The sequence below is a fragment of the Chelmon rostratus genome, chromosome 17, assembly GCF_017976325.1.
Source record: "Chelmon rostratus isolate fCheRos1 chromosome 17, fCheRos1.pri, whole genome shotgun sequence".
In the NCBI taxonomy this organism is placed as follows: Eukaryota; Metazoa; Chordata; class Actinopteri; order Chaetodontiformes; family Chaetodontidae; genus Chelmon; species Chelmon rostratus.
In genome coordinates this window covers 3149466-3257103 of record NC_055674.1, presented here as the reverse complement: position 1 = coordinate 3257103, position 107638 = coordinate 3149466, and the positions used below count along the sequence as shown (strand labels likewise).

Sequence of the window (107638 nt, the reverse complement as noted above, 5' to 3'; positions counted from 1 at the left end):
AAGGATAAGTTATCAGTTAAACTAACAAGGACATAGGATGAGGAATAAAGAGCAAGACAAACTCCTCTTACCAGGACTGCCGTCCCATGAGAAGGGAAAAAGGTGAGTGAGTGACCAGGTGAGTTCAATCAGGTAAACGAAGAGTGACAACAGGAGCCAATCAGTGACGAGGACAGCCAGTGAGGTAAAGGAAGTGAAGCAGGTGAGGAATGGGAGTGTTAAAAAGTAAAGAAAACAGGGATCTTTACTCTACAGAACTAAATAGAATTTCAAAATAAAAGGCATTTTTAAATATATGTCAGCTGTCAAATTTAAAGCAAGACACTTTAAGACAGCAACTTACACATAAGCAGGGACCAGCACAAACACAAGCTGTTGACTCCAATCGCTGCAATATAATTGGGTGATGAGGACCAGAAAAACTTCAGTATAAAAGTGCCATCCAGGACACGTGTATTAGGTGTAGACTGGAGAAACGTTTCAGAGAGTAAACAGAGCTCTGGAGGATATACTGGCCATAAACTGAGCATTTTGTTTGAAAATGTGAAAAAAAAGCTTGAAGCACACAAAAAATTGCTTAATCAAGTTCAAAAAGTATTTCTAAATGAATCCAGCAAACAACATATCAGCTGAACTTGTGTGAAACATCAGGAGCAGTTAGTTAAGTTTGTGCTAATCTATTTAAACACTGCGCTGTTGCATTGAAATGTTTTACTTACATTGTGACTTCAAGAAGTTCAAGTTTGCTGCCATTTTCATTCTATTAATGTAAAATAAACCTTTATTACCAGCTATGAAGCAGGCTGACGAAATGTCACCATGAAATTGTGCTGAACATCTGATTGAGAGTTTGTTTCCTGAGGAAAATGAGTGGATGAATGTTTGTTTTAAGGTGGAAATCTACTTCCTTTACATGTCATCACTTTCATGTCAGATTGTGTTTAGGTTTGAAATCAACTCACAGCCTCATTACTTTGGTTTGACACGTTATATCATGCAACAAAGATTTGTAAAGTTGTGTAGTTACGTCGACACCTCCTGAAAGCATTTATCCATTTCTAATGGATTTTCCCAAGTATTGACTGTAATCATGTAGAAATCTGATCAATAATCCATCAGAATATACAGATTACCACAACCTCAATTCTACCAGATTTGGCAGAGACGGGAAAAATATTTCTCAAAAAACATTGATGGTTGCAACGACAATACATTTGGTTTTAAATACTTTGTGCAATTTTCCCCCAACACAACTCAAAAGATAGAAAATGTCAATAAAGAGTCGAAAATCAAAATGCATTTTTAAAACTTTTATTTGTGAAATCAGGTGAAGTTAGAATCTGAGCTTCTGGAAGAACCACTTGTTCTTGCCCGTCTTGTACCTGGAAACAGAAAAAAAACAAATGTAGCACACGTAACCAAGTTAACTACATCTAAACTTATCTAAACTAGCTTCTCACAACCGACATCACACTGCAGCAGCTGGAAGGCTTTTTGATCTAATTACTAATGTTTGCCAACAGGAGGAATATTCCACTAAAACAAACAAGCCTGAAAGACATGACTCTACACGTGACAGGTGTGTCTGTCACACAAAGATGTTCGGTTTGTCACAACAACAGCGTGTTGTGAAGGCCATATTTCTGTTTGATTTGTTCTGAAACTGAACTTTAAGTGACACTGCTCTGCCATTATATATCTGAGTGAACGGCCTCTGAAGGTAAAATGAGAATACATGGATCTGATGTACATTTGAGAACTTATTTCAGTTGTCCTCTGAAGCATCCCTCATATTAACAAACATAATATGAAGCCGAGGTGGTGTTCAGGAAAACAGGAATTCAACAGAACTACATGAACTCTAACAGGGGAATCACCTCTCCTCAAACTTGACCTTGGCCTCCCGCCTGGCTTTGCGCTTGAGGGCAGGATCCCTGAAGACGTCCTTGTTCACAACAGTTTTGTCCAGAGGAATATCCACAGAGTATCTGAAGGAAAACAGCAGATCGATAAAGTTATTACACCCTCCACTTATCCCAGTATGGCTTGTTGAGCAGAAAGTCACTTTAGCTTGTGTTAAAGTCCACATTTACAACTTTCTGATGTAAAACAGCTGAGCAGTTTTACATTAGAAGTGTCTCACACATGAGCTAAAGAAGACGAGCATTTCTTTATCACCAGTCAGATCATCACTGGGTGTGCCATGCCATAAACTGTCCACATCTGGCACATAAAGTGGAATTCAATGGTTACCTGAAGTTATGCAGCCCTCTATACAGCTGATTAAATTAACAATTTAGGCACACACTAACATATTTAAGTCTCTCTCATGTTATTGTGTTTAAAACCTTTGTTTTAAAATCATTTGTCATGTTAAACATTGCTCCAGAACAACATTCAGTGTCTAAGTTCAGATTTACAAACAAAACCATCATCCAACCTACTTCAAACCAAATCTCGTTTCTCAATTTAATTTACACAACCTGCTGACAGCTTAACATCCACGAACTATGACAATACAGCTGAACTGATTCCTGTACATGGGGCAACAACAGAACCACTTCCAAAGGTGAGCAGGTTTACTTTCAGGGAATCAACAGTTTCTGAGAGAGTGCACAATGCTCATTTTAGAGGAAAAACATTGGATCTGAATCCATAACTTGTTCCATCAGCTCCAAACAAAACATTTATAAAATAAAAGTAGAGCTACGGTCTCTGCTTTCTATGTCAGGAAGGATATAGAATATACAACGTTTGGACTGTCTCAGACATTTACAATGACTAATGTAAATTTTTAAAACTGTAAGGTGAAGAGGTTTGGCCCATAGAAGCTACAGAAATACCAGGACCAGAATTAATTTAGGTTAGCACAATGGCTTGTGTGAAGTTTCCAAACTTTTCTACACTGTAAATTCCCATTTTAAGCTTTCTGTTAATGATATTGTGAATTATCCTGACCACAGAAACAAAGACTTCATCTGGGCAATTCAATGATAAATAGATTTATTATGGTCATCAGCTATAGTATCTGAGAACCTGTTTTTTCTTCAGTTTGTTATGGTGGCTGGCTCTAAATGCAACAGTAGCTGCTATACCAAATTCAGAATGCATTGGCGCTGCACTTGGGAATAAAACATTGCTTCATAGTCACAGAATTCAAACAAAAAAAAATCTAAAAGTGATGAAGGGTTTAACTGATTTCTACAGCGAGTAGCCTTTAGCTGACCACAGGCCTCCACCTGACCTTTTAACTGAAGTAGTAGATATATTCACACAAGGAGAATTTCACGTCAGCCCCTAAAAGACATTTTGCTGTCTCAACCCGTCGCTACGTTTGCATCATTGAAGAATAAGTGCTGTACATTTGCTACACCAGCATCAGTAAAACGGCCATCACCCAAAATTTCAGTAAAACAATGGAAATGTCCTATCACAGGAAATCATTAGTATCGACAGAAAACACCAACCTGGTGGGCATGAGGTGGTTGTAGTTGAACACCTTGACGAAGGCCTTGATCTTGGACCTCTTGGCAATCTTCTTCTTGCCCATGGTCGTGGTCACCTTACGGGGATAGCGGTCGATGCCTGCGACCAGAGCGTGGCTGTAAGGACGGTCAGCTGTGCCATCATCAATGTTCTGCAAAGAGGCATTAATAAAAAAGACATATCAGACGCTGACCTCCCACAATGGAAAAACTTGTGATGTTTAATCATTCCTGTAGTTTCCTTTACTATGATTAGATTTCGGTGAAGCGACTGATTACTGCTGGTGTCAGATCATGCGAGTTGCATGTTGAAAAGCAGTTAACCCCACTGCAGATAGATGTCAATACTCAGCATGTACGTTTAGAATGAAATCTTTGTGAGAAGTAGATATCGTCCAGCCACAGCCATGTTTTACCTTCACGATGACAGCTTTGCGTCCGGCGTAGCGTCCAGCTAGGACCATCACCACCTTCCCAGGCTTCATAAACTTGCCCATGTCTGCCGCAAAGAAAACATGGTCAAGTCATGCATCACCACAGCAAATTCAACACATCACAAGTAACAACCAACACTACCAATGTGAACATCAGCCAGTCAAACACGGAAACTTTCAGAAATTAAGCTTTCGAATGGTTGCTACTGCCTGACTGGCCGGCTAAGTTAGCATTAGCCTGCAGCTAGGAAACGGCTTTCTGACCATTTCCAGAGCCTGAAACATTTATTCAGCTTTAACACGGGCCAATCATATGGTTATAGCTGGTTAAATTAGAATCAAACTAGACAACTCGTTAGGCCGGCCGAAAATATACAACTGGCCTCTTTAAATGAGTGTTCAGACGGGGACTGTGTGCCTACATCAAGGAAGCTGCCATGTTGAAATGAACCCTACGGAGACGAAACGCTGCATTAACTGCTAATTTTCTTACGTTGTCAAATACAAATACACGAAAATAGCATACATATATCAATTAAAGGAGTGATTGTCGTAGTGTGATATGATAAGAACAACAAAAATGGCCAGATTTGCAGCGATGGTTTAAGATTGTTTCAAGGGAAATTTCACTCACTGATGCTGTTCTACGGCCACCGCTAACAGGAAAGGAAGTTAAGAGCGTTTTTGTCAACTTTGACCCTGCCGAACAAACTACGTCACTTCCGGGTGCAATTTTCTGTTTGTAAGGAGAGTTCTGCTCTTTTTGGTTACGAAAATGTTCGATTAAGGATTTTATTTGAAAAATACATTCATTTAGAAATAAAAAATATGAAGACTGCACTTAAGTGAAATAGTTAAAGCGACACTACCTCAAGATACAGTTAGCCGACAAGCAAACGCCCTGCATTCAAACGCTTAAGTAAAAGTACACATATATTAGCAACAAAATCTGCTTAAAATATCAGAATTAAAAGTATTCATTATGCCGAATGACTCTGTCAGTATGGTATTATATAAATATTATTGTATTATCAATACAAATGCACTTCTTTTTATTCAGCATTCTGTGTTGTAGCTAGTTACAGTAACACAAATGTAACTAATTTACATATGGTTTTGTAGCTTAATCTATAACAATGGATACTCAAGTGCAAATACTTGAAATTGTACCTAAATACAGTTCATTAAAACAAATCAGAAAAATCAACACAATTCTTATCTGCGAATACCTCCTAACAAAAACCATGAAATAAAAATATAAGGAATTATTTTTATAGCAAAAGGAAAATTACTTCATAAGAAAAATTTGCATGGAATTTATATTCAGTGGCAACAGTTAAGTAACTTCTATTAAATTTAACACTTTACTGAAACTTATATTGTAAATATCCCACAAACGTATATATTATTATATCGTATAAGATTTGTAGATGTTACCAACAATTGTGATGTTTATAAAGATGGAAAAGACATGATAGAACTTTTTAATGACCATTCTTGAGGATGCTGGATGATTATTTTGCTCATTAAACAAACCATAAAGTTATTGTAGAAGCTACAAAGCTGAAAAAACAAAACAAAACAAAAAACATCTCACTTACCAGGTTTATTTTGGTGAACTTCAGATCAAGAAGTCCAGGTTTTCACAATCTATTCCACTATAGATATGGTTAGCTATGTACTTTGCACTTTAATTATTTTACTTTTTATTGATTAATATCAACTAATACTTATCTTTTATCTAACAAATGCAATGGATGTCTTACATATTCACTGTTCTACATGAGAAGCTGGAAAATAAACAGTTTTCAATTAAAAAAAATCACACCATTATCTATAATGTGCAAAGTTTTGTTTCTGGATTTCTTTAAAACTGAAAGGATAAAGACTCATAAGCAACACAGTGGTTCATTTAGTTTGTTTAATTCATTTACAGCTGCAGGGATGCATTAAACAAGATAAAAACGAAAAAAACTTAACACAATTCACATATCCCAATATATTTTTTGTGATTAAAGCAATGAAATAAATATAACAAATAGCACAATTTAAATGATTCAGTGTGTCTATATTTCAGTGTGTGACTGAACAACTACAGTTCAGGAGCTACAAGTCTTCTGATATGTTCTATCTACTTCAGCGCTGAGCCAAAACATGCTGTCGAATAAATAAATGTCTCTTTACATAAATCACAACATAAAAGCTGAACAAAACACAACAAAATGGGAAAAAGGGAAACAAAATAAAGCATTATATTTACTACACATCAGCTGAACAGAACACAAAGTTTCCATTGACACAGTAACATAAAATAAACAATAAAATGCATCTGTAGGTGTCAGTCTCAAAGTGCACTGTTATGGAATTAGATTTTCATCTAAGGAAATAAAAACGCAGCAATCTTTTATCAGCACGCCTTGTCAATCACGAGTTTCAATCCCATAAACTGCAGGGAAACATACAGCAGATATAAACTAACATCAGTTTAATAGCATCTATGGTTTGTACATTCAGTATTTAAGGATATCATACGTGCAACTCAGCTGTCTCAGGAAGATAAAAACAAATTTCTCGGAAAAACAAGAAAAAAACTGAACCTTTTATATCCTACAATCGTGTCACATATGAGATGCAAGCTTACATCATTAAATAAATCCCTCCCATACAACATCATTGAATCTGAACTACACCTGGAATAGGAGAAAAGCAGCAGTTCATACAGGGTCTAACTGTTCACACACCTGAAAAAACGTGCAAGAAGAGAGAACAAAAAAATGGAGCTGAGAGCGCATAACAGCTGCATAATGTGACACGACACTTTGCATCATGACGGCAACTGTAAGACATCTCTCATTTCTAGTTGACCTGAGTGCTGCTGTTTAGCGTTACGATCAACCAATCTGCTACACATGATTTATCGCCTAATGACAGAAGTCACTGTGAACGACGGAGCAGTACAAGCACCAACAAGGACCAATACATCACAAGCTCTTGGTTACTGCGTAGACGCACAGTATCGAGAAGTGTTCTGCACATTATTTTTCTTCCTGGATTGTCAAAGTGACGACATTACAGTACTGATTACTGTACCGACCCAACCTCTCTCTGCTGCATAGCTTAGGCCATCGCATGAAAAGGGGACCACTGGGGGTTTGGTTATCCGGTAATCACCAGTTTGTTGAGGAGCAACATATTTTAATCTGTCCGGTCAGGATGTGTAAATATTCTGGCTCGACACTCTCTCTCTCTCGCTCCTGTCCCGATATTTCCACATCTAACTCTGTGAATTGAGCACAGATAAATTTGACCAGAATGCGGGGACACTGAAATCGTGGACCCGCATCAAGTTTTTATAATAGAAACGCTGGGAATGATACGATGAGCAAAGGTTGGAAAGGTCAGGAAGGCTTCACTACAGATGAGGTAATCTCAATCTCCATTCTAAGGCATGTTTACAGTAAAAGTAGCATTGTCATCTTGACCTTTTGGCATCTTAAACATAGTGGGATATGCAGATTATGGCTGCTTATGGCTGAAGCTCACAGAACATTGTCATCCATGCATGTACTGTAGACATCACACACTTGCACTTTACTTAAATGGGTGGCTACTTAAATAACCTTGAATAAGGTTACAGACTTCAAGCACAAAGTCACTGTTTTGGTCCTGAATGCCAGGTAAGAGCAGACTCGTTTAGCTGAGAAAATACGTGATTTCTGAGACTGATGTTTCTTTACTTTTCATTGGTTTCTTCTGTTTTTGGTCCCTCCTCAGAAAGCATCCTTTATATTCTTCAGCTGCCGAACAGCCAGGTCCACCGGGAGGTTGAATTTGAGGTGGCTGATGCGGCCCAGGATTCGCAGGGCTCCTTCGAAGCCGGTCTGGGCCATGTAGCTCCAGGACTGGTAGTGCGGGTGTATCAGAGTCCCGGACTTACAGAGCAGGTTGAGCCACGACACCAAGCGCTGCTCGTTCAGAGCCATGCACACCAGCGCTTTGAACTCTGTGTCTGGTCCTCGTTTGTAGCGTCCGTGCTCCTTCAGCACAGTGTGAATGGCCCACAGCAGAGACTGTTTAGGGGTGACCGTCACCGGGCCGCCCCCTATTGGCAGGCTGAAGGACTGTGAGAGCTGGCGGGCTGGTGACTCCACGAAGGCCCTCCCGTTTTTGGAGTGGTAGTATTTAACGAAGAGTTCCCATGGGTGCATTGTCTGTGGGGCTGGTCTGTAAGGCAGCAGGCAGGAGATGGGTGCCAGCACCAGGCTCATGGTCTGGGAGGGTGAGAAGAGGCCGTGAGCCAACAAGTCTTTCAGAGCAAACGCCAGCTCCTTCCTCACAGAGGTCGTCAGCTCGTCTCGAGGTCCCAGAGCTGCGTTGCTGGTGTAGTTGACGACATGTTCGAGGGAGGGCTGTCTGCAAGAGCCCAGCACTCGCACCTTATCGACGGCCGCCTCCAGACGCTGCAGCAGGGGCCCGTAGTCCTGCCCTGTCGACTCCTGGGGCCACACGCTCTGAGGAATGTGGCCCGGGGCGCAGCCAAACTGGCTCGCAGCGAAGATTTGCAGCACGGCGAGGGCTTTCTGGATCAGCTGCAGGCCGGTCTCTCGCATCTTCTGGGCCTGTTCTGGGTCCACTGCAGTGACAGGTGGAGAACCAGAAGAATATATTTATATTTGACAGCAGCACTGCTGGTTTTGAACACCACCTCCAGCAAAGCTGCCTTTTATAATGATCTCTTTTATAATGATCGGCAGGATTTCTGGCTGGAATTTTGATTGTTGAAAGACGGATTGTGTGAGCTACCACAAGATGAATAACAATGCACAGTGTCTGTCCTGCTTAAGACACTCAAAGAGGCTAAATTTAGCTCACAAGTGGAAAATGTGACTTCTTTTATTGGCAGAACTCAACTCCTCAGTGTCTTTACCCCGACGTGGCTCACAGATAGAAACACAGTAATGTTTGAGCACAGAGCTGTAAGCTCATCAGGCGTCTCCTGGTTTTATCACTACAAACTTCACCTGTAGATTTTGAAACTGACCTTTCTTCTTCACTCCTGGAGTTCTGGCATTGGTCCCTGCTGCTTGCGGCTGCTGGCTGAGTCCTCCGTCTGATAAGAGAGGGTTCCCAACCTCATCTTTAGGAGGAAAAAGCAAAGTCATCAATTAAAGCAACAAAGGAAATAGCGACTGTGACATGGAAACAAACAGGAACCTCTGATCCACTTGAACGATGTTTGTACCCTGGATGAAGCTGATGAACATCTCCAGGTCCCTGATCTGGGTCTTGAGCTGTTCCACCAGCTGCTCTTTGACCCGGGCCGGGTTCACGATCTGAGCGATGGCAGCGTCCACTCTCTGTCTCAGCTCCTCGGGCGATAAGTTCCCGATGTCCTCGTTAAGGTTCACATCCAACTTTTTGATCAACTCGTCAATGATGACCTGAAATATGTGACATAGACTGGAGGTTACCACTGATTCCCCACAGGTGGAGAATTTGTTTGCAGGTGTAGATTTCTGGAGGTGTTGTTAATGTGTTGGTGGGGAGCTCCATCATCAGCATTGCATTCACAAGCTAACTTCTTATTAGGGGGTTAATTTTGAGCCATGCACACAGTTTGACCCTAGAGATGGAAATGTTGCTCTGTTCACCACTTGGATCCTGACTAAAACAATGTTTTGCCTCAGCTGTACTATGTGTTTGGTGCTATTTAGCGTGTTAGCATGCTAACACAATAAACACATAAATATTGTACCTGCAGACCATCAGCATGTTAGTTAAACTGATGCTAGCATGAAGCTCAAAGCACAGCCTCACAAACTAAGCCTGAGGCATTTAAAGAGCTGACGCTTGACTTGTTACACCTGATCTGAAGCAGGCAAACACCACATTGTGTGTTTGAATAACAGACACGTCGTGATAATTTGGGTTCAACACAAACTTCTCATTCTCATGTTTTAATGATCACTTTCTCTAATACGTTAGCATGAGGATTCACAGCTGATCAGACAACCTGCAGCCGATACGACACATCAACACGTGACAGGATTGAATCCAGCTCCAGTGGCGAGCATCGCATCAGTGCATTTCCCACCTTCTGCCTCTCCATGACGACAGACTGCGGCAGCGAGTCGTAGCTGCCCTCCTGATAGGCGAAGCGCTCCAGATCATCCAGCTGTGTCTTCAGTTGGAAAATGAGATCCTTCTGTTTTTCCCTCTGAGCCTCCAGGCGCTCCCTCTTCTCCCTCTCGCTCTGACAGGAGAAACACAATGACTTTAATTTCTGCAGACAGAAAGCGCCGAGCGACCACAACACCACAGTGGACAACATGTACTCGAGCTTCACCAATGCGGGATTCACCATACCCATACCAACATCAATATTTAAGAGCATAAGGAGTCACGGTCACAACATGTACACAAAAATACACAAACCAAACTCTCAAAGAGACACCAGGTATCATACTCACCAGATCCCCCTGCAAGTAAAGCATGCAACAAGGGAGAAATGACATAAAAAGACCTTTAGGGTGGAACATATGCTGGGCAAGAATTACAAAAAAAAGATTAGGTGAGGCCGAGGCTTCAGTGAGACTAAATGTAAAGAGGCAGGGAGGAAACAGTGGCGGGAACAAAGCGGGCTGCTTCACCACCGTTGTGCACACAGAGACCTTTATTGAACAGATAGTGATCTGCTGGAGGTATTTGTTGAACCTGCAGCCCCGTGAGTCACACACTTGTAGCAGAAAGCAGCTTTTTCCAATGGAGATAAGAGATCTCTGGGAACAAAACAGAGGTGGGCGCAGCAGCCCCGAGTGTGACGCAACACGAGCGCTGTAATCAGCTTTAATGAAAAAACCTCACGGACACCACATACACTCACTGTGTGCGTCTGTCTGCATCCGTGTGTCCAGCCGCAGATCAGTGTGTGTATGAGTGTTAAATGTCTCTGTGAAATATCTACATGACTGACCACAGCTGACCACAACTCCCATTACTGATTAATCTGACAACTATCTACTTAAAACATCAATCTTTACTGGTTTCAAAAAAATCTGAGAACAGTGAAACATATTAATCACAACTGTCTAAATCCCAGGGTGAGATCTGTGAGATTTTATTGTCCAACTAACAGCCTCAAACCCAAAAATATGCAAGTAACCAACAAATGTAGCAAAGAAAAACACCAAATCCTCTCAATCCAGCGGCTGATGTTCTGCACTTCTCCCTCAAAAATAACTTTTATAACAATGATCAGAATAGTTTTCTGTCGACTGACAAATCTATATGTTAATCTCACACCTGTAGCCAGGTATGGAAACAGAAAAGCAGAGCAATTATAGTCCAAATCCACGTGGGGACGTAATATGGATCAATAAAATAAGAAGAACTAATAAAGGACCCTCCATCACTTGGTGACAGGTGTCATAAACACAAGGAAACGCCTTTTTTTTTACTAATTTTTCCTGGTATGTGCTCAGAGTGTGTGCAGGACAGTGTGTGTCAGTGTAAGATCATGGGCAGAAACCTCACCGAGTTCTCCAGCTGTTTGGCATCCTGAGCTCTGCAGCCCACCACATGCGGGCAGCCCCTGAAGGCGAACTCCTCCAGCTCGGCCAGCATCCGCTCCTTCTCCTCGCTCTGAGCGTGAACGATCTGCTTCAGCCGGAACTGAACCTGAGCAAAGTGCGAGGTGAGGGCGAGGAGAGAGGAGTTCAGCAAGTCCTGCTCCTCTTCCAGCTTCTCCAGCCTGACGGCCATTTCCTCCTCCGTGGCCGAGGACGAGCACCTTTGCGTCGGCCGGCCAGCGGTCCCGCTCCCGCTCTCATCCTCGGGACTGGCCACAGCGCCCACCGGTGCCCACCGCTCCCCAGCGCCGGCGAAGGCAGCCTCGCTGTCCGAGGCTGACAGCTCCTCTGTGGACATTTTGAAAGACGGAGTTCACTCCAGCTGTTTGTCTACGTCGCCACTTTATTAACACTCTGTTCCTGATGCTTTGTTTTCTTCTGTTGCGCAGACAACAACAAGGATCAGCACCGAAGAAACAGGTGCATCGCCATCTTGGGAAGGATGATTCATACGTCAAAGCGGAGGTTCGTCAAACTAACTGGACGCAGCGAGGGAATACAGGAAGTATGGCACGTTTGTCTTCAGAATAAAAGCATCGCTATTGCAGAAAAGGTCCAACCTAAATTAAATTGAAACTCTCGCTGCTTATTGTACTGATAGATATTTACTTGCTTACGTACGTAAAATAATTAAGAACTCAATTACAAAAACTTAATTAGAAGTACAATTCCTGCAGTGTTACTTAAGTGAAAGTACAGAATAAAAGCAGCAAAATGATAACACGTAGATCCCACCACTGTGTAATGTGCTGTAAATTCATTTAGACAATTTACATTTCTGAAAACAAGTTTGGATTTGCATTCAAATTATGGAGGATAAAACGTTAGAATGTGTGTATAATGATATAAAAGTTGGGAATATTATTTTAGGGAAATATTTTAGTCTAAATAAACTCGGGTGTTCAACATTTTAATAAGTGAGCTAATATGTTTCAAAGAATGTAAAAATGTCATTCAATTTTTAGTTAATTAAGCGACATGAAAATACACCCAGTGATTTGTACAGTGTGTGTAATTATAAATTGCCTATACATAAAAAATGATGCAAAAATATTTCACATATATTGCATTTCATTCTATGCCGTACTCCCTATATTTCTATCATGTATAGTACACATGTAGAAGCAGCTGGAGTTGCACCACGGGATTCCGTGTGCACTCATTTTTATTCTTTTCATTCAAGTTGTGCTTTTAATCCTGTGTCTTGTGCTGTTTCCGCTGTAAAAATAAACAAATTCTCAGCGGGTGGATTTTTAACAATTCATATATAATAAAAAGGTTTTCGCTGCATGCGCTTTTATTTTGAATTGTATGATCGGAAGTTTAGATATCTACATCTACCGAGCTTCACTGCTCACAAAGGGCAGGATAAACCCAAAAAACAATTCTAAGTCAGTAAACAAAGCCTGACGTCAAACAGGCTCAAGCAGTGCGACGTCAGCCTAAAAAGTGGAATTCCATCCCGGAAGTAAAGACAATGAAAAACAGACAGGCATCATTTTGTGATTATTTGTATAAAGTTTTAGTGCACTTGCTTTATGTAAGAGCTGTTTACTGCACAGTATTTTTGTTGCTTGACAAGAAACATACAGTTTTTAATTGGCCTTGAATGAAGTCTTCTTCTATGCCTTTCACTCACAGATACCTCACTATAACACTCATATAAAAAATGATTAGACAAGTTGTAATGTTGTAACATCAGATCTTGTTTATTAGTTTTATGGAATATGTAGAGATTCATCTGACTCCTCAAGAGATGAAGCAGCACCAAGCGTGTATTTCTCCATGTTTGCATCATGGTGTTTGTTAAATGATCATAAGTGACAATAAAACGCAAAAAATGAAAACAGTTTTGATTTTAAACCATCATTTTAGGAAGAAGAACTTGTTACAGGTGATGCTACAGATATATCTAAATAAACCAAAGTACTGACCAGAAAACTGGTTCGTTCATCAGGATTCGAAATCACACAGCAGTTCATGTTTGTCATAATCAAAATTATAAAAGACTTTGCAACAGGAGGCAGCTAAAGCAGGACATACAGAAACAGCTGAGTGACAGTGAATAAAAGCTTACTACCTGTGGAGTGTTTCAGTTCATTGTTTAATGGCTGGAGCAGAGTTTCAAGTAGCAAACTATGTGCTTGGAATAACAAGAATCTATCTGACTCATTTGACCTATGAACATTATAACAACAGCATGTCAGAACTGAACTTGTTGCACGTAACTCAAAGATCACAGAACATCACAAACCCAAGTGTAAATCTATTCCACAGTGTCCCAAAAAGCATTTAACAATCATCATAAAATCCCTTCTCATTACTTCCCATTAGTGCATTGCTTGCAGAAACACGTGACAGTGCAGGAGAGATGTTTTCACACTATCAGAGCTCTCTTTTTGTTGGCGAGGAACACATGCCAGTTGAACCACTGAAGCCTGGTGTTCTGGGTGCAGTCTCCACCTGCAGTACAGGTGTAGCCGGCAGGACAGCAGTGTAGCATGTCGCTGCAGCACACCGCCTGTGGAGAGGACAGAGGAAGGAAGGTATGTCACACGGTCAACCGCTGGTGGAGGAAACAATCAGGTGCTTTGGTTACCTTAAAGTGACAACACTGCAGTACAAGCACACTCTGTTACAGGTTCATAACAACCTGACTGACCTGGACTTCTATACCTGAACATATAAGCAGCATTTTAATGTTGTAGCTGCTCAAGTTGGAGCTAATTTTGACTACACCGTGTTGTGTCTCATCTAGAAAACGGAACAAATCTTTATAAGTTTGTCGTATGTTAAATGTGTTATATATTTATCTGTAACTACAGCTGTCAGATAAATGTGGTGGAATAAAAAGTAAGTAGAAAGTATCAGAAAATGATAAAGCCCAAAATACAAGTACCTCAAAATTTGAAATTATTTTAATTACTTTACTGTAATTACTTTACTTTTTCCATTAACATCCTGTCATTGAAGATGGGCAATATTAACAAATCTAATTATCACACAGTTTGTGATCCAGTACCTCAATATGAAAGCTCTTATATTAAGGATTTCAAAGTGTCTGACTTTGTGTAAGAAGTGCACATAAATGTGACTCTTGCTATCCATCGACATTATGGAGAACTATCGGATTATTAATCCTGACTAATATGTAAGCAGCATACTAATGCTACAGCTGGTGGAGGTGAGGCTAACGGTAGCTACTTTATGCGGTTGAGTAGTTTAATATATAAGAATACATCACCATCAAGTGCAATACTTAATTACTTTCCACCAGAGAAACTAACTACTTACATACGTTTCAGCTGCTTTTAAGCCCAGACAAGCTTCATTTACATTTAATATTGTAAAAACTAAAAAATAAGTGAATATTTTCAACCTAATTTGCGAAACATCATTTTTTTCATTGACAGTTTGACATTCACTTGCTGAGAATTAGATGAGAACAATGATGCCACTATAAAAGTATGAAGCTATAGCTAGCTTATCTTAGCAAAAAGACTGGAAACATAGGGAAACAGTTAGCCTAGCTGATTAAACGAACACTATATAAGAAGTTCATTAGTGAGCTTTAGAAGCGCTGATAGGTGGATTTTATTACCTTATGATAAAGCCAGGTTAGCTGTTTCCCCTGGTTTTTAGCCCTTGTGCTAAGCTAAGCTAAGCAGCTGCCTGTGATAGCTTTATATATTGTACAGACATGAGAGTGGCATCAATCTTCTCATCTAACTCTCAGCAAGAAGGCAAATAAGAGTGTTTCCCAAAACGCTGAGTGTCCTTTTAAAGACTGAAGGTATCACCGTATACGTACATTAGCAAGTGGGCAGCAGCCCCATGTAGTCGCAGACGTCCTGCAGCAGGTCTCTCCATCTGCACAGCTGGTCTTTTCATCACACTGGACGTCTCTGAGGTTTAAGGGACTGAGCTGGGCTTGATGCTGGGGCAGATACACCGGGGTTAGCGGGACAGTCTCCAGCTGCAGCATGATGAGCTTCTGACACGAGGCGGTGTTACAGGTGTAACCCTGCGGGCAGCAGTGCTCCTTATCAGGGCAGCAAACAGCCTGCAGACACAGCATGCACAAGGCTAGTTTCCCATTTTACATAAGCAAACCCTGACAGAGATAATGTACACTGATAGTGCGTCTTATATTTTCATGTCAAAGTGGCTGCACTCCTCACAGTAATCTCTATGCACACACACACACACACACACACACACACACACACACATGCAGTGCTCACATCTTGCAGCGGGCAGCAGCCCCACTCGCCCGTGACCAGCCGGCAGCAGGTGGTGTGTTCAGGGCATTGAGTCTGACCGTCGCACGGCACAGCGCTGGGATCAGCCTGGATGCTGGTGGTGGCCGGGAGCTTGGTGTACCACGGAATCACTACTTCTCCTTTGACGCAGGAGGTCTCGCTGTCACTGCACTTGTAGTGGGTGGGACAGCAGTGGTTCCCATCACCACAGCAAACAGCCTGGAGAGAAGTGAGAGAGGAAGTGCTACTTTCACATCGTCCACCCTGCTTTCCAGTTCTGCTTTCAAAAGGAATCAGCTTAGAACAGTGAAAAACACCAGTGGTGGAGTGATCGTTGGAAGTAGAAGTACATTAATTAATCTGTAACCTGTATAACTTCAGACTGACAGTGTGAAGGAACTGCACTGAACTGCAGTGATAATACTGTCTGTTGTCTCTTGGGATATTTCTTGGTCTCTTGGGGAAAATGATGCTAGTTAATTGTTTGCAGTGCAGTTTATGAATAATGAATAAATGGTTTAAAACACTATTGTAAGTAGTTGTAAGCTGGAAGTTGTCATGGCCTTATATCTGCCTACAGCTACATCACAATGTTCATATGCTGCTAATGTGGTGCAGTAACTAAATCATGACCACATTAAAAAATAAAAACAATCATCAGTTGTAGTCACACAGTGTGACGGTCATTTCATGCCATGAGGTGGTAAATACGTTGTTACTGCCGGTTTAAATTTCAGGATGGATGTTATTGGAGGTCAGTGATGAGGTGGAGAAGCAGCGCTCACCTCTGGCAGCGGGCAACAGCCCCACCTTTGAGACGACTTCATGAAGCAGCAGGTGGTGGCCTGAGGGCAGCTGCTGTGGTCGTCACACTGAACCCTGCCCTCCATTTCTTTATTCTCCTCCTCCTCGTCTTCCTCACTCTCCTCCTCCTCCTCATCTGTCGTCGCCTCGCCCGCCTCAGGCTGCTCATTCTCCTCCATCTGTTGCTTTGTGGTCATGACTTCTGCGCTTTGGGTTGTGGTCGCCACCGTAGTGGGCGCCTCTGTGGCGAATGCAGGTATCTTCTCTTGCATGGGCGTTGAGCCTGAGCTGCTCTTACAGGTGAGGGTGGCAACGTCACAGACGGTGCCAGAGGGGCAGCAGTGTTCAAGGTCAGCACAACAGACCGCCTGTTGGACAAAAAGACAGGAGCGCTTCAGTCACAAATGTTAAGGGACAGTTGGATGTATGCATTTGCACGAGGAGAGAGAAGTGTCAGTCAAGTGCAGACAAACTCAGAGCTAAAGAGAGTTTCAGTTTAAAATGTAAAAATCAGTTCAGCGTTTTGGGAAATACATGAACTTGCTTTCTTGCTGAGATTTCACTGAGGAGATTGATACCACTTTCATGTTTATATGATAAGGCTAAAGCCACCTGCTAGTTATCTTAGCTTAGCATAAAGACTGGAAACAGGGTAAAACAGCTAGCCTGTCCAAAGTTAACAAAATCCACCTACCAACATCTTTAAAGCTCACTAATTATTAGTTTCTGTTGTTTGTTTCAGCTGTTTCAGCAGAGTTCCCAACATTGTACTAAGCTAAGCTAGCTCTTCATGCTAACCATAGCTGCCAGTAGCTTCATATTTATTGTTTATTATTATAAGACACGGCAAGTGCATGTTACTCTGTGTTTACCTGCGGTAGAGGACAGCAGGCCCAGCCGCCTGTTTTGTTCTTGCAGCAGGTGGTGGCATCAGGACAACTGAAGGTGGAATCACACGCAACTTCCCCCACCTGTGCGACCTGCCTGGGGATTGTGGGTACCTTGGTGACCCACGGCACGGAGCACGTGTCGTCATCGCAGGTCATGGCAGCCAGATTACATTTCTTACCGTGTGGGCAGCAGTGAATGAAATCTTCACAACAAACAGCCTGGGGATTATCAGAAAGACAGAAAAAACATTTAAGGACTGGCAACACCTTCGACATGATAGTCAGGAGTGTCTGGATAATGAACCTCGGGTAGAGGACAGCAAGACCAGTCGCCTTCTTCGGTTTTACAGCACGTGGTCCCATCTGGACAGGATGCTGTATCGTCGCAGGGGACATCGCCTGGAAAAAAATACCAATGTTAACATTTCCTACGTATCTGACAAAACAAAAACCCATCACTGGGGCAGCACAGGTATAATATCATCTTAATGATCCATTTCTGTGCTTGCTCTGAAGCCCGATGAACGTTTCACCTGCAGCTGCCTTAGCAACAGATGACGTAGAGACTTCCCTCTCTGGAGGAGGAACTGTGGTGACTTCAGGGGTTTTTTCTGAACCATCATCAACTGTCTCTGCAGTCACTTGCTCACCCTCTGAAAGTGGAAACACACACAGTTCAAGCTTGAGCACACACTCAGATTTAAACACTGATTAATCAGAATGAGGAAATAACTTTGCAGCAACACAAAAACTGAATCTGACCAATCTGGTTCTCCCAGTCCGCTCTTATCCGAGCAGGGAGTTTGGCCCACATTGGCATGTCTTTTTTGGTAGATGAGGAGATACATTTGGAGTGCTCGAGATCGCATGTGCTGCCTTCAGGACAGCAGTGTATCTTATCCTCGCAGCACACAGCCTGTTTAGACAATAAAGACAGACGGAGGATCACCACAGAGCCACACATGATAAGACGCCGTGAAGTCAGGACATCGAGGCACATCATGCAAATCCGTCATTTGACTTTTTCCTCATTCATAATCTCACTTATGGTCTGGAGTAGCATTAGCTTTTCAAAGCTGCCATTTATTACCTTTGGCATGGGACAGCATCCCCACAGGCCCTCTGGGTTCTCACAGCAGGTGGTTCCATCTGGACACTCCGACACTCCGTCGCTGCACAGAACCGTAGACGCAAGCTCTGCAACCACATGACAACGTGACATTATGTTTAAAAAAGTGATGATTTAGGGGCTTGAGATAAAAGTAAAGCCCTTAGGAGGGTAAGGCAAGAAGAAAGAAAAAGAAATAATAAGAAGAAATGAACACAAACAAAACAGGAGAATTTAAATGAGCAGCCACATGTACTTCAATAAAGGTCAGTGGCAACCAGGAAGGTTTTAAGGCTTCATTTAAAGGAACTGAGGGTTGAATCAGGTCTGTTTCAGATATGAGTTGCATGTGTTTCGACTCTGGGGACGGTAAGCAGACCTGAACCCAGAGCACCTGCATTGAAGCAGATCATAAATGTGATGCTTTATAAAGCAACAGTAGTATTTTAAGGTCAGTTCTCTGATTCAGCTGCAGGTGCATGGACACGTTTTTCTAAATCCAGCTGAGACACAAGTCCTTCAATTCTTGATATATCTTAAGGCGGTATTAGGCTGATTTGTGATTGTCTTAATGTGGATATTAAAATTTAAGCCTGAGTTTGAGATTTTCAGCATTACATGAGGCTGAGCACCGCCTTTTCTTCTTTGTGTCCAAAAACAATTCTCTCAGTTTTATCTTTGTTTAACCTGAGAACATTTTGGCATATCCATTCACTGATTTTACGATGCACTTACTCAGAGCTTGTATGGGATCATAGTCACCTGCTGATATTGTCTAGCAATAACTAGTAGCAGCACTCGAGGTCTAACAAAAGAACCTGAGAACGGACCCTTGGGGAACTCAACTCAAAGCCCCACATGTCCTTCCACACTGTCTAGCAGTAAGCAGAAGAGTTTCACCTGTTTTGATGCAGGAGCGGCTGTCTTCACTGCACTGGTGGCCCTCAGGACAGCAGTGTTTCCCATCGGAGCAGGAGACTCCCTGTGAGGGGTCAGAAAACCACTCAGAACAAGTCACTTCATAAATACAACACAAAACTGAACCAAGTGTCTGATGGATTCCCCTTGTAAAAATTTTACTCTACATTTAATAAATTAATATTCTTATGAAGAAACATGGGTTAAACTTTAACTGTATTACTCCAAACAGGTGTATTAGTTAGACTTGCAGCGTTGCAGCTTCTATATAAAATTTTCCAGAATAGCAGAAATCAGTTCAGTCGAGGTCACAGATTGCCAGTCTGGTGCGGACCGCCATGAAGATTATAGGGAATCAGGAATCATCCTCCCCTCCAGCTGCTTTATGAGCAGTCCGTCACCAGACTGGCACACCATGAGTTCCTGCAGGAGACTCAGGGTCCCCAGAACCAGGCTGGACCGCTACAAAAACTCATTCCTGCCAACATCCATCAGACTGCTAAACAACCAACAGTAAGATACATGGTGCAATGATTTCCTATCCGTGCAATATAATCTGTTAATACCACTCTTGTATATAGGTGTGTATATGTATGTATGTATATACATATGTGTGTACATATATACATATGTGTGTATATATGTATATATACATATAATATATTTACTTCTGTGAAGTATGTCGCTGCTGCACTTGTTTGGTTCTCTCTTTTCTGTTATACCTGTAAACTGCAGCTGGTAGGAGTCCAGGAAAAATTTCCCCACAGGGACAATAAAGTCTATCTTATCTTATCTTATCTTAACATATTGACTGTCTTCAGTGAAGTGAAACAGTGCAGTCTGTCAACCAAACAAGCAAAGATCACTTTAGTGACAGGAAGCTTCTTAAAAATAAGCCTCAGTTTTGCATAATAAACGCACTCATAATACCTCCAGTATTACTATGTGCACTGTATGTATGAGTGGTGTACTGGTGAACACAATAGACTCAGTTTCATGGGTTTGGTCTGTATTTCCTGTTATTTCTTTCACTTGATTTTCATTTTTGTTCTGCCAGTTTGACACTTAAATGACCTTGTAGCAATTATTTGGAGAGAAAACCATAACATACAGTTAATCAATACAATTTATGTTATTGTGATAACTGCACCTGTTATTATCATAATAAATGATATATTGATCTTCAGAATGTTGCATGTCAAATCTGCGCCGAACAAGGTTTGATTACCTGAGCTAGGGGACAGCAGCCAAACTTTGTCAAGGCCCTCAAGCAGGAAAACTCCGGAGGACATCGTGACTGATCAGGACAGATGTTGTCGTCTTCCTCCCCCATGTACGTCTTGATCATCCTGAAGGACTGCGGGGACAAGGTGTGAGAGGGGGAGGATCTTTCAGCAAACACCTCTTGGTCAGCACGTAATCATGAACGCTACAGCTGTCTGTTATTCTTACTTTAGAGAGTCTGGGTTGATCGGCAGAAGCTCTTTCTACCCAGGGGATGGACACCGTGGCGTTCACACAGCTGGACGTGGCTGAATCGCAGACTGTTTCCGCAGGGCAGCAATGCGTGTGATCCTCACAGCACTCAGCCTGCGAGGGAAGCAGTAGTACGAGCACTTTGACTACCAAAGTTTTTAAAGTGCTATCACACCGGCTAAATGAAGCCGTAGCTTCTATCTGATCCATGAAGTAGTAAAACACCACTGACGATGAATAGTAGCACTGTACAGCCTCATTTCTTTGTATTTTTGCGCACTAGAGAATCATTATCTCTTGTGTACATTTAACTGTGATGAACAAGGGACAAAGGACTCTATTTAAGCTGAAGTACTATGACTTTGCTGGTGTTAGAGGATCAGTTTCTGCGTTATAATATAACATACATTGACTGTGCTGCCTTACAAAGGCAGAGAGCAGTAAAAAATATTGACATGGAGCTTTGGAAAACATCAGTGAGTATCTGAAAACACAGTATCAATACTTGAAACTAATATAATACATTAATTTACTGAATCAGTACTGTGTTGTAAGCAGGTTGTGATGTTTTCATAGAGCACTACTTTAACTCTACTTAGGGAGAAGTTAGGAGGAATTAAAAACACAATTTACAACATGCTGAGGTTAATAATACCAAAAAGCAGAAATACTACAAAAGCTTTTCAGTTACAGCAGGTAGAATAATTGTGATTAGTTTCCTCCAGCTGAGGCAAAATATGATGCGGAACTTGCAGCCAGTACAACCAGATCTACCTGATCAAACGGGCAGCATTCATAGCCATTGGCTGGGTCGCTGCAGCAGGTTTGGCCGTCTTCACACCTTCCTCCATCTGGACACTCATCTGCACCAACCAGGGCCAGGAGAGCCCAACAGATCACAACCCACCTCTGCATCTGCACACAGGGGGGAGACGCACAGAGAGGCCGTGAGAGAAAGGAAAGTGACAGGTGTGCATGTGGAATCCCCCTTCTTACCCAACATCATACACCAAGGTCACAGAGAGACAGATATTCTAATAATGTCTGAGACCCAACCCCATATGCATCTATAATACTTCACTTGGAGGTGTTTTTCAAATTTATTTCGGAATGAACAAGCAAGCAATGACTTTAAATAAAATAAATAAACTCACTTTCAGTTTCGTTTAGCTTGCACATGAAAAAGGAAAAGCGTTTCGTCTAAAAATCTCGGCAAGTCAGACATTATACACGGAGCAATTCATATTTACATCACGTAGAATATTAAAACAATCAATGCAATAAAAAAGTGAAAGTAGTTGTTTGCTGTAAATGTGTGTGGGCGCCTTTACTAATCACTCAAAGCTGTGATTTTCTGAGCAAGTATCATGTCAGATCATTAAGGCTAATAGAAGAAGTTTATTTTGCTCTTACCTTGGTTAAAGATTGGAGTGCTGTTGTGAGCAGTCAGGTGTTGAGTGTCTGATCCCAAAATAACACAAATGAAAGACCTGCACTTTATTGAACACGCCCCCGAGAGAGAGAGAGAGATAGAGAGAGAGAGAGAGAGCGAGAGAGAGAGATGTTCCCAATTTCCCAGAATGCCGTGCAGCGGCTCTCCTGGTCTCTTCCATGAAATCAGATTGTTTGAATTAAATACGACTCATAATGTTCAGTGAAGCTGCTCCTGTTCAGCCGCACGCTGCTATGAAAAGAGGTTGCAGTTGCCTGACGGACGAACTTGTTTACATGCGGCATTTGCAGCGCAGCGCGGTGTCGTGTCCACCAGGGGGCGCCAGAACTACAGCGGCTGAGAGGTAGGGGGCGGGGCCAGGCGGGTCCTGCGGCTTTACCGCTGATCTCAACAACATCCGCACCGTCGTCCCTCCATCATAACGCAGGACTGACACTGGCGGCGTTTTTTACAGATTTGTGAAATCTCCTTGCACTGCGCGACATTTTGTGACGTATGACTCACTTATAAACTGCTCTACTGCGTGCTTAGCCCGACTGTCCAAACATGTATACGGCCTATCCTCAATGGAAAACACTAATTAACTGCTGCTTTACGTTAGCTCTTAAATGTGGCAACATAAGGTTAATTTAATGGGTGAAGACGCCTCTATTTCACGTCGACGTTGGCAGCTAAAGTAGAGGTGAGCAACCGTTATCTTGTCCTCTGAAGAGCTAGCTAGCTAACAAGCTAAAGTTCACGCAGACACTGACAGTTACATGATAACATGTGAGGCTGGTTTGGCTCAATGCATTTGATACATTTACGTATCGATCTCTAATCCAGCCTTTCCCCCTCTCCTCCAGTGTGCCTTGAAAGTATATTTATTCTGTTATTGTATTAAGATAAATTAGGAAGCTAATAGCGGAGAAAAAGCACCGAGTGCTAAGTCAAAGGTTAGATATTGAATGAGTTGCAGGATTTAGTGAAACGTTAATCTAATCAGTTAAGAAGTTGCTCATGTGTCTTTCTCTTTTTTCATTCACTTGTATCCTGTCAACATCAGAATAATGTAGGTGTATTTATTCTGAGACGTGATGAACGTCCTTATAACGTTGCGCAAGTTAGATGAAGGTGAATGGAAAACCCCAAAACATCATTTTAGAGCACATTGAGCTCCATGCTTGTTTTTGGACACTAAGACAGTGGGAACGTTTGTTTGGCAAAGCAGCTTATTGTCTGGACAAAGCTTTAGGACCAAGCGGCTATAACTGTCACACTAAAGTGTAATTAACTCCAGAAATAGGACAAGCCAAAAGGGAACCAAGGCTGTGAAACAGGAAAGTTGGAAATTACTGTAACTTATGTAAAAATCCTCCTCAGTGCACATTTCCTTTAAGAATATTCACCTTGGCTGCTAGTAAAGGATTTTGGAACAACAATATTTAATGTCAGGAGTCCTCTGGGGACATTTCTTCATTTACCTTAATTGGTTTTTGTTCCTTTACACTATTGGCTGATTAAATGTTATCTATCCCACCCTCTCAGTAACGATGGGGACCCACTGGCTGTCTAGTGGCATGCACATCGTAGATAAGTTATCATACTGTTTCAACGAACCCATTATAACAGCCCCGCCTAGACGTACCCAGCTCACACTGATGGAGGATATCTGGTCCAACTTTATGACTCAGTAACAATCAGATGTAGCCTGTTTTTCTGAAGGCCGATAGTATGAATTTCTGTAATTTCTGTCACATTCAGTATTGTTGGATAACACCTAGGGAGGGAAATTAGCACCAGTCATCATCCAAATGCTGGTAAAATATGAAGGTGGCTTGTAGATCTGTGTATCAGTCAATGGATGGTAGATATTTGGATTTTAAATAGTTAATTCTCACCCTGATAACACTTTTCTGGTGTTTGTTGCCATGACACTAACTTGGAGCATCTCAGGAGCAGCAGTCAGCTCTCTGACATAACAGGACGATAACCTAACCACAAACTAGGTGTTGGGTTGCTGATCCTGCAGCACACCAATACTCCTAATGTGTTTTACATAACGAGGAGACAAAGACAAAGAAAGTCTGGCCCCGAGTTAAGTTAAGTTGGGGAACATTGTGTTCTCAGTGTGACGTGGTGTGAGTTTTTTTGTTTTTTCTTGGCGTGACAGGTGGGCAGGATGGGGGAGCGGGCCGTCAGCAGCCCTGTGGCTGCCATCTCTCCAGTGCAGCAGATGCTGGCTTCTGGCACTGGAGCCCTCCTCACATCTGTTTTTGGTGAGCTCATGGAAACAAAGACTAGAAGAAGCAACTTATGTCTGTACATCTTCTATATATAATATAATATAATATAATATAATTGCTTTTTATACAGTTGAGTTTTCCCCAATGTTGCGTCTTATGCAGACACTTGTCACCAAAGCCTTGCACTCCCTTGCCATTTATGAGCTCCACTTAGCTAAAACTACTGCAGTCTAGTACAGCAGTCCTGCATTAAATGCTTCCTTCATGAAGGTTAGAATGTTTTTCTGAAGTTTTTGTATTGAAATTTAATGTTTTAGAGAGGTATTGATTCAACTGTACAATCATTTTGGAAGGTGAAGTTTGTGGTGCTGTTGAACTGTGTTGCATTACAGTTCATTGATTTAAATGAGGTGGACAGAATAATCAGCACGGCCCAGCCTATACCAATACGATGCATTTGTTTACAGTCACACCGCTGGACGTTGTGAAGATCAGGCTGCAGGCTCAGCAGACGCCGTTCCACCAAGGTAAGACGAGGAGCTTCTTCTGTGGGTTTAGATCATATGGGTAATGAAACTCTGGCTTTGCTTTTAACAGCTACTTGTGGATGCCATGTATATTGAAGCTTTTCTAACTCCACTACACCTGTCCTTTGTGTCCTTTGCGCTGTCTTAACAGCCCGTCTTTTTTTTTTTTTTTGCCCTCTCTCTCAATCTCTCCTGCCTTTTGCTTTGTTTCGTAGCTTTAGCCTGTGAATCAGCTCCATGGGCTGGCGTCATCCGCCCTTCCAAGTGTGAGTATCTGACCCGCCATGGCTAAATGCTAAAGCTTGTTTAAAAAAAAAAAACATAGCAATCCATCACAACTTTCTGTGTGTGGGCACATGCTCAACTAACAGCTTCTGCTAATGAAAGCAAAATCAACAAATACATTCACGTGTCTTCTATCAGCCTCGATGTGCATGTTTGATGTTGATCAATGATGCACAGAATGAAGTTATATGGCTGCAGTTTTGTACCTGGATTCTGGTAGAGATTCTGCAGTTTAGCAGCTTCACAGAACATAGTCGATAGTCCATGCTATGCAGTCCTAAATAAACAGGCAGTGAGGGCAGTGGCGGGGACAACCCTGAGGTTATCTTCTCAGTGACTGTGTGGTCATTGCCATCACGTGTATTATTAATCACCTTTCCTTCCTCTGTCTGTACTCAGCTTAGGACACATGGAAACTTCACAAACACTGCACTTTCAACTCTTCTGACCACTGGTTGTTCTGTCTCTCACAGGGAAATGTTTCCTGTATTGTAATGGACTGATGGATCACATCTATGTGTGTCAGAATGGAACTAGTTGCACCAGCTGGTACAAAACACCAACACATTTCAGTGGGACACTTGTGAGTACCAGCACATGAGCGGCTTTACTTTTGCCACTTGTTTTTTTTTTAACACACAAAATGAATGAAAATTGTTTGTCCCACAGGACGCTTTTGTGAAAATCACTCGACATGAAGGTCTCAGGTCTTTGTGGAGCGGCCTGCCACCAACACTGTGAGTGTCTGAACTCGCCTTCAGAAAATGTTTAAAATACAAATGTTGGAGTGAGAAAAACATGATTCTTCAATTCAAAAAGACGCTAATGTTGTTGTGTACTTGCATGTGTGTGTGTGCAGGGTTATGGCTGTACCTGCCACCGTCATTTACTTCACCTGCTACGACCAGCTGCGGGACTTCCTGAGGTTTGGTCTTGGTTTCCAGGGCAGCCACATCCCTCTTGTCGCCGGGGGTTTGGCCAGATGTAAGCCTATTAAAGGACACATAGATTTCCTAACTGTAAAGTGCTGATGGGTTTTTGATTTCCAGTGTGTGTGTGTGTGTTTTAGTGGGCGCTGTGACACTGATCAGCCCTCTGGAGCTGGTCAGGACGAAGATGCAGTCCCGTCGCCTGTCCTACAGCGAGCTGCGGGTGTGCATCCGCTCTGCTGTGGCGCAGGATGGCCTGCTGTCGCTGTGGAGGGGCTGGGGACCCACCGTTCTCAGAGACGTACCCTTCTCTGGTGAGAGCGCAACAACATGCAATATATCAACACTGTATTTGGTAAAAATCTTCATATTGGTTACAGTTACAGTGGAAAAATTATATCCTATCCTCTGTAGAAACCATTCCTGCAGCATATCTCACTCCTCTGCTGTCGTTTAATGTCTTCAGTACGTTGCAAACAGTCGTCCTCTCATCAGATCACAGCTAAATACTCTGTTACTCTGTTCATTCTTAAAAATCTGCAGGAGCAGAAGTTTCAGAAGTTTATCTGAATGTTTTTAAACTGTTTTTGCCAGTAAAACTACAGACTATTTATGGCCACCTTTAGTCATAGAGAAGGTGAGTGTGGGCTTAAATAAATCTTAAATTTATTGTTCTTGGGTAAAAAACTTTGAATGTTCATTCCGGATATTTCATCTATTGTTCTTGTAACCATACAGGGTAGGACAGACCATATGTCTGACACTCTTTTGCTCTCATTCATTCATGCTGTCCTTATTCAGAAACTTGTTTTTGATTAAATATTGTCACTAGGCAAGTACATATTAGTTGTATAGCCTCAAATTTGCCTCAAGGAATTTAACAAGCTGTACTGCATACAACATAATCTGTCCTTAGACCTTTGATCCCGGTCAAACCTCCCCCAAGAAAGACTTTAAACATGGGCTAAATGGAAGAAACAGTGGGAAGAGCAACAGAAAATCAGATAGTGAACTAAAAGGCAGCAGTAATTTGTGACAGGATTGGTTATTTGGGAATGTGCAAGATGACTCTAAATAAGCGCAAAGCAACTAATTAGCAAACAAACCGTCCCTGTTTGTGTGCATCTGCAGCTTTGTACTGGTTTAACTATGAACTGGTGAAGGCCCATCTCTGTGAGCAGTCCCGAATGACTCAGGCCAACTTCTCCATCAGCTTTACTGCAGGAGCCGTCTCAGGAGCTGTAAGTACCCACCTGTCCTTCACAGGTTTCTCTGAATGAATTTATTTACATGCACACTAATTGGCCATTGTTATTAGGAATACGACAATATGCTGAATTTCATACAGGTGATGTAAACAGTATTTTCTGTTTGGATATTCTGAATGGAGCATTTTCTGATGATTGTGATTTTGTGTCTCAGTTGGATTTTTTACCAAAGTTTGTGACACACAGCCTGTTCACAGTGAGCTCTGTGGGTAGACTCTGTGAGTCTAGACAGCTGTTTGCACGGCGGGGTTAGAGACGCATGTAGAAAAGACAAGCCAACATTTCTGGTTAGAAACACAGATACTCTAAACATCATGAAGCACTCAACAGATTTTTTGATAATACCCTTCCCAACAAGGTGGCTGAATGATTGAAAGATGGAGGCTGTGTTTGCATTATCAAACTAGTCTGCTAACATCAGGACAGCAGGATGTCTGTCATTATGTTAATCAGAATACATGGCTGCATGTAAACAGGAACATTGGTGGAATATTCATTTTCATTAGCCATGCAGACAGCTTAGTAGGAGTGTTTGCTTTTTTGGATTAAAGGCAGAAAACTGAATATTTTGTGCATGTAAACGTAGTCAGTGATATCCTGTATTTCTTAATGTGAAAGCACATCTCCTGGATAATGTAACAACCCCGTTCATGTTTTGGTCCCATTGTAAAATTCACAACTCTTCATTGTTGTAGTTCTAAACAAAATGTGGAACCATTATTACTGAATTCACCCAAAATTGACCCAGAATCCAAAAGTAAATTCATTTAAACTGCAGGTTGTAAAATCAGTCTCCTCAAAGGTAAACGCTTTAGCATCTGTGGACTGTTAGCAACAAAGCTCGATGACCGGATGCTTCTCACTGAAACGCACCTTCAGAGTCGTGGTTAAAGTCTTGTGTTTTTATGTGCACAGGCTTGTACTTTTCACTTTTTTATCAAAGATCGAGTTATTCTTTACTGTAGTTGTGTGTCTTTTGTACTGACAATTCAACTATATGAACCTGTCAGATGTAATCTGTCAATAATCTGTGAATGGTGTGACTCAGCTAACCTGTGAGAAAACGAGGGCGGGTCAAAGTGTCTCCACCTGCTTCGCAAACTCTGTTATTGTATGATGAAATGAACTGTAGCATTAACATTTCATTAGCATTCATCAGTAGATGTTCGAACCCGATAACTGTGAAATCCTGCTAACATGGATGGCTTCACATAATCGATCTTATTTTCCTTGAGAAATCGTGATATTTGCTTTGGTTAACTGACTGCACTTAACTTTACTTTATCAGCGTATGGCAAAAACTTCATAAGACTCAAGGTTTAAGGTCTGAGCAATGACAGCATTGTCAGGTATACGTCTGGAGAGTCGGGCCAGCCACTGACCCACATTCATATCGTCTGGTTTCTTGTGTAATGATTAAGCATCTGCCCTCCTGATACGAATGGTGATCCTTCATTCACAGATTATACCTGACAGGTTGATGTGTAACCATTGGCTGCGCCTGTGTTTCATGCAGCATATGACTGCTATTGTCTCTAATGGTGTCTAGATTGCTGCAATCCTGACGCTGCCTTTCGACGTGGTGAAGACTCGGAGACAGATCCAGCTGGGGGAGACAGACACTCTGGGAGGTCTGCACTTATACCTGTTACATGAACGTATTGACTTATGTGTGCAGCGCATTCTTCTTAACGGTAACTTGTCCCCATTCCTCCTAGTTTCCTTGAAGAGAACCACATCAACATGGCACATGATGAAGGAAATATGGGCTGAGTTGGGGTACAGGGGCCTTTTTGCAGGTACACTCTTCTTCTGTCTTGTGCTAAATAAATACATAATGTTTGCTTTGCTCAGAAGTGAAAACATTTGTATTTTCTTCAGGTTTCATGCCCAGGGTGATCAAAGTGGCCCCAGCCTGCGCTATCATGATTAGCACATACGAGTTTGGAAAGGCCTTCTTCCAAAAGATGAACCTTGATCGAGAGTGACCTGCCTCCTGAAGGCTGGCTGTGTGACGCTGGGTGTTTCACTTGGCAGGAGCTTGTTCACTAAAGAACATGCAGACATTATTTTCCAAACTGTTGAGACAAAGTCTACTCAAACGGGAGCTGGATTTGGTTTTGTGTGAAGAGAAAAGGTGAGGATTTGCCCACATGTCCTTGCGAATCCACCCTCTTGACATACAGACTATGATAAGACATCCTTGAACTTAAGACTGAGCTGTCGGACTACAAACTCTGTGTGTGTTTATTATTTTATTAAACTGTTACCAGGTATCTTATAAACAGGATATGTTTTCAACGCTTAAGGGATTCGACTTGTACCAGATTACACTGTCATGGATCACACCTGTGTGCACATTTTCAAACGATAAGCACTGTCCTTGATGAAGACGCTGAGCTCACTCACCCACGGTGCAGCAGAGTGGTTGACGGTATAATGCTTGGTTGACATTCTTAAGGGCTGCAGGGGCATGATTCAGAGGAAAATGTTCTCATTCTCTAAATTTGCATTGCCTGAGACCAACTGCATGGTATGTATAACTTAATTCAATGCAGATTCCAGACGAACTAGTCCACCCTGCATTGGCACTACTGCGTTACCCTGCTCTCCTGTAGCAGTAAAGCATGAGATCTCAGTAGATGATTGACAAATCTGTTTTGTATGCTGGACAGATTTGATTGTTTGTAGCACTTTAAACTTGGCTGTGAAATGGAATCACAAGACTAGCTTCAGGCTTTTGTGTTTGTTGAGTGCATACCTCTTTTTCTGTTCCCGTAACTGGAGGAAAATCACATGATACAAAACACAAGGCCTGATGCAAAAATTAAAGCGAGCCCTCTTGGAAGATGTGGTTTCATTGGTGCATGGAGTTTAGCATTTATTGCAATAATTATATTACAAGATTACAAATGAGAAAACCACTGCAGTCAGCTTCCCAGAAGTCATGCAGAGTTTCTTAAGTTTTGCCAAGACTTTTCAGGTTATGGGTAGAGGAAATCATAAAACACTTTACAATCTCATGGGACTCTGGTGATATAATGCCTACAATAAACATGACGTCAAAATTTGTTGCATCACTGGATCATAAAGCAAAATATTGCAGCCTTAACCTAAAGATTTTAAATGTGTCTTTTGAATTTTTTTTATATGAATGAAATGGTAATAAATGTTAAGACTGCTTGATTATTATGATGTGTCATTCATTCATTTATTCCTTAACGAGTGTGTTAATGAAGTGAAAAACAAAAAATTGTACATTACAAGTTATTATGCAATGACTTTAGATACCTCGTGAAATCAAACAGCGACATCTAGTGGCTGCTAAGTATAATACATCTCCAGGGTGAAATACCGGGGGCGGGCTTCTCAGGCGATAGTCACGCTGAACTCCGCGATATTTGATTTGTATATAACGGCAGTTTACCCAGCGACAGGCCTCTTTCAATCGGATTGGAGACAAAATGGTGAGTATGCTCTACATGCAGCCCGCACGCTGGAGATGAATCCGCCTGTCATCTGAAGCATCCGTTACATTTTACTTATTTCAGACACTCATATTGATTTTTAAAGAAATATATATTCATTCTCTACATAGATTTTTGTGTTAATTTAGTGTAATAGTTCAGCTTTCGTGATGCATGTTTAACCATACGGGCGACCCAGGGTCCAAAATGGCAGCTTGACCTAGGCCGCTGCCTGTAATTTTCAAAGTAATTACTTAATGATGACATTATTCCTATGGTTCGTTGTTCTGATTATGTATTTTCTGGTTACTGAAAATATGAAGTTCAACCGAGCGGCAGTTTTGATCGTGCATACATGAGTTGCTAAGCTAGCTAAGCGATCCGCCTGTGTAACTTGGTTGTCCTGTAATTGCCCCTAAATACTCTAACTGTACTTTAACACAAAACAAATTTTGCATTTAGCATGCCCAACCAGTTATATTTATGGTCACGCTATGTCGGAAACCCACAAGGTGTATGTCATTGTAGCCGCTCTTGCACGTCGTGATTAGCGCATGATGGACTAGCTAACAGCGAGCTACTTGGACTAGCTAACAGTTTCTTCTCTCCGCAGTCCCACCGTAAGTTTTCGGCTCCGCGCCACGGATCTCTGGGGTTCCTGCCCCGCAAGCGGAGTCGTCGCCACCGTGGTAAGGCCAAGAGCTTCCCTAAGGATGACCCCAGCAAGCCTGTACACCTGACAGCCTTCCTGGGCTACAAGGCCGGCATGACACACATCGTCCGTGAGGTCGACAGACCTGGCTCAAGTGAGTGGAAGAAAATGTGCTGTTTGACTAATTTAAATTGGCGAGAACCTGAAAAGTTGTGGATGTGTTTTGGACAAGTAATAAATAAAATGTTCTGCCTGTGATGAGCCTCTCGACGGGCGGACATAATGGGTTTTATACCCCTTGCTGAATGTCGAGTTCTGAGCGCAGTCTGGACCATCGGATAGGATTCACTTTAAGTTTACAAGGTCTGACAAATCATAACTATTTTCCTTTTTCTGCAGAGGTGAACAAGAAGGAAGTGGTTGAGGCTGTGACCATTGTGGAGACTCCCCCCATGATTGTGGTCGGAGTTGTGGGTTACGTCAACACTCCCCGTGGCCTGCGCTCTTTCAAGACCATCTTCGCCGAGCACGTCAGTGACGAGTGCAAGCGTCGGTTCTACAAGAACTGGTGAGTTATCATGTAAAATGACATTTTACCAGACAGTAGTGATAGATGTTGAAGCAGATGTTAGTTGCCCAGTGGAAATGAAATAAGACCTGTGTTTTCACTGAGCGAGTCTAACATTACGGTGGCCTCTGGCAGCTCCGCTCAGGTGCCGTGTGCCCTGATGAGCTCCGGGCTCCTCTGGCCAGTGGAAAGTGCTTCTTAGAAACTGAGCCATGAGCCGAAATCCTTATTAGCTGATACAGCCCCCTCACCCACATGGAGGGGAGGGCGAGCAGCTATGCACTGTGTTCTTCCGCTGGCCCTCTGTGGTTATGAAGAACCTGTGCCAACCTATGTCCTCTCTTCTACGCTGCGTGCTCTCAGGTACAAGTCCAAGAAGAAGGCTTTCACCAAATACTGCAAGAAATGGCAGGATGAGGAGGGCAAGAAGCAGCTGGAGAAGGACTTTGCTGCCATGAAGAAGTACTGCCAGGTCGTCCGTGTGATTGCCCACACTCAGGTTAGTATGTATGGTAGATTTCCAGTGAGGTGGTTTTAGTTTCCTGTCAGTGATGAGACCACGGATCTTGCGTCAGGCATGGCGCCCGACACACATGAGGATACCTTCCATGCTGCCTTCCTTCTGAGACCACATCGCTAAAATTTTCCCTGTACATCTTAGTCTGTTTTCTGTTCTGACCTGTTTTTATATCTGCAGATGCGTCTGCTGCCCCTGAGGCAGAAGAAGTCTCACCTTATGGAGGTGCAGCTGAACGGAGGCTCCATCTCTGACAAGGTCGATTGGGCCCGTGAGAAGCTGGAGCAGGCTGTGCCCGTCAACACAGTTTTCACTCAGGATGAGATGATCGACGTCATTGGAGTCACCAAGGGTCACGGATACAAGGGTAAGATCCAAATTTATCTAGTCTATATTCGAAATGACTGCTTAGTCATATTTGTGCTCTACCCTTCAAATTAGCAAGCATTAAATCAGGATCAAAACCTTCAATATGATCAACTGAAAACATACAATTTATACATGGGTTATTTTTTTGCCTTTATAAAAATGTAGATGTGATAAAAGATTAGTCTGGAACTTTCTGGTTTAGGTACCTACCTTGAATTTTACACTTGCATGTGGCCTGTATGTAGGTTCATTAGCTGTGGTTTAGTACAGCCTCTCTGCAAGGCCACGTATCTTTTGGTTAATGCGTCTTGGCTCTAAAACTCTTAAATTTCCTACCATCCTAGGTGTCACCAGCCGTTGGCACACAAAGAAGCTTCCTCGCAAAACCCATCGTGGTCTGCGTAAGGTGGCCTGTATCGGTGCCTGGCATCCTGCCCGCGTGGCTTTCTCTGTGGCCCGCGCTGGTCAGAAGGGTTACCACCACCGTACTGAGATCAACAAGAAGATCTACAAGATTGGCCAGGGCTACCACACCAAGGATGGAAAGCTGGTGAAGAACAACGCCTCCACTGAGTATGATCTGTCCAACAAGAGCATCAACCCCCTGGTAAGTGTCTCATGCATATTTATTTTTTTTTAAATCTCCTGCCTGAAAGCAGAAGACTTAACTCACTTTGTCCCTTTCTCAAAAGGGTGGATTTGTCCACTATGGAGAGGTGACCAATGACTTCGTCATGGTGAAGGGCTGTGTTGTGGGAACAAAGAAGAGGGTGCTGACTCTGCGCAAGGTGAGGACAAAATGCAGCTCTGTCACTTTATTGTCTGACAAATTACCGCATTCTACCAGAAATATTAAATTGGTCAGTTTTTAGCAGCGGGCGTGTTCTCAAACTTAAAATTTCCTTTTCACTGCTTTTCCAGTCTCTGCTGGTGCAAACCAGCCGCCGTGCTTTGGAGAAAATCGACCTCAAGTTTATCGACACCACTTCCAAGTTTGGTCACGGCCGCTTCCAGACCGTGGAGGAAAAGAAGGCGTTCATGGTAAGACTTAGTCCTGAAAGCCTTGCCTCTAGGCTTTTCTCCATCACATTTCTTTTCCTGGTCTTCAAGTGTGACTTAATGGAGTAGTTACTCAGGATAAACAGTTTTAGTTAAAGTGTTAGCACAATATGTTAGTCCTGTATTACACACTCGGTCAGTGTGCTCCCTTTTTGATATTTGTCCCCAAAAGAGATGTAGGACTAACACACAAGGTGAGCTAGTGATTTAACTGTGCTGATACCAATTCCACATTGCCAGATGTCCTTCTGTTGCTGTGGTCCTGCACTGTTCGTAACCTGGTTCAGTCTTCAGTATGAACTCTGGGTTCCATTCCAGTGCCACAGTGAGCTCCAGTGAGGCAGGGGAGCAGTGCCTCTTTGTGCTCGCTCCCTGTTCACTCTCTGGGAACACCGGCTGCTCCGAGCCAACACATGGTCCTGCAGGCCAACGGCTGATTAAAGTATTGGCATACAACTGATCATCCTGTCTCTCTTCTACAGGGACCACTCAAGAAGGACCGTATTACCAAGGAAGAGACTGCTTGAAGTCACTGCCCATGACAAATGTCTCTGCTGCATTGACTGTCACCATCATTACTGTTCTGCAGAGTTGTTTAATAAAAACAAAAACCCAAAGACTGTCCGTCTATTTTATAAGGTTTTATGTGGAGTTAATTTAGAGGTGCAGGTCTAACTTAACTGCAATCAGAAAAATATGTGCTGTTAAATCTAGTTGCCTTTTTGTGTATTGAAGTTACAGATGGCTGCTCAATTAATTTGACCAGCAGTTGGCCTTTTTATAGTTTTTTTTTAAAACATATTGAGATTTTCACAATGATTTTAACATGGGCATTTTAACTAATAACAAACATTATTCCCCAATCTGGCAAAAAAAAAAAAATACAATAATTGATCACAATCCAAGGTTGTGAGTTTCCAAAAAGTCAATATAAGGCCTCCACAAATGAGCAAAGTTATTTTGTTTTTTACAATATATGTTCATCAGTTCCTTTGTCCACATTCCGATAAAGGTGTGTCCATATTTCTCCACAATAATGCTATTACCCTTCTGGCTTGTAAGAGTCGAAAGTCAATAGGCAGTGACTGCTGTTGAGACACGACAAAGTCCTCAGTATATTCCCAGTAAACATATTTTGGCGCGCAAAGGAACTTCCCTTCCAACCACGAGACCTATACAGTGTAATACACTTTTCCAGAATTGGTGTGCTTTTGAACACTCCCATAAACAATGAATTAATGTGCCTTTTGCTTCTCTGCATTTCACACAAATATCAGGTACATTAGGGTAAATGTGGTTCAACCTGCAAGGTGGGCCTTTTTCATAGTTACCTAAAAATAAAGGCTGCAGTGAAGTGTTACCTGCTGGTGAGGGAAGAATGATGAATGCCACAGTGGTAAGACCTGCCTTGAAAATGAAAGCTGCATAGTGAATGTACTTGGAAGTGTCAAAATGGCCTTTTAATTGAAACACTAGGTCATTTGCACCAAGTCATGCATGAATGTATAAATAATTTAATGTTATGGTGGAGCTAGTTTCCCACTTTTCTCAGTCCTTTGAAACTTGATGGGTGTTCAGTTTCATCTCAAAAGCTGAAACGATGCCTTCAGTTCAGTTGGTTTGTCAGTTGTTTCAACCTCTTTCACTTAGTTGAAAAGCTGCAAATTCAAACTTCTGTTGAGCCATGAAATGTTTTGTTTTCTGTGCAAAACTGAATTGACTTAATTACCTCAGCTCTAACTTCATGAACTGTTGGGCTGTTACATATATACAACATATATTCTAATATATGTTGCATATTATTATGCAACATATATTAGAAACTTGAGCTTAATTTATAAAGCGACTCATAAATGTAGTGAAGTAATTAGTATTTCCCTCTAACCTCTAGTGTGGTAGATGCACTCCAAAAAGAAAATGCAGTACAAGTACCTCAGATTTAGTACAGTACGTGTATGAATGTGTCGATGTACTCAGCTAGGTCCCTCCGCTGCTCTGAGCTTGTTAAACGCGATCATCCTCTGAGTCTCATGCGCTGCAGCTGAAAAGGTCGACATCAGCTGTGACGAGAGCAGCCACCTATGCAGAACTGATGGACAGCAAGACTCTGCGTTTAGCTAACATTGCATGTTTTAACTGGCTATATGTGTCCTTGAGCTGTAAGGCTTGCATTCGGCTGACATCAGAACTCTCGCAGTCACAGCGCGGTAATTAAGCCCCAGCATCATCCATTCTGACTCATCACTGCCAAAACCAAAACCTCCACTTCAGCAGGTAATGAGGAAGACCCTGAGAGGGCTCTACAGGCCATTTAGATGTCCCGCAAAACGCCTCTCTGAGACATCTCTGCATAATATTCAGCACTCTTAGCAGAAATGTGGATTTCCTGTAAGGATTTTCAAGGTCCCACCTACTTCCCATTAACCTGCAGCCGAGGGAGCTGAAGGACAGCGGTTCTCTGTTGAGCCGCCTTTCAAGAATTTGACATTTTCTCCTCCAAAGCAGTTCTACAGCGAGGAGGAAACTGTCCTCTAAAGGACACTTATGGTAAACTGAGCCCTCAGAAGAAGGCCTGCTGTCCGTGTAGAAGCAGCGGGAGGATGAGGAAGGGTGAAGCCCTCTGTCACTGTGGCCAGAGGACAGTCATGGAGATGGACCTGCTGTTACATAATAACCTCCAGAGGCTGTGACCCCTGCCCTGCTGCAGCACAAGCAGAGCTGCAGTTCAAAGCTCCCACACAGCTCTGCTTTACATAATGCCCTCTCTGCTAAATGTGACAGTTAACAGTCCAGAATTATGCCATTAATTGCTCCCTCTGTCCCATTCAGGTGAGGCGAGGTGTCCCAGCAGGCGCTCCCTTTATGACCCCGTGCATCTGCTCGAACAGCATCTCTGTGCACTTTTCATAAAGGCCTGTCCGCACCATTCCACCCTATTAGTTCAGTCCTCCATCATCTCAAATGAGCTCTCCTCAGAGCGGGGACGAGGGAGGCAGGGGTGGGTGCAGAAACTCCTGAGCGAGGGGGGCGACTCAGCTTTAAAGAAGGGCGGCACGTTTGGGAAATGAGTAAAAATGTGTTGAGACTCAATTTTAAAGCCCTCAGTATTAGCATGAGTAAAGTGTGCATTGTTAATTGTGACACTGTTTATTCAGTGTAATAAATGAATGTCAGATACACAAGGTTAAAAATTCAATAATGAAATGAATGATATCGATAAATAGCTGTTATTTGTACCTCCAAATGGCCCCAACCCTCCCCCATGGAAACGAAACAAGGAGACTGAAAGAAAATTACTACAAACTACAATTTTTGGTGATTTGTGTCACTTTGTAGCCATTTTTGGTCAGTTTGCGTTTCTTTTTGTCTCTGTTTTCATGTTGTGTCTCTTTGTCTTCATTTTACATTATTATGTGGTTGTTTTGCATCAGTTTGTCATAATTTTGTATCATTTTGTGATGGTTTTGCATCACTTTGTCATCATTTTGCATCATTATGTGATGGTTTTACATCAGTTTGTCATCATTTTGCATCATTATGTGGTTGTTCTGCATCAGCTTGTTGTCATTTTACATCATTATTTGGTGGTTTTACATCATTATACGGTTGTTTTGCATCAGTTTGTCATCACTTTGCATCATTATGTGATCTTTTTTTCCTGACTTTGTTGTCATTTTGCATCATTATGTGGTTGCTTTGCATCAGTTTTCCTTGTTTCTAACAGGACATGATAACAGTCACTTCAACAGAATCGTCATTCCAGTGGTCCCTGGGCCTGCACCCATGAGGCCCTTTCAGTAATCCATCCATGATACTAACAAGCCATAGAAACTACCCATCACTCTCTGACTTTGATAGGGTTGGTCAATCAGAATCCAGAGGGGTGATTGCCACCCCTGGACACCCCTCCGGCCCGGCCTCTAATTAGCTAAGTCTTCCATCATCTCAAATGAGCTCTCCTTAGAGCCAGGGAAAAATGAAGCCAGTATTGTCTGTTTCTCTACTTTTTGACTGCATTTGTGTGTGTGCACGCGTGTGTGTGTGTTTGTGTGTGTATGCATGCGTGTGTGTGTGTGTTATCCTGCAGTGGAACCTCCAGTCCAGTCCTGAGGTAGCAGCTGTTGCTAGCGGGACAGCAGCCAGGTAACCAGGGTGCATGCTGGGACAGCAGGGAGGAGGGCCAAGCATTTGATTTATGTGAGTGTGTGAGAGTGTGTGCAGTTGCTCGGACATGTAAGTAGGTGTGTGCATCTGTGTGTCGGTGTGTGTCCTGGCATCGCCGTCAGCCGGCTGGCACAGAGTCAGCGGCGGGCCGTCCTGCAGAGTGAGGGAAGTGACTGGGTGTTGGTGCAGCGTGGCGTCTGACAGGAGGACAGACTGTCGGAGGGGACGACCACACACTTAGGACCATTATAACACTTGGCGACTAATGCTCTGATGGTGACTATGTGACTGCTTGGCTACTGTTAGGATCTGTTATTCTGCCTGGACTGGGTATAAAAGAACAGGTTCATCAACACATAATTAACAATTCTGTTAATGAATAATTTAAAGGCCCTGAAAACCTGTTGTCTTAATCACTTTCTTACTATGAGTCTTAAATTTATCAAGCAAAAACACCAAATAATCACAGGCTCCAGCTCCGAAAATATGAGTATTTTCTTTTCTGTTTTATAACAATGCAAATTGAATATATTTGGGTCTTGAACTGCTGGTTGGACAAAACCAAATGAGCAATTTTGAGTCGCCACTGTGGACCTGGGGAAATTGAGCTATTTAGACATTTTCAGTATTTTTTCAAACTAAACGGTTAATTGACTGATCAAAACTCAAATGTGCAGATTCAATAATGAATCAATGAAGACAATCAGTGTTTGGAGCCACCGTGGAAGTCTTTTAGATTTACAAGGTGAAATCAAAAACACCACAGGTTGCTGCAGGGTGGAGGAGCTGGAGATGATGCTTCATTTTCTGTTACATGGATGAAATCCTTTAACATATGGACGCATGTTACGGTTTCTGTCACTGAAATTTATTTTGGCAACCTCTAAAAAACATTTACGTGTCATACTTTTTATTTTCTTTTTATGCTAGAAATGAGCAGGAGTCAAAGCCTTCGTGTTCTTCCTGCCAGGCATCAAAAGATGCATGTGTGGGTTTTGGCTGCTTTTAAATGCAAAGAATTTCCAGCCCAATCATATGCAACATTGACTGAAGCTGCATTTTATCACAAAGAAGGCAGTGATCCTCTTTAGCCTGCAAAGGACGGTGAATCTGAGTGTTCCTCTTGGGCCTGCCAGACTGCAGCTCCTGCACCCCTGCACTGTGGCATCAGTATTCCAGGCCCGTTCATGGACACAGCGTTCCCTGAGCTGACGGAGGCAGCCCTGCGCTCCGTCTCCCATCGCACCACCAGAGGGCAGAGCGCAGCGCTCCCTTTGCTTCACGCATCCCAGAGCACTTTGTGTGCTGTAGCCTACTTTGGTTCCTCCTCTTTATCTCTCTTCAAAAAAAACCCTGCCCTCTATTCAAGAGCTGGATTTAAAAGCTTCAGATGATTTGTAAAATAGAAGTGACAGAGCTCAGACTCCGCTTTGGTCCATATATTTTTTATCCAGGAAATGGTGAAGCTTGGTACTGCTTGTATCTACAGTGGGGGTGATGTGAATGTGTCATTTCAGACTATGTTTGCTCCAATGATTTTTTTTTCTTTTTCAGTTGGTTGACCATGCTTATAGCTCTCTGTTGCCACTCAACTCTGCATGACCCAAAAATAACCCGGGGTGAGCGCAGTCAGCAACTGTTCTCTGGTCAGCACAAACAACAGGCCGCATCTCTCGCTCACACACACACACACACACACACACACACACACACACACACACATGCAAAGGCTTGCACATACAGATTCAGTGCTCGCACACACAGGAAAAAGATCCTCCGACGAAAATCCAGACACATTTCAGGTTGCATTTTGTTGCCGGAGCAGTAATTCACAGGGAATGAACGTCGAACTCTGCAGCCACCTCTCGGTGACTTAAAGTTGGCGTTAGCTTCGGAGGCTTCGGGTGACGCACCCACACAGCTCCCATGGGTGCTTTCTCCTCTGTCCCAGAACGTTGTCCAGTAAAGTCAGAGAAAGGTCATTAGTTGGTTTGATGTGAGGTTATGTAACCTCGCAGGCAGCCAGGCTCAGGCAGGGAGAATCAGTGTTTCCCAGCCATGAGGAGACTGTGTGCTCCTCAGGCTTCATTTCCTCCAATACCTTCCCCTCAGTGACCCCACCCCAAAATCCACCACTTCTCTGATCTCTGCAGAGACACTTTGATCACCGCGGCAGGAATAAGAGAGAAAGGGTGAGTCAAAGGTAGGAGGGGGTCAAATGCTGGAGAGGAGAGACCTGGCGATGAAGGCTAAGTCCTCCCATCTTCTTGCACAGCAAACTGCAGTTTCAGTTTCCCGTTTGCAGAGATTTAAGGACACAAATTGGGCACGTTTCAGACTCAACCAATCGTTAAGTCAGAGAGATATCGCAATTTTTGTTTTGCTTGTGATCTGGTAAAGTCAAAAATATCTTGGTGGAATCATAAATTTGCGATCTTAAACCCAAACACTCCTCATTTACTCCTTCCTCGTTGCACTTATGCACAGAACAGATAAATAAGTCAAGGTTGAACCAGACAGTCAGTCTGGAAAGCGTGATGGAGGTTTACGACAGTCAGTTTATTTATTTATCATGGTTTTATCTGAGTCAGATACTTCATTCTGGAGTGGGTGGAGACCAAAAACAGAGCAAAAAACCTGAATATTGGCCTACATTCACCTGTAGGGCACAAAAGCGACTCCAAATGAAGGATAATGCTGCTCCGTATCTCCTCACTGTGTAAATCAGTATTGCTAATTGCGGGTAATGTGTGTTGATCTCCTGCAAACACTGCTTCTGCTTCTGTTTTTTTTTTTTTTTTTGCTCCATCACACTTATTTTTGCAATGTCACTGCCTTCCCACATCTCAGCAGCAGTTATGTAACAGTAGGTGAGTACGATATTATCATAAAAGACAGGAATGCAAGCCAAACCTATTCAGCCACACATATTTGAGTTATCTTTTAAGAGGCCATTTAACTATCAAAGACTTCAAGACCTGATTTTTCATTCTCAAATATGAAGTATATTCAAGGCCCAGAATTAAAGGAAGGACAATCAGAGAAGGACAGACATATACAGCGACACACATCCGCACATACAAAAGCACATAATAGAAGGCAAGAAGAGAGGTTTCACCCTGTCCTCTCTCTCTCCTCTTGTCCTGTTTCCAATAAATGACACTTTGTGCCCTCCAGCAAACAGAGCATGGAAATGTGGCCTCTGAGCATTATGGGGCCCTGCTCCGCCTGGATGGTGCAGCTGTGGGTGGAGCTATTAGACAGCTCCAGCGCTAATATCATTAGTATTAGTGGTGGAGCTCTCGCCCTGACCCTCCCTGACACCAGTGTCCAACTCTGATAGCCTGCCAAAAAAAAAAAAAAAAGAAAAAGGCTTTGACTCTTCAAGGACATGTCTCGCTTCCTCTGGATTCCAACTCCCTCTGCAAGGAGCCAGAGAAGAAGGAGGAGGAGGAGGAGGATGAGGAGGAGGAGGAGGATTTCTGCATCCCACACCTGCACAGTGAATCAACCTGTCAGGAGCTGGATGGAAGGGAACACAGATTAATGTCACTTGCACCCTTTAGCTCAGCGATTGTTCCATGTTTTCAGATATATTTGTGTTGTTTTTCACCATTTCATAAATAAAATAAGTTAGCTAACGATCAATTTAAAGAATTTGAAAGTATTTCCCTGTAACTTGCAAGTCCACTTAAAAAACACCAATCACTTCAACAAGTCTGAAACCTGGTGTGAGCCGGCAGATCCAGCCCATTGCAATATTTGTGACTTTGCACTGAAAATGTTATGAGAGAGAAGTCGGAGAAGACAGAGGAGAATGGGGAGGAAGAGCTGAAGAGGAGGTGAGGAGGGAAAGAAAAAAAAAGACTTATTCATTCCTAAAACATATTAAAAATGTGACATTCAGACACCAAAGACAGGTGCTGCTTTACGAGAGAGCTATTATCTCTAAGCCTCCTCCCCAACACACACACACACTTTCTCTTTAATGTAATCTGGGCTTGTAAAATGACTTCTGCTTATGAATTCTGAATAAAGATGGCTATACATAAAAAAAGCCCTATTCATTTAGACTGCTACATTGACATATTTCCCCCTCAAAATTTATGGAGAGCGGCTTGTGTCAGTGAACTCAGATAATGGCAAATCAGGATCTCAGCACTTTTTCTAATAGAAACTTTTTTTTCTCTCCTCCCTTATTTGATGAAACTGCTGGCCTCTAAACTTGGGGAAGCACATAATGTTCATACTATCAGTCAGAACTTTATTCATGCTGTGAATCCCTTCCTTTTATTTGTTCTTTTTCTAGGAAGCAGCTCTCCCTGCACTCAGCTCACACATACATAACACACCACGGTCCCGACGAATGAACCCCTTTTGTCTCACAAATAGATTTGCTTTGTACATCTGCTTCAGCAGCATATGTGAGCGCTTCCTCACACATACACACACTCCCAGCAGTATGTTTGGCCCTGAAAGCAATGCTTTTAGGGCGGTAGTGCAAAAAGGTGTTGGATGTTCTCTTTGCAGGGAGGCTGCTGGTAGAATAAACTGGGTGGTGTTATTGCAAACCTGTGTTTCTCTCTCAGGGATGTCCTAGAAAGAGCTGTATCTGCAGCAGGAGGCAAAATTACCATGTAGTTTCTTCTGAGGAAATAACAAATTGTTGGTTTGAGCTGCTTTATGTTAAAAAGTAAGCTAATGAAGTATCTGTACGTACATTAACTTTGTGTTAAACTTGTATAATTGGCAGGAAGTTGAGTGTTGTCTGACTCTATTAATCCACTTACAGGCACACACTCATGTCGAAGCCGGGGTTTGTCAGGCGTTTGCGGGCCAGTGCTGATATTTTCGGATTGTGACTCCCAGTGGTCGATTACAGCGTGTTATCGCCCTTTTACAACAGCAGGCAGAGGCTGTGGTTTTAGCAGAGCACACAGGGTTTTATATCTGACAACTCAGCTTTTATTTTTATGGCTGTATAAAGGCTGATGTGCGAAGCCTGATGCCAGTATTTTGTGTTGATATTCAGCGTCTGAGGAATTGGCCATTTTCAAGCCTGAAACAGCCTCTAAAAGCATTTCTTCATTTCGTGTCAAATCGGTTCTCGCAAGATAGAAGTACAATAGCACACATACATACTGCTGTTCTTACTACTGATCACTGATATAATACTTCCCTAACAGGCATGGATATGCTCCAAACAAAGAGATTTTCGGAGCTTTGGGTACTGCTTGAATCCCCATGCCTTTACACCTTTCTGACGTTGAAACTTTTTGCAACTGCAACATGAGAGCAGCACATTGACAACCTGAAAACCACAACAACTTCACGTAGTTTTATGCACACTCTGCAAGTTTTTAGCATCTCGACTGCTAACATGTAACAGACAGCCCCTTCGACCCAGTGGAGGTGATGGGAGATACGAGGATGATGGCTAAGCTACCACCCCTGATGGAGAACATGTCCCTGCTCATGCAGGACACTCTGACAGCGCTGGGCAGCTCCATCAGTGACAGGCTGCTTCACCCGCAGAGTGTGAAGGAGAGATACTGCAGCTCCTTCCTTCCTGCTGCTGACCGGCAGACCGGCAATCCACTTACACGCAATATCAGTGTAAACTAACCTGTGCATTGTCAATACTTATACCTATGTACAACCACTATCTGTTTTACTTATTTATTGTTCACTTCTTTATCATTACTTGCTTTTTTTTAATGATGCTTCTGTCCCCTTCGCTGCTGTAACGCTGCACATTTCCCCTCTGTGGGATTAAGAAAGGATTATCTTGCCTTATCTTATCTTAAATAGACAGAAGTGCAAGAACACACCCACCCACACACAGGAGACAGCACTGATATACATTTGTATCCTGACAGCTTACCTTAATTACAACCATACATCCCTATGTTACCTTTACTTTCACTTTAAGTTTTAAGTCTCATTTCTAAAACTAACCCCAAAAAAACTTTGTGGGGACTGAATTATTTGTCCCCAGATGGGAGGTGAGTCCCCACACTGTGATGAAATGAACTCATTTTTGTGCCTGTATGTGATTAATATATACATATATACACACATAGTGTACATACAATCCTGTATGTCCTTTATTACTATTATTTTCTCACCTGGATGTAAATCTGAAGGACAACAACATGATGAAAGGGATAAGAATGAAAAACAGATTGTTTCACACAGTTGTTATGTTCAAATGTAATTCCTGATGTTGAGAACAGTAAAGCCCTGAACTCGTCACGGTCTTCATCAGTAAATGGAGTTAACAGGTGAAACAATTGAAAGAAAAACAGTGGATGGGAGCTCCTGCTCTGTTCTCCTGCTTACCATGAAGACAAATCTCCTCTCAAAAACAGCTTTGTTTTTTTGCTGTCTGTAGGATGGGAAAACAGCATTGCAGACACGATGATGTGACAGACAGACGAGTGCCGGTGCTGAAAACTAACTGTTTGATAGAAGGTGTTAGAAGGGAAAGTGTGGCAGAGACACGCAGTGAAACATGGTGATTTGTTCCCCCTAGGGTTCGTATTTTATTCATCAGGACTTGATGCATCCAAGTATAGGATCATTCGGTTTTGGCACCTTTAAAGATTTCATTTTCAATTTGAACAACACATTAAAAATCAAAAGAAACAAAGAAATGACTAAGGCTGTGTGAGTTTTAAAAATAAAATACATACATACATATATTTATATATTTATAAAGAAATCAACCAAACCATTTAAAAAAGCAGTTTTGTTCAATGTAGATTGTTTGGTTTGTCTCACAAAAGCAATAAGATAAAATGAACTAAATAATAAAAAAGAAAACATAAGAAAAATACACATGAAAACATTAATACTTTAAACTTTAGCGTCTTTGCTTTTTTTCCCCTTATAATTATTAACCTTTAAAACTTAAGTTTCTCAAGAGCAGATTTGCTGTAATTTTATAGCATGCATTTAATTTCTGAAATTGTGAGTCACTTAGCTTCTCTTGTACTATTTCATATTTAACTTGTTTTTATTTTTGTGTTTGGCGTCCTCTTCTTTTCCTTCCCCTCTGCTCCTTCCTTTTTATTTTGCAGAAGTCGTGTTTGGAGTCTTTGCATTGTGAACTCTGACCCCTTTTGTTGGCTCTTTCTGTTAAGGGGTTCAACTCTCCCGTTACGACCCCCCAAAAAGAAAGCGAACAGGGACTGAGAAAAAGACGAGAAGGTTCTATTAAAAGAATAGATATTATTCTACTGTTGACTGTCTGCATCTGCCTCCGGTGGCCTCAGTCGCTGTGTACTGCCGCTACCTAAAGGACCTCGTCTTGTTCTCGACCTTCAAATGAACAGATACTAAAAGAGTCTTTTCTCGTCTTACCAACAGCACTTGGTTTAGTTAACTTGTTTTTTTTCTTTTTTGCTTCGGTAAAGTCTGTAACTCTTGGTTATTAACGTAATAATTTATTTATAAAAGTAATACATATATATAGTACCTTTGTTAGAGATTACAGATTGGGCTTATTCTTACTGAATCCCAAACTGTAACAATTCACAGTTTTAATGCAAAAAATGAACATATGAGTCAATAAATAAAAGAGTTGTATGTCTGAGCGGTGGGCTGGCTGAGGGGGAGCTTGACCTGTTGCTCCAACCAAACTTGTGGGGCAAAACTGTCAACCAAAGGGCTATGAAATCATGAAATCAATTCTTTATCTCATAAATGCCCACCCCCTCCCACCCTGCCTTTCAGTGCCCCAAACCTCATCAACAAACCCTGCGCATAAAATGACAGATGTCGCTCTCTCGGGACAACCCGACCCATTCTCACGCTTCTGCCATTCGATCCAGGAACACAGCAGACTCTGTTGAAACTCTCTCAACAATGGTAATGGAAAAGTCATGCAGCTGAACAAAAAGAACAAATGTCTATAAACATGGAAATCCATCTTCTCCTGGGGCGTTCTGCACCCACAGGGGTTCCCGTGTCTCCTGGTCTTCGCCGGGCTGGCCTGGCCTGTGTCGACTCCCTCATACCGGCGTGGTGCGGCGGTTCGCTGTGTTGGTGTGGCTCGAGTCTTTCAGGTCCTTCTGGATGCAGTTGTGGACTTGCAGGAAGTTGTGGTCCCTCTCAGAGTTGTAGGTGGCGGTGGGCGTGCCGGAGGACTTGAGGGTGTCCCGGGGCAGCGTGTACATGGAGATCTCCGTGGACGGCAGCGCGCTGAAGCCCTTGAGGCCCACCGGCGAGGTGTCGCGGGAGTGTGATGGGTCTGTGGAGCGGGAAGAGGAGCGCGAGCGGCGTCTGTAGCGGTAGCGGTAGCTGGGGATCCGCGTTATGGCCGAGCCTTGGAGGTAGTCGGCTGCGCGGGCCCCTATTCGGAGCTGTCGATGGCGGTCGATGAACATGTGCACGGCCAAGACGCCCACCATCTCGGCCATGATGAAGGAGAGGGCACCAAAGTAGAAGGACCAGCCGTATGAGTAGCTGTTCTTCTTGGAGTCGCTTTTTGAAGGGTCCCCTGCGTTAGCTGATATGTACACGATGATCCCGATGATGTTGCTCAGGCCTGAAGGGTTGGGAGGTGCAGGAGAGCGGTGGGTTGTGGGTAATGGGTTCATGGGGAAAAGGACGAAGAAAAGAAGAAAACAAGACACAAAGTATCAGTCGGGATGAGCTCATAGGCCGAGTTATTCTTAGTGTGTGCTCAACTTGATGTACACTATCATGTCCAATATGTTGGGAGTGCTGATTCATGCACTGTACGCAGTGTACTAACCCTGTCCAACTCTCCATCCAACATGACTGATCTTACACTCCTAATCTTTGCCCTTGCAGCGAAAAAAAACAAGGCGGCTCCAGGTCTTGATGCAGATCATTTGGGACAGAGCTCAACATAATCCATGTTGGAGCCGTGTCCTCTGCTAGAGCCCGTCACATACCCACATGTATGTACTTTGACTTGTTAGTTTAGTCACGCACGGAGAAATGTTTGACGTGGTATATCTGGGAAGATGGATCGTAGGGAAAGTGTGTCAGGGACACCATATTTTTAGAGATGAGTCCCAGTGGGTGGCTTTTAGCCCAGCAACAGGATCAAGAGAAAAGAAAAGAGGACAAAAGAAGGAAGAATAGAAGAAGTGACTTGTAGCTGCAGTGCAAGAGACGACCAACAGCCCGAGACAGAGTGATGCATGTGCGGACTTTCCAAACACATCCGGTTTTATTTGGAGCAATAGTTAGAAATAATAACGCACTTTTTGTTTCTAAATATTACATTATTGCACCCCTGTTACTTCATATTGCATTTTAACAAAAAAAGTACACATAAAAAGTCTTGTTAAACAACCTTATGGGTTTTTACTCTCAGAAAAATGTGATATTTATCTCTATAACTTGAGTTTAAAGATAATAAGCTAGTGGCACAAACTGGGGTTAGTATGTACTGTATGCACTGTACATGTATGTAAGAAATATACATGTTCATCAATAGTGCTTAATTAGGCTCAGTTTAATGTTCAGTATCTATTAAGCATTTATGGAGTGACATTGACAGGAACCCATGACAGTAAAAATTCATTGAAAACCAATTAATTCATATGTTAAAATATAAGCTTAATACATTTTGGTTTCAGGTTTCTATTCATGAACCAGTGAAAGGCTTGTGTTGTGAAGCCACCGCAGGAAGCAGTCATGGAGGTTAGCGACAGTCACTGTCGGGTCAAAACTCACCTGCAGACACAAAGAAGATTCCCGCGCTGAGGATGATGTTGTGGCGTGACTTGTAGAACTCACTGGCAGCTATACACAGGCCCCCCATGAAGAGCAGGATGACACTGAGGATGGGGAAGATGCTGGAGGCTCGCACCGCACCTGGAAATCAGCGGAGGACAGCGGCAAAGAGAAAAGGGGGGGCGACGGGAGAATGGGATGTGATTTGGTGTTCACACGGAGAGGAGAACAGCCGAAGGGGGCAACAAAAGAAAGGGGGGAAACGGCAGCGGCGATGAGGGATGAAAGAGGCGATGAGCATAAAGCAGAGGGAGGGAGAAACAAAGAGAGAAAAGCACATTAGAATCCATTTCAGCATCTGCTCCTTGTGTGTGAGCACATCCTAATCAACACCCCATCAGGCCTGTGAAAGACTCCATCAACACTGTGTAGTGAGTGTGTATCCCCACAGTGAGCCTGTTACCCAACCTTATGTAATCACACCGCTTGACTCTCCCTCTCTCTCAGCACCCGTCTCCGCAGACCACAGAGCGAAACTGGCTGCTTTATGTAGCATCATGTGAACGGCAGTCGACCGAAGTGCTACGGGGCTCTGGCATGTATATATCGGCCGGGCCGCAGTGCAGAGGGATGCAGCCCGCGTCCTTGAAACACAACAGCGTCCTTGCAGCTAATTATCAAGAAGCAAAAAGTGGAAGAGGGATATGATGCTTTTGAGGTCGAGCCAGGGTCAAAAAAGAGCTGCGTTACGCCCTTAGGTGTCAGGTAAAATTAGAGTCACGCCGGGGTTTGAGACGCAGACTTCTGTTGTTTGAGTCATGCAGAGGAAACAGCGAGGAAATCTCCCAAACCTGTCCTTTTTTTTCTCAGGCACCTCCTCTCGCCTTTCATGCTTTACCTCTCCCCATCCCTCCCCCTCTCTCCTGTTTAACATGCACACTTAAACTTTCATCAGGCTGGTTAAATTTTCACCACTTCACCTCATCTCCCCACATGGCTGCCGCCTCAGCACTTTCCCAGCTTCTCCCCAAAGTGCTGACGCCGGGCTGGGTGGCTCTGTGCTGAACTCGGCCGCCCGCACCTCCACGGGGACCCGCCATCGGGGCTCCCGGCGGCCCATCTGCCCGCATACCTGCTGCCATTCATTGCCCCCCTTCTCTTCTAGCAGGGATTCACTTATCCTCTACCCTCCAACACCCTGAGGCTTCCTGGCGCCCGACATGCTCGGTGGGAAAGCCACCCTCAGCCCACAGGCGGGCTGATAGGCAGCAGTCAACAGCTGCAGTGGAGGAGAGCGCCAAACGGTGGCCACGGCTGGCTGGACGCTCATCGCTCACCCTCCACTGGGCTCTCAACAGTAAGTACAGCAAGACCAGAGCCTGCTGAGGCTGCCTCGTACTGTATGTGCTGGTCGTACTGGTTGTCAGTTGTCCACTGGTTGTACAAGGCTCATTAAAAAAAAAAACACAGCACACTCAGGATCCACTGCAGTGATTGGCTGAGCCCATCCTGTCCTTGACATACAGTATATAAACACAATATCTAGAAATGCATACAGCTGAATGAGCAAGCAGAAAGATTTCAGTGGTGCAGTTTCATGTGGAGGGACAGCGGGTCAGCCACTAATCTCAGGGTTAGTGGCTCCTTCTGTCCACATGTCAAAGTGTCCTTGAGAGAGACACCGATACCCAAAGTGTGTCCAGCAGGAAGGCCAGCGCATTGCACAACAGCTCTGCCACCATCGGTGTGTGTGTGTGTGCGTGTGTGGTGAATGAGAGGCAAACTGTGAGCCGCTTTGCACATTAAGGTAGAAGAATGGTGCACAAGCACACAGCATTTATCATTCATCACATCAGCAACTGGTTAGACAGCGTGGTCAAGCTTCGAGGAGCACCAGCTTCACACCCGTCTGTAACATCCCCTTTAAATACAGGCTGCTGCAGCCATGTTGAAGCATGAAATGTGACGATGGAGTGAAGAGACTCACAGTGATTCAGGTCTCTGGAAGCTGCAGTATTCACTCTTTAGTCAGTATGTTCACAGGCTTCATAGACTGTATATTCAGCCCCAGCGTGAGAGGCTGCACTGATTCAGTTTTTAAACAAACAGGTTGCTGTGGCATTTGTTGAGCACTTTGATGGACCCAAAGCACTGGAAAGGCTCATTAGAAATAACTAATCCATGTGATGTTCATTGTGTCCAACACTTTAAAACAGGCTGCAGGGCCACTTGTGCATGGAAGAGTTCGTCTAGCTGATGATCAAGATGATCAAGGCCCAGAGCATCACGTAAATGCTCCTTACTTTGCTTTTAAAACTGTATTTTAAGTAGATTTTGAATTTATTTTTATCCATTAATCTATTTTTAAATTAAGTATTTTTTTATTTGACCTATCTATTTAATTAATGGATGAATGATGATACATTATGTTTTTATTGTCCAATCAGATATCAGTCAATTGAATGCTTTATAATGATTATCGTGACACTTGTGGTCCTCCACACTTGTGTGACTTTTTTTTTAGTAATGCTATTCATATGACCTGTAATGTGCTTAAAGGAAAAAAACAAATTATTGTAATTATTAATGTATAAATCACCTATTCTCTCCTCACATTTGGTTCTTTTTTGTGGCTAAAACCATTAAACGTCACTCAATCTAACCAGAAGACTGAAGTAATCTGTTTTCTAAGAACCTTCATGTGTTTTTGACCCAACACTGCAATGTCTCTGCTCCGTGTCCCACCTGTACTCATCATGTCATCACTCAACATCATGATGTACTCATCACTTCTTTTAACCTTGGCTGAAAGAGCCCAGCGATGGAGCTCCAATCTCTGTGATGAAGAAGACTTTAATGCCGTTATTCACCATCTTCCATTTTTCATTCGTCTGTCTGTCTCTGTCTACTGTGCACAGTCATCTCGCCGTCTTTGTCACCCAGCAAACGTCCCCCGTCTCATCTTTTCTTTCTCTCTTTTCCATCTCTCTCTCTCTCTCTCACTTAATTCGCACTCAGTCAAAGCGCAAGACCATTTGAAAGATAAAGTGTCGTCTCGTCCTCCCCCCGTCTTCCTCCGCCCCCCCCCCTCCCGCTTGTCTCCTTGCGCGACCAAAGGGGATTGTGGGGTTTAGGGTTACCGGCGAGGTGGGTTGATTAAATATTAAGTTGTCCTGAGAGTCGACCCTGCTCCTGTGTCCCGCTCTAAATGCATCGCTCTTCCTAAATTCCCCCCGTCTCGAGCCTCCATCCCTCCATCCTGTTAACCCTGAAGATATTGACACGGCCGTTCACAGCACATTACCTGGGAGAGGGCACCGGGGCTCTTTTTCATCCATCAGCTTCATTTGCAGAGACAAAAGAGGGATAGAGGGCCAGCCAAATGTATTGATTGTTGACAGTGGGGCTGTTTAACGGTGCGGGATCTCAAGGTGACACCAAACTTTAAGAAACCTCAGAGAGGCTCTGTTGCAGAGAGGAAAGGGTAAAAACGGTTCAGCTTCAACATGCAGGGGTTAGCAAATATTATCATGAGATGATTTTTTATTTCACTGAGCAGCTGACAGTCACGGACATGGCGGTGTGAGCTACGTTACGCGTGGCTATAATAAACAGAGTAGAAGAAGAAGAATGTCGGAAACCGGAAACAACACGAGTCGCCTTAAACACCTGAGAGAAAAAGTGAGGAGAGTGTAATTGCCCTTTCATGTCAGCCTGTACTGGACACGTTTCATGCTGTCTGGCGATGAAGATGATGAAGACGAGGAGCGGTAACAGCTGATCAGTCGTGTGAGTTATGTCAGAACTTATTTGGCAAAGGTGTTTCCAGCTTTAGCACATTAACACTTTATAGAAAAAGGCAAAAACCACCTCAAGCGAGTGTAAAGACTTCTTTGCAAAGATGAGGAAGTTTTTTGGAGGGGTTTGCGATATTTCAAAATGTGCATTAAAACACCTCGATGCAAACACGGCGTGTAAAGACGGACGTCTGAAATGAATTATGTAAAATTTGTTTATTTGGAAAGCTTTACAAGCAAAACAAATCTGGCCATAGTGCTTTGTTGCATCTAATGCCCTCGTGTCCTGCCGTTTCTCTATTGTCTGTAAGAAAAGCCAAAAATCTTCGGAAACATTTCGCTGTATTGGACAACAACTTCTGGTCAATCGGTCAGAACAGCCAAAATTTACAGAATAAAACCCAATTATGTAAATAAAATATTATTATTAATGCATGCTTTATATGTTTTTTGTTAATAGAGGTCTAGTGCAGGCCAGAGTCTCTCTTTCCACTAAACAGAGGAGCTGGATCATCCTGCCTTAAACAGTTAATACAAAATTACTTTCAATAGAAAATGCTGTTCTTCCCAGTAAGAATAAATGTCTGTGGAGACGCTGAACAATTTTCAGCAAACTGTGACCGCTCTTATAAAAGTGCAAAATGTTGATTACTGGCACCCTCAGCACAACAGTATCTGCCTCAAAAAGCAGATTTTATTTGAACCCTTCTTCAAACCATATTATATCCAAAGACATGAGAACTGTGTGCGGCAGCTGGTCTCCACAGAACAAGTGCCTCCGGTTTGCAGAGCTTCTGAGAAATCTTGAGCAGTGATGGGACTCGTGATGTTGGAGCTTTCCAGGGCAAGAAGATCCAACTCATTTGCATGACTTCGAGGATCGGCTGGCCCGCAGCTCTTCTCCGGCCCCATGCACTCTTTGTATTAACATCCGTGCTCAGCGGCACACTGCAAAGTGCAGTGACCTTCACAGTGACCTCCCAGCATGCACTGTGCCTTCCCCGGGATCGGGCCCCAGTTTGCTGCCCCTGGGTTTGGCTGACCACGCTCTACCTCGGAAGAAAAGGCTGCATTCCCTGCAGATTTTTCACGTCAGGATGCACTCTCTTCTCCTGCGTGATACTGAGTGTGTCAGTTTTCGCATAGCGTACGCATGAGGCGCAGAGAGCCGTGTCTCTGAGCAGCTTGCTGCCTGCAGTGAGCTCTGACCATGGGAGTTGTTGGAGGGACAATAACTATGCCCCAAGGCGGTGAGGCTGCATCTATCAGAGAGGCTACCTATTTAAACTCAGTCCTCCCTCACCACATTGTGGAGCTTTCACATCTTCACTTTCCATCTTTTAAGGAGCGGCTGAGTCCCTGTCAGAGTTTGGGATCCTGCCTGGAGGGATGTTTAAGCACAGCAGCACCCCAGGGGAGGCAGCGGAGAGACTGACAGGCTGACAGATAGACAGGGACTAGTCTCTGGATGTGTTAGTGCAGAAACAAAAGGACAGGTTCATGATACACCATGTTTAACAGTTCCACACAGGGTGAGACAAATATATTGATCTGTTGAGATGCTGAGCTGATGTTGACCTTCTATTAAACATTAGCTACAGGCTAATGATGTCAGCCACCTCTGACATATTGAAGTTTTCTTACTGATCAGATATGCACAAAAACCTGCAATGAAATGTGATTTTCTTGGTTCATTTTACTTGTCTCAGCAGCTCGACTTAACGCTGAAATAAATGAAAGTTAATACCAAAAGCTAAAGAATGAAAAGGCTTTCAAAAACTGGTGGGTGGTAATTTGTATACATTTGGTAGGAGACTGAATTAGCATTGTACTCATATCAGCATTTTCTCAAACTGAAGAAAAGCAACTGTGAATCTCAACAAATGGCAATTATCTCAACCAGGCTGACATTATTCTGACAGAGGGATGCTGGGACAGCTATTTTCATCCTATTTATGCATAGAATGAATTAATACGTACAGTAAGTTTGAGCTTCTCTTATATATGCGATTCCAAAAAAGTTGGATGATGAAGCATAATGTGATAACCTGCTTATCCTTTCTGACATATACTCAACTGAAAACAGCGAGGAGTGATGATTGGATAAAGGAGATTAATACATGGACTCAGTTTGCAGGTTCACAGTTTGTTTGTTTTTATTTACAATTCCTAACTTTTTTGGATTTGAGGTTGCAGTATGTGACTTAATAAATAAAGCTCCTCTATTTTTGTAAGATCTGTGCTCCCTGTTAGAATTGGGACCCATTTTTTTTTGGCAAACTAGAGCAATTTCCAAGCAATGGAACACGTATTCAGATGCTTTTCTTAAGTACCTCTTTAACAATGAAAATACTCCTCTACAAGTAGAATTCCTGCATCAAAATCCTCCTTAAAGTAAAACATATTACCAGCACAGTGTACTGTTATACATGTCATTATTAGATTAACACTGATGCATCAGTGATAAGTAGTATTTAAATTGAATACTGAATAAAACTGAATTCCACCTGAATAAAAGCAGCTGTGCTACTCATTAACTGCACGTCTGCTACAGCTTGACAGCATATCGAGGAGGGCTGGTGGATGGTATTGGTCGGGTGATGCGACTCTGACAGCGAGCTGCTGGGACGGCCACAGTCCTGCACAGGAAAGAGCTGTGGCGACTCTCCTGTAAAACTCTGTCAATCTCCGGCTGCTGGAAAACAACGACCCCGTCCAAATGAAAGCGCTGACCTCCGTGCTAATAGCTAATGACAGCGGCGACCTCCGCGGCGTCTTGTGTTTCTGAAGCCCTCGCCTCATCCCACATGAAAGGATGCTCTGGGGAGCCCTGTGATTAGCACTGAGGTCACCGTTTTGATTTGGGTCGAGGTCACGATCACAGAGTGGCGCATCTTCTGTTTCTTCCCCAACGACACCCTCACTCATGTGACACCCACTTAACGGCGAACGCCAGCTCTGCACTCCATGGCAATAATGGCTGCTCGCTGTGTTTCAGCACGTTTTCTGCTTATTCACTTTGAATTAAAGTGCAGCTACTGCAAATCACATTCATCATAAATAATCATTTGTTAAACCCCTCCCCCGAGCAGTGATTATCCAATCATAGCTTGGAAACTGCAACTACGGACACACAACAAAAAAACAACTCAAAATCAGTGTGTTTGTCTGCTGTGACGAAAGCTGCAATTTTTTAGCATAGCAGGCTAACCAGCTTCCTTGCAGGTGATGCTGTACCGCAGCATGGGAGCTGTAAGATGCAGCTACATCACAGTTTAGAGTAATGCTAGCAGCTCTGTGTCCTACATTTTATTCTGTTTGGAAGAGTTAACTTTGCTCTCAACTCCAGCCAAACTTGAAAATGTGTGTTTTTCTGCAGGAGGCGTTCTGTACCTTAAAACATTTTAATTGTTTTAATTGTGTGAAATCTGAAACCCATTGTTTGGAAAATTACTGTGAGTTTTGATGACAGATCGTCCACCGTTGTCATTCTAAACTGTGTGCTGGAATGAAAAGCTTGACAGGCGGGAAGTAAACAAACGATTGGCTAGATCTGCTCAGTTTGTGCACCTTCTTTTACCTGCAGAACAGAGTTCATCTGCATTTGCTTCCTGACTGAAATCCCATTTATCGTACGAATAATCGGAAGTTCCACCAACCTCTTGAAAGTTTTGTTCAAGCGAGACAGAATCTTTGAAGGCAAAGAAAAAAACAAAAACAAAATTACAGCTTTTCTCAAACTCTAATTGATTTCTATTTATACTGGTTGTTATACTGTTTGCCTCGTCATGATTGGCACTTTTCTATTTGCCACCACGATCACTGGTTGTTTTCCTGTCAGTAGCCGAAATGAAAATTGGCACACAACTATGCTTTCCCCAGATGGAGGAAATCTCATCTACTTTGATTTTATTGAGCGAGAACACAATATTGTCACTATTTGGTTTCTCTGATCCTTCGCGTACACATGAAGGAAGAGGCGACTGAGTTTGGAGTGTAAGAGAGGATGGGAGGCCGGAAATGTCGCAAGAAAAAAGAGTAATTAATCATGTATTGAAGGAACAGATCAACATTTTGGGATGTATGTGTATTTGCTTTCTTGATAGTTAGATGAAAACATTTGATACTCACATGTCTGTGCAGTATATTTGAAGCTACAGCCTGCAGCTGCTTAGCTTAGGGGAAAGGCTAGTTTGACAAGTCTCCTGTAAAAACATTTACATTCATACACGGTTTCGTATGGATTATATATAAAATGCTAATTAGCAAGTTTTTTAACCTAAAAGGAAAAGACTGAGCAACACTTTGCACAACATTTAGCCTCTTCTCCAGGTCTGTGCGGTGCGGCAGCGTTCAGACACAGGTGGTGTCTCGCTCTGCCCGGCCTGTTGGTGGCTGCACCGGGGCAGGAGCTGTAATAATGAGCGATGGAGGCTGGCGAGCCCCGCCCGGCCCTGCCGTCCTGCCAGCATGCGTGCCAACCTGCTCGCAGAGACACAGGGTGAGAGCGGATACTGTGTGTACTGTATTGATTGGCACGGCTGCGGCTCAGGCTGGCGTCCGAGCGCTGGCACTCTTCAGCGCTGGCTGACAAACAACTTAATGAGACTCAACACCCATGCAGGCCCGTGGCTGGGTTTCTACAGCAGCTAGTCCTCGTTGCCACTGTGACATCGCTCACGCAACCTGGATCCAAACGGTAAATAATATGAATATTTAGAGGCATTCATGCGCTGACTGGCAGTTGCTTTAATTTCCTGAAGCAGCAGGAAACAAACACTCAAAGGAGCACAGGAGTCAATTCATGGAAGCCTGCCTTTAATATTTCTCTAGAAGTACAGAATCAAATCTAAGTTAGCCTCTAAATATTCCATTTAAAGTTATTGGTCACCCAAACTTCCAAAGCTGCTTATTCTAGCTACGTATCTGGGGACAAAATGACTAAAAATGCACATGTAGCTAATTTTGTGACTTCTGAAACAGGCTGCACCAGTGATGATTTAGGTGCATCCCATTAAAGGGCATGAATAATACAAAAAGAAGTATATTAGATATATTAGATGTCTTTTATGTTAAGATTGAATGGGAATGTAAGGAATCTCAAAGCTAACACAGTGTTGCAAACCTTGAGTTTAACCACATAGCTCAGTCCAAAATGAAAATAAAGCGTTATCACATTCAATTAATCCATAGAGAGTGTGAAGCGAACACGCAAGACAAGACTAATGGCACGAAGGTGATAAGTTATGCTAAATGGAATGGACAAATTATTTATTCAAGAGCACAGATGACTAAATCATCCTCTCAGTTTTTTCATCACGATGACGCCTCACAGGCGCTGTAGATCTTTGCTCTCTCTTAGAATCAAAGACAACATTTGCATCCATTTTTGGCAAACTCGTGCTTGTGCCTCACGTTAGCATAGTCGACGTCCATAAAATGCAGAAACATGATGTGCACGGATATGACACACACGTACGGTGCATGTGAATCAACACGCGCCGTCCTCTTTACAAAGGCGTGTCTTTGCACCCTCCATCTCTCTCTCTCTTTCTTACTTTCCTTCTCTCTCTCTCTTTCATTGACAGGGTTGAAAGGAAATTAGCATTGGCTCTTAATCAGCCTCCCCCAGCCCAGAATGTGCTGATGTGCAGGACAGGGTCATGCTAATCAGGTGCCTCAGCTCCCAGGCACATTGATTTAATACTACAAACGCTTATTAATCCCCTCCACACCTCCTCCTCCTCCTCAATACTGAGCCCTTGCACCGTCCTCGTCCTGACCAAGAGGCTCGTTGCCCCTCCGTCCAAACTCTCACCCCTCATCTCCCCTCCCCGCATCAAATATTCACAAAACACCTCTGAAAAAGCGGTGGGAGTGTCCACTGACCGCGTTAAAATACACAGTGTGAATCAACGTGCATAAACAAAGGAAATTAGCTTTGGTGGCTAAATTCAAAATGTACCGGAGTGCTTACTCAGCTTTCTACCTGCACCTGAAAGCTTATGTATCTTGACAACACACCTCGCAGGCAGAATGCAATTTGACTTGAATTGATTAGAAAATAAATGCAGGTCGCACTCGCTGGCATTTCTCAAGCAGAAGAAGAGAGAGAGCTGAGATGTTCAGATCTGACGTCCCAGGCGCCTCTGGGAATTCATAACGTGTTATTTTCTTTGTATTTCCGCTCATTTATGTTGTCCTGATTATTTGTTTTTGGGATTTCTGTGTTCTTTATCCACTTTCATTTATTTCAAATGTTCATAAATATCACCTGCAGTCCTACTGACAGATAATAATCAGAAGGTTTTTTTTTTATTATCATCATTAATTTAGCATTTCTTTTTTATGACAGTGACAGTTGGAGAAAAAAGATTTAAATACTCAGCACAGTATTGTAATCGTGGGATTTTTCCTTTAAACAAGAATAACTGATTTCAACTGTTCTTCCATTCAGTGTTGAAAGTAAATAAAATAAACAGTCAACATATATATGATAATCTGCTTATAATTTAAGTTATTCTTTAAAGCAAAATGACCAAAAATGAAAGAGTTAAGACTTTGTAAATGGGAGCATTTCATAGTTTTCTTAGTTCTCTATGATAGTAAATGCAGTATTTTGGGCTTTTGGATTGTAAAGAAACAATGTCAATGACAATGTCACCATTTTTTTGTTTGTTTTTTACTGTTCTTACATTTTATAGACTAAATGATTGAGAATGACAGGCTTGGTATTATTTGGTTAATCTGCAAAAGATGGTGTTTGTTAATCTGTGAATCCACAACTGTTTGAAAAGGTTTCAGGCTCACGGCGAAGTGCTTCTCATTCCAGTCACAATTCAAGGCTATTTCATGACCAGAGTTCCCTGAAAAATCCCACTAAAAATCTTCCCAGAGGTCACGATCCGAAACGATCAAACCGTCGCTGAACTTAAAGGACGTCAGGAGGCTTCGGTGTAGAGAGCCGCAGCAGAGGGACAGCGACACAAAGAGCGAATTTCTCTGGAACGTATTCGATTTGTCCGGCTCAGACTGCTGAAGCTTCACACTGAGTCCCAACAAACGCCAGCGTCCTGCTCACGGCTGAAGTGAGGAAAGCACATGACCTCACTGGTCTATCTCACAGTCCATCAACATATCAGTAAGTCCTTATGAACACAGTGAACTTGGTTTTGTCTCTTCATGGGAGATGAGTTCACTGCTGTGAATATATATCAATATATATCAGTGATCAATAATGTCCCTGATTATGTCCACTGACACTGCTTTAAGAAGGAATCCGTCTGTGGGTGTAACACATCCAATGACTGAATGTATCTAAGTACATTTACCATTTCACGCCACTTTATATTTCTACTCTACTACATTTGTCTGACTGCTTTAGTTACTAGTTACTTTTCAGATTACAATAATTCATACCACTCCTGTCCAATGAAAGCCATGTATCTCCAGATTTTGGTGGTTTTGAATGTTTGCATCGTCACAAAGCTGAAAACAGGCCGAGAAAATATGATGATCTTATAGAATATGATGCATTGCTACAGATTAAACCAGCCAACAGTATATAAAGTAGTTAAAATGAGCTCAACCTGAAACATCTGCAGCAGTAAAATGCAACATCCACATTAATGCAGCAGGAATATTAATCCACAAACATCAGATATGATAGAAAAACACTGACAGGAACATTTTACTGCATCATGATGACTTTTACTTTTCATACTTTAAGTGCATCTCAAATAAGTCTACTTAGGTAAATCAGTTTTATTCTCTGTATTTATAATCCGAGACTGTTAAAGACCAGCATCAACACACAAACAAAGACCAGGCTGAGGATGTAAAGATGCATGGATGATCTCAGCACAGAGCTTCCATTCGAGCCCTGTAGTCCTCTCACTGAATACAGCTCTGTCATATTAACACAACATCACACACAGAGACGGGTCAGTGGAACACAGCGAAAGACCTCCCTCACTCACTGAAATCACTTCACATGACGGGCTCGCTCACACAATTAACGCTCCCTCCGCAGAACACATTTCAATTACTGTAATTACCCTCCACTCCACTGCTGATGTCCCCGCAGATCACGGCCGAACGTCGGCGTGACAGCGCCGCGCCAGACCATAGCATGCCACACTGAGCCGCCATAGCACAGGTTTTATCTGTGGCTACATGTAGACCTGATGGTCAACAGCTGTAAATATGTTCATGTTGTATCTCATGCAGACTTCATCTATTGTGTACACCACTTGTTATTTCTTTATGTTGTAGCAGCTGGACGTCATTTTGCTTTTTATTGCATTTAGATCAGCTTCCCTCTGGCTTGTAACGCTAAAGCTGTTCTCATTTTGATATGCACTGCACAAAAAGCGGTCAGACCTGACTCTCTACTGCTTTATATGTGGAGATAAAAGCACACGAGTACATAATTTGCCGTTTTCTCTCGCAGCAGTGGGAATTTTTGGGGCTGTTTTAGCTCAGAACTGATGAATAAACGTGTGTGTGTCTGTGTGAAAGTGATCTGAGAGTGTGCAGCCATCTTTTGATGATGCCCCAACGCTGCGCCTCGTCCTGTGTATTCTAATCTCGCTTTAATATGAGGACACACTCTCTCACCTCTGTGTTTTACAAGCTGCGCCGTCTCTATCTCCCCCGTTAATAAGATATAAAGTTAGAGTGCTAGCACTCACTCGGTCAAACAGGACAAAAATGATTGGCTTTTAATTTATTGGCCCATGTGTGTGCGTGCTGTGTGTGTTATGTATCAGTCGATGGCTTCCTTATTTGTTGCCTTGGTTACTGCTAGAAGTACAGGACGCTCAATGTCACCGCGACCGACTGGGACACCTGCTGAAGCAAAACATGAGGGCTGGATGTTAACTTCTTCAACACGCTATCTACCCTTCTGACAACCCCATCTCAGGTCATGTGATCACACTATAGCGCTGTGGTGAGCCGCCCCGTCCTCCTCTCCACTCACACACACACACACACACACACTCTTGTACACAAACCGGTACTAGAGACTCTGCGTTGGTCGACGAGGCAGTATTGTTGCCACCCCCTGCTCTGCCCTACAAGCCCCTGCGTGTCCTGCCCCAGACCCATTGATTTTATCGGCCGACGCCAAAGCCAGTTCAGGCCAGCGTCCAGTCTGCCGCGAGGCCCCGGGGTGACACAGGCTGTGACAGGCCTGCCCTTCTGTCATCAATGTCAGCGAATACTCTCAGATGAACGCATGCAAACACCAGAGGCAGAGATCAGCGTCGGCTCGGGGGGGAAAACACCCTGGAGGGTTCATAAGAAAGTTAATTGAGGGGCTGAAAACTGCAGCTTCTTGCATTTCACCTTTTTCTTTTTCTTCATTGACTTTTGGTTACATGCTGAAAATGCTTGCCTGTGGGTGACTGTATGAATCGTGGGAGCCCAACGCCCCACCTCTAAACTTCATTCTGACTATGTTTGAGTATGTTTTAGTCATCCAGGAAAAATATGAATTCAATCTTCTTGAATGTGGGTTTAATATTGCAGCTGTGTTTCTGGCCATCTGATGATTTAAGACTAATATTTACTCTCTGTTTTGGTCTCCTGAGGGACATATCTGGCTGTCTAGCTGCTAAATTCTCCACCATGTTCACCAGCAGGTCTCTAACTGTGTCTGTCTGCTGTTTGGTGCCGAGCAGGTCGTGTACAGTGTTTTTTTTTTTTTGAGCTTTTTAGCTGAAAACAGCCTCCTGCTGTGGCTGGAAACTGCACTAAGAGAGCGGTGAGAGTGAACCTAAATAGTCTAGAGAAAGACAAAACAAAAAGCAGAAAGAAAACAGTGAGCGGAGCTGAGGCGAGCTGCAGAGCCGAGTGGTAATTCTCTGAGGGTTTGTCACAACAAGCGACCTCGATCACATTCAAGAAGTCATACATTGTTAATATGCAAATATTGATTATAGCTGCTTTGAATAAACGACATTCTGCATCTGCAAACTTATTGACTTCCGACACCAACCGTTCATTTGTAGATTATTTCCTGCTAAAACAGTGCAGTATCAGCATCAGAATATTGTGCATACTTTAGAGTACTCGTCTATACTATGGAACTGGGACACTGCATGATTGGGGGATTGTTGTCAGTGGGCTGCTGGAAAAACAAAGCAGTTTTTGATCTGACGACGAGCAAACACACAGCCTGCAGCTGTAGAAAATGTTGAGGCCGGGACTGAGAGAAAGCGCCTTAATAAAAACCACAAAACAACAAATATCGTTATATGAATGAGCAGCGAGATGATGAAAGATGGACCGGCTGGTGTTAGAGAACAGAAAATGGCAGCTTTGTCTCCTGTAAGACCTGCTGCAGGCGCTGCACGGTTTTTATTTTAGAGCTGAAACTGTGATGAGTCGACTGACAGCTGTCTCAGTCGTTTTTCAAGCAAAAACAGTGAAAGAATGTCAAACATCCTCTGGTCCCTGCCTCTTTCTGCTTTTCTCTGTTTATATCATTGTAAAGTGACATAACAAGACATTTGAAGACGCCACCTCGGACTCTGGGAAGTTCTGTGCCTTTTTTTTTAAACATTTCATACATTGAAAAAGCATTTGTCGTCAGATTAATCTATGATTTAGATAATCATAAATTTATTTTACAGCATGTGATTCATTAGCTGCAACAAATGATTATTCTCTATATCAATTAATCTTTTTTGGATTTTGGATTATTCTCTCCATTAACTGTTTGGTCCATAAAATCTTTCAATAAAAGCAAAAAAAAAAACGCCCATCACAATTTATCAAAGCATAAGGTGAATTTGTTAAATTGCCTGTTTTGTCTGACCAACAGTCCAAAACCAAGCAAATACTTCATTTATTCTCACATGAGTGAGGGAAAAGCAGCCAGAACCAGTTTGCTTGAGGAATGACTTGAATGATTAACGGCTTATCAACATGGCTGCAGTTCATTTTTCAGATGATTGATAACGTGACAGTGATGATGTATTATTGGATAGTTCAGAGCACCGGCATCCAAAAAGAAGCTCCTAAATACTCGAGTCAAGTCAGAAACCTCTGACTAACAGCTGATTTCCTGCACCAGTCCGACACACACCCCTCCTCCCTCACCGTCTTCCTCTCTGTATTATGGTGAATTGATGTCTCTCAGTTCAGTATTAGTAGCTTGCATAACGGGGCGTTTTCTTCCTCTCTTTCTTCTCTCTCAGCTGCTTAGCGCCCAGTAGAGCAGTGGATGATGGGAGCTCCGACACGGCATGATCTAAAAACCCACTGGCGCTTTAGTGTGCCTCAGCTGGCTTATATAACCCTGTGTGGATGTGCAAACTGCCTTGCTATTGGGAGAGCTGAGGACTCACGGAGCAGACACACACACACACACACACACACAGAAGCTACTGAGATGTGGTGTGTTTGAATGTATTTGTGTGTGTGTGTGTGTGTGTCAGCGTAAGGACAGCAGATCACAGTGTGTGTCTGTGTGATGAAGCGGGGGTGCATGTTTAGCAGAATATAGTCGCATTTGTCTGTTTTCTGCTCAGCAACCGCGGCACCAAATATCTCCCTCCTCCTCGCTACGCTGTTTGATGACATCACCGGTGTGTCCCCTCGATTTTGGACCAGCTAGCTCCCCGGTGATGTCACTTCCGCCGGGCCTTCACCTGAAGTGACATCATTTCTGTTGCATAACTATCTCCCCCTCTCCCTCTCCTGCATGTGAGAGCAGAGGCAGCTTTTCTCTGTCTTTGGCCACCCAGAGGGGCCGCGAAACTCCTCAATATGGAAATATCAGGTGTGCGTCCAGGAAATGGAAATGGGCAGATAGAAAAATACATCACTGCAGACACCCACCAAGACGCCGTGTCCTCCATGACCTCTTCATGCACCCGAGAAACAGCAGAAAGATCTGAGCTCTCTTTCGAGCCAGAGAGATGACAATAGGTGCGACACAACTCCTGACATGAAATATTCCGGGTGTGAGGGCGAAGAGAGGCAGAGTGTGAGAGACAGCGATCGAGAGAGGCCTGACCTATATAAGAAGGAGGCTGAAATATTTATGGATGTGAGTGTCCTAATTGGCAAGCCACTGGGAGCACTGCGGCCTTCTCCTCCAATCACTGCCTGGGAAGAGGTTAACACACACACACCACACACACACACACACATGTGCGGGCGAGCGTCGGTGGTCCGAGGGCCAGAGCGCAGCCTCTACCCTGCGACCCTGTCATCCCCAGCCTGAGAGACGCCTCCTCGTAAGGCCGATCTGCCTTCGCCAAGGCTCCGGCATTGTTACAATCATTACCGGAGCTGTTATCATAACCGTTCTCTCTGGCACATATGGACGGGAACAACCGCTCAGAGCGCTAAGTCAAACACAGCCTAATTGGCTGGGCTTAATCTCCAGCACTGGCACGCACTGCTCGGCTCTGTGAGAGGCCTCAATTACTGTCCCCGCTGATGGAGACGAGGAGACGGACACTTTCTGACTTCTAGTTTCAGACCGCTGCAGGCTGCGGCGGGGCGGGGGAGGGGGTACCGCATCAGGGGTCAACAGGGACTCTGGACATCGGTTTGATTATCAAAGACATGCCATGGTAGCACCTTGTCAGTCACAACGCAGCTGATCTATCGTGTATTTTACGCTAAATGGGACCAGAATTTATAAAATGAACGTCATGCTCGAAACTAGTGAGTGAGAATGTGAACTCATTAGAAAACTCTTCACTGCGGTAATAAATCCAGTTAGAAGTGGGGCCATTTTCTCATAAGCTCACATATGATTGGGCTGTTGTTTGCAGCCAGTGGAGTCGCCCCCTTCTGGCCATTAGAAAGAATGCAGGTTAAAGGCACTTTCGCATTTCAGATTCGGAAGCTCAATCTACTATTTATACAGTCTGTGGTTCACACACCCTCCAACTCTCAAGAAAACCAGGAATTCCTGAATGCATATTTGGCTTACCAGTGGCTAACGTTAGCACAACAGCTAACAACACACAACATGTTAATGAAAAAACTTTGGAGTCTCATTTCTCCTTTTCTGTCCAGCCGCTGCGTCAAAGTAACACTTGTTTGTTTCTCCACTGAACACGACCAAACTGACATCAACTCACCATCAAACTCCTGCTGACACAGCCACCAGCGTTACTGGGATTGCTAACTGTAATGTAATGACTGAATTTCAAATTGTAATCCCTAATCCCTACTCGCTATACTGATAAAAGTAACAAATCAACTGTCCAACATTGATTAAAATGAAAAGTACAATTTGTTCCTGAGTATCAGCAGGCGTGGAGCAGTGATTAGAATATGCTAATTCAAGTAATGTGTCCATGTAAACTTTTCAATATGGACATGATCCACCAACTAGTGCTTTTCCAATGCAGTGATGCTCTCCAAAAAAGTTTCTTTATCAAAGCTGTTTTAACAGATTGCCTCACGAGAAGACATCCAAACCAGAAAAGACAGTCCTCTTCATTGGACCAGAGCAGCAAAACGGCAACATTTCAGTTTCTGTCCTGCCAAATGAAAACTAAATCAAAATCTGACAAAGTAAACGTAGATTTACTGATTTAGTGTGTACAGAAAAGTATATAAAAAGCTAACTGATGCTACAATAAGAAGAATATTTATAATTGCAACAATGTGACATTGACCACTGAACGGTACTGCTCTAAAAGAGCTAAAAGGTTCCTTCACCCTGTTGTTGTTTGCGATCCCACAAAGGTTAGACTAATTAGTCCGCTGATATTTGAAAAAGCACGTATTTTCATGGTCTGTCATCTGTCGTGTGCTTTCTCCTGTAAATCCATGTTGATGTGTTGAAGCACAATGAACATAAAAAAAAATGTTGGCTGAAGTAAAATGCTGTGAGTACTCCACCACCACCCTCAATTTCAACTCTGTGACTTTAGGACTGTGGAGTCTGTAGGTCTCAGACATTAAGTGGCCAATCAGACGAGAGCATTGAGCTGACCATACTAACACTACATCATGGGCTCAGAGTCATTGTTGTGATTTTTAGGATTAGCAGGCAAATGAGTTCGACAAGCATCTCTGTCTTGCTTGCACAAAGGAAAAGAGAGCAGAAATCAATGGGCTGTGTTTACAGGGTACACCGCCGACTGTAACACTGCACGTTATGTTACCCACAGCCAAGCAGTAAAAACAGACGAGCCGCTTGGCAGGACTCAGCCTGGCCAGCCTCGTGCTAAAAGCAGGCAGAGACAGCAGTGACACACGGGCCAAGAGCAGTTACTGGCATCGCGCTCCAGTCTGAGACGGAGCAAAAAGTGGGACAAGACTTAAAAATATAGTAAATGTCAAGAGAACATGGGGAGAAAAGCCTGATGTGATTTTTCCTCGTGGTCACTTCTAAGACTGAGCAGCGGAAGACCATCAATCTGATGTGCAAACAGGATTTCTCTGTATGAAAAGAGGGAGATAAGATACTCACGCAAGAAGTACTCAGATGGGTCCGCTTCGTAATCTGTTTCCTCTGGAAAGTGGTCTATCTGTTTACACATCCCTTTGAAGTTTCCTGTTGGGAAAAACAGAAACAGAGTTCAGTGGAGTTCACACAGGAAGACGGCAACAGGACAAACAGCCGATCTGCAAACTTCTTCAGAACTCTCAGAGTCAGCACAGATTGTGTCAAACAGTTCAGATCAGCGGACCCTGTTCTCGGGTCATGGCTCTCACACGGACCAGGAGGACTCTTCAGAATCAGACCTGAGCACCAGGCTTCTCCGGCACCAGGTGGCGGCTTGTAAACAAGAGCAGCGCAGCTGGTGCGACCTGGAGCCGCTCCAGCTGCTGTGCACTGTGAAGCTCATCTCTAATGCTCGTTCGTTTGGCTGACACCTCGCCGCTACTCTGTCCGTCCAGGAAGCGGCACGCCGGCCGGCATCCCTCTCCTCTCCCTCCCGCTTCCCCCCCGTCTGCTCTCCTCTATTCGCGGCCTCTCAGCGGAGGTTTGGCATTGATGAGGTCACTCAAGGTGGCGTGGCGGGGGAGGCGCGCATAAGGCGGCCATTACGGCGACCTGCTGCTGCAGTGAGGAGGCAGATGCCTGGGCGTTTGATTGGGCCAGATTAGCGTTTCATTAACTTCTTCATCTCCTCTCCCTCCAGTGTCCCTTTAATTAGGTGAACAGGTGTTGGTTACCATGGTGCCAGGTGTTGCCGAGGAGGTTTTGGCAGCGAGGCGTGATGGGCACAGCGGGGTACGGTTATTACTTTGTGAATGGCCCACATGCAGCGGAGAGAGAGGGACCCCCCGGTGATGACCACTCAGACATTAGAGAGAGTGTCACCTGGAAAAAAAAGCCATCAAAGCGTCCTGGATCTGCTCTCCCGCCTGCGTACAGTATTAGTGTTGGGGCTACCTGCGGGCTGGCAGCCACCGCCGTCTGTTCAGAGACTCAGCTCAGGATGGATGTATTTAAACGGGGGAAATGTTTGCTTTGATTGTTTCAATGTCATTTGTCAAATTTCCATCCAGCTGTGGCACAAAGTGCAGCAGAATTTCATGAAAGTCAATAACAGAGAGAGTTAGTGTGCATTCCCATCCACTAGCGTTAGCAAGTATTAGCAGTCATTAAAATGCTGCAGAAGAAGAGCATACAACGAATTAAAAGAGCTCCAGTCACACCTCAAACTATGAAAAATGGTGCAGAAATGTGGCTTTTCTGTTTGTTTCATGTACTGATGTGAGGAAGGTTACAGGCTCTACATAGGTCTGATGTTTTCACCTCTTCCGTGGATGTTTAAGTCACATGATTTATGCTCGTCGGATTTTTCCATTCCTTTTTTGTTTTTATCGGTGCATCAATTTTTCCCACCTCATCTAAGCCTAAAAACTTTGTGTGTTTCCACTCAGGTTTGATGCAGGAAACAGTTTTTAGTGGTTTACCAGGTCGACTGTGGGAAGCTTTGCAGGAAAAACACATAAATCCAGACAACATGTGTGTCCACTCCTTTCTCCCACTGTCTCAGCTCTGGCCCATAATCAAAAAACACACTGATTTCCATCAATAGGTTTTGTGGCAATTCGGACAAAGGAGAGAGAGATATAAAGACAAAGAGAAGCAGGGAGAGAGACAATGCAATGGGAAGGAGGAGGAGAGATAAATATAGGAAGGGCAGGGAACAGAGAGGTTTTGAAGGACGGAGAAGGAAGATGGAGTGGGAGGTGGAATACATCAAGTTTGAGTGTCACAGTTTAGGCCTCGGTAATTGCTGAGCCATGAAAAAGCCCTCCAGAGTTTAACGGACCTGCACAGTTTTGAACTTGGAGCTCAGATATAGGACGTAAAGCTCCTTGTTCTCTGGCAGAATGAAGATTAGAATTGGGCTCGTTCCAATCAGCTGGAAGGTGATCTCTGTCAACTAGCGTGCTAGCATGAAGCTCAAAGCATCCTCAGAAGCTTTGGTGGAGATGCTCGGCGGCTGGCTGTGGCTCGCCAGCTTTCGGTTGTGAGCTGGTGCATACTGTAGGTGTAACCCCACCGCCTCCTGCAACTACTCCCCCAGGCTGCTGCTGGAAATAACAATATGTTCCTTTTCAACTTGCCTGCTTAAATAAGCTTTAAATAAGTTGCATTTCCAGGAGAGGAGAAGGGAGGGGAGGGGAGAACACACTTGTGCCGCCTCTCAGAGCATATTTCACTGAAAGATGACTTGTGTTTACATACGACTACATTGCACGCTCCCAGTGGAGCTGTCTGAGCAAACTAGCAGCGGCAGCAATCCACAGAGCAGCATGTGTGTGTCTTAACAACATTATCAAGTGGGTGTAAGATTTGGTTTGCAGCTGGCCGTCCCATCCGCAGTTGTGCGATTTGTAATAGCAGCTGTGGAGAGTGGCCTATTGGGGGAACCACTTCAATTAGCGTGCTGAAAGATTTATGTGACACTTAACCGCTCCAAACGGTCCTTTTCTTGTAAGACATGTAAACTCAGCAGGCTGGTAAATGTTTTATAATGGCATTTTCATTTTGGAGACCTCCCCACGTGAGCGTGAGCGCAGAGCCGAGGCGTGGAGAGAGCCTTTTGGCCAGCGAGAGCTTTGGCAGGGGGACGACTGTTGAATGGAGACGTGTTACCGGAGGCTCAGGTGTACAGTGGGTCAAAACACTTATCACTCAAAGAGAAACACCTGTATGCACAGAGCAACACTTGCACTTTCAGCACGGTGTGCTGGATTACTGACGGACTGCTATTACTGTTACTTAAAGTGAAAACTATCTTGACGCTGCAGTTTCACATTTACCTGACTGAAGCTGGATGAAGGGACAGTTTAAAAGTCCTTCAAAGATCCCAAATGTTTTGTTAACAATCAAATTATAGCCACAAAAATTGGGCTGCAGGATCTGTGGCCTTCACACCAAAGCAAGACTAAAGAGTATACAGCAAATGTCAATGCTAACATGCTGATGTTTAGCAGATTTAATCATGTTTACATGTGTGTTATCATGCTAACATTTGCTAAAAAGCATTAAACACAAAGTACAGCTGAGGTTGATGTAGGGTTTGACTTTGACCTGGCACTATTTTAAAAGTCAGAGGATCTTGAGTGTCAGTAGGATTCATCCTCTGAGAACCATGAATGTCTCAACAAAATTTCTTGGCAATCCATCAAACAGTTGTTGAGATATTTTAGACCACGCTGGTGGACTGGCAGACTGAGTACAAACATGATTGACTGCATGATGTTGCAGCCTGTGCCATTTCAAATACTGATGAGACATTTTTGATGGTAAATTTGGCTTTTTTTTTTTTACCATTTGCTGATATTTTCTGGTCCATGAGAGCATGAGAGAGAAAAAAATCTAATTCTCCTCAGGAAGGAAATACAGTCGGGTTTTCGGGTTAAAATAAAAGAGGGCAAAGGTTTTGTACATTTTTTGGCATTTAATTCTCTAAAGACAAACATTATGACGTGAAGAATTGACTAACGAGGTGAAACGAGGTTTTTCCTGACTTGAAGGGCAGTGAGTCAAGCTTATTTCTGTAGCCTTTGATCACTGTTACACTCTCAAAGGGCTTTAGATAATTTAACACAACAAAAGAAAAATGAAACCCTCCGAACTTCAAACCCTCAACGACGACGAGGTTTGGGATTGCGTTGAAATCCAGATAGTTGCTCGAGCCCCCCCTGCCTGACTCAACAGTAAAAATAAGGTGGGAATGATTTGTAGAGCCGTCATTTAAGGACAGATTATCTGAGACCTCCTGCTGGGATTGAACACGGACCCTTGCTTTGGGGTCGGCTGATGTGGATGAGTGTGTGTGTTTGAGGGTTGTCGGATGGTTTGTCCAGACTTACTCAATCAGCCCCGTCACCACTGGCCACTGTGCCCCCCCCATAGTGTGAATGAGCTATGTGCTAACCTCACGCCCCCTGCGTCCCCTCCTGTCCTCTGCAGCCATAAAGCACTTCATTACCACAGAGCCTGGAGAGACAGAGGAGCACTCAAGAGTGCAGTGCGGTGGAGAGAAGGGGGTTGTTGTGGGAAAGAAAAGGGGGGCCGGGTGGATGTAGATTTATAGTCGCCCACCACAGCGAGGCTCTGGGTCTGCTCCTGAGGGACCTGGGGTTTATCCGGTCAGCGTCGAGCCCATTTTCAGGCCCCGTTGGCACAAACACATAACCGCGAGGAGCTATTCCTGGGCCAGTGACGTCGCTGTGTTGCTCTTTATTCATGTTTTTAAAAAGAAGCTTTCCCCGGGCTGATGTTCACATATAGGTGCAGGGTTTTGGATCAGCTCCAGCTGAGGCAGAGCTCTGCTTAATGTGGAAGCCTTCCAAGGTTTAGGTGTTGACTGGTTAAAAGAGGTCTATGATGCAGCTGAGGAGGTTTTTCTAATGCTATTGGACCGCCAGCACGGCCCCTGGCTGCAGGTTGTTGGACAGAACAGGAATCAAAAAGCCTCATTTTCTCTTGCCATCTTTCTGTGAGTGAGAAGACAATTTTCTGGCCTGCTGCTGAGGACTTCCTGCAAGTTTTAAAGAAAATGCAAACCATGTCTCCCTCCTTTACTCTTCCCACAGGTGGTGCTAGCACAAGGCTAGAAATGTCTTTACATTATCACTACAAGGTGAGAATTTTTTTCTTTATCTTTTCTTGCTTGCTGAACCCACTGTGACGTCGCCCATTGGTTTGTAGTGGCCTGCTTTAAAGTTTCGAGTTTGGCCACTGCCATATTGTATTTTTGGTGACCATATTTGGACAAGAGGGTGGCGCTGGGGAGGATACGCGTTGCTACTTCTCTTTCCTATTTATTGTCTATTTTACTCTAAATGGGACCATAACCTATAAAATGAACATCATACTGTATTGAAGAAGACTTGAAACTGGTGATTGAGACTATAACATCATTAGGAAACTGTTTACTTCTGCTGCAGACTTCTTTGTGGAGTCGCCCCCTGCTGGCCACGAGAAAGAATGCGGGTTTAAGGCACTCCTGCATTGGCTACATTTGATACTTCTAACACACTCACAGGTGAATCGCCTCAACATTACATCCAAAGCTGAAATAAATTGAATGAATTTGTTTGCAGCCAAAGGTTAACATGTCTGCAACCTTGATATCTACATGTCTGCAAGTTCATGCAACAATGGCAGGGGAAACAAAATTGGGCCATGATTTTCATGGCAGTTCAACGACCAGCACAAGCAGCGCTCTGACAGTTCGCCACTTTCCTGACCTTGAAACTTGCTTTTCCCGTCTGTGTGGTATGCAGACCACTTGGTGGAAACTGGGTCTTACACAATGCGTTGATATTAGATGTCGCAGAACCACGCAGCATCATTCTGCTGTGATTTCAAACTAAAAACTTGCAGCAAATGCAGAGAATTAATGCAGTAGTGCTTAAAATATCTAAGTATATATATATATACAACGTTTAATGTGGTTGAAGCACAAATCAGTCTGCATTGATCTCATAAATTAATCGTGATTTCTCAAGTATCTGTTGTGCACAGCAGCATAATCCTGTATGAAGACCTTCTCCAGCTCATTAAATCCCTGCAGCCATCTGCAGGCAGCAGGACAGATAAGATGATAAATCTGAAAGGTGCCGTCCACTGTGTTTACGTTCATTAAATCACGCGCATTAAATCAAAATAACCACACACCCATCCACACACATCAGGTGGGTCATTATAACTCAATATTCTGCCTGTTCATACAGGAGACATCAGATTAGTGGTGCTCATAAATCCTGTGCTTCGTGACCTCCTTTCCAACTTTTGTTTTACTCTTGAAATATCAATTATCATAAAAAAGCTTCACTGAAACATTTATTTCATTGTTTATTTCTATTGACAATTTACTAATTTAATTAATTAAAACTCAACAGTGTCACGCTATGCTGCTCTGCACCATCCAGACGATGATGTGACTTCCCAAAGAGGCGTCTCTTCATTTGTTGAGCCATTGCTGTCACACACACCCCCCTCCCCTACAGCTGTCATGTTCGACCACTGAATTTTATAACCTCTCCTAGCGTGATGGCCTGGCGCCACCCATGACTCTCACTTAATCTTCATTTTGCTGCCCCACCCCAACAACTCCACCATCTCTGTCAGCATATGACACAAGTGACCACACAACAAAACCAGGAGCCACAAAGTAGGTACAGAAAAATATTTGTGCCTAGTTGCCTAAATTTGACACGAATCACCTTTTTGGGACTTCAGGCAGAATGATGATGATGGACAGTTCTACTAAGCTACAGATAACAAACAATAAAAATGTTTTGAACACTCAATACATTGTTTAAAATGTTTGCCCTTACAGTCGGGGCAGCTGAGGCTCAGGAGGTACAGCTGGTTATCCACCAGTCAGAGTTGGTGGTTTAATCCCCGACTCCCGCGGTCTGCATGTCAAAAGCGTCCTTGGGTAAGATACTGATACTGTGTTGTGAAGCGCAGGCCACTTATGGAAGGATGTGGTGTTACTCTAACAATAATAATAATTGGAGCTAGTTACTAGTGAGACACTTGGATAAGGTTAAGAAAAGCTATCCTCACGCCTAAATACAGTATTTCAAAAAACAAACATTAATGGTTAACCATGTGAACTGCGGCCTTCAGTGCTGAATATTGTAGATCTCAGCTGCTGTTACGGTCCATCTGAACTGCTTCTGAAACTCCCTCCCTCTAAACGACACTTTCACCTTCCGATGTGGTCGAATGATTCATCATACCGACTCCTTTTTGAGGATGATCCTGCCGTTATAGTTGTGTGCTAAGGGTGATGGTCAAGCTCCTGTGGTGACTACAGGAACTGTGAATGGTCAGCTTTGAACTTTGCAATCAGAGAAGGTTAACTACGAGGTCAGAATGATGCAAGTTGAAGAAAGGCTCGCTAATTTTTCCCGTCTAAGTAACACACATCTAGCAAAGCTGCATATCTCCACTTTGTCACTTTTATCACTCTCTATTACAGTCAAGACATGAACGTATTCAGCAATCTCTCTATATCACAAAGTGAAGGAAAGAATGTAAACACTGTTACCACAGGAAATATATTTGAAGCATGAAGGTCTGATCACATCCATCACCCACCGAGCGGACCTCTACGCTGAACTTCATGTGAATGCATTCAAGAAAAAAAGTGCTACTTCAAGTGCTTTTCATTAAACTGCATCCTGTAAATATGTTTCTACAAAAACTGAATTCATACACAAACACAAGCATCCTTAGGAATTATTTGAAATAACTGGAGGCACTGAGTTCCCGTAACTCATATGACTACATCTCCAGTTCATTTAAAATGTGCTGCTATTGCACTTGTGTGGTCACTGATGCTGCTGCTGTCACATGGAGCTCCTCATGCTGCCTAGATAATATCAGATCCAGCACACTCCATCACACCCAGGATACACGGACAACAGCCCATTCTCTCCACATTGTGTTCTCGTTGGCTATCATCACATTGTACATATCTGCAGGTGGGAAAAGAGAAGGACCGGATAAATCCTTCCTGCATGCCCGAGGAGAGAGACATCCTGGTCGGGACTGCCCACACACGAAACCCTCGAACGGTGATCAAACATGATCACAGCTGCCACAGTGCTGCAGACAGAGACAAAGGTTTGATGAGACACAAACACGGAGGAGGTGCATGATGGGATGGGGAGGGTGGAGTGAAGGGGGGGAGTTGCAGGGGGTCAGGAGGACTCTCGACTGAGTGGGAGGTGTCGTTTAAAAGAGATAGAGTTAGAGAGAGATTCAAGCCCACTTCTGATTTGTCAGTGGGCGGCATTCTCAAAAACTTTCCAGGCAGTCATTGAGTGCGTCAGCATTCAGAACCCCCCCCCACCCCCCTCGACACACACACACACACACACACACATCCTCCTCCCACCTCCATCCTCGGTCCCTACAGCAGCAGTTGCCATGTGGACATCGGAACCATTCGCTCCGGTTGCCATGGTTATAGCTATGTGGGCCCCTGCTAGGGAGGATCACATGGACGGAGTCAGTGAGGTGTCTTTAACCCCTGGACACACAGCGGCTTCAGTGACACAGCATGCAGCATTAGTCAGCTGCTGTTACAGCACCAGCGCGGCAGCCTGTGAGCTAGCAGCCTGCGAGCTAGCGCTAGCTCCACACAGCAACCTGCAAACGCAGTCAGGTATGCCGGCGTCCTTTAGGGTCAAACACATAAACCGGATTATGGCCCCGAACAGCCAATGGAAAGAGATATATTGCATACATGGGTCATTTAACCGCACAAATGAACACAAATGGTCTCCTCTGGTCTGGTGTTAGGGCGTTGCAGCATTCTCATGTGCATGCACATATGTGCGTGAAATCCCCCCTGGACGAAAAGGTAATGGGTTCACGCATGTTACACGCTGACACCTTCTCCCTTCTAATGAACAGCCGCCCTAGCAGCAGTGACAAGAGCCCTAATCGCCTTATTCATCTTCATAATCACACCTTATTCATCCTTATAATCACTATATTCATCTTGGTAATGACCCCGCTCAGGCAGGGAGGCCCATACACGCTGTCTCTCTCTCATCACACACACACACACACAACACAGATGTAGCAAGGCGGTGAAAACATGCTGTTTTCATGTCAGCGCCGGAGCAGAACTGTTCTGTCTGTGAAGACTTAAAGACACAGCGAAATGACAGTTAGAGCATCTTTAGCTTGAATAATGCAACATATTTCACAGTGAAACAGAACATGTGCACAGGGTATAATTTCCGGAGGCATCTGATCAAATCGTTCAGGGTTTTGAAAATGGACGTGACGGTCTGGAGAAGAGCTGGATACAACCCTCGATGAGGGGCTGTTTGCCTCTATCACCCACGCCATTAGTTAAGGAAGTGGAGGAGGAGGAGGCATTTAGACCACAACCACTCACTTTTTGAAAATTTACCAAAATCTGTCCAAACATGCCTCCAACCCATGACATCATGAGCTGACAAGGTCAAGTCATGTGGGACTTTATTCACCTTCTGTGTTTCAGCAGTAAGGAAGTGCTCAGAGTCTATATTTTCATCTTTTAACTTCCTGTCTGCACCAGAAGTGGGAACGTGGCTGACTGACATCTGCTGTGTGATCACTTTGCGCCTACATTTTCACATACATCTCACCAGTTATGTAACATAATGTATGTGACTCAAAATATGATGGTATTTGTGTTTTATTTTGTATTTATAACAATATGATATCATTAGTCACACTATTACTGTCCAGTTTTCCATGACATGGCCTTATTATTGTGTAACAAGCTAATTATTCCAATTTAAAGTATCAATAAAATACAAATATTACATAGTGGAGTGAAGGGTTGTGTTTTAATTCATGTCATGAAATCATCTCCCAGATGGACAAATCAAACATCAACAGGCTTGTGAAGAATGCAAATAATGTTAAAGACTTCATAACCTGCATCATTGTACTAATAACAAAGACACTCTACAACAAACGATGATGCATGACAAGCTGCACCAGTGGTATGAAATTATATACACTTCCTGTCTCGTAAGTGGGCGGAATCACGTATCCTCATTGGGCATTTTTAACACATTACTGATGGACTATTGGTTGTTCATGTCAGAACAATACAACACTAGATTGAGTGCAGATTTTAATGTTAGTGCCTTATTTTGCTGCTCCTTTTTACTGAGAAAGAGACAAAGTTTGTTTTCTACTGATTTGTCTGCCTGAAAAATGTCATTTTAATGTCATAATGTTTGGAAGATTGTGAAAAATGGGTCTAATATATACTTTGATGGGGTGAAAGAATCATAATCTCCTAATGTGTGCTCATATTCATTTCTCCCATTTTAATGAATAGACACGTCAGAACTTTTTTTTTCTATCACAGTAAATATTTCTGACAAAATAAAATGTAAACATTATTTTTTTTAAGAGTTTAACACTCAAAAATTCAGCTAACCTGCTTCATCAGGGCCGTGTGATCAGAGTTGATTGACAGTGGCACAATAACCCTCCAGCTGTCATCACATCCTGAGTCAAAAACTGCTAAATCCTGATTGGTGGAAGGAATTATGTGACATCACTATTTTCTAACTCAGCCGCGCCATCTTCAAAGCAGTGAAAAGAACACCAGGAAAAAAGAAGAAATACAGAAATCTCTTGTGAGATACTAAAATCTCATATATATAATCATTTTCAGGGCCTTTAAGTATTTTATCTCAAAGAAACAAGAAGCTAGAAGGATACAACATTAGCAGCCTTGCAAATAAAGATGCCTCTCGCTGGCTGTGGAGAAGTTGGCAGGTATGTAGCACAGCAGCTGGAGCTGTAGGTGATGTGGGAGGCAGACTAATGGAGGCAGCGAGGTGCCGTCAGGTTTCGGCTCGTTGGAGGATGAGTGACAGATGTTAGACAGTCATTTGACCTCCCACGGCTCGGCTCCGAGCGCTTTTCCAACAAAGCCGCTCCTCTCTGCCCTGAACGCTGGGCTGTCCGCCGTTTCTGACGTGAAGTGCGGAGCGCCGAGCAGCCTGTGGCTGCCTGCCGCGTGGGTCTGTTTACTCCTGAGACCATGTGTTGATGGAAAAGAAACAGGAGGGGAGGAGGAGATCACCTGTGATCCAAAGGAGCAGCAAACCTGCACGGAGGCCGGACCCACTCCGTCATATTCGCTTCACCCCACTGCTTTCTCGACTCCTCTATTCAAATCACTCTGTAGCTTCCTGTTTTTATGCTGTATTAGAGCTTTTCCACTAAAGCAACTTAACGTGGAGTCACTGTCACAGCTTCTGCTTTTGTCTCCACTGCACTCGCCTGCTCAGGAGGGGGTGTTAAATCCAAGATGCAGCTGCTCTCAGGGGCAACAGTTCATTTTCAATATGCAGGTAGTATTCTGATATTTAAGAGACTGACGGCATCAGTCGCGTCAGCATTTAAGTCCAGGTGACAAAGGAGGAAGTCAGGTCAGGTCAGGTCACTATCAACAAAGTCTATGAAGACTCAACACAACATTGGATTTAAACATGGTGGTCCTCGTCTGCTCCCTTTCCTCCGATGTGTCGACCTCCTCCTCTGCATGGAGCTTGAATTGATTTACACTGATGCATAAAATGAATCGCGCTCATCTGCCATGCAACGCATAAATAAGATGAGGTTTGTCCTGGGGTCCGAAGCAGAAGCAACTTTTCACTAAAGTAATGCAAATGTTCTGGTTTGTAAAACTCAGCGGAAACATAGCAGAACCAAGACCTTGTGCGTTCCCACAAGTTCAGGCTATGTAAAGCTCCAGGTTGTTAAGTTCCCACAGTGGAAATGAGACATATGTATGTAGATATATGCTCTGTTTTCCATCCCCAGCTCTACTTTGTCTTTAATTCTCCACTCTCTGCTGCTGCGAGGTGTCAGTTTATGATAATCAAAGACCAGACGAGCAGCATCACCCTCAGCTCCGGAGATGTCAGAAGGAGTGGGAGGGATTTCTCCTGCCTGTGGTGCGTCTGCATGTCTCAGTCGAGACGTGTGGACGCACTGGGACGCGCGGGGTCACGGAGCGGGGCAGGAACCGCGACGAAGGGTAGGATGAGATTTCACAGATCCAGGAACAGGGAACCAGTGAGTCACCGGTGTCACAGCGGAGTGCGTCACAGCCTTCTGGTCAGACGGAGCGAGAGCTGTCCGGTTCTCAGAAGCGTCCCTCAGCAGCACCCACGGAGAGAGGCATTCCCAGAACGCACGCCAAGTAAACACCTCATGCTAATAACAGCAATTGCAAAAGCAACACCTCACCTACGCCAATCACAATCATGTAATCAGCTCCACGGGGAGAAACTGGTTTGCATCTATCTGTGATCCTGTAATCTAAGACTTTAGAAACATGTACAGTTCAACTTAAGCACAGCTGTTCGACATTATAGATACAATAGAGTCCCTGATAAGCTCAATGTCAACCAGAGGCAGAATTCATTAAATCACCTTTAGTGTTTGTCTGGTTATTCAGTCCCTGGAGTTTGGCTGCCATGCTCCACATGGACTTTGTGATTTTTCCCTTATTTCCAAATCCACTAAGAAGCCGCATTTAGAGGAACAATGAACTCATGCACAGTCGATAGAACAATGCAAATGCAGCAAGATGGATGCGGTTTTGCTGCAGGCAAAGTAAAATGAGTCAAAGAGGAATTGACTCCAGTTTAAGTCTTGACTGAGAAAATTGCCTGAGTCAGTCAAGAGAAAGACAATCAACTGGAGGTCAGTGAGTAAGAGCTTGTGAACAAATGGAAAATAGAAGTGAACTTCTAAAATGCTGCTTTGTTTTCATGAACACTGACCAATAACATTCAGTGCTGCTTCCTATCAGCCAAACCTGGTGCAAAATGATGAAAATTCAGCATAAGAATGAAAATTAGGATGCTCAGGCAGAGTTTGAACCAGCCCGCACTGACTCATCTGACGGGTGACGTCAACCAAAATCAGAAATTGTAATGGGACCACGGAGAAATGTCAATTAAAACAAGTGATCTCAATGGCGGTGCGTGTTGTCCTGCTACTGTCTGTTGTGTCATCGCACCAGATTCTCATTTCAGCCAATCAAACGGTCCTGTCACACCTCATGTCAAGAACACAACATATCAGATGATGCTTTCTGATTCCAGACAAAAGTCTTTTTCAGATATTTCTCCCCAGATCACTAAGTGTGAAGAGGCCTTCAGGGACTGCAGACAGAGAGAGAAAGAGCGCAGTCAGTTGCAACGTGGGGTCTCTAAAAACTGCTGGTCAAGGTGAGGAAGAAGAGAGAGCTGACTTAATGTGTGGGCAGGAGGCAGGGCTGTAAGACAGAGCTAAAGTAACCATCAGGTGTCCTCGCCATGCCGCCGTCGGACCTAAAGCGTCCTCTCTGCGGGACTGAGCTGAGTCCTGCCTGCAGCACAGCGCCACGCTCCAACAAACCTCCACCTAATCCCTCAGACCTGAATTAATGGACCGGCATGAACTTCAAAGCTTAGTCCAGCAGAGTCCACAGCAACATGCTAACAGCCTGGGAAACAGCGTTTACACAGGGAACACAATCTCAACAATCATTTGTTAAACATTTGTTCATTTTTATTCTATAGCAGACAGTGTAGACATGATACAAGCTTAAATAATGCCCCTCATAAGCCTGAGTTTCAATATTCAAATTGTTTGTTCACCAAACAGTTTAAAATCTTCAATTTAGAATCATAGAAGAGAGCTGCAACCTTTGAATTTTTGCTTAAAAATGACTTAAATGATTATCAAGGTAGTTTCTTCTTGAGAGATTAACTTTCTCTCCCTAAACCACCCAATTAAGTGATGAATTGTTTCAGCAGTTAGCTTCACCAGGTGTCCAGCCGGATGCAAACAGGTGACGTTGTAGCTCCAGGCCTCCACCTTAACCCCCATTAGACAGCTGATGAGGCAGCTCCAGACACACACCTCAACCACTCTGCTACAGCTACACATTTTCAACAGTTTCAACCACCTTATGAAACTCAATTCAAAGCCAAGCATCTGACGTAACTGCTCTGTAGTCTGAGTTGTGCATTCTGCTGCTCTAACTCTATTTTAAATGATTCAGCCTCAGCCCCGACAAATTAGACCCGGAGATGTGAGTTTGTTTGCTGTGCGGTGGAACAGTGAGCGCACATAAGGACACGGACTACAGGAGATGTTATAAATAAATAAGTGTTTACATGCATCCTCGGTTCCGGATGTAGCATGCAAGGAAAGGCTCTCAGAAGGTTTTCAAGTTCAGGCCTCTGAACAATCCTCCTCCCAAACAAAGCAGCAACCAATATCTTTCTCCGTCTCTTTCTTACTTCAGCTTCTCCCCGTTTCACGCTTCAGATTAGCTAAAATTAATCAGATAGCTTTCATCTGGTTGGAAACTAAGGTGATGTAATGCTCCTGGTGTGTGTTGAGCTGCTGCTGTCTTTGTGAGCTCACAGCTGTGCTTTGCATCTGAGCAGGAGAACAAAGCGTCCTTTAAACTTTCTCACCTCAGGTTTATATCCACAGCCTGGAAAACATCACACTCAATTCAGCTCACCTTAATAAACTGGCAGCAGTGCTGAGGGATCGGCGCGCCGGATTGTTCACCTCTCTGCGCCGGTGATGATGAAGTTGTAGCTGATGCTCATTCGCTGTGATGAAACCCTAAATGATCTGACCCCGCTGGCGGCCTTTTCCTATGATTTACACCACCCGCCCTGGAAGTGAGCTCACGGTATCAGCGCAAAATCTGCACAGTGAGCACAGCGGGACAGTGGCTGGGCGTCATAAATTCCCCTTAAAACAGCTGCACATTGATCTTATGAACGTGCCGCACTCTTATTTAAATCAACTGGATTCCCGACCGCCATTAATAACAGTAGGAACACTTGAGGACAGATCTAAGGGGGGAGGGGGAGGGGGCTACTTTTACAGGCGACTATAAAAGATCACAAATCAAAAGCTGTCGATGCAGCTGTTTCACTATTATCAGGATTACTGTATGAGCAGTGAGACTGAGACAGGGAGAGAGGAATGATGGAGAGAGCTGCAGGAACACAGCAGAAAGGAGAGAGAGAGAGACGAACTGTTTATCAGAGTGTTGACATTATCGTGATTTCATTTACTGTTTTTTATATGTTATGTCTTTGACAATAATGTTTTACAACTTTTCAACTAATGAAGCTCATGAAACTGTGCAGAGCAGATGAAACAGAGCTAGTTTGTACAGACAGGCCTGCATGTAGAGCTGCAGGAGGGAGAAGAGACTGTTGGGCAGTTTTGGGTTAATTTTAGAGAAACAAGCTGTTTTGGAAATTGTCATCGGCAAATTACGGCGACAACCGATGACTGTTTTACTATCAATTAGTGTGCCAATTATTTTTCTCAAGCAAGAGATTAATCATTTCAGGGTGACATCTTCAAATTGCTTGTTTTCTCTCCACCAACAGTCACATATTGAGATTTTTGGCATTTTTGCCTGAAAATGATTTTAAATAACCATCAAAATAGTTGCTGATTCATTTTTTTGTTGATCGACTAATCAATTAATGATCTAATCGTTTCAGATCTGAAGTAAATTATTGAAGAATTACAGCCATTTAGAAAAATGTATAAATCATATATTGAACTTATTGAATTTATTTGTTATCTTGTTACTGTTGCAGGATTATTTTCTAAAGCCATGGTGGCAAAATCTGAGCTACAGCCTGACCTGCAATATTTTTCTTATTTACAACATTTTTACAACAGTTTCAAGCATTAAACAGAGTTACAAGCTTTCAGTTTAATATTTTACTTTCTCCCTTCTCCAACTAACAACTGCTTCTTGTTGGTGAGCGGTAAAAATAAAAGTTGTTTAAATGTAAAAATGGGTCAAGATGCTGGTTTGTGCTCATTAAAAATAGAACCTGAATAGTTGAATAGCTAACTCTGGAAATAAATTTGGATGACAGAGTTACTGACGATGTCAATAAATCTAGCCCCAATGAAACTGAATTGCGTCTCAAAGTTCGTGCTCTCTGTCAAAGTGTCCTTGAGCTCGACACCGAGCCGTCCGCCTGCTCACACTGTGTTCATCACTTTGAATAAGGTGTCAATTAAAGCCTAATGTAAATGTAAATGAAGAGAGAAAATGACACTCGAAGAGAAGAGAGCATGCTGGGTAATATGGCCAAACAGCAGGACACATCAGTCACGGTGCTGCATAAAGGGATAATCTGTGCTGTAATTGTAACTTTTACGCTCTTATTCAAGATTGAAAAAAAAATATCTCTCTGAAAATATCTTGTCAAACTTTTCAATTACAAAAATATTCTGCTGTACAGACAGTGGTGGAAGGAGTACATAAGTAAGTGAAAGTGAAACTCTGGCATTCAAAATTTTTACTTTGGTAAACATTCATTTGTATTAGCAGCAAATGGTCATACAAAACGGCTGAATTTAAAATGGTACATGTGCTTCATATTTATCATTTTATCTGTCAAGGTGAAGCTAATTTCAATAACTGTATAAACGGTTGGATAGTTTAAACTATCACAGTGAATATGTATTGTACTGGTTTGATGTAAAGAAATCTTGATATGCAAAGTGACTAACTATGGCTGTTACATGAATGTAGTGGAGCACAAAGTACAATACTCCCACTGCAATGTACAAATGTAAAAAAAAAGTAAAAAGTCTGAACAGTCAGCTAGATAAAAATCATGGATGAAGCCATAATCAATGTAGCAACCAATAACTTCTCTAAATGTACTAAGATGTCTCTCTAAATGCTCTAAATGGGTTAAAATTGTATTAATCCTGTTATATGATCAGTTGCTGTAAAGAGTAGTAACTCATTTGGATGCAAATTGTAGCATTTACATCAAGTTACATCTCTTTCATTTAAATAATGGTGCAAATCTGGTGTGTGTGTGTGTGTGTGTGTGTGTGTGCGCGCGCGTGTGTAAAGTCTCTGCCCATGTTATCGTTCATGTTGCGCGGTTGCGTAACCTGTTACCTGTGTGTTCTGTGTTGAAATGATCAGGACTACAGACCTGTAGTGCAGGCTGACTCACTCGACTGTTTGCCGGGCGTTGGGGGTCCTGATCGCCCTGCCAGCCTGTTAAATGCACTTCAGCACTGTTCTCACCAACACACACACACACACTCTCTACCCAAATATGCTGTGTATCCAACCGTCGCCTACTCTTCCCTTCACCATCTCACACAGGCATGAAAAACCACCATATGCACTCAACTTTTCTCTTTAGCTGTATACTATTACATTATCTGTCTCTCTGCTTTGTTCTGCGTTAGTGTTTAACATGATCACACACAGTAATAACACAAATTACTGCAGACCTGTACTGTGTTAGATCACAAACATCTGGCTGATGCTGGCCTTTTTTTGGCCAGTCATCATGATCTACCTCTGACATGAAGGACATAATGTTGCTTGATAAAGCTACAGGCAGTGCTGGGATGTAAGCACATTGACTCTGTGCTAACGTTCTTACTCTCAAATGATGGCCAGCGGATAAATATTTAAGCAAAAGATTTGAGCTTTCTCCCTAAAATATTGCATTTAACATGTTGACTTTGGTGACGTGTATCCACAGTTCAGGGTGTTTAAGATAAGGCGGCACTTATTTTTCAGTGTTTGAACTTAAAGGATAACTTTCATTTTTTACAACCTGGACCTTATTTGTAGCATTAAATACGCCCATTTACTCAGCCAGACAACTTTGGTGGCATTTGGAGTCATTTTGAAGAAATTAGCCCCAGAGGAGCGGCGCGTATATCCGTATAATGTGAGTACTCGGGGCATCCATGCGCAGCCTCTATATAACACATAATCTGCGGCGAAACTCGTTCATATTCCAATATTTTGTTCTGATATGCTGGTGCTATTCCCCCTCTGAGCCGGCTAGTTTAGCTGTAGTTTGGCACAGCTATGGTTCGTTATTGCGTATTCGTAGCTGACTATGAATTTAGTTTAGTTAGCCGTGTTGTGGCTGGCTGCTGGCAGCGCGCAGCGTTCGGTAATGACATCATCCATGTCAGAGGTAGTTGCCTAGAGGCGCCTGATGTTGATAACATGCCACCACGGGCTCAGAGGGGAATAGCACCAGCATATCATAACAAAATATTGCTCCTCTGGGGCTAATTTCTTCAAAACGACTCCAAATGCCACCAAAGTTGTCTGGGTGAGTAAATGGGCGTATTTAATGCTACAAATAAAGTAGCATTAAATACATACACATGTGAACATACACAGCAGTGGTACAGTACAGCAGTTCTGTATCGTAGTACTCTAGATACAGAACTGCTGTATCTAGAGTACTACTCTAGTAGTACACAGAACAAAAAGATCCAAAATAAAAACATCACGTGAATGTAATTCAACAGTTAAGAAAATCAGGATAGAAGGTAATGTAAAACTAAATTTAGTATTCCTTTTCGAACCATGCAGGGTAAGACAGAATTTGTTTTATGTTTATAGAGTGTATTAAAAGAGAAGTAATGTTTGAGTAAAACAGATAAATCCAGCCATGAGAACCGACAAACGAAGAAAAACAGTTCAGGTACTTTGTTGTTAAGTCAACAGAGTTGTATTACACAATATGTTACATGGTCGACCTTAGGTTGTCTTGGCAAACACAATCTACAAAGAAGAACATGACTATAAAAATTTGTATTTTCACAACCATAGCAGGATCCAGCTGATGAACCACCCTTAAGGTCTTTATTTCCTCCCGTTAGACAGGAGCGTTATGTACAGCGGGAATGTTCTAGAGTACTACTACTACGTTGGTGCCTCTGCCAACAGAGGCACCAACAGAGTATTAGGTTATACCTACAGAGCATCGACAGCCAAGTCCTTCCACCTGATACCGTATATCACCACGTATCGTTACGACAGTTTGTGGCTGCTGTTGATTTTGTCGCTCGGTCGACGTCAGAGTTTGGTAACTTTTAAAGAATAAACCTTCACATACAGCAGCGAAATAAGCTCAGGAAGGTCCTCTTGTGTGTTTTAGAAGCAATGACAAGAGCTGGAAATGTTCTGAAGCTCATCCAAACATCAATCCATCCATTCAGCCTGAATATTAGGGCCATAATCATATTCTGAGAGGGGGAGTGAGAGATATTCTTTTCTTTTTTGTTTTTTTACAGTTGGCTACATTTACAGTGATTATGAGTCACTCTAATGTTCATATGTCAGTCTTTCTTTGCAGTGAAAACAGGATGTTTTGTATTCCATCTCTCGCTGATAACACATGGACTGATAAGTCATCGTCATCTGGAAAAGGCTCAGTTGCACCACGTCCTCGAGGAGAGGTCCAGTCGCTCGGAGCCAACTCCTCGAGAGATGGAGAGATAAATGGTAACGGTGTGATCTTATGCAAGATTTTTAAAGATCAAGAATGAGCTCTCGGTCCTTTTATGGGCTCAGAGGTGGAAGGAGGACACAAATCTGTTAGTCACACAACAAGTTGAGACGCAGTGGGAAGGATTTCAGTGCCTGGAACACAACAAGCACCGCTTAGCTCAGTGAGTGTTCTCTGTGCAGTCAAACCATTTTTTACTGCAAGCTGAGTATGACTGGAGCTTCTGCTGGTCGAACATCACTTGACTGACTGACCTGAATTTGGTTCCTGTTACTTTCTGCATTGTCAGAAACTTAACTCAGTCTCGATGTTCCGTCAATATTCTTGCGTCCATATGTTTGTCTCGTCTCACAGAAGAAGCAGGTCGCAGTTCAGCCGCGTTTCCGCCAAATTACCTGCAATTTTTAGTCCCTGAAACTATTTTTTAAGGAACTTAAAGGTTTCTACTGCAGTCTAAAGTCCCACAAAAAGATTAGAAAAATTACTCCGCTGACGCATGACAGAATAGCAGCTGTTTTTATGTCCTTTTTGCATGCGACTATACAACAACCATGTTGACCTGGACTGCGTCATCTGTCCATCTTTGTATGCTGCCTCCTGGGGAGGGGGGTAGCACTGATTGCATAAAATAAACTACTGAACGGGATATGAAGTAGTTCAAAATAGCACCTCAAACACTAAACGTTGGTTGGCTGTGGCTCACGAGCTGGAGCGGTTTTCCACTTTTCAGAAGGTTCGGGGTTTGATCCCCATCCCTGGGAAAGATACTGAACCCCAAATTGCTCCTGATGCTGTGTCATCAGTGTTAAACTAGAAAAGCACGATATAAAAACAGGCCATTTACCATTCAAATGACAATGCATCTATACTATAAACTAATAACTGAAACATCTTCAGCCCGTTTAATCAAAACACAGATGTTTTAATAGCTAAATGGTTTTTGTTTTGGATATTTCAGCACGTAATCCATCATATAATCTCCAAGTCTTCAGTTTCAGTGGGGATTTAATGAGATATAACATGTTAACTAGCGAGCTGGTGCAGTTTAGTATATATTTAGCTTTGGACAGAGCCAGGCTAGCTGTTTCCCCCTGTTTCCAGTCTTTATGCTAAGCTAAGCTAACCACCTCCTGGTTTTAGCTTCATGTTAAACATACAGACACACGACTGGTATCGATCATCTCATCTTACTCTCCACAAGAAAGCGAATAATAATTCAGTGCTCTCCTTACTGATAGTCAGCCTCATCTTTCAGTAAGACAGGAACACTGAAGCAGAACACTTGATTAAATTACAGAGTTATTCTTCTCCTCGCTTCGATTTCATTACCTTGAGCTCATAAGGAAGCCCGTAATGTTTTCCCTGTGTCTCTGCTCTCTTTGCTTTAGCCTGGTCCCTGATATCCCTCTCCTCCCAACATATGATATTAATCTTAACACCCTCGCTCTCCTCTCTTTTGTACAATGGCCTCATCTCCTTTTCTGTTTTTTCTCTTCTGAAAAGCGTCTGATAAAAGATCACTCCCACCAGCACTGTGCCTGTGTTACAGCGTGTGTGTGTGTGTGCATGTGTGTGTGTGTGTGTGTGTGTGTGTGTGTGAGAGAGAGAGGCCTTTCCTCAGGCAAACAAAGTACTTGTTGTTTTGAGTGGAGTGAGAACTGGCAGATGGGGAACATACTTCCTTTTTTAACACAAGTCTAGATTTAGTTCTAGGTCTAGTTGTGGAAATTTTCAGCCCGCCTCTTGAAGGCTACACTCTTGTGAGACGTTTCCTTTTGTCTTTCCTCTCTTTTGTTTTTTTAGCATTAGAAACCGAGTGGCCTGTCTAACCTCAGTAAAATTAATATACGGCTGCAGTTTGGTCTTCCCTGCAAAAATCAAGTTAAAATTTTTGCATGTTATTTAACATTTTCAATGATAAAACTGAATGCTGTTACAATGTTTCCATACAACTGAACTGTCCATTTAGCTATTTCAACTGTTTATCCACCACTTTTAGTCAAACCTGTCAATCCTCGCGTTTTTCTCGGGATTCTCCCATATTTTACCCTTCTCGCCCGCTGTCCTCCCGTTTAAATATTTGTGCAATTATTCCTGTAAATCTCCCTTTTTTTTAACCTTTCTTTAAAAAAAAAAGGCTGGCTGTGACATTGACAGAAGGCGTAACTGCCTATTTGAAGTATTTGCTGTTCCCCTCCGGTGCAGCAGGTGGCAGTATGTAGAACATTAGCAAAAACGGCAAACAGCACCTGCACCAGCACCTTGAAGCTGAAAGTTATGCTTCATATGTGATTATTCACATGTGAAAATTCAAATCAGAATTTTTTAATTAGTTATGCTACTGCAAATACTAAGTGTCGACAAATTATAAGAATTTAAACACCGGAACCACTGTGACACTAAATGAGACTATAAACCTGATGTAATATAAAAAACCCCGTCATTTCAGCCGTGCATATTTGAGCCATGTATCTGCTCACGTTCAAATAATGATTTACACAGAGCTTTCTCAATTTAAATAATTCCATCAGCGTCCTCTTGTTCCTGAAAACTGCAGACGTCAGCAGCACTTGAGCAGTTTAGCAGATAAGGTTATTGGGGAGAGATAACAAAGTCTTAGCACAAAGACAAACGCACTGAGAGGCATAAAAGCCAAACTCAGAGCAGCAATTTCCGATAAAGGTGAAGTGAGGTAAATGCAGTTATGTTCGGGCGGTGATGAATATGACGGCGGGAGTTCGGGCAGCTGGGGGGAAATAAGCCTGCAAGAGTGACTAATGCTGGTTTACTGTAAACACAATATCTAATGCCCACATTACAAATCTTGTGCCGTCTTGGATACTATTGGATGTCTCTGAAGTGGAAACATTACTCAGTTTACAAATTCACATGATTCCTAGGGCTTTGGACAGGCAGATCAATACTTGTGATCATGAACCTCTCTCTCTCCGAGCCAAAGAGTCTGATGTCATCAAAACGTGCAGCCTGGAGCTGCTCCATCCACAGCAAACGCCGCGCTGACTTTGTGGACTCATCCGAAGGATATTCGAGCTTTTCCACCAAAGCCGAGCTCCATTTTAAAAGCAGAGATAACGGTTGGGAATCAGAAAATGCATGCTCACACTGTCAAAGTCACCTTTCCCATCTCTGCCAATTACAGCAAGTTCTCTGAGGTGCAATACTGTAACTCAGCCCAGCATCGCACATCAGCAGGAGCGACGAATTCCAGCACTGTGAGACAGCTGCTTTATGCTCAGGATTACAAATTGAATTGTCTGAGGCAGTATAATGTATCTGAACACTAAAATGCAGAGTTATTCACTTTTATTTTATGAAGTCTCAACCCTTATTTCAAAATATGCCAAATGTTGTGTTGTACAATGGAAAAGCAGAAATGAATGGTGACTGCTGAGCATCTGCAAAACACCCTGCCTGGGAGATTCTAGTGTTACAGGTCGTCATAGAAAAGACAGACTGACCGAGAGACTAACCACATGTCTTCATCTGTGTTGAAGTAAAGTGGACATGTATCATGTATCGAAGGAATGCAGAAGTTTTGGTAAAAATGTGACATGTCAGCTTACTCTGAGAAAATCGTCCACGTGTCCTTATGTATGTATGTGACAAAAGCCGTTGATGCCTTGGGTAAACATAGCAAATAAATAAATAGCAAATTGTTTCCAACTAGAAGGACGACTTTTGCTGTTAAAGTGAGTAAATGAATATGTGATCGCTCAGCTGGAATACTTCAAATCAGTGATATTTGAAATGTTTGAGTCTACAATGAACAACACATTCTTCCCACGAAACAGTCACTTACATTCATTTAACATTCAAAGTAATGTTAGCATGGAGCGCCACAACCTCAGCCTGACTCATATGTTCTCATGTACAATTTTAATGACCAGCCAATCAGAGACAAGTATTTACAAATGCTCTCATGCCACTGGAAGTAGGCTATTGAATGTGACACTGTACAAATTTTACTTATTCTGTGACTCATCACAGCATCGTTACCTTTGTGTTACACTCATGAAGTCTGTTTTGCACCACAGCCTGCATATTACTCTGAAATTGCACATATTGTACATTCACTTGCAAGTACATGTGTGTATATGTGCATAAAGAGCTACACTTCTTCCATGTAAATATAATTTGGTTTTCAATTCTTCCTATAGTGTTGCTTTTTTATAATTTGCTCTGTTTTATTCATCATAATTTAAATATTTGAATAGTGTTTGTACATTTTCTGTGTCGTGTGGAACGAGCTCCAATCCTGCATTATATAATGACAATAAATCTGAACCTCGAATCTTTTTTTGGTTACAGGCCATCTGGTTATAAAGGAAGACACTTCAGTTGCTTTCGCACCTTTACCAGATAGAATAATGACGCACTCCGGCCTTTTAGTTCTGGTCTGGTTGGTGTTCAGTGTTGGTGTTGAGTCACATAGACTGACAGGAAACTCACAGATCCGATCAAATACTCTTGATGCTGCACTTTACTGTTTTTATATTCCCTGGTGTCCCAGCTCATGAAGAAATAATTGATTATTAGCCTTATTAATCAAACCTATTCGTTTCTCATTTCCAGCCGACCGACCTGCATACCACCATCAAATCACCAGCGCTACATTTTGGCGACTGCAATGATCAGCACAACCCGAAATATGTTTTAAAAATAAAGTAAAAAGTAAAATTCCTGCAGTCAGGTTTCCTTGTTGTCCCTTTAAAACTCCAGCTCCAGTTTTAGTTTCAACGCACCTTTTTTATAGTCGGGGTATGTGTGCGTGTGGTCCCAAATTCCCTAAATTCTTAACGTCTCGAGAAATCGCTCCTAATACCTTTCTGTAGCTCTCTAAACGCCTTGCTCTCTGGCGCCCCCTCTCACCCCCCCCCCCCCCACACACACACCTCCTCCTTTGGACTGCCCAAGGCAGAATGATTAATTTGTGGCTATTGATTTCTCCTCCTGAGCTGAAAGTATGTGAGGGAGGGAGGGAGGGAGAGGGTGAGGTAGCGTGAGAGAGGGTCAGAGAAGCAAACGGGTGAGGAGGGAGAGACTTGGAGAGGAGAAACAGAGGGGAGTTGGGTGGGGGGGGGGGGGAAATCCAGTATTCAGTGTAGTGCCTCTCTGCAGTTCTTTTTTTCTTATCTTTAATGTAGGAAAAAAAAAGCCAATGGTTGCAGTCTGGATGCGTCAAACCACCTCCCCTCACTCTCTCTCCCTCTCCCTCCCTCTCCCTCGGTGGCGATTGGCAATTCACTGAGTGTCCACATGTCATGTCTTGCCCTGCTGCAGCGGCGAGCAGCACGGCATGCTGGGAGGAGGACGGGAGGAATAAAAGGGGGGAGTTTAAGGGATGGCAGCAAGGGAGGGCGAGCAGGATGGCTAGATGGATGGAGGCATGTATGCATCCATTTCCCTGTTTCATTACACGTAAATGCTGCTGGGTATGCTTGCTGTGCATGTGTGAGTGTGAGCTCGCAGCCCACCCCCCTCATACTCCCCCTTAGCTCCTCTCACATAAGACAAACGTCGTTTTGAACACAGTTTTCTCCCTGGCAATTCTTCATTGCCTCTTTTGGTTCCTCTTCCCATCCTTCCCTGCGTCTTTCCCTCCAGTTAAATCCTCATGCGAAGGAAATTTAATATTATGGCCTCTGAAATAAAAAGAAGGATGTCGGGTTAGAGGAGACGGGAAGCCGCGTGATCGCCACTTAATTCGATTGGGTAATCGTTTTAATTAAGGCTGTATGTGGTTCGCGTTTGCAGTGACGAGCCTGCCTCTCTGCGTACTATAAGCACAATTTTGACAGATGACGTTTGGAGAAGAGTATGACCTACATTTACTGTTTGAGAATCACACACATACACACAGAGCTCGTCCGACTCCGTATAGATGATGAGAGAAATGAAACATGTACAGTGATCAGCAAATGTCCATTTTGTCAAGTGACCTTTCAAGGGCATGTGTGCAGCAGCGGTGACAGTTGGTGAAATTAATGCATATGCAACATGACGGCTGAATCAAGGGGGCGTAAACGTAGAAGATACAGGGGCGATGCAAAAATCTTCTAGATGAAGAGTGTCAATAAACAAGGTCGCTGTTTACTTTTGCTTCATTTTACAGCCAGTTTGCACTAACAGCACCAAACCTACAGTCTACGTAATGACCATTCTTTCACTGTGGTCTATTTGTGCTGAGAAATCGATTCAAAGGGTCCATAAAACAGAGCTTTATCAAGTGTTTTATCAAACCTGTAGAATCACAAATTGATAATTCCAGACAAAATTAGGATTTTTTTTTATTATTATTAGAATTGTGTGGTCCGAAATATAACATTGAAAAAAACATTGTCGCAATTAAAAATCAAGTGTGGAGGTTGGGTGTGAGGATAAGTTTACTTAAATGTTTAAAGATTTAGGATCAATAGCTAATTTCCTTGCACATATCTTGACACGTAATAGCGAGGAGAGCGTAGGCGTAATTGAACATTAATAATGGCTGCATTCCATTTAGTTGAGCCTGGTGTCGTAGTTTATGGGTTCTTAGATTGACTTAAATGTAACTACATCAACATCAACAGCAGCTGCAGATTGTTGACAGATTTGACTTAGCATCAACATGACCACAAAGGGATGCACATGCTGCTCTGTATTGGCTCCATGTGTAAGAAAGCAGCTGGTTGCTAACACTTTAGCTACAATACCTGTTTCTGTGTGTTTATTTGAGAGTATTTCTGGAAATCAGTGCCTCTGTAACCAAGACAAAAATACTGAAAACAAATGCTTTTTAGCTCCACAACAAAAAATGTAACTCTAAGGAAAGTCGTGTTAGATGTCTCAAAACAACTAACCGATTGCTCATCTTTTTTGCTTTACAAGCAAAAGAAAAGGCCCACTTGGACTTTTTTCAAAGAACATACGTTGCCACAGCAGGCAAAGCACAGGTGTAACTAATAACATTAATGATCAAGCTATGCTAGGAAGCCAGCATGCTTAATATTAGGACAGTGTTATTAGTACACCAGCAGAATAAAGCAAATTTATTGTCTGATTTAAGAAATAATTTCAGTTCAGACTCTATTTTATAATCTTGGCTGTTTGTGATCCATTAGAATAGATTTTGAAAGATTTCAGCCTTTTATGTTCAGTCTCTGCTTTTGAAACACCATCTTAATCATGGTGTCTAAAGCCAAATTGACACAGCACCATTGAGGGCAAAGATGATTTAGATTATGTTCAGTGATCAATGCAGGCATGTGGACTGGGAAGAGAAGCCCTGTAGGCTCTTACATTCACTTTATTTCAATTCCCAGACACGCAGCCTTGAATGCTAGTTGTGTTCTGACTTTGTGGCCGAGCTGCCCCGGAGCGAGCGGCATGAGGAACACTGTGGGTAAATAAAAGATTCATTTTCACAACTTGTTCATGCAGTCACCCTAAAGACCGGCACAGCGTAGGCCCTCACCGTGGTGATGTCACGGCATGACACACACAACGCAGGCTGATTGCAGACACACAACCGTGAGGCTTGGAAAAATGTCACTGCAACACCACCCTCACTCGACTCCACACAGCTGAGAGGAGAGGACAAACAAACACGTGCAGTTCACATCTGCGTGGCATCTGCAGCCACTTCCAGGTGAGAACATGTTCATGTGTGTGCACGTGCATGTGTGTGTGTGTGTGTGTGTGTGGATTTTTCTCACCCAGAGCTGCCTGTGTGCATGCTGCTATGATCATGAGAGACTCCCTGTCCTGGAAAGCGATCTGAGGGAGCAAAGGGAAGCCACGCTGCTCCTCATTAAAAATTCATCCTGTTCCTTACTGCTCTCAGAAACACAGAGACATGAAGGTGAGCACTCACATACATGCCTGCGCGCACACACACACACACACACACACGCACACACACACACACACAGGACAGAGGAGAGGGGGAGGAGAGAAGCAGCATGCTCTCCTGGAAATTACATCACCCTCCTCAGTGGACTTAGCAACACCTTATCCTCGCCTACATCAGGATGTAGCGATGATAACAGCGGTGACTTCATTTTGACAAATTCCCTGATTCGCTCTGATCTGCAGATTAGCGCAGCATTGTCCTTTTATCCCGGCGAAAATCAGCAGCACCGTCAGCAGTTCGCCTGATGCTTTGTCTAAGCGTTAGAGTCACAGTACGTACCTCCACAGACATGAATAATCGTGTGTCACCCTTTCCCAGACACCAGATTTACATCATTTCCTGTAGGAAGCCTATTAAATCATCATCCTTCAGGTTAAACACCCAACTCACTCCATCAAGCTGCTCCGGCTGGACACGTGAGTGACAGAACAAACAGCATTTAAATCAATTAAAGGTAGGTCACATTCAACATTTGCTGAAATGAATTTTTTATTGGTCGTGCAGCTCAGTGCCAACACACACCGAAATAAACTCAACTGAAATGTCAAACTTCCAGTGCTCTCAGATAAACCTCGTCAACAGCCGTCTGTCTCTGTCTCCTTCTTGTACTCCTGCGTTTTGGATCGAAGCGGTTTTCAGCAGTCTCATTTGACAGATACAATCTCATTACAACTGTTTGTTTTCCCAACAGCACCATTTGCTGTGACAGTGGGGTCTGCCAGCCCCGACGGTTGCAGTAAATAGTCACTCTGGAGTGCAGTAAACATGACCATCTGAGCAGCGTCACACCGACAGGCAGCTCTGACGTCCTCGGAGACAGACGAAGGACGTGCCATACCGCTGAAGACCCCAAACCGACTGCATCATTTTCATTTTTTATGTGATCAAAATCAGTGTGGAAAGCAGATGACATGAAATCAAGTCAAACATCTCGGTGTTAGTACAATAAGAAGAATTAACCAGTTTTGGTTGAGGGTCTGTCTGTCGATTGGTTTGGTCCAGGCTGAAATATCTCAACATCAATTAGATGGACTGCCATGAAGTTCAGTACAGACATTTATGTTTCCTTCAGGATGAAGGGACGATGAGCCCCACTTCTGAGGTACACAATGTCTTGAGGGCTGTATCTTTTCCAAACTGTTTATATGCTGGTGCTTCATATATGCAGAGATGATTTTTCACTTAAAATTTGTATTTAGAGCTACAATGATTAGCCAATTAATTGATTAATTGATGCAAAAATGTCAAACATCTGATTGTTTAAAGTTTCCAAATATGAGAATTCACCGAACGATCAATCAAGAACATAATCAGCAGAATAATCGATACTGACAATAATGATATGATCAGTTGCAGCTCATTATCTTTTGGTTGACAGTGAGCTGAAGAAGGAGGAATCAAGCACAACCTGTTAGTCTCTGCAGAAAAAATCAATCCCATCAGATCAACTGTCTGTCTGAAATTACAGCGTTGTCTGCTGTCTTTGCATTGTTGCACAGAAGACAAATCAATGAGATATCATGAAGTCTTGTACAGTACAAACACCTCAAATACAGAGACACACCTGAACCGTCCTGAGCCATCTGGACCGGATTCACCTTCATCCTCTCAGACCGGCTGATGTACATCATGCTCTCTGCTTCCTTCCTCCTTGCCCTCTATATTTGCTCTGTGCTCACTTCTCCATCTGTCATACTCAGACTCTTCCCTGCTGGCGTTACCTCCAGCCGTCCTCCTCTGTCCTCCACCCGGCCCGGGCGGTGACCTGTGGCTCAGCCACAGGAACCTACAGCCCCCCCCCCTGGACTTGGTCCAGGCCTGAGACTCTGCTGTCAGCAGCTCTCCTCCTAGGTGCTAAGAGGACTTTGTGGAGGTGGGGACATCTCTGTCACCTCCACCCTGTTTCCTTGTTTATGAGTAAAATGCAACTCATGATGCATCCATTATAAGAACATGTTGCATCACTCAGGAGCTTAAGGTGATGTCTTCAGCTGGCTTTTTTAGTCTACCAGCAGTCTACAACCCAAAGGCACTCAGTATTCTATCATGAAAACAAAGAAAATCAGAAAACATTCACATTTGTGAAGCTGGAATCAGTGCATTTTTGCAGTTTTGGTCTACAAATTTCTTATATTCATTCAAATCAACATTAACGTACATCCTGATGTTTGGAGAATCACATAAAACATCAAACTGGTGCAATAAACTGGATTCCTCTGTGATTTACAGCAGAAGAAAAGTCTGAAACAAAAATTTCAATGAATTTTGTAGAACAATATGTAATCAGAAGATTTAGGGCCACAACTAACAATTACTTTTAAAAGTACTTGATTAATTGTTTCGTCCATAAAATGTCACAAAATACTGAAAGATTCCCGCAGTCACATCTTCAAAGTGTTTGTTTAGTCCAACCAACAGTTCAAAGTCAAAAAATGGACAAAAAGACATTCAATATAAAAAGATATAAAACAGAAAGGCAGCAGATCCCCGTGTTCGAGAGGCTGGAACAACCAAATGGCAACTGGCTGAAATGAGCTACTGATATCAAAATAGTTGGAAAAATAGCGTCCAACTAACCAGCTCATCTCTATAATGATTTAACTTAAAGCCATCAAGCAATAATATTGAACTATCAGCCTCTCCTGCAATGGATGCTCAAAGCATCAAAAAACTGCTCAACAGCAGCGTGTCTTTACAGAAATAATGCGACTGTGTGAAAATGTGCTTTTGTCATTTGGGTGAACTGAGCCTTTAAAAAAGAGACACTGCTCTGAGAGAATAAATCAGGGTTTCATTACTGTTATTATCATTATCATTATTAGCATTATGGCATCATTATCAGCAGGCAGTCGTACTTTCAGTTGGGGTAGAGCCACCAAACACTCCAACTCTGCTCCTGTTCTTTCCACCAACTCGGAGATGATGCAGTGTGTTTAGGCTGCGTTCTGACACAAAGCAAATACGGTGTAATAGATTACAAATGAACTGCGCCACGGACACCACCAATTAATCAAAAGGCAGATTGTTGTACTTTCGACCGTGCCGTTGCTGGAAAAAAAAAAGCAGTGAATCGCACCTCCTTAAAATGAATGGATTGTATCTGCAGTTAATTATCATTTACTACAGGGTCTCTTTGGGATGTTTCCACAGCTTAAGGACACGGCCGGTGAAGTGGAACGGAGAGGAGCTCTGCTACGATGGAATCAGAGATTGGCCTGCTGGTAATTACACTTTCATTGTAGGAGGATCAATTCTATGTAATCAGAGTGCAATCCCACTGAAAATCGAGTGGTTATTCAAACCACTTTAACATGGAAACTTTACATTTTCAAGGGAACAACATTTGTTTGATAAACAGCCGCCGGGAGCAAATCCAAGGCGATGGTTGTGGAGTGTGATTACGCTGGACGCAGACGCACATTTTCACTACATTTGCTCTTGACCTCTGACCTCTGAGCCCTTGAAAGGCTTGGTCAACTTCATTTTTGGTTGCTTTCATTATTGATTGGTGTGCAGATTATTTTCTCAATTAACCACTGAATATTTTTGTCTATAAAATCTCATAAATTAGTGAAAAATGGAAATGTTGTAATTCAGCAGAGCCCAAGGTGGTGTCTTTTTATTCCTTGTATTGTCCGATCTTTGCTCCAAAACTCAAACATATTCACTTTATGATCATATATGACACAGAAAAGCAACAAAATCTGCCTATTAGTATTGTTGTCACTGTGAGGTTGCCAGGCAACCAGCGGACACGCCAGGAGGTTATAGGTTCCAGCCAAGAAATAATCGGGTACATAACCCCCCATAAAACCACAACCTGTTGTCTTCACACACAGGTTTTTGCACACAGACAAGATACAGCGTGTTAATTTGTGAGCTCTAGAGGTGCTGGTAGGTGGATTTTGATACAGGCTAGCTGTTTACCGCTGTTTCTAGCCTTAATGCTAAGCTAAGCTAACCAGCTGCTGGCTATAGCGTCACATTTACAGCACAGACAGGAAAGTAAAATCGATCATCTCACCTAATTCTTGGTGGGAAACTGAATGTGAATTTTCCAAATTATTGAGCTATTTCTTCCTTCCTTCAAATGACTCTGCATCATCGTCCATCACATTGTCCACCTTCATCATTTTTATGTTTCACACAGTCATAATTCTGGCCAAATTTGACAAAATATGGCTAAATACACAGCTAGACTGTTTTCATGTGTCAAAGTTAAAAACACAATCCTTCAAGCTACTGCACATATTTGAACATGTATGCATTCTGTCCCAAATGGAAATATGTTCCCCTACAAGAGCAAGACGACATGGACACCCGGCAGCCACGCAGCGGACCCTGCCTTTCATGGTCTGATGCCACACAGTGTGCTTACACAAAGACTGGCCCAGGGTATGTTTTGTATTGATTTGTTCTCTGGTCATGTAGGATAAAGATAGACCCCACCCAACAGGACCAACTGCAGCTAAAAATAACACGTGTAAATCAAGGCTAAAGCCACACACACACACACACACACGGACAGATGATGATGGGTCAGAGGGGATAATTATTTTGTAGTAACTGAAACGCTGCTCCTCCTTTGACGCATGTCCCATCTTTAACGCCTGTTCTTTATTTCTATTTTGTCTAATTTATAACCGTGGTCTTGTGGAGGGAGGGAGGGGGGGTCTTCACACTGAGAGGGTGACAGCCTTTATGGGAGAGTGGCACTGAGGTTTACAGCCCCTCTCCCATCGACCAAAGCCATCTGAGCCATTAATCATACACTAAAGCAATTACCATGCTATCACACCCATCTACTGTCCATCTCATCTCAGAGACTCAGTCAGGAGGGATGAGTGCCGCTCCCAGAAGCTACCAAGACATGACTATTAATGTACAAGGGGGGAGTCACAATGGTGTCTCTCCTCCCTCTCCAAGTGTGTGCTTTAAGCCTCCATTGTCCTCCCAGGTTTGATATAATTCAGGATATAATATTTTTGCAAATTTATTTTAAAAATCCTGCGGTTTAGTCTGAGAATGAGAGGGAGTCCGTGTCTGTTGCTAATGCTCATGATGGTAGTCGCCAACAAGCTGGAACAAAGGGGCATGTGTTTTACACAAAGAAAGAAATAACTTCATGTATAACAGCGTTTATGAAGTTTCTTCTAACACAGCAAAATTGCCTGATTTTTTGCGGGACTCATGCAACAAAGAATTTGCATATTTGACTTTCATACCATTAATAAAATTGTGTCCTCTTTTATAAATTTAGTTTAAATCTGTCGAAACAGTATGTTCAAACAGCTGCTAAACATCCCACACATCACATATACAGGCCACTATTATATTATTATATTCTCTGGGCAGAGCTTTTACATTTTATTTTAATCTAATTTAAAATGGCTGCTGGAGAATAACTTCAACAATAATGAAAAACAATAAAACGGAAGGAATCATTAATACAGTGCTGTTAATAGAAATGTAACATGCTATATTTGTCTAATGTGTTACAACACAACAGCACTGCTATCAGACCTAAACAGACCTGAGGCTGCACTCAAACACGATCAATGAACTCTGCACTGATACCCGGCCACCAGAGTCTGTTGATGCACAGCGCTGCAACTGAAGAATTATAACAAATGGCAACCTCAACAGCAATACATTCAAAGGCCAAAGTCTTGCACTGTTCTTCGACTGTCTCCGGCCTCAGCCTAATCTGGTAACGTCTGGCCTGTAATTTGGCCTTAGTGGGCAATAGAGAGGGCAAGGTGGAGACCAATAAAACAGTCGTGTTCGGCAGCGGCTGTCTGCAGTCTCAGCGGAGCTCCAATGAAAGGCAGGCGAGGGCAAAATGAATCCCATCCATCGCCGGCTGCAGGGCAGAGTGACAGTGCAGTGCAATGGAGCTCAGTCGCTTTACACAAACTGCCATCAGCTGAGGGCGCAGGCAGCCCAGAGTAGCGATACCATCCTGACGGAGGAGGGAAGGCTCCGTCTCTGCTTCAACAAGTGGCTGCAAGGCCCTGAATACACTTTTCATCCACGCTGCTCTCAACTTGTGACTAACTGTAATCCGGCCCATGCAGCTGGATGTACAGTGGATCGGTGTCATAATACAGCGTAATGCCACTTTAGGGCTGGGACATTAGCCTGGGTGGGCATACTCCAGCTGGGTAATCCTTATCTGATTGGACTATGAGACTAATCCTGCTCTTCTCTACCGCTCTGCTCTGCTATCTGCTTTTATCTCAGGCCTGCCTCTCATCCTGCCTCTCTGCTATATACACACACACACACACACAGGAATACACTGACAAGCATCACTATTCATGTGAGTACACAAAAGCATGCACGCACACACACACACACACACACACAACATACTCCCACATGTGTGTTCAAATGCATGAATGTACACGACATAGATACTCCCACATGCTTATACATAAAATCATGAGGCAGTATGTGTGAACTGTGATCTGTGGTGATTGACAGGAGGTGTGGGAGGCCATACTGAAGTGGTAGCCATATTAGCTAAAAAAGGAAAGCACATTTTTCTAAATTATCTGTGCTGGCTGAAGAACACTTCAGTGCATGATGGTGCATGTGAAAAGAAAGAATACAACTACAAATGAAAGTTAAATCTACAATCTGAAGGAGAAAGAAGTCAATGTTTTGCTGACATGGAATAAGCAAACGCGAGGTCATCATTTCTACAGGATTTTGGTTTCCTGCATCACTAAAATATGCCTAAACATTGTCTTCTTATTGCCTGAACATCAGTTTAGTCAAGATTAGTTCAGATCCATCAACTCAATGACACGTGTGTGCATGCTAACATGCTAGTATTTTGCATGCTGCATATTGTGAGCATGTTAGCATGCTGATGTTAGCAAAGCACCACTGCACAGAAAAGGCTAACAGAGCTGCTTGCGTGGCTGAAGACTTTTTTTTTAGCATGTGCAAAAACAAGCACATTGAATTATGAACCATAACAGACACGTCTGTGGGTAATAAAAGACGAAACATCAGACAACATGGTCGCCCTCCGTCATCACGGGATGCACCATTTCTCTCCCACGCCGCCTCCCTGACTCTGTCTGTCCTCCAAGTCACTGTGGAGCCTGAGGGCGGCGCTGTAATGAAGATGAATGCCTCAGATTAGCAGCAAACGCAGAGCGCTACACCTGGCTGGGAGCGCAGGGGGGCCCGGTGGCTGCCTTTAAAGACGTCCCAGATAGGACGGAGGAGCGGCAGCCTCCAGGGCCCAATTCATCAGCAACACACATGTTTACTGTGTGCACCGCTCACGCCTCACCGGCTGAATCTCTGCCTCCACCCACACTGTCTGCAGCCACATCTGTCTTTGTGCTACCACAATCACTGAACTTTTAATACTGTTGGATATAAGACTTCCAATATTCTTCACAAAATCATCAGACCAATGGGTGCAGGTTTTACTTCTTCCAAAGACTGAAATAGGCCGAGCTGCCGTCCGGCTTTTGGCAGTGGATAAACTCAAATAGCTGAAAGGATGAAGTCAAACTGTTCACTGTGTTGATCAAAATCCCACAATTTACCTAGTTTACAGAAACTGATAGTAGGAGGAAAGTCTGGCTGAGACACATTAATATTTTATTTTAAGATATTAACTGTTGTATTGGTATCAAACTTCAGAACTATGTTAACAGCAGCAAGTGATCTAAAGCTGCAACTAAAGGTTCAATATTGATGAATCAACAACTTATATAATTAATCGATTAATCACTTCATCCTAAAAAGTTGTAAATTCTCCCTTACAATTTCTTACAGCCCATGATGATCTTCAAATGCCTTGTTTTGTCCGACCAACAACCCAAAACCCAAATATACTCGGTTTACAAAGAAGTTAAATAGAAAAGCAGAAAATCTCCCCACTGGAGAGGCTGGAAGCAGAGAATTAATCGATTATCAAAACAGTTGCTCATTAATTTTCTGCTGATGGCCTAATCAATTCTTTGACTAATCTTTGCAGCTCTAATGTGATCGTTGAAATGACTTAAATTGGCAGTAATGTGCTGAATAGTTATAAAACTGCTCCTGTTAAACTGATCTCCTCATGACCTCCAATAAAAATCATCTGACATTATTAGAACCAATCAGATCTCAGGACAAGTGATCCCTCCCCAGAGAGTAATACATCCCAAACTGCACCATTTGACCTTTAATGCATCTTTATAGCTACTACACTGGCTGGAATTTGGCTGGAAATCATAGAAGTGATAATACCGGGACACAACGTCCATATAAGGAACATCCCAATCAAGTTTTTGCAGAACCAGCAGGGGGCGATAATGATGGGAGGGAAAGACAAATGTAGCATAAAGAGCGACAGCACACAGACTTTCACTCAGGAGAACAGGGTTTGATTCCCGTATGAAACAAATGGTCAGTGTTGATTGTTTTAAGGATGTCGTTATTGTCACTTTTTCCGAAATCTAACCAAGCAGTTTTGGTGCCTGCGACATGAAATGTTTCTCTGAAAGTCTAACCGAACATTGCATATCTAATATTGCAAACAAGAAGGAGTTTTCACTCCCAGGTGAGGCAAAACGCGACACTGGCACTGTGCAGGTGAGTTACTTGCTTGCTGTTGCATATGGAGTGAAATGCTGCACTGTAAAGAACAGCAAGGCTGCAACAGTCCTGACAAAACACAGTAGAGTTCAATGAAGGAGGGATACTTTAGCCTGTACCGATCCATTAAAATACAGCCTATAGGTTTGGCTCGGGATATCTCTTATATATTATGCAATATATGCATGTACACACTCACACACACACATATTTGACTTCATTTTGTCTGAAACCGAGCCTACGCTCTTCTATCTACCAGATGCACAATTCTTTCTTCTTCCTGGAGTGAGATTATTTCTCTCTGTTGGTGTTTCTCTGACAAGCAGCGAGTGAAGCAGAGGTCGAGGTGTTGCAGCACCCAGTGTGGGTATTCCCATTTTGCTTTTTCACAGGTTCTCCTCTCCAGTAGCTGGTTATACAAACACAAACGGTCGCCCACCTGTGTCCACTCTGTGAGCAGGATGTGTGGGCCTGCGCTGCCAAACACACAGTCTGTGTTCTCTGCTGCGATAAGGACGGAGCGACTGCTTCAACCGTTTGCAGCCTGATCACCAGTAAGACATCATTTAAGAAGAGCTGGGGGAAAGATGAATGCTAGTCATGTTGGCACTTTGAATTAATTGCGCTGAGCTGCAAAGTGAAGCCTAATTAACATCTGAAATGTTAAACTTGATATCACTCCTCCTGATTATCTGTGCTGAAACAAGGCTGGGTTTGCAGCCTGCTTATCTCTGCCTCTCTCCAGCTGCATCCGCTCTGTACTTTTCTATTTTTCAATTTCCCCCCCGATTTTTGGTTTAAAATGTGCAAACTACCTATAATTAAATGTACTTACTTTTTAAGACCCAATTTCCTGAGCAGGAAGTCATTTGAATTAGAATTTAAATGAATCTGACCCCGGTAACTAAATGCACTGCCCCCCTTTTTCCACTCCCTTGCCTCTTCTGAGCTGGGATCATTCATGAATCGCAAATGACAAATCTGGGTTCATTTCCTGCCATTTGATGTCGGATTCAAAGGGAGAGGCTCATTGTGCCGATACAAAAGCAACATACACACACCCACCGAGCCGAGAGTGTGATGTTCTGATCTCGTCTTGACTCTGTGCTGTTTTGTTTGCCAATTAAATAATGGCCTGGCAGGGATAAAGGCCAGTCACTGTCACAATTACACTCCAGCTGTGATTAATCCTATGTGCATTGAGGTAATCATTGTAGGAACAGTTAATACACTGGAGCACTGCATCAGCATTCAGTGTTTTCTCTTTTATCTGCCCAGGAAAGGTTGCCTGAGCTCTTTTCCCAGAAACTCTCTGTGACACCTTCACAAACAAAAGACACTCACATCCGGAGTCGCACCAGTGAAACAGCACTTTCTGCTCTTGACACCTGAGCAGCTTCTCGGGAACAGCTGAGGTGTAAACCATGATCAGAAGTCGAGGCTGATAACAAATGAAACCTTCCTGATAGCGGTGCCAATAGGAAATCTAAATTTCAGCACAGATACTTAACTAAAACCTCTTTCCATACCATACTCTGCTGCGTAGAAACACTCTCACATAACAAATCGCTAAATGACCTGCATTTATAGAGCTTTAATCCAAAGCACATTACAATTAGCCTCTCGTTCACCCATTCACACACACTGATGGTGGCGAGCTTCCATGCACAGCATCGGCGGTGCTGGAAAGTAACTACTGTACTCAAATTTGTACAATTTTTAAGGACTTGTACTTCACTTGAGTATTTCTATTTCATGCAACTTTATGCTTCTACTCCACCACGTTTCAGAAGGAAATATTTCTGATAATATATAACAATACCTTTTGTTGAACTTCATTTATTTTGATATGTTAGTAGCGACTTTTCAGATTAAGATTTTACATTGAAAATGAAAAACAACCGTTTTGGTTCACAACTCACAAAAAATCAGTGACGACTTGGGGCCCCTTGTCGTGTTTCAGATCTAAGTTCAGCAGTTCCACCAAAGAGACATTTCCCCTCTAATCTTCTTATATGGTTTCATTTAATTAACTGTTAGAGCCAGGGGAAATCATACTTTTGGGGTTCAGTATCATCTGAGACGGGCATCAAGCTGCCAACCTTGTGATTAGAGGACGCCCTGCTCCACCTGCTGAGTCGCCGTCTGAACACAAAGGAATCACTCAAGAACTTTGCCTGAAAAAATCAAAGAATTGATCAAAGAATCTGTAAACAAGACTAAGAATCTGGCCGAGCATTCAGAGCCAACTCTTGGCACTGGGCAGATATTGACAAGAGCACAAAGCAATAATCAAAAAGTATTGAGGTTTGAAGTCGGACTCAAAGGCAAAGTCTGTCCTCCTAAGAGAACATCAGACTTTGACCACAGTTCATTTCCTGTTTCCTAACGAGTCAATGTTATTCCCTAACCAAAGAGTTTTTGTGCCTGAATCAAATCAGCCTGCAATAGCTGATTTTATTCAACCACTTATAGGCAGCGGAAACACCCTGTGAACACAACATTGATACGCCATCATCTTTTAGATTTGTATAATGACCTTCTTGGCAAACAGTTGCTTATTTACACATCCAGCAGCTACAGAGCGACATTATCATTCATTTAAAGTCATGTTTGTGTCACCTGACTAATCTAAGTCCAATATTCTCTCTCTTTGAGCTCTGTGTTTGGTCTCGACCAACTCCTGCATCCTGCAACTGCATCTGGCTGCTGTTTGGTGATGAGCAGGTGGTGCACAGTGGCGGAGAGAGTGAACCAGAACAGAAACGTTGTGGCTGGACTGATTAACAATGAGCTGAAACTCACTATAAAGCTTCATAAAGCCGACGGGAGCTGCAGATTCAGCTGTTAGTTCACGCCGTAGAACGAACAGCCCTTTGTCTGCGTTGCTATTAAAACAATTCCGATTGCAGATGCTTTAAACTGACAAACACGTCACTTTGAAGTCAAAAATGTTGACCACTTCTTCACAGAAATTTGGAAACAAAAGCAGCGTATCCTGCGTTTAGCCGCTGTGCTCTGAGGAAAACGGAAAGTGATACCACCTACAAACACTAGGGGGTGTTGAAAAGTTGTCTGTTTCCAGTTCAAATTGGGCTCATTACTTCAAACCAGTCATTAAGCTTTGAATAGAAGGTGCCCAGCGTCTAGCAGCTGATCAGAGGAGCAGGAAGTCAGTCACGGCGAAGAAGATGAGCGGATCTGTAACGCTCTTCACCCTCACAAGGTTACAGTGTCAGAGCCAGCAGTCAGTGCCTCCACTGGAACAGGACAGGTAACACGCCGCCTCTGTCTGGTGGGGCGGACTGGGGAGGCCGTCTTGACACCTGCGCTCAGGACGCGAGGCTGCCTGACACCTCAGAGTGCTGAACACAGCCAGGTCAAAGGTTACATGACGAGCAGCGTACAGCCCCGCCGTCATCGGGCACGGTTGCTACCATGACTCTACTTTTAGGCCTTCATTATGAATGATGACCTGCTGGGCCTGTGTTACATCCTCTTTAGCTGGACAGAACCCCTGCTGCATCCCTTAATTAGGGTTAGACCATTGTATTGCTTTGCCAATACATCAGGCTGATATATGATGAAGGCTCCCTCCTAGCTACAGCTCCTGAATGTTATTATTTCATTATTTAAACTCTATTGTCTGACTAGAGAAACTGTTCCAGAGTGGTGTGGGAGGCTTTTATGCAACAGCTTCAGGATGCAACCAGAAAGCAGCTTCACCCTGCCTGCAGGAGCTGAGCACCTGAAAAGAACTATATCAGTCTGGATTGAAGAGGAGAGTTTTAGTCTTGATGGTCTAAGCGTTGATGGCTTTGCCTTGGGGCCGACTAAAAATGCAGGATATAAAATCAAAAGCAGAGAAATAAATTCTGGTATCAGAATTAGGATGCCCTCCTCACATATTAGCTGAATAAACTTGTGGCCCCTCACATCCATCTTGTAGCCCCTTGAGCCGAGTCTAGATGGACTTCCTCGGCTTGTGGCCTTAAATGTCACAACCTCATCACAGGTTACGCGTGTCATTTCAACCAAAAAGTGATTTTTCTATGTCAGACTGTTTCATTAGAGACATGAAGAACTAAAGCAGTTAACGGTCAGAAATAAAGAAGATTTTTCCTCTTTTCTGTCCTTTTAATAACCTCTTAATAATCTTGTAACGCCTTCATGGGCGTCCCAGGACAGAAAGCTTGTATTTCTTGGAATTCAGGTGTATGAATGCAGTCAGATGTGCTCCTGGTTGATATTCTGCCTCAAACCCTGCTGTGCATTTCATGTGTTGGAAACACATTGCAAGTGTCATGGAAGGAAAAAGCACAAAAAGAACTTGACATAAAATAATAATGGAAGCCACTGACAGCTTGAAACCCACAAATGAAACCGTGCTGGGAAAGTTTGCTGGGCGGCAGACTCTTACCTTCCAAGCAGCACGTCCTCCACAGCCCCGAGTGGGTCATCACCTCCTCGTTCTTCTTGCTGGTCTCGTTCTCGCTCATGGACTTGGTCTTGCAGACGCCGCGGGAGTACAGCCAGTAGTCCGTGCCGACCGCGATGGTCATGAGGCTGAAGGCCGCGAAGGCTCCCACCGTGGTCAGCAGCATCTGGACTCCGCGGTCGAACAGACCCATGTTTCCGCATTCCATGAAAGGGGGACCCCCTTTCCTCTTGATGTACAGGAAGTAAATATTTGAAAATTTGCGGGACCAAACCAAACCGAAAAAACGGGATATACTCGAGCGGAAGGAGAGGGAAGAAGGAGGAGGAGGATGCGGTAGGAACCTTATGGTTGCGTTTGGGTGAGGACCAAAACAAGAGAAAAACTGAGGATGGCAGGAGGTTTTTAGGGGGGAAGAGAGGAAGAGGCAGTGATGTCTCTCCTCTCTGCTTGTTCTTACTTTTGTACCCCAAAATTGAACAAAAAAAAATCAGGTGTGCAGAGGATGGCAGCCCTTCAGCAGGCCTCCAGCTGCAGATGTAGCAGCAAAAACGTGAATGACAACACTGAGCTATAAAGGATTAATTATGTCCTAAAGCCTACAGTGGCAGAGCCGAGCCTAAACATGGACAAGAGATAAACCAAACTGAGGTTTAGTCTCTGCAGACCTGCAACAGAAAAGAAAAAGGACCTGTGTCTTGACTTGTAAAGGTTACAGCTAAGCACAGAGCTGAATTAACATGAGCTCAAATGGAGCACAGAGATGGTTGGGGGTGGGGGGTGTTAGAGTAATGGCAGGCTTACAGTACAACAGTTCAATATGTCTGTTACAGTGAGTTACAGTTACTTTAGTCAGAGGTTATAACATTGCGTTTACTAGTAATAATTCAGAATTAGAACTACCCAAAGCTATCCTAAAGACTATTATTAGCTAATATTATTATTCTACTGTGTTCTGTTAGTCTAAAGGGAAAAAAGCAAGGAGATAATAAACTGGGGAGGAAAACGAAGGACAGCAGGGGAAACTATCATATTAGTGGAAACAAAAGAGAGTAAACAAACGGACGAATTGAAGTCCTGTCGAGGGGAAAGGAAAGCGATTCTCGGGGTGTTTTATAACGAGCGGTCGCGGGGTTCAAACAAAATCTCACAAATCAACCCAACACACGATGGAATAAGGAAATCAAGGCTCAACAAAGAAATAAATCAATTAGCAGGCTTTAAAAACACACAAAAAACAGACAGAAACCGATAAAAACCTAAAAAAAATAAATTAACCGCGTAGATTTTCCTTTTTTCTAAAATTTTGATCCCCAGTTTCCATATGTAGCCCT

The 107638-nt window shown here is 43.2% G+C and overlaps 6 protein-coding genes and 2 non-coding genes across 10 annotated transcripts; 4 read left to right on the top strand and 4 right to left on the bottom strand.

Annotated features, from left to right (window-relative positions):
- Window positions 1-1297: 1297 nt before the first annotated feature.
- Window positions 1298-4594, bottom strand: rpl27 (ribosomal protein L27). Its single transcript, XM_041956875.1, has 5 exons — window positions 4554-4594; window positions 3902-3984; window positions 3468-3637; window positions 1878-1988; window positions 1298-1382 (listed from the first exon to the last, which is right to left on the bottom strand). The coding sequence occupies exons 2-5, from the start codon at window positions 3980-3982 to the stop codon at window positions 1334-1336; spliced, it is 411 nt and encodes a 136-aa protein (XP_041812809.1). The 5' UTR covers window positions 3983-3984; window positions 4554-4594; the 3' UTR covers window positions 1298-1333.
- A 1253-nt stretch (window positions 4595-5847) lies between these two features.
- On the bottom strand, window positions 5848-11978 carry rundc1 (RUN domain containing 1). Of its 2 annotated transcripts, XM_041957239.1 has the most exons (6): window positions 11453-11978; window positions 10390-10398; window positions 10014-10172; window positions 9162-9360; window positions 8961-9056; window positions 5848-8552 (listed from the first exon to the last, which is right to left on the bottom strand). In XM_041957239.1, exons 1-6 carry the CDS (start codon window positions 11843-11845, stop codon window positions 7690-7692), a joined length of 1719 nt encoding a protein of 572 aa, XP_041813173.1. In that variant the 5' UTR covers window positions 11846-11978; the 3' UTR covers window positions 5848-7689. The 2 variants fall into 2 exon arrangements, with proteins under 2 accessions (XP_041813173.1, XP_041813174.1); XM_041957240.1 differs by lacking the exon at window positions 10390-10398.
- A 1254-nt stretch (window positions 11979-13232) lies between these two features.
- Window positions 13233-22559, bottom strand: grna (granulin a). Its single transcript, XM_041957409.1, has 14 exons — window positions 22419-22559; window positions 21780-21920; window positions 20982-21119; window positions 20758-20886; window positions 19512-19593; window positions 18594-18700; window positions 18266-18419; window positions 18037-18156; window positions 17808-17902; window positions 17486-17722; window positions 16595-16981; window positions 15792-16028; window positions 15359-15610; window positions 13233-14068 (listed from the first exon to the last, which is right to left on the bottom strand). Exons 2-14 carry the CDS (start codon window positions 21918-21920, stop codon window positions 13925-13927), a joined length of 2223 nt encoding a protein of 740 aa, XP_041813343.1. The 5' UTR covers window positions 22419-22559; the 3' UTR covers window positions 13233-13924.
- A 424-nt stretch (window positions 22560-22983) lies between these two features.
- On the top strand, window positions 22984-30875 carry slc25a39 (solute carrier family 25 member 39). 2 transcript variants are annotated; one of them, XM_041957070.1, is made up of 12 exons: window positions 22984-23140; window positions 24611-24716; window positions 25151-25210; window positions 25426-25476; window positions 25969-26078; window positions 26165-26232; window positions 26355-26479; window positions 26565-26738; window positions 27556-27665; window positions 29242-29323; window positions 29411-29491; window positions 29574-30875. In XM_041957070.1, the coding sequence occupies exons 2-12, from the start codon at window positions 24620-24622 to the stop codon at window positions 29678-29680; spliced, it is 1065 nt and encodes a 354-aa protein (XP_041813004.1). In that variant the 5' UTR covers window positions 22984-23140; window positions 24611-24619; the 3' UTR covers window positions 29681-30875. The 2 variants fall into 2 exon arrangements, with proteins under 2 accessions (XP_041813004.1, XP_041813005.1); XM_041957071.1 differs by lacking the exon at window positions 25426-25476.
- Window positions 30876-31084: 209 nt separating this feature from the next.
- On the top strand, window positions 31085-34941 carry rpl3 (ribosomal protein L3). Its single transcript, XM_041956333.1, has 9 exons — window positions 31085-31159; window positions 31773-31965; window positions 32211-32379; window positions 32743-32878; window positions 33077-33263; window positions 33610-33872; window positions 33958-34053; window positions 34187-34306; window positions 34807-34941. Exons 1-9 carry the CDS (start codon window positions 31157-31159, stop codon window positions 34849-34851), a joined length of 1212 nt encoding a protein of 403 aa, XP_041812267.1. The 5' UTR covers window positions 31085-31156; the 3' UTR covers window positions 34852-34941.
- On the top strand, window positions 32920-33012 carry LOC121621530. Its single transcript, XR_006007641.1, has one exon. It is a non-coding gene; the product is annotated as a small nucleolar RNA U83B (small nucleolar RNA).
- Window positions 34587-34719, top strand: LOC121621528. Its single transcript, XR_006007639.1, has one exon. It is a non-coding gene; the product is annotated as a small nucleolar RNA SNORA54 (small nucleolar RNA).
- Window positions 34942-46230: 11289 nt separating the features above from the next.
- cacng2a (calcium channel, voltage-dependent, gamma subunit 2a) lies at window positions 46231-106737 on the bottom strand. The gene is made up of 4 exons (XM_041957165.1): window positions 106287-106737; window positions 66452-66535; window positions 48203-48343; window positions 46231-47039 (listed from the first exon to the last, which is right to left on the bottom strand). Exons 1-4 carry the CDS (start codon window positions 106510-106512, stop codon window positions 46504-46506), a joined length of 987 nt encoding a protein of 328 aa, XP_041813099.1. The 5' UTR covers window positions 106513-106737; the 3' UTR covers window positions 46231-46503.
- Between the last annotated feature and the right edge of the window lie 901 nt (window positions 106738-107638).

Excerpts from the sequence above, each read along its gene's own strand:
- slc25a39 (XM_041957070.1), top strand. The coding sequence starts at position 24,620 with ATGGGGGAGCGGGCCGTCAGCAGCCCTGTGGCTGCCATCTCTCCAGTG. Across the intron at positions 24,717-25,150 it reads CCTCCTCACATCTGTTTTTG|TCACACCGCTGGACGTTGTG; the intron begins GTGAGCTCATGG and ends ATTTGTTTACAG. Across the intron at positions 26,079-26,164 it reads CACATTTCAGTGGGACACTT|GACGCTTTTGTGAAAATCAC; the intron begins GTGAGTACCAGC and ends TTTGTCCCACAG.
- rpl27 (XM_041956875.1), bottom strand. The coding sequence starts at position 3,982 with ATGGGCAAGTTTATGAAGCCTGGGAAGGTGGTGATGGTCCTAGCTGGA. Across the intron at positions 3,638-3,901 it reads GCAAAGCTGTCATCGTGAAG|AACATTGATGATGGCACAGC; the intron begins GTAAAACATGGC and ends GCCTCTTTGCAG. Across the intron at positions 1,989-3,467 it reads AACCACCTCATGCCCACCAG|ATACTCTGTGGATATTCCTC; the intron begins GTTGGTGTTTTC and ends GTTTTCCTTCAG.
- grna (XM_041957409.1), bottom strand. The coding sequence starts at position 21,920 with ATGCAGAGGTGGGTTGTGATCTGTTGGGCTCTCCTGGCCCTGGTTGGT. Across the intron at positions 19,594-20,757 it reads GCTGCTGTCCCCTAGCTCAG|GGAGTCTCCTGCTCCGATGG; the intron begins GTAATCAAACCT and ends GACCCCTCACAG. Across the intron at positions 17,903-18,036 it reads TGTTGCTAAGGCAGCTGCAG|GCGATGTCCCCTGCGACGAT; the intron begins GTGAAACGTTCA and ends ATTTTTTTCCAG.
- rpl3 (XM_041956333.1), top strand. Across the intron at positions 32,380-32,742 it reads CGTCGGTTCTACAAGAACTG|GTACAAGTCCAAGAAGAAGG; the intron begins GTGAGTTATCAT and ends GCGTGCTCTCAG. Across the intron at positions 34,054-34,186 it reads GGGTGCTGACTCTGCGCAAG|TCTCTGCTGGTGCAAACCAG; the intron begins GTGAGGACAAAA and ends CTGCTTTTCCAG.
- rundc1 (XM_041957239.1), bottom strand. The coding sequence starts at position 11,845 with ATGTCCACAGAGGAGCTGTCAGCCTCGGACAGCGAGGCTGCCTTCGCC. Across the intron at positions 9,361-10,013 it reads TCGTCATGGAGAGGCAGAAG|GTCATCATTGACGAGTTGAT; the intron begins GTGGGAAATGCA and ends CACATATTTCAG. Across the intron at positions 8,553-8,960 it reads TCCAGGAGTGAAGAAGAAAG|TGGACCCAGAACAGGCCCAG; the intron begins GTCAGTTTCAAA and ends CTGTCACTGCAG.
- cacng2a (XM_041957165.1), bottom strand. The coding sequence starts at position 106,512 with ATGGAATGCGGAAACATGGGTCTGTTCGACCGCGGAGTCCAGATGCTG. Across the intron at positions 66,536-106,286 it reads GAGGACGTGCTGCTTGGAAG|GAAACTTCAAAGGGATGTGT; the intron begins GTAAGAGTCTGC and ends TTTTCCCAACAG. Across the intron at positions 48,344-66,451 it reads CCCATCTGAGTACTTCTTGC|GTGCGGTGCGAGCCTCCAGC; the intron begins GTGAGTATCTTA and ends GCTGATTTCCAG.